General features: G+C 38.0%; 1 protein-coding gene across 3 annotated transcripts; it reads left to right on the forward strand.

Moving 5' to 3' along the window:
* Positions 1-2,181: 2,181 nt before the first annotated feature.
* NETO1 (neuropilin and tolloid like 1) lies at positions 2,182-118,254 on the forward strand (the record flags this gene model as incomplete). 3 transcript variants are annotated; one of them, XM_080714763.1, is made up of 10 exons in its annotated part: positions 2,182-2,209; positions 4,183-4,236; positions 4,483-4,620; positions 10,861-11,109; positions 73,058-73,103; positions 73,184-73,346; positions 85,673-85,901; positions 111,844-111,957; positions 116,373-116,931; positions 118,194-118,254. In XM_080714763.1, the coding sequence occupies 10 exons, from the start codon at positions 2,182-2,184 to the stop codon at positions 118,252-118,254; spliced, it is 1,641 nt and encodes a 546-aa protein (XP_080570889.1). The 3 variants fall into 3 exon arrangements, with proteins under 3 accessions (XP_080570889.1, XP_080570890.1, XP_080570891.1); XM_080714764.1 differs by having other exon boundaries at positions 73,058-73,099; positions 73,219-73,346; XM_080714765.1 differs by lacking the exons at positions 2,182-2,209; positions 4,183-4,236; positions 4,483-4,620; positions 73,058-73,103; positions 73,184-73,346 and having other exon boundaries at positions 11,059-11,109.
* Positions 118,255-144,179: the final 25,925 nt, after the last annotated feature.

Here is a 144,179-nt window from a genome sequence, read left to right on the forward strand (position 1 = left end):
CTTTCCTTCCCTTCCTCCCTTTTACCCTCCCCCACCTGCCCACCTCCCACAGTGGATGGACACACACACACACACACACACACACACACACACACACCTCTATTGTGGTCCTTCCATTCCACCACGAAAGACTTGCACTTGCAGCTACCTGGAGATCTAGGAGCCAACATCTTGGGACCTGGAGTCTTGAAGGTTGTGGTGGGGTCTCAGGGAACCCTATGGATTTGGGGGTTACCTCATTATCCCTCATCTCAACACACAAGAGAGCTCCATCCTTCTCCCAGCGTCCGGAGGATAGCACCCACACCCGGCGCGCACCCAGGAGTGCATCCCGCACCAGGGCAGCAGCAGGTGCCCGCAAGCCGAGGCCCAGAGCCCAGCGGCACAGCCTAACCTCTGCTTCCAAGGCCCTTTCTCCTCTCCCTGGCCCTGTGGGGGGACCCCAGTCCTCTCAGCAAGATGTCTATTGGTCCTCAGCTTGCCTTGGTTCTTCTCACCCCCAGCTTCTCACCGCCTTCATCCTCATAGGGAGGGCAGTCCGGGTGCGCGTCCAGGAGCTGAGGCCGCCGGGGCAGTGGTCAGGACCGGACCACCTCCGTGTGCTGGAGGTCGGGTCTGTGCGACTGAGGTCCACGCCGGCAGCCTCCGCAGAGGCCAGGGAGGGCCGGACGCATCGGGAAGGGGAGGGGCAGAGGCGCTGCAGCGTCCTGGGAGGGACTCTCCATCCCGGGCGGCCGCCTCGGGTTTACTGCTATTTACTGCTTATTTAATTTATTTATTTGTTTGTTTACTTATTATTTTTAACAAGCTGGGGCTCTTCCGGTGCTGCGTCCTCAGCAACTCCTCTCTCTCGGTATCTCTCTGAGTTGATAGCGCCGCGCCCGCGTGTCTGGATGGAGCTTGGGTAGGGTGATCCTTGTTTACCTTGTTTGAGTTCTAAGTATTTTGAGCCGAGAGCGGAAAATTGCAAGAACCCGCGTCTTGGCAGGAGCAACTGGATGGGGGCGGTCTCGGTACGTGGCCCAGTGATTTAACTATGAAACTTTTACCGCTAGCCTTTCCCTCTCCAGCCCCAGCCCCGTCCACCTCCTCCCCTACCCCACCTCCGGACGGGTTCCTGCGCTCCGCGACGCCTTCGTTCTCCCTAAGGTCGAGAGAGAGCCCGAGACCCGTGGAGCCCAAGGGGTGGGAGACAGACCCGCCGCAATTTCTAACCCTGAAAAAGTGAACAAAGCAAACCCAGGGGCAGGCTTCCCCAGGACGGGCCTCCCCTCCCCACGCCTCTCCAGCGCAGAGATCCCGCTGGGGCTGGGTCGCCCCGGCCCCCGCGGGTGGAGGGACGCTCCCCGCCCGGTCCGCACCCCTCCCTGCCCCTCCCCCTGGATCCGAGCGGGGCGATGTCCTTGCTGGCGCCGCCGCCGCCCCATTCCGCCCCGGGGGCGCGCGCCGCGCGGAGCTGCCCAGCTTTTCCCCAGCTCCGGGCTCGGCGGAGGGTCCCGCGACCCGGGGCTCCGACCGCGGCGCGCACTGGGCAACTCTGCCATCTTCCAGCTGCTTCTCCTCCCCTTCCCCGCCCCTTCAGCCACCCCGGCCCCCTCCCCGCCGCCCGCCCGCCCGCCCACCACTCCTCTCTCCGCAAGATCGCAGAGGTGGCGCGGAGCCCGGCGAGCCCATGACGGACCCCTTCCTCCTGCCTTCAATGCCTCAGCGGAAGAGCCCCAGGGGCCGGCGCGAGGAGGGCTGCTGCTGGACATCCGACCTGCCGCCCGCGCCCTGCGGGACCGGGGACTGAGGCCGCCCCCGCCGCCGCCCGCCCCGTCGCGCCGTCCGTCGGGCCCCCGGCCCCGGGCTCGCCCCGCGCCCCCGCCCGCCGCCCCGCGGCGAGGATGCTCCGGAGGACGGCGCCCCGGCGGCGGTGCTGAGGGTGGCCGCCGCGCCCCGCGGTGATGGTGGCGAGGCCGGCTCGGCGGCGCTGAGAGCCAGCGGCCCGGAGGAGGGCGGCTCGCGGATCTCCTGCCTGCGCTCTCTCGCCCCCTCGCCTCTCCCGCTCGCCTCCCTCCCCCTGTAATTTGTTCTTGGTGTGCTTATTTCAAATCTCTGGACTCCATCCCCCCCCCCCCCGAAGTCTCCCGTCTCTAAATGGAATCAGTGGAGCCGGAGCCTCTGGTGTAAGGGACAGACATGACCTATGGACGCAGTCTGTTTCACAGTGAGTAGCCTTCCCGCCACGCCGGTCCGCCCCGGGCCGTGGCTCCCTCCCCCTTCCCTTTGGTCCAGCGCGCCGGGAGAAGCCGGGCCTCCGCGCTCCAGCCGGACCCGCAGTCCCCGCGAGTATGGGGCACGTGTAAACTTTCTGTATTGCAGCATCCTAGAGCCGAGGGTGGGGGCGGCGCGCGGCCCGGCGTCCCTGGACCTTGGGTCCACCAGGGAGACGGTCTCTCCGCAGGCGGGGACCTCGGGAGGGAAAGCCGCCGCGTGCGGTTCCGAGAGGGGCACGTGCGAGTGGCTGTGGCTCCAGTGAGGGCGCGGGTGGGGATGAGGAGCGAGCGGGGCTGGCACTTGGTGGGACCAGGAGAAACCGTCCTCTCGCCTGGGCTTCCCGGCTCCCAGGGCCCACATTCCCAGTGCCCTGGCGTCCAAGGCGCGCCAGAGCCCAGGGCTTGGAGAAGGCCGGTGCCAGACTCAGCTCCGAGACCCAAAGATGCTTTGGAGTGTGGAGAAGCGTGGGGTGGGAGACGTGGAGAAAAACAGCATCATGGGGGTCATTAAGCAGCGTAAGACAAGACATGCGGTGGGAATTTCACATCATAAAGCAAGGGTTAGACTGTTAATCCGAGCCAAGCAGCTAAAGAGAACTGATTTGCTGATGAGTGGAACCCAGCTGGAATCCACCAAAATACGGAGATTAGAGCAAAGAAAACACCAAATGTACGCCCTGAGATTGGTGGATGTGGATGTCTGCCTGCGTGTGTGTGTGTGTGTGTGTGTGTGTGTGTGCGTGCGTGTGTGTGCGCGCGCACGTGCAATCTGCCAAGTTAAGGTGATTTTGCATTTGCCACAAACAACCACCAAGGTTTTAAATCTAAAAACGTTCTGGCTATAATGTAGAGTCGTACAACTGGAGATTTCTCAGATATTAATATCAAGGCACAGACAATTGTATAATTGCTCAGAGTGATGTTTAGGCATGCATTTATGAGTTCTTGTAATAAATTTTAGTTTGGGAAATGGTTGTGGAGTGGTATTATCCCTTGCCGAATTCGTTTTAAGTGGAAATATGAGGCCATGGACCTTTTATATAATTACACATCAAAATAAATAAAAAAAAAACAGGAGGAAAAATCAGAGACTGTGCAATTAAGATGATTTTCATTCTTTGCTGAGTTTGGGGTTTTCTAAAAACACTGAGTAAATCAAGAGTCTAGAAGTGAAAAAGAAGTTTGTCATGATGGCGTTGCAAATGACTTAAATTACAGAAGCGAGTTTCTTTGATCCTGAACAACTGACTCAATAAAATGCTTCCAAGAATCACTGTTCTCAAAATAGTCCTAATACCGAATCCAAGTTAAGGTTAGGAAGGATGGATTTCACAGCTTGGGAAGTGCTGAGGACTTGGTAGTCCAGTATGTTTTTGGGAGAGACCTTTGCATAACATCCCTTAAGGTCTCCCACCCACACTTAATGGTATTTCTCCTCTTCTTCCTTCCCCATGCCCTGGAGGATTTGCCCACGTGTTTATGCTCAAACGTGAAGCCACATTGGCTGTGTGTTAGGGAGCATCCTGGCATGCTTTCTCGTATTTGCTTTTTCATTTGCTTTATTCCATTTGCTTTATTCTTTCCACCTCTCTCTTTCTTCAAGGATACTGGACTGCCTTGAAACTTTATTGTAATTGGTGATATTACTAGGGTATAATGGTGCCTCTTGGTTCTGAAGTCTGCATTTCCCTTAGGACCTTGGGCCTCATCCATTCCAGTCCTTTATTGCTTCCTTCAGGTATTCCCAAATCTTCCTCTATACATCCTGTGTTAATCTTTACAAGTTTTGAGTCCACTTGTAGTCGTTAACAATAGAAAATTAATCTGCTTTGGTGCCATTTCATCTTCATGTTTTATAGGCTTTTATAAGATTTGGCTATGTCTGTGTATCTATCTCTTTCTAATTTTTTCTTTTCTGTTGCAGTTGTAGCAAGTTTAATCATCCTTCATTTGTCTGGAGCAACCAAGAAAGGAACAGGTGTGTATCTTTGGAAATAAATACCAGTGGAAGACCTCTGATTAGTTTGCACTTTTCTACTTTTCCCATGCTTTTAATAATATTCCAGAATATTTGAACATTTTATATTATAGGTAATTGATTGGTTTTGACTGAGAGAGCATTTCAAAATTAATTTACTAATGGATAGTTTAAGAATGTGCTCTCTATTTTTAGTATTATAGAAAATTGGATAATGGCCCTTGTCAATTCTTTTTATTTTAACAGAAAAGCAAACCACCTCAGAAACACAGAAGTCATTGCAGTGTGGAGCTTGGACAAAACATGCCGATGGGGGTATCTTCACCTCTCCCAATTATCCCAGCAAGTACCCCCCTGACCGCGAGTGTATCTACATCATAGAAGGTAAGAGGAAAGGATGCTGGAGCCAGAGAACACATGGCCTGGCTTCTCCATGCTTTCGATGCATACTATGTACATCGACATTATAAAAATTGATTTTGGAGATAGTAGACATAAATATCATTGAGGGATACACATACTGTAAAATCTAGAGTCGAGCTAATTACTGAGATTCTTAGTCATGGGTTAGAAAAAAATTCTTGGAAATTAAAACAAGTCAATAAGAGCTTATTTTTCAGCTGATTTAATTGATTTAGAATTCTCAAGTAATAGATACATGTGTAATTGGCATAATGTTACCTAATGTGTAATGGTTTGAGTCATTAGTATTTTTTGTTTCTTGAACAATTATTAGAATAACCTATGTATGTGTTTTCATATTTCTGGAGGTTGTAAGGTAACAAAAAACATATTGGAGTCAAGGATGTATCTATCATCACTTTTCCTAAACATCACTCAGAATGGCAGTCACCTCACCTGTGCTAACCAGTGACAGCATTTTAAAGTCAAAGTCAGGGATTTAATTTATGATGCTTTATTTTTTATCATTTTCTCAACTTGAAGGATAGAGGATGCTGACTTCTTGAACATTCCTCAATTCTTCGAACCTTGAGACATTGGTCTATTAAATATAGCTATTAAGAATACACGAGTATTTATCTAGTGACGAGTTGCAGTATTATACTTGTGCGTACCAAATAACCTAGAACCTATGATATCCCCCACACATATACATTAGCAGAATTCTCTAAGGAAAAAGATATGTATGCTCAGAATCTGCAGCTAAAGTGGATACATGCTCATCTGGCATTTCACAGACAGGTTCCTCCATTAGTGATTTTAAAAATCTCTTTTAGAAGTGATTCTTGTGCCCAGGTATGCAGCTCAGTGGTAGAACACCTGCTTGCTTAGCATACGTGAGGCCCGAGGTTCATCCAATACTCATCAACGAACAAAAGTAAAAATGACTACTTTTTTCTTATATTAATTTTTGACCAAAGAATCTTTCCCTTTCTTTGGCCATGCTTAAAGCACAACTTCTAGCCAAGATATCCAAACTACAAGAAGAAAAACATTATAAACTTCAATATTAAAAGTATAAACTAACAAATAAAAAAGGAGAGTTGACAGTTTTGATTGATACAAAAAGGAAATTGAAATATATAGGTGCACTAGTCATGGTGGTGCACACCTATATCCCAGCACTTGGGAGACAGAGAGTAGTATAATAGATACAAGGCCAGGGTGGAAGGCAACTTAGGAATAGCCTTTTTCAAAATAAAACAGAAAATAAGGGCAGAGGTGCAGCTCAGTGGTGGAATTAGCCTGGGTTCAATGCCCAATACCAGAAACCAAACAATCCCCTCCCCCCCCCCCAAAAAAAAGAAAAGAAAGATATATGGAGATTCTGGGCTGCAACTAGTTCTTATCAAGTTAATATCACATGTCTGTTGGACATTTAAAGGACTTAATATGTCTCAAAGCATTTAATTATAAGAAGCAGATATATTTGTTGTCCTTAACTATCTAGGGAACTGAAGCTCTGCAAGGCTAAATATCTTGCTTAAGTCCACATAATAATATTTTTATTCTGCAACAACAGTATTTTAAACTGCTCATTTTTAAAAAAGAATAAAGTCAACTAATTCTTTTATTTAAAAATTAATCCAGAAACAAATTTTGGGGTCTTAATTTCTTTTCATGTTTATCATTTTTTGGAATTAAAATATCGATAACCTTGGTTTTAATATTTGCAAATTTCCATTAATGTGCAATTATTTTGAAGACAAAGCTAAGGTGTGGAAATAGAGCCTCTTCTACTATTAATATTGGCTCTACAGCCTTTTTGAAAACCTTTATAAATATATATAAACAACTTTGAGCAAATACCCTTCCAGGTAGAGAACTAATCTTTTGATTCAAAATCTAAAGAGGCCAAGATTATAACAGAACAGTTGGAATAGGAAGAAAAAAGAGAATACTCCATCCAAGAAGGAATGGATGCCAGTCTTTATTTTCAGAAGGTATTCAGGTATCCTCTACATAAATGAACATGTGCAAAAAGAGACGGTACGCGGGTAGCATGCAGGGCTCCTGTGCAGCTGCAGAGGGGAACAAGAGAAGGGGCATGTGCTTTCAGATACAGGACAGCCTGGTATCCCACAGTCACAGCCATGGGACTTTGGGCAATGTGTTATAGACAGAGAGGCAACCCTGAAATAAATTAAGTAGAGAAAGAATGAGGTTAGACTGACTAACGGAAGGAAACTACACTAAGAACCTGCAGCCAAGGGCCAAGCGAAGCATAGTAAATACCTCAACTTAAAAAATGTGGCATTGATGATTGAGGCAATGAAAGAGCTGAGAAGTGTTTAGAAATGAGGGTACTTTAGTATTCAGAAGAATTAGCAGGTAGGGAGATAGAAGATGAGAGAATTGAGAATCCCAGATCACTCCAAGACATTTGCCTTGCTTATTTGAAACACCACGCTAGACAAAAAATATAGGTGGAAAAAGAGGGCTTAAAGGAAAAATAACATGTTTAGTTTTGGCATTCGTGGAAATGTTTTATTTAGATGTCATTCATATATGTATATATGCAAACACATCTTTAGCTCACTGGAGGGAATTGTGCTTGCAATGAGTATTGATAGAATTAATAGAAGCATAGAGATTGAAGTTATCAGTGTGAAAGAAGTTGCCCGAAATATTTGAAACACTGTATTTCAACTCATGTAAAAGTATAGATGTATTCAACTGTCTCTATAAGTATTGATTGAATTAGTTTTCGATGTATCCTCAGGCGTTTCTATATCGTAAGAACTTTCCATTGGGGTACAATTGACATACCAGTGTGAGGAGAGGAGTGGTAAATAGTCCTGAAAATAACATTTTGGGGATGGGCAGAGTAGGAAGAAATAGATGGAGTGAAAAGGAGAAACCTGAGAGTTGGTGGAGAATCAGCAGTGAGTAAGGATAGAGTTTCAAGAAGCATGAAGCTGTCCAAGTGCCATTTGTTACAGCAAAGAATGATAATGTAAAATCGGACATGCATCTGCTGCACAAAACTATTGAGTCTGCTGTGAGCCAGGCATGGTAGCAGAAGCCTGTAATCTCATTACTCAGGAGGCTGAGACAGGAGGATTGCAGGTCCAAGCACAACCTCAGCAACTTAAGCCCTCAGGAACTTAGTAAGACCCTGCTTCAAAATAAAATTAAAATAGGGCTGGGGTACAACTCAGAAATGAATGCCCTTGAGTTCCATCCCCAGTCACACACACACACACACACACACACACACACACACACACACACACACACACAGAATCTGTGGTGACTTTATGGTGAGCACTCTTGTTGACGCCGTAGTGGTGGGAGCCAGCTCTCAGTATGTGAAGACAGGGCAGGTAATATTTTTAGATAGTGGGCCCCATGATGAACAGCCACTGTCTTTCTTCTTTTATTTTGAATATTTTCTTGTAATGTATATATTTGGTTCTAAAACAAATAGCCTGTTCCGTAGAAGAAAAGGAAATGTCTTTTTTAGGGTGCTGAGGGTTAGACACAGGGCCTGCCACATGCTAGGTTAAGTGTTCTATCATAGAGCTACAACCCCCGCCATTATTTTTATTTTCAAGACAAGGTCTCAGTAAGTTTCTCAGACTGATTTGGAAGCTGTAGTCCTCCTTGTAAGTAGCTGGAATTGCACGAAATACAAGAGAAAGAGCCATAAGTAACTGGTTACGTTTCTTGAGGCAGAACAGGCTGTAATAGAAGATACATCTCAGTCACCAAAAGAGGGTCCTTTTATGAATTTCAGGTTATCTTAAAACTTCCTCAAATTGGAGGAAATAAACACATATGTGCTCTGTTCATAGTGTACAAGCTGTTCAAAGATTCTCAAAGAAGTTGGACCTTTGCATAAGGGAATCTCAGTTTTAGATCAAAGACAGCTTAAGGGAAATGTCAGAGACGGCTGAGCACTGAGCATTTTGAAGGTGAAGAAAAGGCAAGTTTAAGGAAGGAGACCTGTACAGATCCAGATACTTTCCTTGTGCCTGAATCACTTATGTAAAAATTACTTCAACTTTATGCCCTGCTTACTTTTTATCCTCTTCTAAAAAATAATCAGCTAGTATAAATTTCACATGTAGGTATAACTTTAGCTTGCTGGAGAAAATGAATTGTCTACATAGAATGTGGTCTACCAAAAGCCAGAATGATAGCACGCGTCTTGGAAGAACTTGGACTGCTTTGCTTATCCAAGTAGGATAGACTTTAAGTGACAGAGAAAATGAAGGAAAAGGTAAATAATCTCATATCATGTGGCCAGGTAAAGGAATAATAAGAGAACAGTAAAGGAAACAGGTGGTTATCAGTTAAGAGAGGATAGCATTCTACAGGGAATGAGCACAGAACTGTTCTCAATGCTGGACTTCTTTATATTTCTTTATTTTTTTTTTTTTTTTTTGGTGCTGGGGATTGAATCAAGGGGCATTCTTAACTCCAAGCTATATCCCAGCCCTATTTTATTTTATTTTATTTATGTTTTCTTGGAAACAGGGACTCACTAACTTGCTAAGAGCTTCACTAAATCGCCACTGCTGGGTTCAAACTTGCAATCCTTCTATCTCAGCCTTCTAAGTACTGGGATTACAAGTGTGAGCCTCCACACCTGGCTTGCTTTTCCTCTTTGTAATCATGTATTATTTACATCTAAAGAATTTCTTTCTCATTTTGATATCATTTATTTTCTTATAAGACTTATTATGCAGACTAATCAAATAGGAGATAAACAAAGACATTCTGCAGTATATTTAGTAATAAAAACACAAACAGGTTACTTAAGCACATGCTGTTTTTTTTAGTAATATCCGGTTTTTCAGGTAATTCATTAGGATATTTTCAAATTTCAAAAAATGAATGGAAACTCCCTCAAACCTGTCATAATCTTAGATAGCATATCTCCTAAGTTTCGTGATACATCCCCATGTCAGATAACATTATTCCTGATTTGTAATGAGAAATCTAAATGTCTCTTTTCAGTATCTAATGAGTTAGAATAATTTGGGGAATTAAAATAACTAATAAAATAATTTTGAAGAGGAGTTTAACTTTTATATTTTTATTTTACACCGAAATCATAAGTAGCATGCTGCACTGTGCCAAGTCTCAACATTGAAATTTATGGACAGGGTTAGAGGTCCATGTATGTTACTGACATTTTAACAAATATTATGGCCATGCTGGGGCATCTGGCCCGAACATAGCAGAATTCTGGACCATTTGGTGAGGAAGAATGTGTGGGGATTAGCAAGATTATTCACTTACTAGTCTGGTTGCAAGACTCATAGTCTCTTCCATTATTTTTTTAGATCACTATAAAACCATTATGACGATCATTTACAATCCACTCCAAAATATTCTTCTTTAGAAATCCTTAGTGACAGACACCATGCTCAGGTGTTGAGGAGAGAAGGTAAATAAGGTGTGGCCACTTATGAGTGAAGTTAGAAAGGAGGTGTCTTCAAACAAGGTCTTCCTGGATAAAGAGGAATTAAATTAGAGGCATGCCAGTATGCAATGAGGTGGAAAGACATATAAGCCCGGAAGGGTTTCCTATCTTAGTAAACAGGACGTGCTTCAGGTGGCCTGAGTTTGGGCTGTGTGTGAGACCCAGAAAGGAGGAAAAGTCCTTAAGTTTCCTGTATGTCAGTGTCCAGGTGAAAGAGAGCTGCCGTAGTTTAAATGGAAAGTGATGGGATCAGAGATGTGTTCTAGATAAAGGCCTCCTAGTACCCTTGTGCATGTACTTGTATCTAATCAAAACACCTGAGTGGAACGACTTCACTCCTCGGGTAACTCCTTGCTGAACGATTCTCCAGTGGATTCTGTCTCTAAACCGAGTACTGCAGAAATATGAGGGAGAAAAGGGATGTACTTTAACTCATAAATCCGATTTACCAGCCTTCCACAAAAATATGGTTCCATTTTACACATCAAACTGGTTATTTTATATCAGAGTAACATTTTGTCGAATATTAGAAGTTGTGGACATTTTTCTGAAAATGTTTCTCAGAATACTAAGCATCGCTTTGTCTTTTTGTCCATTTTACCTGCAAAGTTTGATAAAAGGAATATAGATAAAGCCTGATATAGAATAAAAAAAAACTCAACCTAAAACTTAAGAAATGTCCTACTAGATGTAATCTTTTTTTTTTTTTTTTTTTTTTTTTTTTACAGCTGCCCCAAGACAGTGCATTGAACTTTATTTTGATGAAAAATACTCTATTGAACCCTCTTGGGAGTGCAAATTTGATCATATTGAAGTTCGAGATGGACCTTTTGGCTTTTCTCCAATAATTGGACGTTTCTGTGGACAACAAAATCCACCCGTAATAAAATCCAGCGGAAGATTCCTATGGATTAAATTTTTTGCTGATGGAGAGCTGGAATCTATGGGATTTTCAGCTCGATACAATTTCACACCAGGTAAGTAGGAGCTTGTTTTCCTTTTGTACCTACATCTTTTTCTTTTATACTTTTCTGACTTCAGGGTTTTCTTTTTCTTTTTTTGGTAAAGATGTCATAATTTTTCAAGGAATGTTACAGTTCTATTTAAAACCACATCTCCAAGGCCTTGTCTTTACACTTTATAGATTCTGAAAGCAAAAGAACTTTTCCTTAAAACTTAGCCTTCATAGAGGTAAAAGAGTGCCCAGAAGTCTCAATGGTCGTCAACAAGACAATCAATTAAATGGTCTTCTATTATGCTGAAATATGTAATTTGAAAGACTGTACATAACAAGGGTGCTAATTATACAGAGGGCCCCAATAAGCTTGAAAAGGCAATTGTAATTTTATAAAAAGTACTCATTAAAATGATTTTTTGGAGAACTTGAATATAAAGTTCATTTGTTCCGAAAATTATCATTTTCAAAGCTAATAAATCCTTCTATAAAGCAGCCTAATTTCTTTTTTAGAAATGCAAATTCGGTAGAGTTTTGATGAAAGGAAAACTGAGACCTATGGCAGCAAAGTATTCATTTGCAAAGTCTGGCAGACAGTATCACAATTATACAATTAGGCAGTCTATGTCAATTTTCCTTTTAACCTGCTAATATTTAAAATACCCTGTGATGTGGACTGGTTCTCTTGATTAAGAGCTATTCTTCTTTAAGATAAAAATTAGTTATCACATTTTAAAGTACAAAAGCATTATATTCATTCAGATTTGATAAAGGGAAGCTATTCTTAGTGGAAATGTTTCAAGTTACATATAGCACATTATTTATATATGAATACAAGTTTTGTTCAGTTTGTTCATAAATTTTCCCTGAGGTTACAGTACACAAAAGGAGACTTTGGAGTATTTGAAAAATATACTGAATTTTCTATTTCATGTTACAGAGGTAACATATAAACAAACCTTTGTTGCACAGGGGGTTACTGTTTTAAAAACTGTAACATGGGTAGTCCCAGAATTTGGGAGACTGAGACAGAAGGATCTCAGGTCCATAGCCAGCTTTAGCAATCTATCTAAGCCCTTCAAAACTTAGTAAGATTCCATTTCAAGCTAAAAAATAAAATAAAGTAATAAAGCTGAGGATGTATCTCAGAAGTAAAAAGCCTCTGGGTTCAACCCTCAGTATTACAAAGCATAAAAATAAAAATAATTAAGATTCATGGTGACTTTCATTATGACATCATGGTGGGTGTTAAATCAAATACTAACTATATCATATGAAGTAGCTGTAAGCATTACAAGCATTGTGTAATAGCACTAAAGGATTGTGGTTTTGAATATATTTTTCTAATTTTGCACTGTTTACAGAAATGTGTATTTCACGTGCCATTATCAGATTAATATCCCATGTTCCAAAAGTCATGAACATTATTGTTACTTGTCTGTCAGTTTATTAGTGTCAGAAGTGTGCATTTTTTTCCCTTAATTGATCATCTTGAATATGCCCTGGCTGTAAATATAGTGACACATGTCACGCAGTAAGCTTTCTAAGTTATGTTTTAATTCTGGGCTTGGTGATTGCGAACACATCTAGGATTTAAAACTGTGATTTCCTGAAAAAATGTAGGCTAAGCTAACACTTCATCAGCATGGCAGGATATCAGTGGTGGTCCTCAATCTGATAGCTTGGGTTTTCAACAGCCATCTTAGTGTCTGGGTTATCGTGCCTTGCTTGTTCTCTAGCAAGAAAGGATTTCATTGCTGAGAAAACTAAGTCAGGAGGGGACTTGAGATAATCTCAGAAAATTAAATAGAGTTAAGGACAGAACAAGTCTTCTCATTCTACTCGAATTGTAATAAATCCCATAGGGGAACTTGCCCTTGGTTTAGGAATGACAATAAGGCCTCAATTAGGAGACATGCAAAGCTTCCCTGACAGCCAAAGATGACACTTCAGGCCAAAGGCAACTGCATGAGTGACACACCAGTCCCACCCATTCCACTAGGAGGCAGTGCTCAGGAATTTAGTTTGTTTCTGACAGCAGAGGCCAGCTAAGTTAGTGCTATCTAAGCATTTGAGGAATACAGAGTTGACATTTGGGCTTTGTGGTTATTTAATGGAATGATTTATGGTGGCTGAAGAGGATGTCTGCCTGAAGTCAGCTTGATGATTCAGGTATAAAATATTGCAAAAATTGCCAGAGGTCCTTACTGACCACCAGCTAAGATGCTGGGGCTGCTGTGAGGACCAATATCTTTGGAGCCAGATCTGTTTTCTAGCCCTGACTTTACTTTTTTTTTCTTTGCATGCTGTAAATCTTGGACATGATCTATGAAATTCTGCTTTTCAATATTTTTAATGTAAAAATAACAATAAGATCCGATCGACGAACTCACAGAATCATTTAAAGGACAAGTCTACCAATATGTGTTTATGAATTTCTTGAGTGCTTATATGATCTCAACTATTAGCAGCTACTGCTATTTAATTAACCTGATTATGTAGTCTTTTTAGAAATAAAAAAGACTGGTATAGGCAATACGGAGAACAAGTGTCCTAGGTTAATTTTCAAATAACAACCTTCTTTCTCTGATTTTTTTGGGAATCAGTCAGGGAAAAAACAACAACTACCATTTATATCATGTCACTTTTTGTTGGTTTCAATGGCCCAAAACTTCAAGGTGAGGCTTATAGTTATTTCTGATGCCAGTCATACAATATGTCAAGACAGAAATAGGCTCAGGAAGACCAGGTGTTCTTTATTATTTTGTGAATTGGCTGCAATCTGGACTCAGAATTTTAAACATATAACCTCAGAAACTTGATATCAGCGCCTTGAGAGTGTATCTATTACTGAGTAAGGAATCTCTTTTGCTAAGCTAACAAGATGAACAGATTATATATGATACCCATGTGTATATACATATACTGCATGTGTACATACATACATGTACATGTACACATGTATATACATACATGCACATACATTTTCAATATGAATTTTTCTAGTCAGTCAGCCCAATTTTTCCTCTATGTAAACATACTTGAGCAGCAGGGTTGTAATCACACGGCTGTATCATGACTGTGTGATCACATTCTGCAATGTTATGTAATGTGCATGTTTAATAGCACTGAATTGCAGTACTTGATGGCTTATCTCCATACAGAATTTAGTTTTCCAGTGGGATTTTAGGTCTCAAAACCTTATGGGGTTGTTTTAGCCCTAGTCCCCTGCCTATTTTTTGAGCAGCGCGCTGATCAGTGTGAACTCGTATTTCCAAAATTGTGCCTATTTCTTAATGCCTGCGTGTCTCACTTTCATTTCTGTTCAACTTCTACACATTTGCCTTTCAATCAGTCCCTGGCTTCTGCTGCTTCTGGATCCCCAGTGATTTCTGGGAAATAGTCGGTGGGAAGTCATGTGCAGAAATGAGCATGGGAAGGCAGAGACGGAAAAAAAATAAGGAAAGTGTTGGAGAAGGTCTTTCTCTTTCTCCTGACACATACTGAGGCTCCTTTACTTTTTAGTGTTTGATGGTTACTTTGGGGGATACCATGTCGTTTCCCAGACCACAGTGCTGTGATACATCACCAGACGGACTGTGAGACTGAGACAGAAGTTAGCTAGTTCAGATGCTGGGGTCTGCAGTGGAAGTAGAGGAGGCTTAAGAAAGGGCCAGGAGGGCTCTCAGAGCCCTGGTGTGGGGCTCATAGAGTGCAAGAGAACCCCTCTTCTTTCTGTGTTGTGAGGTCACATCAATAATGCACTATGATTCCAAGAAGAGAGAGGAGCTCAGAGCCACCAAAACTGTTAAAATTGCAGATGGGAACTTTGATAACACATGGAAAACGCAAAAAAAAAAAATTAAGTACTTCAAAGTGCTCATCATAATAGACCCCTGTTCTTTTTTGTTTCATGCAACATTTTCATAGAAATATTTAGAGCCAGTATATTATAGAACATTAAGTAGCTAGGCACTATGTGATACTTTTAAATAATACTGAAATAGTGTACAGCACATTCCTAACAATGATTGTGCCAGGCAGGGGTGGTAGGAATGGTGAATGAGGATTTTAGGAGCCCTTTAGGAGCCCAAAAGGAAATAGCATAAAAATAAACTCAAGTTTCTTAATAATGCTTACATTTGTGAAAAGATTATATTCTTGGTATTATTTATGTAAATAAATTAAAGTAAAAAAGTTAAAAAAATAGAATATGCTATAGTTTTGTGTGAGTGTGTGTGTGTGTGTGTGTGTGTGTGTGTGTGTGTGCTTGCACACGTGCACACACACGAGCTACTAGGGCATGAATTCAGGGGCATTCTACCTCTGAACTATACCCCCAGCCATGTTTAATTTTTTTTATAAGCAGGATCTCTTTAGGCTAGAATGTGCTGACCTCCAAACTGGGCTCCTCCTTTTTCAGTCTTCCAAGTACTGGAATTCCAAGTTTGTACCACTGTGTCAGGCTTATGGGTTTATGGTTGGCAATTTTTATGTGAACTTTAGAAGAGTGAATACTGTTTCACCATATTCCACATTTTTTATTATTCAACCTAAGAATACCTTTTGAGCAGGGAATAACACCTGCCTACAACCAACTGCCTTCTTTCCTCAATTTTCTGTGCACTAGAAAATATAATTTAAGGAGAAAAGCATAAGCGTATATGGGATAACTTCCAACACAAGCCATTCATATTAATACTTTACCATCAGTATTAAAGAAAATAACCCGGATGCTCTATTTTGGGGGAAGGTAACCTTTCCAACATTCTTGGTAACAGATATCTTTTGTTAGTCTTGACTTCACTTTTTAATGAAGAGATATTTTTGTTATTTACGGGCACGAAATGGGACATTTTGGGAATCGTCTACTTTTGATGATCTCTTTTTTCTGTACTATTTTTATAAAACAAAGGTACGTATATTCTACTGGAGACATTTAAAGACTAGACTTGAGAGTACCAAATATGTGAGGTCAGCTCAGGTATCGGCATTGAAGTGAGCGGAGTTGTTAAATAAGTTGCAATGCTTTCGTTGCTTTAGTTGCTCTATACTTAAATAGCAGCTTTCATCTGAGGAGCTCAGAGTCTTTTAGGGACACTGCCCAATTCCTAGCCTTCTTGCGCGCTGCATGCCGATTGACTTCAAAGGCAGTGGGAAGAGTGCGCTGCAGTGCGGGGATTTAAATTGAGCATTTAAAACAGATTTCTATGCATAGTGGGTGAAATATATTTTTTAGGTAAAATAATGTCATGGGTTTGAGGTTATTTTAATTCACCCAGAGCATTGTTTCTTGTCTTTTAATCAGAAATGCGAATGCACATGTACTTAACCATTTTTAAAGGTTCTGTATTTTTTAACTAGGTAATCAAAATTTTGGTGTCTAGCGTGGTGAGAGAAATAAAACTATTTCCTGCTTTATTCAATGCCCAAAGTTCAGTTTAAATTTTGCACTAAAAATGAATAAATATTTTTAAAAGTTAAGGCTAAAAGAAAGGCTTTGGTTTATTTTTCATGTAGAAACAAAAGAGCAAATAAATGTAGATTGGTGTCTGTTGTCTTTTTGACTATTACATTTACACTGTTGACCTCAGAATATTCTCATTCCAGCCTGAGCAGAGGCTTTCTAATGGGAAATGCAGGGAGTAAAAATCACATTTCCTCTTGAGGCGCATTTTTCCCGAAATGAAATTAAAAACACAAACCTCACAGCAGTAACGAAATTATAAATGTTTAATTGGTACCCAAAATACACATGTGAGGTTGATTTCTTCAATCCCTTTCCAGTCATCCACTCAGCCAATGACTTGGCTGATCTGATCCGTGTCATAGAGGGCTCTGGCAGAGAGATGGGGAATAAAGGCAGAGACGAGAATGCTGTTTGGTCTAGGTGGGTGTTCAGGAGAGAAGCTGAGAGTGGGAGTGAAAAGTTCCAGGATTAGCTCCCATCTGTGCAGAGAATGTTGAAAGCAATAGAAAGGGAAAAGGAAGGTTGCTAAGAAGTTTCCTATAAAGCAAGAATGCAGTCCCGTCTTATGGAGACAACACAAGACGAATGGGTTGGAGGTAGAGAAGAACCTTAAAGTGTGTCTGTGTTGATGATTTAGAGGTGAATTGTCAGACTGCCTCAAGTTTGATACACCTAGGATTGGACCACATTGGTTCCTGGATCTCTTACATGTGCATTTTCTTTAGATCCCAGAGAAACCTCTGGGTTTCTATCCTTGAACACTTGTTTTAGAGATGAAGAATCCAAAGCCATGCATGGTGCCTTATACTTGTAATCCCCATACTTGGGAGGCTGAGATAGGAGGATTGCAGGATTAGGGCCAGCCTCAGCTACTTAGGCCTTTTGTGACTTAGTGAGATGCTTTTTCAAAATAAAGAATAAAATATAGGACTGGAAATGTAACTTGGAGGTAGAACGTCTTTGGGTTTCACCGGCAGTACTGAAAAAAAATAAAAAATAAAAAACCGATGAGGAATCCAAAGGTCTAGAGAGAATGTGTTGCCTGGGTTCATGAACCCTGCATAAATGAGCGGCTGCTTCTCCATCAGTTATATAACAATGCACTGCTGCACCTTCTACAAAGGGCTGATATTATGGCTTTAATTACATCACATATTGCAAGCACATTTAGTACAGTTATATTAAGAAATTTAATTAAGTATAATACTATATCACCCACATTTCACCACGAACTGGCGCACAAATTTAAAATTCCCCTTTCTCATGTTATCAGAAATACTTTTCATTTCTTAATGACCACAGAGATGATGTCCCTCCTCACCTCTACCTGTCCCGTAAAATTATGCTTCTCAGTCTCTCAGAGCCTGAACTGAATGATTCACTTCCTCTCCTCTGATACCTGTTATTACTTATATGGTCTGTTGTGTGTACAGTGCTATGAATAGTTGACACTTAGGGCTCATGTGTTAAATGCTCCAAGGGAAAGCAATACTTTCTTGCCCCAACTCTACTGCAACATTTTCTTCTTCCCTTTTCTAGTGACACCAGTTACTTTCAGTCACCTGAGACCCAGCCTTCAGTCTAAGGCTGTTAGACCTATCTATGAACATGAAGGATGGGAGCGGGGCTTCATGCAGAAATGACCTTATTTACTAATTTACAAAAATGCTTTATGAATGAGTGGAAGCCATGTCCCCAAACACTCATAAGATTCCCTCTGAATCCATAGCATCATCTCATGACCTATGTCCACCCTTCACTTAATTTGCTCCAAAGAGAAATCGCATCATTTGAACAAAAGGGACATTCAAGGAAGTTAACAAAAATATAACAGAGAAGTCATGTGTATGCTCCATCTCCATTTGAATTCTCCTGTTTCTGGGTGTGTATTTTCATCCCAGACACTTCAAGTTAGCATTTACTTATTCACTATACATTCAGGGTATGCTTTTTGATTGATTAATATCAAGTGGATTTTGCCTAAAAAAAAAATACCTGTTCACCACTTTAAACATTTCTTTCATAACAATTTACAGAAAGATTGAGATTGGTTGTTAATGTCGCCATTGTGATAGTTAGGATGTCCCCTGAAGAGTTCATTTGTAGTATTCAGCGATGGTATGGTTAAGTCATAATTCTTGTAATTCCAACAGTGGATAAATCCATTTGATTTATCTGGGTAGGCGTGTAGGCCAGTAGTGTGTGGCTGGAGAGGGAGAATCCCTGTGGTTTTGGCTTTGTGATTACATATGGTTCCTTCTACTCTCGACTCTCTCTATTGCTTCTGGTCTCCATGATATGAGAGCAAAGCCTTCCTCTCTCCCTCCTTCTTCCCACCGCCACCATGCCCTGAGATTTGTGGTTCCTATCCTCACATGGACTGAACCTCAATATCTCCAAGGAAGACTGTGAGCAAATAAATATTCTCTAAGTTACATGCTTACTAATATAATCATGTGTAAAATAAGTAAAAAATTATCAGAAAAGCAACTTGCAGTGTTATTTGTCTTAACAGTGTTTATCTATTTTTGAATTTGTATGCCATTTTAACTACTCAAGTATAGCTCAGGTTACTCTCTAACATCATACTATATTCACTTTAAGAATATTAATATGATTTAATTACAGTTAAGAATAACTGTATTTCCATTAGGCTGTATTGGTTGATAACATTTATTCAACAAATGTGCATCGATGTAGTATGTTAGCAATGTAGAAATATATAGAACATGCAAGACTCTAGTTTCCATGAAATGTGTTCATGTTCTCTTACGAGAGAAGTCAGATGTAGTAGATATCAATGTTTTCCTCAGATATACATTTCCTAATCCTTCGAGTCTATGCATATGTTAGATTATATAGCAAATGAAGTTTTGGTCACAGATTTGATTAAGAATGCTCATATGCCAACTTTAACACAGGGAACATAATCCTGACTTGTGTAAGAAGGCCCAGAGTTATCACAAGGGTCCTTCAGTGTGGAGCAAGGGCAGAAGAACCAGAGCGATACGATGTGCAAAAGGGCTCCAGCTGGCTTTAAAGATGGATTCAGAGACAACAGGCCAAGGAACATGAACAGCGTCTAGAAAACGCAAGGACTAAATTCTCTCCTACAATCTACAAAAAGAACCACAGTTCGCACCTTGATTTTAACTCAGTGAGCTGTGTTTCAGACTTTGAACACCATAAAACATAAGTTAATTTTCCTTGCTTGAAGCCAGTAAAATTTTGAAAGTTTTAGAGCAGCAGTAAGTAGAAAATATTGATTTAAAATGTGAAAATGATTTTGCAACTGAGCAGTGGAGAAGAGTCCCAGTACTTGAGAGACTGAGATAGGAAGATAGCAGGTTCATTGGCAACTTCAGCAATGTAGTGAGGCTCTCCTTAATTTAGTAAAAACCTGAATCAAAATTAAAAAAATAATAAAATAGGGCTGGGGTATGGCTTAAAGGTAGAATGCGCCTGAGTTCCATCCTAAGGAAGAAAGAAAATGAAAGAGAAAGGGGGAAGGGAAAACAAAAACCAAACGTACATTACCTCACATGGAAGGTTAGAAGAAAGATAGACGGCAATGACTCTACCAGTGAGAACTCAAAAGGAAGGAAGTATCTGGGAAGAGAAAGCATGTATGCCTCAGAGAATGCAAGAAACAGAATAAAGAGATGACTGGGATAAAGAGGAAATTGAGAAATACTGCTGATCAAGGTTCTGTAGAAAATGAAGAATATGTATTTGGAAGCCATAAGGAACTGAATCCTTCTTATGTTGAGTCAGGAAACTTAGTAGAATAATACCCTGCAGTCATGTGGGAAGCAAATGTTTTAAGTAATCTACTTAGGTAGTTAGTTTTAGAATATATCTCTCAGTTAAAATCTAGGAGATATTTGGATGGGATTGGAATACCATCCAAATATCAGAGAAAAAACAAATTGTTATGGGCAATTTTTTGTTAATCCTCTGGAAAGGTTAGAAGATCAGAGTATTCAGTCTCACACAACAAGGCTCTTTGAAATGACTAAGTGTGTGAGTCATAAATATCTTCAGCTATCTGAGCAGAAGTAAAAGAAAATAGGTATAGTATTAGGAAAGACATATAAAAGAAACACATGGCTGATAGAGTGAATCTCATGACAAACACTGGAGACAGTACTTGAGAAGGTTATAATGGCAGAAATACTTTAAGGTTCAACATAAGGAGGCTGAGATAGGGTAAAATGAAGGAAAATTGTTAAACTCCAAATATTTACAAGAAATATGCTATTAATACTACTCAGACTTAAACATCTTCAAGTTTTTATGAAAAAAGGTAGACTGAATCTGAAAGTACAACCCAGTTCTAGAGAGCAGAGCCTTAGACCAAGAAGGTAGAGCAAGCAGGCACAGAAGTAGTTCAAAGGCAATTAAAAGTAGAGCTTTTCAACTGGATTTCAAAAATTGCTTGAATCAGGTAGAATTATTTTTGCCTTGATGTTTCTTGAATTTTGTATGTTCAAGAATGGGGGACACAGTGCTTCAGGGTAGATCTTACCTAGAACCCACCCACACCTCACTGAGAAGATATAGATGCTGAAATTTGAACCTTAAAGAATAGGATTTATACTTTAAATTGATGAGATCACTGGTTGACATCTGGGAGTATGCTAGAAGGGGCAGATGCATTTTGAATATGAGATAGACTTGAATCTTGATGAGTCAGAGGTCTGACTGTGTTAAGGAAGAATATTGTTCCACAAAGATGTCTTAATCGTAAAGTCTAGAAGCTACAGATATGTTAGGCTACATGGTAAGGAAAAAGTAGTTTTTATGGTGAAATTAACTGCTAAATCAGCAGATTTTAAGATAGTGTTATTGACTGAATTACGTGGAAGATCTAGTATAATCAGAGGTCCTTCAGTGTGATACAAGGAATTAAAAAAATAATGACACAGCATGAGAAAGACCACATAGCCATCGTTGGCTTTGAATATTAGAAGGCCCATGATCCAAGAAATGTGAGTAGCCTCTTGAATTTGTAAAAGACAAAGGAACAGTTCTCCCCTCAAGCTACAGTGAATGAACACAGTTCTGCCTACACATTAAATAAACACCTTGAGACACATTTTGGACTTCTGACCTGGAGCTCTGGGAGATAATACGTTTGCCCAGTGTAAAGCCACTAAGCTTGTGGTGATTTGATTCAGGAGCAAAAGAAAACTGATACAGTGATACAACCACATTTTTAAAATATGCGTGAGAATGTTGGAAGTGAAATAGAAAGAAAAATGATAGAAGAATTTACCTGTGAGATGGAGAGCATAATAATTTGGACCTACACTTTCAAACTCTTAAAATGTTCTTGCTTCAAAGGAAAGACATACAGGTCTTCTAGCAGAACTCTTCTAAACATAAATTAGTAATCTACATCTCTCTCCATATATATAGCCTTTATATATTTATATATATTTATATATTTATTTTATTTTATTATATATTTATTATGTATTATATTTATTTTATTATATATTTATTTATTTTATTATATATTTATTATGTATTATATTTATTTTATATTATAGTATATTATATATTATATTTATATATATTTATATATTTATTATATTATATATATTTATATATTTATATATATTGCCTTTTATGTTATTTGATTTTATATCAATTTCATCTTTATGCATACATATGGCTAAAACCCTAACAGAATAATTACACTCCTTTGTAAAGATGCACATTGGACAGTGGTATTTTTGTTTGTGGCAATGATAGCTCTTTGCAGAACCTGGCACTCTCTGAGCCTCTGCCTCTTCATGGCATATCTGCCTGATGCCTTTGCATCAAGAGAGCTGGGCTCTCTCTTCTCCCTGGCTCCACTGGCTGGCTTCCCACAGTCCACAGCGATGCTGACTTGCTTCAAATTCTGCTTCTGTGTGTTCTTTTGGCATTTCCTCTTTTTGACTGCTTTCAGATACCTCGCTTCAACTAGATCACCCCAGGAATTACAGGATCACCCCAGGAATAATTCTGCGTGACTACTCACACTCAGCAGGGCATGTGCCCACAAAAGAATTGTAGTTGACTTTTTAAAGTAAAATGACATATTAATCATACACATGTCACTTCTACTCTACTTTTTATTGAGCATAACCACCCCAGAAGACCCCCTCTCCTAATTCCGGGGGAAATTCTCAAATCTGCATTTCAAAGCTCCAAGTCATATCAGTAAGAGATTCCCAGGGAGATACAGTTTGCCAGGTATGATACAGAAATCAACACTACACTGAAACATCCCAGGATCCTCAATCATGCTTCCTGGTGCTGTCTGAAAGGAATGTGTTTCTCCTCCAACAGTTCTGATTGGCAAACGGAATAAAATGTGGGGCTGGTCCAGAGCAAAGCTGGCTAGCTGGACTGGCCGGGCTGATGAAGTAGGAAGAGCATAGATGAGGGTTGCCATGACAATGATAAGTAACATTTGAGACTGAGAGGTCCCATGACCAGAGAATGAATTGGCCTTGCATTGATCTGCTGTTGTACATAATTATTTAACCCTTGGGAAAATTATCCCTCACATTTTATTTGTTTTGTATTTTCAGATTGCTTTCTTTTACTATTCATTTTTATGTAATGTCTGCACCTCAATTTTAAGTGAAAAGAAAATAATTACACGTTTGTTTGTTCACAGCTGTGCTATGCCTTTGATCTCATCTCCACTCTTACCTCGCATATGTTTTCCTCCTGTGTCCTCACTGTTGTGCATTTACCTACCCCAGCAGGGGCTGCACACTTCTCTCCTTGACAACTCCAAACTCGGAATCTCCCACTGCTTTTTATCTGCTTTTTCTCTTGGCTCTGAATAGGCATCATACTCCCAAACACTACCACCACCATTTTTGTGACTCTAGTTTTCTTCTACCTTTCCTAAAATAACAACAACAACAAAAACAAAAACAGATAGCACCTACATCTGATGAGTCCAGAATATGCATCCTCAATATAAGAGAAATGTAGTGATTATATGAATAAACAGGGTATTTTGTTTCATGTTCACAGGGCCAGTAATGACATTTATGTTCATTGTGCTAGACTTTTCACTGTGTAGCTTACATTGGAAATATTTTATTCTAACAACAACTTATATATTCTTTTTTTGGTACTAGAGACTGAACCAAGGGGTATTCTACCTCTGTGCTACACCCTCAGTCCTGTTTTATTATTTTTTGAAACAGGGTTTCACTAAGATGTGGAGGGCCTCACGAGTTGCTGAGGCTGGCTGTGAATCTGGGATCCTCCTGTTTCAGCCTCCCAATAACTGGGATTACAAGTGTGTGTCACCATGGCTGACTTAAAATTATGTATTTTATTCTAGATCACAAAGGAATATGCCATGAAGCCCCACTTTTTGTTAAGATAAAATGGTAATAAAGTGTGGTTCAGTCTGTTCTTCTCACTCTCTGTGTTTGAAATATCCTTTGATGCCCAAGAGGCACCATGCTTTTTAGTGTTTCTAGTTATTTTCAGTGTTACATGATTTGATAAAAACTTCTAATTAGATGTGACTGTAATGAACAATGTTAGTATTCCTATCAGCATTCTTATAATCATAATCCAAAGACTTGACCATGCAACTTAAAGGAAAAAATATTTATTTTCTTATAGTATTGCATTTAGTCCATATGAGGCTAGGATAGTATAAGAGTTTTACTCTCACATCATGGTGCTCAGAAGCAAGAGAGAGAGGGAGAGGAGAGGAGAGGAGAGGAAGGGAGGGAGAGAGAGGGGGGGGGTGAAAATAAGGGGGTGAGAGTGAGCACAGAAGGACAGGAACCATATATAACATCCAAGGCTTCATCCCTCTGGATCTACCCCTCCCAGCTCCACTGTAATGGTCCAGACCAAAATCCAGGTAAATCCACTACATGGACTTGGCCACTGCTATGATGAAAACTCTCAAGACTCAACTACATCAACTCCCAACATCAATTTATGAACTCTTCAAGGGGCCATTCTCTATCCAACTGTAATGCTTAGTCAACTGGAAATAGTTTATTTTAGTTTTTATTTTAAAATTTAAGATACCTTGGTTGAAAAAGTCAGGCATGGTGGTGTACAATTGTACTCCCAGTGCTTGGGAGGCTGAAAAAGAAGTATTGGAGGTTTTCTGCCAGCCTCAAGTACTTAGTGAAGCCCTCTACAACTTAGTGAGAACCTGTTTTAAAATAAAGATTAAAAATAGGGCTGGGGATGTAACTCACAGATAGAGTGCCTCTGGGTTCAATCCCCAGTAGCACAAAATAAATAAATGGTTAATAAATAAAAATAAAATAAAATATCTTGGATTAATATATGTGGTGACACATGCCTATCATCCCAGTATTTAGGAAACTAAGACAGAATCACAGGCTCGGGGACATCCTCATCAAGTTATTGAGACCCTCAGCAACTCACCAAGACATAGCTCCAGATGCACACGGTACTTCGGCAATTTTAAAATAAAACAAGATAAATGGCTGGAGTTATAGCTCGAGGTAGAATTCTGCTGGGTTCAATTCTTAATAACCATCACCTACACACACACACACACACACACACACACACACACACACACACACACAGAGTGTATATTCATATATAATATATGCGTATATACATATATGAGATGCTGACAATGTGAATTACTGTGGTCTGTTTTGTACACGCTCAGTTTTTCACCTGTGCACAAACCATTATAACTCATAATTGATATGCATCATGGACAAGAATGCCAGATTGTCTGAGTTGGAATTCTGATTCATTTTTGTGCTGAGTGACTTAGCTTCAGATTTCTCAAGAGATGAGTGCATTACAAACTTTGCTGCCTAGTGATGTAGCCACATGACTGACCTTGCTGCTTGTGTGGCCATATGTGATAGCATGCCCTTTCTAATTCACCGTTTCATAGACCTATTCAATGATACAGAAGGTCACTGGCCCCTCATTGTCTCAGACTCTGTATCGCCCTCGCTGAGCCTTGGGTGTTGAGACTCAGCATGCACTCTGGAGGAGCTTACAGTGTGTTTGAAAAGTAACTGTCCACTCCTGATTTCTTTGGTGCTATGGCCCAGGTGCCAGGGTGCCTTGTGCACCTGGGGGAGGAGAAGCAGGTGTCACTAGGTAGGACATGAGATCTGCACCTCAGTGGCACTTTTCATCTCTGCCCTCACCGCATCCTTAGGATGGAAAAAGAGGGGTCCTGGGCTCTCAGCCACAGCTCCACTGCCCTTGCAAAGGGAATGATAAAGCAAGGCTCCTTCTCACCACAGACACCAAGCCCTGGACACAAGGAAGGAACTTTGGTTTGCAAGGTCTCATCAGTGTTCAGGGCAGTTGGAGGCTTAAATTTATTTAAATAAATACCTAAATAAGTCAGTAAATTACCAAATGAATAGACGAAGTTAGACAAAGAAGATGGAAGAGGTGGCACACCAGAGATTAAGTGAGTTTCTCATATGTTGATGTAAATTTGATAGTGACTACTATCTGAAAAGTAGTTGTGCGACTTTGAAAAAAACAGACGTTAGCCGGGCATGGTGGCGCACGCTTGTAATCCCCGCGCTTGGCAGGTGGAGGATCGCGCAGGTTCAAAGCCAGCCGCGCTGGCATAAGAGACCCTGTTTCCAAATAAAAAAAAAAAGTATAAAAATAGGTCTGGGAGTGTAGCCCGGAGGTAGAAGGGTTTCCAGGAACCCCAGTACCACCAAAAAAAAAAAAAGAAAAAGAAAAAAAGAAAAAAAAGAAAAAAGAAAAAGAAAAGAAAAGAAAAATGTTAAAAACTAAGACCTGAAAAATCTGATTAAGGGTTTTTGTAAGACATTCCAATTATTTATAATTAATTTCAGGAGAAGTATGAAATGCAACGATCTCTTAGATTGAATAGTAACATTTAGAATATTTGATTCAGGCATAATTTATCAGAAGGTGGATGATGGATTGAGTAGATAGAGAATATGAACACAGGAAAAATTAAAGTATATTTCAATTAACGTGCAAAAATGGTGATAACCAATATTAAAGTATTATGAGTCTGTGGAAGTAAGATTAGACTTGAAATGAGTACAATTTAGAAACAAATTCAGTATGCATGTTGAGAAAGATGTATAAGTCACTAGCAATTTGGTGATTGATCAAAACTTAAACTAGGAAACAAGTAGTGGGTGTAGAAAATGTTTTGTTTACTTTTAAAGATGTGGAAAGAGACTTATTAAATAAGATATATTTGTGGAAATATTAGAAATTTAGTGCTGAAGCAAAGAAGAGTGCCCAGAGAAGGTGAAGGAGTAAACTTAATAAGCATTAGGTAGGAAACATCAACTAATTATGATATCTACATATTAAAATAGACATTGCCTGAGTTTGAACCAATGCACTAAGAAAAATGAGAATGTAAAACTGTGTGTTTGAAAATATTGAGCTGCGCGTGGTGGTGCACGTTTGTAATCCCCGTGCTTGGGAGGCGGAGACAGGAGGATCGCGCTGGTTTGAAGCCATCCTCGATAGCTTAAGAGATCCTATTTCCAAATAAAATATATATATAAAAAAATAGGTCTGGGAGTGTAGCCTGGAAGTAGAAGGGTTTCCAGGAACCTCAGTACCACCAAAAAAAAGAAAATATTACATGATTTTTTTTTTGGGGGGTACCAATGTTTTAACCCAGGAACATTCTACCTCCAAACTACACCTTCAGTCCTATTTTATTTTTATTTTGAAACAGTCTCTCTCTAGGTTGATGAGAGTCTCACTAGTTACTGAGGCTGTCCTTGAACCTGTGATCCTCTTGTCTCAGCCTCCCAAGTACTGGAATTACAAGCCTGCAGCACCACGGACACTTCTGGAATATTACATTTTATTCAATCTTAAATTCTTTCCTTATAGACAGTTTTAGCAGGTTACTAATTGACCTCAGTTTTTCTTCATTCCTTGCCTGGTGAAATCCTATATGTAGAGAACGTTCCCTAGTTTTTGAAGAGAACGACTTTTATGAGACTGGTTAAAAAAAAAAGTTTCTTTGGAATTTTTATGAAAGGCACAGGGGTAGATATGAGACTTGTGGTACAAACGAAATGACCAGCTCATTTAGAAAAGTGCATAATATTCTGATTTTTCTTCAAGTAAAATTTTCCGGGCTTCATTTTAGTTCATTACCCATTTTTTTTCTCTACATCTTTAGGAATGTCATATTATTCCTACTCTCAGGGTGGTTTCAGATGTATTGTAAGATTTGAGGAAATATATTTGTTCCAGCTATAAAAAGGGTGAGGGCAAAAGAGCCACTATTTCTATTCACTGAGTTACTCTTTTTGTTATTCAGATAGTACTTATTACTGTGCTAATTTATCTATTTCTTGATCTTCTCTGTTAGGGTTTACTCTAATTGCAATTTTTATCACTGTAAGATAAAATGCCTGCTATTGGCTACAATGTAGATGGGGAAGCGATTTTTAAAAATGTGCATATATATATAGTATATATTTATGAAAAAAACCTTTTTCTCATCAAAGATATTTGGTTTTGTGTTCATTACATAAAACATCACCTCTCAAATTTTTCCATAAAATTGTTCTGTAGAATACTACATGATAAATGTAGTCATTCCAAATTAATTCAGATGAAATATGGCACAATTAGGCAGTGATTCCTGCTTTCTAAAAATCTCATTATAAGAAATTCATCTTAATAAAAGTAATGAATTATTGAATTCTTATTATATCCCAGGCATTATTCTAAGTACTTTGCATAGATTATCTCATTAGATTTTATAGCCCACCAAAGAGGTATTATATTATTGCCATCATTGTTTGTGATTTAAGAAAAAGATTTAAAGTGTTTTAGGAATGTGTACACATTCATTTCCTAGACAAACCTGAGAACTGAACCAAAAAAGAGTACATGTTAGATATCATGCCACACTTTACAAATAAATACATATTTGCTTCAGACTTAAATGTAAAGACACAGATTTGTATTACTCTTTATGATTTTATGGGGAACATTCAAATATTTTCAGGGATCCTAAAACTTACCTTTCCTTTATGCTCTAATTTTTTTTACAATAGCAGCATTTGCCCATATATCATGTTTAAGCAAAATTTTCCCCTGGAAATTTTAAATATTGATTTCAATATTGTTCCTTTTGTGACTGGTATCTTCATCATACTGTTTATTAGTATTAATGATAATATCACTTCTTACACTTTAACCTTATGAGTTAATTTCAGACTTGTATTATAATAGTTATATTTTAGGTGCTTTATGATATATACTCACCAATTATTATTTTAGTCAGTGTTATCAATTAGTGGAAGAAATGAATACCAATTTCAAAGGCTGAAATAATAGACTTCAGCCTCTTTTATGATTTTTAATTTAGCCTCTTTTATCTAAAAAATGTCCACCCATAATACACTACTCTACATTTCTATGTCCTTTATTTTTTTCTGTCTCAGTCAAATCTTTAATTTTGTTTTGTTTATTTATAGGTGCATTGTAGTCATATATCTTAATGGAGTACAAGATGGTAGAGGCACACATGCACACATCAATTATTTATCCCTTCCCCAATTTTCCACCTCAAAAAGATGAAGTTTGAAACAATATTAAAGTTATTGAAAAGTTGCTGGCATATGCAATGTTCTTCCTCTACATCAACCACTTACATGTACATTTTATTTAATGGTTTTATTAAGTGAAAACCTTGTCATCCCATTTTAGAAAGAACTACAAACATTTTCTATTAGCCACTTGGATGCCCAATGATCCAATCCTTGGTTCAGTTGATGGTGGCAGGGGGGCATACCAGGTGACACAGTACAATGGGCACGCAGCTTTGGAGCTGGAAAGGCCAGGATGGACAGGGGACTTTAGATGTAGCCCCCACGTCTGGAATGTTTTAAAGTAAACAGATCTAGGAATAAGGATGTGTATGTGTTTTAGTCACTCGGGAGACCACCTATCTATTAATTAAAACAAAGGAGTGTTTATGAGCTCTGGATTTCTTATTTGACAAGTAATTCTTAAAATAACAGTTGGACTAAATGTTGTGAGTAAATACAATCCCATCTGTGTAACTTTCCTTAAGAATCCTCTGTAGCTCCCCAGCACCACCACCTTGCGCCTCAGAAACTGCTTCATTGTAACATACCCAACGCACAAATAGGATAGCAAACTCATTGATCCATAATACGAATTTTGCTAAAGGATTCTCATGGACTTGGATTAAGTAATTATTTAAAATATGTAAAACCACTTTTCTAAATAGTTTAAGTATATCTCAAACCCTTCCTCTCCACTGTCCTGAAAATTAAACAGTTAATCAGGAACTGCTGGTATTCCTCAAGCATATGCTGCCCATAGGGTGAGGAAGGGGACCTCTCCTTTGGAAATGACCCACTTTGGAAATGAAATACTTTAAGTTGGAGGCACTCCACAAAAAAGAGTAAGAGTGTTGACCGCATGAGGGTTACCATCATCAGCACTATTTAGTGTCTCCTACAGTCGTCTTTACTATACCACTGTGGTCATATCTAGTGTCAATCATTCTCCTCCAATCTCTAAGACAGTGCTCTCACCAGGCAACTCACCTTTTTAAATTGAACAATAAGCATATACCTATATTTTATTTAAATGTAAACACATAATTTTCATGGAACTCCTCCTCCTTCCCTCCTCCTCCTCCTCTTCCTCCTCCTCTTCCTCCTTCCCTCCTCTTCCTCCTTCCCTCCTCCTCCTCCTCCTCTCCTCCTCCTCCTCCTTCTCTCCTCCTCCTCCTCCTCCTCTCCTCCTCCTCCTTCTCTCCTCCTCCTCCTTCTCTCCTCCTCCTTCCCTTCTCCTCCTCCTTCCCTCCTCCTCCTCCTCCTCCTCCTCCTCCTCCTCCTCTTCCTCTTCCTCCTCCTCCTCCTTGTTATTATTATCACAAAATCTGCCATTGGAGCAAGCTCAGACTTCCCATTGGGTTATATAATGCATAATTTGTGGAAAGCTTCTCTAGGCTTCTAGCAAACTTTCCAAGATCCTTATAAATCACCCTCAACCAGTGCTCCCTATTGCTTATAACAATAAAAGATTGATCCCTAAGAGATGACATGCTTGACTGGCATGCACCAAGTCCTCAATTGGGGTGCGTGTTTTCCTTTATTACTATCCCGGTAATGTGTATGATGGATTTTAGGTCTAGAACAAATAATTGCCTACAGACACCAGCAATTGAAATTTACTACATCAAGAATGAGTGTTTTGGGGATACTCTGTTTTTCTGCGAGAATAGAAGGCAAACTGGGCTTGGGTAGAGAATGGAGCAGGGGGATTGCCGTCAGCCTCTCAGCATCTTCCAGTTTTGCACTGTCCAAATTCTGTCTATCATGCTTCTCTTCCTTCCCTTTCCTCAGCATCTACCTCCGAATATTTCTGGCATCTAAGCCTACATAAAAATGGCCCTCTAACCCAGTTGTCACTGAAGAGGAATGTATCCACCCCAGCTAGGGCCATCTGTATTTTCATTGGTGCTCAAGGACTGAAAACCATGCTGGTTTCAATGTAATGAAAAATGTAATATATGCTTCTGGGCAATGGGACAGAGTAGAGAGAGGCAGAAACAACTTCTGACTGTTAGAGCTAATTGTAAAGCTTTTAACTTGCACAGAGCATGCATCCATCAATTGGATATTCATTGAGTACCTGCTAAGTGTTAGGCACAGAAAATAATGGATTCAGAGTTCTGGAGAAAGTCTTGTTCAGGAATAAGAGACAAGCAGTATAGTCTTGACAAATGCAAAGAACCACAGTTGAATTCAAAACAAAAAGGAATTCATAATAGCACTTACTGAATCTGCTTGAACATTTGAACCACAGACAAGGTCAGCCTGTCCCTTTCATGTGGATAATATTGCTCTATTTACACCCTGTACCGTAGGGAGGGTTTGGACCTTGCTGTGACAAGAACTAAAGTAATTAGGCATTTTAAAAATATTTGAGGAGTATTCAGTAGGAGTATTCCTACTGAACTATGTGAAAGACATTCTCCTTCAAGCACTAGCATAACACTATGTTTCCTGTGGGCCCTGGACTAAGAACCTGACCATGTGACCATAGGAAAGTCCTTCGCTCATCCAGGTACCATCTTTGAAAGGGATGCTTAGAACTCGATGTTGTTGAGACCACTGCAGCGCCGGTGCTCTAAAATTATAAAATCACTTACTATTCCATTAGAACTACTTTTAGAAACATTGATCACTCAGTTTTTCAAAAATGAAATTATACTGTTTTCACTGCATACTTGTTTTACAGATGAGTCATCTGAATTTTGGGGCATCGATGGCTGGTTCATGCTGGTAGAACTAATATCTGGGGGAGCTCACATTTAAACTCACTCTTTCTGACACTGAAGTCCACGTTGTCTGTTTTTAAATCTAAATTAGCAAACAAATTGCTATGCTTCATTTCATATATTCAGAACTTTACCCTTGATATTTGGTTCTTAGCATCATTCTACAAAAAGAAATGATTGATCATTTATTCTATTTAATTCCCTTGACATTCTAGTAATAGAAGTTCAGATTTGTTAAAGGTCACGTGATAGTGGTTGCTGAGCAGAGCAGTGGGGAAGAAATGGTAACAATAGGCCAAATCTACTTATGTCCTTTGTGCTTTCTCATTTTAAATTCCTTAAAAGATCCTAAAAGTTTAAGCACTATTATCAATACGAGAGGATGTCATTTTTTCTGTTGACTCAACATTTTAATTAAAATTTTACAGTTGAGAAAAAAAATAGGCAACAAAAATAATTTCCTGCCAGAGCACAGTGGTGCATGCCTATAAACCCCAGTACTTGGAAGTTTGAGACAGGAGGATCACAGTTTTGAAGTTAGCTTGAGCATCTTAGTAAGATCCTTAGTAGTTGGGGAGACCTTGTAGCTTAGAGGTAGAACATCCCTGAATTCAACCCCCGTAATAATAATTATTACAACAGCAACAACAACCATAATTATAATTCCCCAATTTTAAAGACAATGTAATACATATTTGTGTAAGACTCAAGTGATCAAGCTTAAGCTTTCTATCTCACCCTCACCTAACCAACAGCTTTCATTAAGTGGGATATTGTAATTGTTACAGTCTTTGACAAGGAGAGATTTTATCCTGACTGGGATTTCTCTGTGAACCAGTATAGAGGTGTTGGGCTCTTGATAGGATGGAGCCACACGCTGTCATGCCAAGATGCACTGGAACAAGGCAGCTAGAGAGATATTGGGTACCCATGCCTTGAGTCTGGAAGTTGTTCATGGTCTGGATCCTGGATGGAGCAGCCTGAATGGCAGTGCAAGTGATAGGAGACTGGAAAGCCTTGCCGGTTCTCCTACATCTCAGTGTAACAGAAATCTATACATTTCCTGCAACTGAGTGGTCACTGCTGAGCCATCCTGGTGTCCTTTCAGGGAGATAAAGCCCAGTGTTGTTGCAAGAGTTGTTCTAAGGCACCGGCTGAAGAACATGTATGCAGGAGAAGGACATAAAAACTCACATAACTGCATCCTGTATTAGAGTAATTACAGAATACCTACCACTCACAATACAGACATCAAAAGTCAAGAGGAGCCATGCTAAATATGCACACTTTTACTCATTTTCTTTAACCTTTTCCCCATTCAAGGAGCTACATAAGATGAGGGGGGAAGGATAAGAAAGACAGAAATGTGTCTCTTTTCCTGCTGTAGACCACCTGCATTGGGAGATAGGAGATGGAGAGGCTTTAATTGTTTTAATATGACCTTATACGTTTGTTCTTAATTTTAGTTGTTACTTCCTATGAAAATTAAAATGATAAATTAAATTGAGTCATAAATATCGTTATAGTAATAAAGAACAATATTTTGATTAAATTTTTGCTTTGCCGACTAATACAGTGATTGTTTATTCATAAACCGAGACTCCTTGGTATTTTCTCACCATCTTACTAAGCCTTCTATGGAACTTCAATATTGCGTTCAGAGATACTTACTGAGAATCCTTCAAATGCACTCTAGACAGTGTATTTATTATGTCCACACTTGAACTCATCAAGGTCATTCCATATTCCTTAATGAACACTGCATCCTGAAAAATACTCAAGCCTGTCTCTTTCTATGTTCTCTTTGTTACTGATCTATACCACCAAGTCCTGATGAATCTACTTCTTCAGTCTTCATGTGTCTTTTATCTTCTTGACATTTATGGGCATTACATCTGTTTTAGCTTCCCTGTGTCCCACCTGGCCAACTGTAGTAGTCTTTCTACTTTCATTCAAATGTATTTTCTCATTTAACCCAGAGAGTTAGATGAGAGCGTGAAACACACGAAATTGTTAACCACGTACAGTTACAATAAGTACATGGGATAAAAGAATGAGACAATGTCATAAAGAGAATACGATAAGGGAGCTGATGTAGGTTATGAGCCATGATTAATTAAGACTGTTCTCAAAGCTCGCCTCTCCATTGAGGTTGACAGGAGTCAACCAGAAAGAAGAATGAGGGTTGTTCAGGGGCTAGCAGAGAAGAGAGGAGGTTGTTCTGGACAGTGGCAATAGCCTGTGTAAGACATCAAGTTGAAGCGCAACACACTTAGGGGCTAAAGGAAGACAAATAGTACCATGTGGGCAGTGCTTAAATAGAAGTAGAAGAAGATGGTCTACTGGAAGAATCCTGCTATTTTTTTATTTTTTTTTTTTTTTACAAATTATCCCCAAACCTGGCCCCTTATCGTCCTTTTCTTCTCGATGTTCTCTCTGTAGCACACAGACCCCTCTCTGGTCTCTCGCACTTTGTACTGTAGTGATCTGTTTACCTACTTTTCTCCTGCTAAACTGTGAGATTTCTCAGGAAGTAACTCTGAGTCATAGCTGTGTTCCAAACATCAGCCACTGTGCCAACATATGGAACAATACACTTCATATATTACTTTTCTCATCCATTTATTTTTCAACCCACAGTTCTTTTTACTTGCTTGTCTCATTTCCTCTTTGACTTCAAACTACCAAGATTTCCTTGCCAGAAAAATTCTGTTTTCATGTGGTATTTTATATTTGGAGTACTGGCACCACCAGCACCTTGTTCATCAGCGGAGAAACTGAGTTGCTCATCATCTTTTCTCTCGAGCCCGACAAGCTTCAGAAAGGGTTCTTGCTGCTTCTTGGGCCTGCGTCTTGCCTTTCCTCTTCAGCACCAATTACAGGCTCTTATTTTTTCTTATATGAGTGTCTAGATAATAGTAAGAAAGAGATGATTTAAGGACCAAAATAAGTTAAAAATAAATAATGAAGAACATTTCTTATTCATTGTGATCTAAACGATATTGTCACATTGGCTATTACTTTTGTTACATCTGTATTATTCACAATGAAGTTAAGAGTTAGAAAAGTTTATTAACTTGCAAAACTATCACAAAATTTAAGAATAGAATTGGGATTTGATTCTGAGTAAGTTTTCTCCACATTTTGTTTGTTTTTTTGACGAATTATATGATGAAACAGTATTAATCCTTTTACTTCTTTTAGGGTATCTGTCTCCAAAAACCCCACCTAGTTAATGTATTTATAAAAAAAATGTATTATTGTTTTTAGCATTGTAGACATAGTATATATGACATCATTGTGGGAATACTTAAAAGTGATTTAACAATGTAATAATACCTTATAGTACACCAATATGCCCACACATGTCCTATTTAATTAAAATCTAAGCTCTTCTATAGAGTTCTAAATGGTATGGTATTGATTTTAAACAGTCTGCCCAGACAGTAATGCGAATATCCAAACCAAACCTTCTTTTTAAACAATAAGACAGATATGTAAATGAAAATACATGTCTCTTGAACAATTGAAGGTGGAGATGATGTTGTATTCACGAAGGACCTGTTCATTTTAACATAAAATGTGATAGAAGTAGAAGCCACAATAATGAGTTATGTTCTAAAATGGAGAGAGATTGAGCGGGTTGATGAGAGAGGTAATAATATTTTGTGTGGGGAAACTGAAGCAGCTATTTTAGTGCAGGGACAGTTTGAGTCTTAATTTTTCAGTTATTTTGAAATGTAGACCATTTTAGGAGCCACCCAAACAAACCACCAATCTTTCAGTTTTTAACAATCAGAAGATATGTGCCTGGCATATATTCCATGCCAACCACAGGCAGCGTCCTGTCCCTGGCTCTCATCCTAGTCCTAAGGGCATGAGACGACAGGAGAGAGTATAATCTAGAGGCTGGCCAGCAGCCGGGGTCAGGGGTGGTGCCAGAGTTGGAAGGGTGCTGGGGGTTAGACGTTAGTAACCCACGGTGATGGAGTAAGAGTTTGTTCTTGAGCCAAGTTTCTTTGAAAATGCACATGTTTCAATCACTGTTCTAAATAGGAAAAAGAACGAATGAAAAAGATAGAACTTAATGTTTACTGCCAAATCATCTTTAAGCAAACCATTAAAACAGTATTTGACTCTCAAGCTGGAGAAAATGGGGATTCAGGGTTTAATAGAGCAAAAATAAACTAACGCAGAGGTCAGGGGACATGTTCTTAAAAATCAACATTCAGCCGGGCATGGTGGCGCACGCTTGTAATCCCGGTGCTTGGGAGGCAGAGACAGGAGGATCTTGCTGGCTTAAGAGACCCTGTTTCCAAAAATAAATATAAAATAGTTCTGGGAGTGTAGCCCGGAGGTAGAAGGGTTTCCAGGAACCCCAGTACCACAAAAAATATTAACATTCAGACAAGGATCTGAAGAAGTAAAATAAAAATTTAAGTGTAATAAATGTATATGGCTTGTTCAGTGCAGTAATTAAAAACAGTAAATTCACATTTGGATAAAGATGGTTTGATATGTGTGTATTCATATACAGAACTGTCAAAGTTGCTGATGGTGGATTTATTATTTAGGTCTGTCGATAACAGATTTTGAAAATTTATATGTAATTTACACATACATACACACATATATGTATCAAAAGTACAGCTGTCCCAGCATTCCATACACATATATATCTGTAACATACATATATCTGTAACATACATATATGATGCATATAGGCAATATATTTGCAAAATATATTCATAAAAATTCACAAAGATAATTTACTTGTAAACTTTTCGGGAAGCTTTGAATTCAACTACTTAATTTATGCACCAAAAGCATAAGAGAAGATGCTTCTGTAGCCATTCTAAAGATGTCATCAATTTTAGAAATAACAGCTTTAATTCAAGACAACATGAGTTATGAGACAAATTTTATAAGGTGTATGCAGCTATTCAGGAGACATGATTATGCCTAATTGATGTATAAATCTGTGTTATTGTCTGGCAGACTGTACTTACGTGGAAATGGTTAGAATTAAATACCGAAGGTCTGACATAAAATGGTACACATTCGGATCCTTTCAACTGCTGCTCTAAAGGTTCCCACTACACTAAAACGTAACCAGAGGTGCCAAGAGGAGCATCCCACCTCAGAGACTTTGTTCCAAATCCTGTTGCCTCACTTCCCACAAGGCTAGGAGGACCTTTAGATCGGCACCTGAGGTGTGGGCACAACAGGTCAAGCATACTGATTTACCATGGCAATATAAAATATGATGCGCACGAAATGTGGGGCCCAGTAAAAGGCACATATTGCTTAATAGGCATTTAATACAAACATGTTACTATCCTCAAGTTTAAATATAAACACTTGAATCTTGAGGACGTCTGAACAGGAAGCATAAGTAGATCTGTCTCCAGGGCAGTGGAAATCTAGTTCTTTTAAATCTGGCTGCTTTTAAAAATAAACTAAATGCAACCTGCCAATTCCCTACTTTGATGGATCGTTCAATGAAATGTTTGATTTGTCTTATGCCTTCTTATTTTAAATTTATTTATCAAATTTTTCTTGGTAATTGGCATGGCTTTCAAGGACATGGTATTGGAAAGCGGATATGGTGAGATAGAGGATTTTTTTATTTTTTAAGAAAAGTCCTTCACTGTTCTTTGCCACAATTTTTTTTTCAGATCCTTTGCCATTATTTATCAAAAGTACAACTCTCCCAGCATTTTACCCTGTGGGAAGAAAATCGTCTACTTATCCCTTAAAATACGTTCTCCTCAATCCTTCTACGTGCACTACGTTTTCTTTTAAAAAAATCTCAGTGTCATACTCCCCAGTATTTATTGTATGTTGTCTGATACTATTTACAGTTTCATACTCAAGTGCTAAATATTCCTAGTTAGGTTTTACTTCCCTGGATTTGACACTGTCTTTTATACAGTGTCTATCACTGGTCTTGTGGAATCAATATGTAGTTATTGATAAATTATAGACTGATGACCAAGGAAACAAAGTAAAATGACTGCTATTAAAAACCTTCTCATATTAATATCAACTGCTTCCACTACACAGTACTCAAATCAGAGTTTTGCCTTGTACAATGGTGTTTTAGTGATGGGTGGCATGTATGACAGTGATCCCATAAGATTGTAACACTTATCAATGATATAACTGTTTTGATTTGTCAAGAAGACTCCGTGATCTCTGCTTAAAAATAAAACCAAGTACTGATGTTCTTCTTAGAACACATCCCCATTATTAAGCAACGTACCAGTGTATTTAAGACTGTTTTTATCCTTGTTCATTAGATTCAAGTTTCAAACTACCAGAATTATACATCATAAAATAAACTAGCATGATTTTCTAGGAAAAAGAGAGCAATATATAAACAGCTTTTTGTTATACTATCATGCACATGAAAGCCATTCATGTAAACCTCAAAAATCTTTGTTTTATGCTAAAAACTGAATTTTAATAAGCCGCACTTTGGTAGCATAGTCCAGTCACACATCAGTCCCTCAGATGACACTAAAAAGCCCAAAGATGTTGTGTAGCGGGTCTTATAAAGACCAGCCTCCAGATGTCACCGGGAACTCAAGGGAAAGGCTCGTAAGATCTACTTAGTGTGGTTTATGGGTTAATAAAATTCCAAAGTAGACTACTTGGCTATTCCTTAATTCTTTCACAGAATAATTTAAAAGTGGTTCTTCCTGAATGATAAATATGAGTAAATAAAATTTGAAGTGTTTATATTTCCCAGAAAGATCTTTGATTCTTAGGAGTGTAGTGCAAGTTACTTTAATTACAGATCCGGGGCTTATTAACTTTTTCAAACAATATTGCTTTCTTCTCAAAACATTTTGAGTTACAATAAAATTTCTAGGAAGCTGTGAATGAACTGTCAAATTTAAGAAATTATTTTTTATTATACTTTCTAAGAATTTTGCATTGTATGAGAATTCCAGAATCAGGAAACAGAAACGCTCGTAGGAATCTTAAAGGTATCTTGGAGTTGTTCATTATCAGTTATTTATTTATTCATATGCCAGACATTGTATGTAACAAATAATAAAACTCAAACCTCTTTTTACATCCTACCTGGGAATGTAGGAAGTGCCGTGTGATTGATATATCATAATAAAGGTAAGACTATCATTTTAAGAAAGTTATGGGCCTTTAACGCAGACTAATTTACACAATGGAGCAAGATATTCAGGTGGTAACACAAAGTTAATTTAAAGTTTCTGAAGACCTTGCTAGGATTGAGGAAAAAAAAATAGGTTTTCCAGGTTCTAGGAGCAGAGTGTGAAACAACAGAAATAACACTGCTGCTTTTATACCAGGGGAATGGTTGAACAGAGACATGATGAATGTTATTTTGGGAAATATTATACAAGATGAGTATCGGTGTTTGCTGTGCTGAATAACTTAAACTTAGTTTTGAAATAATGAAAATCAGCAAAATATTTTTGTTTGTGATGCTAGGGATTGAAACCAGGAATATTTACCTCTGAGCCGTACCAGCAGCCCTATCTTATTTTTATTTTGAAACAGAATGTCCCTAAGTTGATAAGGGTCTTGTTAAATTGCTAAGCCTGAACTTCAACCTGCAACCCTACCATTTCAGACCCCAAAGTACCGGGATTACAAACATGTGCCACCACATCCAACTTAGCAAAGGTATTTTATGTTTTTGTGATCAGAGCTGAGCCATAGAGGTGCCATTAGATCACAAGATAAAAAGTAAGTTGGGGCATGGAAAATTAATGATGAGTTGACCAGCTATAAAAGAAGTTGAGATGAATAAATACAGCTCCCAGTGGCTACACTGGGTATCATCAAGGAGATATAGGCTTAGGAGTTACTTAGAGGTTGAGATTTATAGTGCATTCTGTATGACTGTGTGTGGGGGGAGAAAGTGAATTATATTGGTACATCTTTGATTTGAGATGCTCCTGGAATATAGAAACAATGCAACACAGTACCTTTTATGATCTGACAGACGAGTGTTTCTATGAAAGAAATGGATCACTTTAATTCATTGTTGCAGCCATGCTTATTGAATAGAACTATAAATTATAAGAGATCTTTTCTGTAGAATTGAACATGTTAGTCATTGGCATGGAGGTGGTGGTAGAAATCCTGGGTGTGATGACATTGCTCAGGAAAGAAATATCAAGAGAGATAAAGACAGAACATTTGAGTAGGTGTGCTGGCAAAGGAAGAGACAGGCTGCTGTTTGAAAAGTCTAAAATAAAACTTTAATGCGTGGCCAGCAACCCCCAAATGAACTTAAAGCATTAAGGTAGGGGTCCTATTTGAAAGGGGATGAGGGAGACTTAAGCCAAATTAGTATTTGATATGTGAAGTGAAATCCCATCGCTAATCAGATTTTTTTAATTAGAAGGAATAATTGATAACCCTATAAAGCACACTTTTCTTTCCATGATAAAATTCGAATACAAAAGGGAAAGAGTATATTAATGAATACAAACCAAGAAAACAGAGCCTATAAGTGTAAAACAATCTTTCAAGATTCCTGTTTGTGAAAGGAACTTGTAGGTGGAAGGATCAAGAAAGAGCCAGTGATGAATTTCAGAGACGATGTGGACTCGAAAGGTCAAAGCTGACATTGGGCCATTTCCTTATTCAGGACCCAGTTCTACTAGGAACCAGCCTTGATACAGGTTTTCTTTTGCTTTGCCTCTCGCTCCTGAAACCCACTCCCTCCCCACCCATGCTTCTTCCAAATCCAAAGCTGCTCCTGCCAAATTCTGGCTGTCTTCTGTCACACATCTGCTCATTGAGGAATTGTGAGCCAGCCCTCAGCTCAGAAGATATTTTTAATTTTTGTCACTTTTTTTTCCTTTTTGCTGTGGCTCCTAATTAGTCCCTTTACGTGTTCAATGAAGGTGTTGCTACAAGGGTTTTCTGGGAATGCAGGTGGTAATACCCGGGTGGAAATTCACATCTACCTGCCAGCCTCAGCTTTTTGGGGTGGACGTTGTCTGAGGTGCTGAGAGTGCAGATGTAGCCTTTTGCAGTCCCAGCAGCATGAACCTGGCTCTAAAACATGTACCAATATGGCCCTGCTGCTCCTATGACAGAGATGCCTGTTCCTCTGAGCTGCTGCTACCCCAATTCTGTGCACAACTTCCATCACTGAGAACAAGCCAATAATATATTACCTATTTTTTGTGTGTGTGGTACTGGGGATGGAACCCAGGGGCATTCTATCTCCAAGCAACACGCCAGCTTTATTTTTTATTCTTTGTTTTGGCACTGAGTTACAAAGGGCCTCACTAAATAGCCGAGGCTTTCTGGAAACCACGATCTTCCTGCCTCAGCCCCCCAAATGCTGGAATTACAAGTGTGTGCCACCACACCCAGCTGATATTACCTATTTTTAAGTCCAGCTGTGTGCATAGTGCTGGGAACTATCCTGAGCCAATTTTTCAAACACATATTATGAACTCTTTTATATTCTCTTTTTTATGAACTCTTTTATATTCTCTTCTCTTAAAACTTCATTTGATAAACTAAGAGTCTCTATTTAGAGATGAAGTTGGTTATTTTCTCCCTTCGGATATTTTGAAAATGCATTCAGAAGTATTTCCAAATTCCAAGGCAAATCCTAGCATGGATGAAGTTTCATCTCATTCTAGAAGAATACAATTTTCATAAATATGCATGGGAATATTGCCTCTGGAGCTGCACCCATGAGCATCAACCTCATAGCAAGATCAGGGCTATCCTCTGCTCTTGGACATGATTACTCAAATAGACACTGAACCTCTCTCCATCCAAGAGCTTCCTCCAAAACATTGCCAGTTCCATATAATTTTTACTTTGTTTTTATTATACCATATATTTTCAGTATTTTTTCAGACTATTTTCTGGCAATGGAGCAAATAACAGCTGGATTCTCAAGGTACATATATAGATTAAAGAGATTATATAGCTACTTTAACAGTGAAAGTAAAACTTAGGTATAAAATATATTTATAAGTATCACAATCATGTCAGGCACGACAGGGTTAAGTGCTATAGTTGTAAGACTGTACTACAAAAACAATACTAGTAATGATGAATAATGTCTCAGAGGATATTATGCTATGTGAGATTAGTCAATCACCAAAAAATAAGACATTGGATGCTTTTCCTAATAGGCTAAGGAGAAATGGGTCATAGGGGGAACTCTACATGAAAAAGGAGATCCTATAGAGAAGCAAATAAGACAGCCTAACTGTGGGGATGGGAGGGGGAAGAAGGAAACTCTTTAGAGCACGTGATGTACTTATTCATATCATAGTCAACCACTAAACCAGAGGGAGGGATGGGGAGCGAGTGGGGTGAGGACTGGCTGGTCAATGTGTGCATGTATGTCTACACAAGATTTGTTCTACCCCATTATGAGGTATAAATAAAATGCATCAATAAAAATTTAAAAAAATAATGGCTGGTTGAAAATGTCTTGACTATTTTAAGCCTTTATTCTTCCACAAAAATGTTTGAGATACACCTAGTCAAGTTCTTTTAAAGATAGATGCTATGATATTTTGGTTGGTTTGTAGACTTCTAGGGTTAAGTTACTCTTTTTTAAAAAAATTTATTGGTGCATTGTATTTATACATCATAATGGAGTAAAAAACTTGTGTAGACATAAATGCACACATCAACCTGCCAGCCCCCTCCCAGTCCCCGCCCTCCCTCCCATGCCTCGCTTAGTGATTGACTACGATATGAATAAGTACATCAGTACATTGTGTGCTTTAAAGAGTTTCCTTCCTCCCCCCTCCCATCCCCTCAGTTAAGTTGCCTTATTTGCTCCTCTATAGGATCTCCTTTTTCATCTGGAGTTCCTCCTATGACCCCTTTCACCTTAGCTTTCACATATTAGGGAAAGCATCCGATTTCTTACTTTTTGTGACTGACTATAATCTCGTTTAGCAAACGAGAAGATCCATCCATCTCCCTGAAAATGCTGCAATTGTGGTTTTTTTTATATCTGAGTAAAATTCCATTGTGTACATATCCCACAGTTTTGTAATCCATTCATCTGTTGATGGACATCTTGGCTGGTTCCACAGTTTGGCTATGATGAATTGTGCAGCTATGGACATAGATACACATGCCTTAGTTTGGTAGTTTGCTTTCCTTTCTTTTGGGTAGATACCCAGAAGTGGTATTGCTGGATCGAATGGTAGATTTTTTCCCATTCTTCTGGGGATTCTCCATACTGTTTTCTAAAGTGGTTGCACTGATTTGCAATCCCAACAACAATGTTTTAGAGTTCCCACTTCTCCACATCTTCGCCAACATTTGTTGTTGTTTGTGTTTTGAATGGTTGACATTCTAGTTGGAGTAAGGTGAAATTTCAGGGTAGTTTTGATTCGCATCTTTTCATTTGCCAATGATATTGAGCATTTTTTCATGCATTTATTGGCCATTTGAAATTCTTCTTTCGTGAAGTATCAATTTAGTTCGCTTGCCCATTTTTTTATTGGATTATTTGTTTTTTTAGTGTTGAGTTTCTTGAGTTATCTGTATATTTATTGTATATCTGTTTTTATTATATTGAATGTTGTATTTTGAGAACCAGGTAAATGGTATGACTCTTCTACATTTTTAGGTTGTATTTAATGTCTTTATAAGTCTTAAACTTTTTCCTTTGGCCCATTTTGTATAATGATGGTATTTCTCAAATTCGAATTGAAACTCATGCACTTTGCTTTACTAACCTAAGCACTGTTGTGATCGGACAATTGTGAAGTGTTGTTCATTTCCATTTCATTTGGTCATGGGCCTTCTCTTTGTGACTATTTTCACATCAGTTTCATTCTTCTAGTACTACATTCTTAGAATTTACTTTAAGACCTGTCAAGATAAGATCCTTCAATATTCATTCAATCTCTAAATGTCTTCGCTTCCCCTTCATCCATGAAAGATCACTTTGCTGACTGACAAGTCTGGGTTGACAGGTATTTTCTCCCAGCTTTAGTAGATATTATTTGACTGTCTGTTGGCTTGTGTTTCTGCTATTGAGATAGATGTGATCCTTCTGTCATGTCCCTTAATTGGCATGCCTTTTATTTCTGTCAAGATTTTATCTTCATCTTCTGTGTTCGGCAGTTCCAAAAACTACAGCTATGATTTATTAAATGTTTGCAATCTTTAATTATATGTTTGTAAATATTTATATGAGAATGACAGTTCGTTCATATATTTTTACAATTTCTTATCATATGGTTGGTTTTGGAAGTATCTTTTTGAAACGTTGGATCTATCACAGAAGATATTCTGTATTCAATCACTGCCAACTCTATTGTATGTTGTTCCTGTTGGCTGGCCAATATTGTGATGTTGCTAATTTTTATTAGTGCTTAATTTGTTCTTTTAAGCTATTGCTGTTATGGGGACTAATTTTGAGAAACTTCCCTCTAAAGATGGATTGTTCTTCCTCTGCTTTATTTCTTTTACTAGCAAATGGTAATATCTTACCAGAACCATCTCCAAATTTTGGTGCAGTAAAGATCCTCAAGCCCAGCTCTCCTTTGAGATCTTTCCACAATTAAAACTTCCTGCAGATATGTTGTCATAGGAGCCGTGCATCATAACACTCCTCCCTTCAAGTGCAGTAATCAAATGTTCAAGCGGGTTTTCTGCTCTCGATCCCTGAATCCCCTCCTGTTTGGTCCCTGACTCTTTGCCCTGGGTTCCAGGTGCTTCTTTCCCACATCCCCAGGTGTCAGAAGCAGAGCAGATGCTCACCTCAGAGTCATATCGATGTTTTACACTGGAGGGTCACCCTGTAGTTAGAGAACCCCCCAAGCGTGAGTGTCTGTAGATGGTTGATGGGGAAATGCTTTAAGGGTGTGTGTGTGTGTGTGTGTGTGTGTGTGTGTGTGTGTGTGTGTGTTTGCCACTTCTCAGAACTCTTAGTTCTTCATGTTACAAGAAGTCCTCAGTTGTTTCCTTTATTTTTTTATTTTTTCAGTATGGAGGATTGAACCCAGGGGCATTCTACCACTGAGCTTTATTCCCAGCCCTATTTTTATTCTTTATTTGAAAATAGGGTCTCACTAAGTTGTGGAAGGGATCCCTAAGTAGCTGCGGCTGGCCACAAACAAACAATCCTCCTGTCTCAGCCTCTCAAGTACTGGGATTACAAGCGTACACCACCACGTTGGCTTACTCCTCCGCTGTTTCTAAAGAATTAAGTGACATTGAATATATTAAACATAGAGACAAATACAGAAAGTAATTTCAAAATGCTGCAAACCGGCTACTGAACCTTTATAAATGTTAAAGGGTTGTCATTACACAAGAAATTTGAAATTGGAGAAAAACTACTCCATACAGCCAGGCAGTTCTCTGGTGGTCTTAGAACAACCCAGTTCTCTCTGTTTTCTCACTTGTTGGACTCAAACATCACTACAGAATGTGAGAAAGATACAGCATCCTGAGATAAAAGGGGCCTGATCAGGGCAGACCAGTCTCTGCTTCAGTTCCCTAGAAACAGGAAATCCTCCATTGCTTCAGCCCAGCATGGATATGATCCTGGGGCACAAAACCCAAGGCAGGCTGCATTCTGAGGACACTCAGATGCTGTAAACTGGGACACGTGCAGGGCAGAATACATCTGCCCAAGGGCACTTTTCACTGCAGTGAGTCCTGGGCTTTCTCATCTCTTACCATCTATCCATGGATAACAAACCCAATTCATGAAACCTGTGGTGTGGAATGTTCTCCAATCTCAGCAGACTCAAAGAAATCGGTAACCAGTGTACAGTCAACCTACTTCTCAGATACAAAAAAATGCAGGCCACGGTTTCCAAGGTTCCAAAGATTGAAAAGAGAAGACCTACATCTTTATAATGAGATAGAAGGGAATAGAAGAAAACAGGTAAAGAGGATTGTAGAATGAAAACATAGTATAAGAATAAAAAGTGGATAATATAAATATGAATATAAACAGTAATTTTGCCAGTTAAAAACATGACAAATGACTAAAGAAAAACTCCTGCAACATAGTACTTATAAAAACACGCTTAAAATTAAAATACACATACACTCAGGAAAGTTGAAAAATAAGGAATATAAACAATGTAGCACCATTAAGTAAGAGAATGCTATTACATGAAAAATTATTATCAGAAAATTAGAATCTAAGGAAACTTTTTTTCATCTAAAATGATGATTTTATTCATTTATTTTATTGGTGCATTGTACATCTTAATGGGTTACAAGATGGTAGAGACCTACAAGCACACATCACCTACCTAGCCCTTCTCAAATTCTCATCCCAATTTCTCCCTCCTCCCCTCTTCTCATGTTTTGTTTACTGATTGACTTTGATATGTTTATGAAGGTATGTCATGTTCATTAAGGAATTTCCTTCTTCCCCCTCCCATTCCCCTCACTTAGATCACCTTATTTGTTAATCTGTGGTTTCTCCTTCTTTGTCTAGAGTTTCAAGAGTTTCTTTTTTTGTCTAGTATGTTTTTATAAGAAGAAACTACGACCCCTTTTCTCTCTAGCTTCTGCATATTAGGGAAAACATCTGAAACTAGCAAACTAATGCATGCTCATCTATGTTCATAGCTGCATAATTCACAATTGCCAAACTGTGGAACCAGTCAAAATGTCCATCAACAAATAGATGGATTACAAAACAATGGAACATGTATATAATAGAATTTGACTCAGCTATAAAGAAGAACCAAATATATCATTTTGAATGAAATGGAGGAAACTCTTTAAAATCATAAAAAGAGTACCTATAAAATGGGGATGAGAAATCATTCACATAAAATAACAATAAGCTGTTTGATTTCAAAAAAATCTTCAAAACTTATTTAAACACACACACACACACACACACACACACACACACACACACACACATATATATCACTGGATAAACACAACAATCATGGAAGATTTGTCATTTGAGTGTGGCTAGAGTTTTATAAAGAATAAGTAAGCATATAAATAAATGACGTGAGAAGGAAAACTGGTACATTTGATCTAATAAATATATTTACAACTTTGTTTCCAATAAAGAGAATATAAATATTTTAAGAATGCATAAAGTATTTACAAAATTGTACCCTATATCATAAAGATCTGAACAGTAACTAAATATTCTATTTTTTACTTTTTTAGAAGAAGACACATTTATTTGTTCATGGTTTGGACTGAACTTTTTTAGTTCAGTCCATGTGAGGCAAAGGACCACATACCTCAGGGTATGGAAGCTGGCAGCAGAGAGGGAATCTAGTTTGCTTAAGTCACATTCTATTTTATTGAACAGGATCAATAATTTTTTTTAAATTCCAGATATTTGAACACTTAACTTTAACATTTCACTCTTAAAGACTGAATGGTTATAAAAAGAAACTATGATATAAATAACAAAATGGTCAGAAATTCGTATAATAAAAATTATATTAAAATTTGTTTGGGCTTCCAGTCAATAGAGCTTTTAGAATTGAACATAATTACCAAAGAAAAACAGGGTAAAGTATTCAATATTTAAATAGTATCTCAGGATGTTAGATATGTTTGTGAATATACACTATGTATATTAGGGGATTTCCCTCTCAATCACTAAGTAAAACATGAGAAGAAGGGAGGGGAAAGGAAGGGGATGGGAATTAGGGAAGGGTTAAGTGAGTGGTAAGTTCACATATGCCTCTACCATTTTGTACTCCATTAAGATGTATGACTCAAATGCACCAGTAGAAAAAGGAAAAAATTGAATGTAAAATATATGTGATCCATTAAAAATATGTTAGAAAATAACAATAGACTAATTTTTAAATGTAGAAATATGAAAAAGTGAAAATTAGGATAGAAGTCAAACAAAACTAAGGAGCTAGACAATTAAAGGGAAGGCTCATTCTTGAAAAGAATTTCTGTAAAAGTTGACCATGAAATAATAAAGAATACAAAAATAAATAATGCAATTACAACTAGTACATGTGAATACAGTTAGAGTAGACAAAATAAGACATAATTATAAATTAATTTTTATTAATATTTTGAAAAGTTAAGTAAAATAAGTCAATGTTTAGAAACAACCAACTAAACAATGAAATAGCCCAAAAATCACAACAGAAGGAATACAAACCCTGCAGCTGCTATGACTTTACATGTTGGATTGATAACAATAGGTGTGTAGACATCACCACATGATGGTCCCTGGTGATGAACCATCCAGACTGCATTTCTTCTGACCTTTGTCCTTTAGTTACTTCCCTGTCACCCTCGGGATTAGTCCCTTTGGTCTTGCTGGGCTCATATTGCAATATCATGCCCTACATCATGGCAGTTCATCCCTCCTCATTTATCTTTTAGACTTCTATTGGTGCATGATATTCTCACATCATAGTGCAGTTCACAGTGACAGTGACATGCACACACCAAGCACTTGGTGGGCTCTCCCCAGCATCCTTCTCACTCCCTCTTCCCCATACAAGATACTGACATTGGCATTGCTACCCTCACGTATGTACATCCTGCCAAAGGAAGTGTCTGCTTCATTGACTAGCTCTCTGTCCGCCCCGCCCTTCCCAGTACCACCTCTCTTGCTCCACTGGAGTTTCTCCTCTCTTTTCTAAAGTGCTTGTCATGTCCCTCTTACTTCCCAGCTTCCACATATAAGAGAATATATGACCCTTCACTTTTTGTGACAGGCTAATCTCACTTAACATATTGCTCTCCAGGTCCTTCCATTTCCTTGAAAATGACATAGTTTTGTTCTTCTTCAGTTCTGAGTAAAATTCCACTGGGTGTATCCCATAATTTTGAGATTCATTTGCTTGCTGGTGGACGCCTGGTTCCGTATGGTTATGGTTTGGTTTTATCGTTTGGCTATTGTCAGTTGTGCTGCTATAACATATATTCCTTTACTATCTGATTTTAGTCCCTTTGGAAAGATAGCCAGGTGTGGCAGAGATGGGTCATGTGGTGGATACATTTCCAGTTTCCTGAGGAGTCTCAGCACCGATCTCCCTAGCAGCTGCGCCACTTGTCTCCTTTCACTAAAAGTCTTTTTTGTGCCCAGGTTGGCTATGCATCTATGGCTGCCAAGTTCCAGTAACATCTTCCATAAGGATGCTTGACAATGTTTCTCACTCTATTTTTCAGAACTGGGGACTGAACTCAGGGGGTTCAACTTTACATCTAAGTCCCCAGCCCTATTTTATTTTTTATTTTGAAACAGGGTCTCACTGTCTCCGAGTTGCTGAGAGCCTCTTCACATTTCTGAGGCTGGTCTCAAACCTGTGATCCTCCTGTCTCAGTATCTGAAGGACTGGGATTACAGGCATGCGTTATCACTCTCGGCTTCCTGCTCTGTTTTTCTAAAATTAAGAAAATATTTATGTTATAATCCCAAGTCCATTTTATGGTATTCAAGTTGCTTTCCTAGTCTCAAGAAATGAAGTGAATGTTTGTGAACTATTCTCATGTGATGATATCCTCAGCAGTTTATAACCATTTTCCAGAATACTTTTATTGTTTAGAAGGCAACTCTAGTCCATGTGTACCGAGGATGTAGAGCCAAAAAATTATAAATTTAATTCAAGGTCATAATTTTAAGATTGAGTATCAAGAAAATCATATAGAGAAACATATTAACATAGAATGCCATGGAAAGAGAATTAGAAATGGAGATACCAGCAGCCAAGTGCTAGCTTGAGTGCATTAGTGTTTTTTTTAACAATTATTTAATGAATACTCGAGGAATTCTGAGAACTGTATTTACTGAGATGAAAACAAACAAAACACTCTATTCCCAACATGTGTATCATCTCTATTCAGAGTTTTGGATAAGTAAACATTATTATGTTAGAACAAAATACTAGCATTTGTATATAAAACTATACAATAAAGTGCAATCCTTTAATATTTTCTCCATGACAACCAGCACAGGAGTTTTGTTTGTCTGTTTGTTTGTGATTTCTGGTTGTTTTTTTGTGTGTGTGTGTTTGTGTGGTACTGGAAATGGAACCCAGGGCATTCTACCTCTAGGCAACACCCCCAGCCCTATGTTTTATTCTTTATTTTGATACAGGGTCTCACTGAGTTGCAAAGGGATTAAATAGTACCTGAGGCTGGCCTCAAACTGTGATCCTCTTGTCTCAGCCTCCCAATTGTTGGGATTACAACATGCGCCACCATTCCTGACGAGGTTTTAAAAATTAAAGCAAGGCACAAGTCATTAGGCCACAAATCTTCTGGAGTTTGGACTAGAGTTCTTCCATTGCCCACAATGATTGTGCATTAGGAATTGCCAAACTCCTCTTTTATAAAATTCATATAGTAAATATTTTTGCCTCTGGACAGCTGCATCTCAGGGGCCGCTGCTCTGCTCTGCCTCTGTGGCAGAAAAGCAGAAATGAATGTGTATGGATTAAGTTCACTTATCCAGACACTAAAATTTTATCATGGCATAATGTATTCTTTCCTTAACTTTAACAAATCTGTTTAAAAAAGCAAAGCCATGTTTAGATCATGAGTTTTACAGAATTACGTGGTATACTTCAAATTTGCCAAAACCTGCTCTCCTGACCTGCCCTTCCTGACAATTCATATGCTTTGTACCCTCCCTTCTCACTCTGCCCTGACCACTCTGGCCCCACTGACAGCCTTCATTGAGCTTGGGTTTTAAGCATCCTCTTCCCTGGCAAACTTCCTCCTTATCCTCAGAATGGTTTCCTCATCTCTCCAGATTCTGTAAATGTGACCCTTGGAGGCCTTCTCTGCCCTTCCTGGCCACCCCTATATAAAAAGTAACGTGCACCTATTCCACCTTAGTGCTGGCTAAGTTCCCAGTTAGTAGTCATCGCTTTTTAATTCATGACTTTTTTAGACGCTTTTATAATACCTCTTATTACCAAAATAGTAATGCCAGGTGGTCAGGATCTTTAAAAAGTGTTGTTTCCTCAGCACCTGGAAGTTAGGAAGCACTAAATAAATATGCATTGGTAATAAATGGGTGGAAAGGTACCAAGCGAGACATCAAATGTATCTGACTATGAGAATATATTCAAAAGAGGCTTTTGCTGTATGTGTCCATTGTGAAAGCAACACATGCTTTTAGATAGTTGAAAAGTACAGGCATGCATGAAGAAAAATGAATATCCCTCAGCTCCTTGTACTCCCACTCCTTTGAAGGATTAAAATCAGTTCGCTTAGTAAATAATCTACTGTCTTTTATGTTCAGAACGTACTAGTACAATACAAACATATAAATAGCCCCCTTCTGCTGGTCTCTCTTTAGGGGAATTGCAAAATTTATTGCTAGTGTTGTGTTCTTGTTTTTATAGAAATATGAATATGTATGCAAATTTAATAATCTATAAATAAGCTTATAGAACAGTGCCTACCCAAAGCTAAGTCTTCAGTTCTTATCCCTATTACAATCCATGTAGCTCCAATAACAGCAGTGAAATTACAAGTTTAAAATGCATGCAGAACTCAGGGATAGACTAATGTCACTCGTTTTTATAACAATGATAATTTTCTTGACTCTTGGTTTTTCTTGGCAACAGTAAACTTAGTCTTATTGAGATAATTTTATTTTTTGACTTTTTAAAAAGTCAGATTTAATTCGCTCAGTTATTTAAAGTCCCCTTGGCAAATACCTCCTGGTCTCTGCTCCTTAATGTGAGTCCTGCAAGGTAGTTGGGATGAGTGTCCTGGCAGCTCCATCCATATCACCTGCCCTGGTGGTAAGATGGCGCCCAGTGCTTGCTCTCCAGGGGCACAGGGACATTCTGCAGCTTCCTGGTTTGACAGCCATGGGGAGTCAGTCTCTGTGGTCCCATCTACCTGCCCCTCTGGTTTTCACCTCTGCCACACCCTTCAGCCTTCTGAGACAGAGCCTCAGTCAATTTCCTAGATGTTTTCTATCATTCGTTCTGTGCCCGAGGGTCACATATGGATTCTCCTGCTGCCATGAAGAGTCAGGGATGAGAACAAGAACTTGTTTTCCTTTGCTCATATTCTGAAAATGATCCTCACACTTCAGACCGAAGGAACCTCTTTGCTCCTCGGCAGCCCCATGTCCACTTTCAGAGGGTAAATCTAGAAAATAACAGGAAGTCAACAGGAAAGTAGGCACGTGATCTAGGCAACACGAAGGATATGCTCCCTGTACGCCTTGTCCCTCAAGTGATGATTCCCTTATGGCACATTTAGAGAGACCCTTGAGTAGCAACGCAGTTGAGAATGTGGGCTGGAGAGTAAGATTACCCGCAGTCCAGGTCTAGCTTTGCCGCTTGTTTGCTCTGTGACCTTCATCAATTTCCCCAGCCACTCAAAGGCTCCCTTTCTTCAGCCTTAAAAAATGGAATGGCAGCAACCTGTGCAATCGGTGTTACATTGAAGATTAATGAAATCATCAATGTTAAAATTTTCAGCATAGGGCATGGTGTATAGGAAGGGCTTACTAAATATTGCATGCCATCTGGAGGTAGTTCCTACACTTTAATCTATTTATGTGAAGAGGACATTCAAGGTAAGGAAAAAAAATGTCAGACTCAGCTCCAGACAAGGGCTAAGGAAAGAACAGGATGTGGTGTGCCAGCAAGGGAAAGTAGCTCTTAGAGCAGGAAGTTGAAGGGAATATAGGACTGTTTCCGAGGCAACAGATGAGCAGTAGAGATATGCAGGGAAGATCCTAAAGGCCATTGTGCCATCTATATTTGCTGGGTTCTAAATAGATTATCTATCTGTGATCTTCCTGTCTCAGCCTCCCTGGGATTACAGGCATGCAACACCAAAATTTGTTCTATTTCCTTCTTTAATTAACATTCATAAAATAATGATCTTAAAACCTTGTAAACCTTAAGAAAGACGACATTACTTGGGGAACTTGTTTTTTAAGATTCAGGATAAAATAATAACTTAAATTCTATTTCTTATACACAAAGATAATTTCTTAAATATAGGGTGCATATTATTATACATGGGTGATACGGAGAACCTGGATTTGAAATTATAATGAATGAGTTGGATTCTTTTATAGGTTTTCTGATATTATCAACTCAGTTTGCAATCTCTTGGTTTTGATGTGTTATATAGAATGTTTCCGGGTCCTATCCCCAGCACAAAAGATTCTAGTGACTATAAAGTGGTCTAATTGCATATCATTTGATTATTTTGCTAGGACCTAGGTCCAGTCTCACTGAAATAGAATCTTTCTTTGAGACTGTAGGCCTTGGTGACATTTGATGTGATCCTGCAAGAATTGCTGCCACTAAAGTTTAAGAATTACTTATCTTCTCCTAGGATATAATAAGAACTAAATTATTTATTCTTAAACATCTTTCTCAGTGGTGAGTTAAGGTTCTTGGAATCTCAACATTTTATAATTTTTACTTTTGGCTTCTCTGAAAATACAGTATTAAAATAGAGTTACCACCTGGGGAAAAAATGAAACAAATTTAGTATAGTTAAATAAAAGTTCTTATCACAAACCTTTGTCTTTCCCTCATTTAAAATACCATATGATCAAGGAGGCCAAGTGATCCTGTCAATCATTAAAGTATTGGTCCAATTGTTGGGTAGGGACTAACGGTTCTTGGAAATCATAGGATAGAGAATGTTCTGCAGAGAGACACTGGTTTTCAGAGAAAGAGGCACTTGAATTAGGCCTTAAACAAGGTACAACTTTGATATATGATACCTGAGGGATGAATACTCCATCAGTGGAAAATAAGCCAAAGATATGTCTTGTGATAGGAATGTGTTGTGGCAAAGAGCCCATTCTTAATGGGGTTTTGACTCTGAAAGAAAACTGAAGGGATGAGGAATCAATGGTTGATAGTAGAATATCTCTAAGAATTGTAAAGTATTCTGCATACATGAAAGCAAGCAAGTCTTTCTGAAGAAGTTGGCAACATGGAAGGTGTGTTCCAGAGAGATTAGGTTGTAATATTCAGATTCCCAAATTAGAAAGATTCAGTGAAACAAATGGCTCCCCCTAAGTAGCAGTAAAGGGGAAGTTGTGGAAAGTGGCTTTGAAAGTAATATGGGAGATGGATGTAGTGGTGCACACCTGTAATCCTAGGAATCGAGAGGCTGAAACAGGAGGATTACAGGTTGGAAGACAACCTTGTGAATTTAGTGAGACTCTCAACAATGTATCAAGATCTGGTTTTTAAACAATAAATAAATAAACAAACAAACAGATAAATAAGGTATAGTTCATAGGTAGAATTCCCCTGGGTCCAATCCACAGTAACTTCTCCTCAAAAGAAGTAATGTGGAAAGAGCCTTTGTAAAGAAAAAATAACATTACTCAGTCATTGTGAATTAAGTACAAACTGCAATAGTAAGAATGAGGGAGATGCAAAATAAGTTATTAGAGTTTAAAGCCTGGATAACTTCAAACTCATTTATGACATTGGCCAAAATGGGAAAAAATTGAGGTGCAACAATAATGTAAATTCTAGACGTGTAGATTCTGCAGTGGTAGATGAATATTCAGAGAGCTGTCAGGCTGAACTAGCGAGGAAGCTGCTGTCCATTATGGACACTGGTAGTGGTACTGGATCACACTGTGCACAACCATGAAGGAAAACCTACCGGGTTCAAATACTACCTCCATGCTCACCTAACTTGGTGACTTTAGGTGTGTTCCCTAATCCTAGGTAAACTCTGATTTCTTTCTCCATTCATTAAGAATAGCTGGGCATACTGCATTTGTATTTTCACTGGTTTAATGTCATCCAGATGATTCAGCCAGGCACTGCCTAGCATGGTTCCTCGGTGTTACGATTAGACATAGAATGTCCACTGAAGAGCTCGTGTATTAAGGTTCAGAGTTAATGTAATTAAGTCATATGGGTTGAATCTCATCAGTGTGTCAATGCGTCGTGATGGAAGTGGAGTGTGGCTAGAGAAGATGGGTTCCTTTGGGTGTGGCCTAGAAACTGTGCTTTTGTCTTAGAATCCCCTTGTGTGCTTGCTCTCTTGTTTCTGGCCTTCATGATGTAAAAGCAAATACTTGCTCTCCCCATCTCTCTGTTTCCTACCCCCAGTCTCACCATGCTCTGGATTCTTCAAGTGTAATCCTGCCTATCTTGGATAAAACCCCATGATCTCCAAAAAACTGTGAGCAAGTAAATCTCCCTTCCTCTAAGTTGTGTGCTCAGTTGTTTAGGAGCAGAGCTATGAGGATGTAGACAGAGACACTCAGTAAAGAGGTGAGGGCGCACGTACAGTGACCGTATAACGCTGCAGTCACCTGGAAGCACAAGCTCTCACAGTTATGTCTGTCTGTCCAGCTCAGTCACAGGAGTCAGCCAGTGCCAGAGCAGAGGAGTCAATGAGAGAACCAGGGGAAGGGTACCCAAGAATCAACGCAAAAAATCCCATATCCCAAATTCGTGGATTTATTACTTTTATACTTATTCCATAAAATAGTTTCGTAGTTTATTTGATTCCAGTTCAACTAATGCATGTAATGGGATAAATGACAATTAGTTCACAACAGGAAGGAAGACTCTTAGGAATTGTGACTTAAAAAAAGTTAGAGGGCCTGGCCTAACACAACAGAAAATTAGTGTTCTAATCAGCAGCTTGGCTGATAAAAACATATGGAAGACAGAGAAAATTTCTAAGCTGAGAGATGCTGTCCCAAAGATAAGTACCATCTACATGATGAAGGGGCAGGGCTAATGGCAAAAAAGTACGTTTAGGATTTCAATAGCCCAAGACTTGGAGGCTGAGACTCAGAGCACCACTGTAGCTATCAAAAGTGAGGAAGATATTAGAGATTTTCAAAGAATAATTGAATTTTCTTGGTAACTTTTTGAAGAAAGTGTGGGGAATGAGTCAATTTAATTTCTGTGTTGAAGTTTCCAGTTTGGATAATCAGGAGAAAGAAAGCTAATGATTGATACAAGTCTGAGGGAATAAAGCTGAAGGCGTCCCATCAATCTTACTCTCTGACTAAACAGGAGAGACCTACTCTTTTCTGCTAATATAACAGAACCTGAAATTAGCATTTTGATTTATATTGCTTTAGACCTTTACTCTGGGACAGGCTTGGACTATTTTCATACTTCTTAATGAAATCAACTACCGTGCTTTCATATTTGAATGACAGAGAAATGAGCAAAGGGACTGCATATTTAGCAAAGCGTCTCAATAAACAGCTGGGTCTTAAACCGCAATCCAAGGGCCAATGAACCATTTCAAAGCCATTTTGTAATACAATGCCATTTTCAAAATTACACATTTTTTAAATGCCGGTGGTAAGCAATAGTATAATAGCGTTAAACATTCTAAGATTTCTATTTCGGTGTACATTTGTGGTTGCATCTTATATAGATGGAAAATGTTTCCATCTTGTCCAGTCCTTATGAGATGATAGATTGAGGAACCAGATTGACCCTGGCAGTTTATTTCTGTCCAGAGCTCTGGTAGATATCATTGTCTCTAGTCTCTCAAAGTGTAGGCTATTCCTTCTAAAAATGATCTTTTTCCCAATATAGGAGGTAGCTACGGACTCTAGCCATGCCTAAAATTTACTAAGACGAGGCACAATATTAGCCACTTAACATGGATCACTTATAGTTTTCAGTGGGATACCTATTAAAAGGTTTGGCTTTAAATATCCATTCAAACTTTCTGAACCACTGTGACAGTTGGTAAAACTGGGGATGAAAAGAAATACCCCCCTGCCCGAAATCCAGAGTTGGAAGAGTAATGAAGCTTTAGCTAATTCTTTACTTCCTCTCTACCTAAGATGGAGAAATATTACTGCACCTGGAGAATGAAAATAACCCCTCAAGTCCTCAGATAATAGTCTGCCTTGGCAGAGGTCCTTGCCAATGGCAAATTGTGATACTTGACACAGGCTTTTTAAAATTGGTTCATATACACTTAGACTAGCAGAGTATGACTGTTATCCACAATATGGGTACAATCTTTGGGTCAAATGGCCATGAAAGCATTCTTCTGAACCTAGTATATGATGTCATATTTTTAGAGGAAAGTGAATATCTGGGCATTTTACAGATATCTAGTATTCTTTGGGTATCTATGAAGAGGCAGTGAGAACTATGATCTACATTTTCTGCAATAATTCTCCAGCCAATCTCAGACACTTGAAGGAGTGGAACCCCATTAGCATCTAAAGTTAAACACCATCCAATGAAAATGAGGGCAGAATGTAGACTAGCCAGTGAAACCAAAACGGTATTATTTGACTTGTATAGAATACTTTATAGAGTATTTCAAGTATTCTTAACTAAGATTATTTGTATCCATCTGTCATGAAGGAGTTCAACTTCTGAATTGTACACAAATAGTAATCTATATTTACAATGTACTTTATGCTGTAGATAATCTATGCCTTATTTATTGACTACTTGATATTTGCAGGTGTTCTGTCTTGTGCCAAGGCAGGCTGCTATTTTAATTCCAATCTTTTATAAGAGGTAATGAAAGCCAAGAAGATGGAATTCTGTCAATAAGTGTTCTTAGATACATAAAGGCTCAGCATATAAAATCTCTCTGGTGAATATTTCCTTAAGAAAATAAATATTTGACCTACTTCTTGATTATGTGCCATAGTTTTAGTTTTTAAACCCATTTTTAACATGATATAGTGAATACGTTAAGGAAATGTTGTTACTTGACCACTTGACTGGGATATCATTTTTGTTCTATTAATGTCAGCCTTTCTACATCACTGTCCATCATGTTTGGAATTTATAAAGTATGTGCCTGTATTTTATAGATTTATAAACCAGAGAGATGGCTAGAACACAAAGATTCTGACTTTGATAAAAACTTTTAGGAATTATGACTTAAAAATATTAGGGGCCCTGGGGCCTGGGGCTTATTGGCAGAGCTTGTGCTTAGCAGGCCCTGGGTTCAATCCCCAGCACCATACAAAAAAGAGAGTGAAAACAGATTGACTTCTAAGGGCAAAATGTGGTAACCTTAACTCCTCATCCAGACCAATAGAAATGTGAGCACTTCACGCCATGTCATGAGCATGTCCAGGACTCATTAAAAGATGCCTCCTGCACTTTCCTGTGCCAGTCTGCTGGCAACGGCTACACTTGGCATTCTGCACGTGCTCCTCTCTCCCCATTCAATGGTGACTCTGCTCGCCCATGTGTGCTTCTGGTGCCTGGCAGGAATGTGCCAGTGTTCCTGCCAAGGGCACCAGCAGAGGACGCTCCTACCGTTGCCAATTACAGGCAGCTCCAACTCTATTTAGAAGTGGCTGGGGCTCATCTAGTTTTCTGGAAGCAGAAACCATCTCATCTTGAAGCTGCATTCACACGGCTGGGGCAGCTTTATTGTGTCCTTGGTGCGTTTGTTTAGCTGTTACGTTGAAGGCATCCTCATGGTGCTTCACATTTCTATTATAAATAATATTTAGAAGACATGCCCCATTCTTCTTAAAATGTTATGTTTATTGTTTTTCATTGACATTATTTGTCTAGTCTTCAGTGGCATAGAGAGTACAGCGTGAGGAGAATAGGGTCCCTAACACCTAACATGCCCACACATATGTGTGCATGCACACGTATACATAACATGCACATGCATACACACACTGCCTGCAGGTGCACCACCACACTCATCTCTTATCTCATCTCTTCCTCCTCTTCTACAGCTGGCGCCACACCTGCTACCTGGTTCTCACAGTTGGTTGGTCCTGATATGGCTCCCAGGAAAGACTGTTTTCCTTCCTTCCTTCCATTCTCTCTCTCTCTCTCTCTCTCTCTCTCTCTCTCTCTCTCTCTCCCCCCCCCCCAAATAAGACATGTCATTGAGTATATTAAATAAGTAAATAAGAGAAATTATTATCTTAAAGCCTAGATATATGTCCAGAAAAATACAGCAGATATCAGTATATTCTCCGAGAAAAGCAAAATAGGAAACTAAATGATTTTTTTTAATCTAGAGCATTTTTTAAATCAAAGCATAGATCTCAGACCCAGTCCCATACAGTCAACACATCAATTCCAAATTCCTCCACGGTCCCAGGGCCGTCCTCTCCCTGATGGCCAAGGCTCACTTACTGTGTCTGTCAATGAGCGTCACCAGAATAGTGGGTGAACGTGGAGTAATTGAGAGAGGGGAGAGTAAAAGGGTTTTACTCCCAGTGTTGGTACCGCAGTGGGGTCAGCAATAAAAGAAAACTCCCCTATTAAACTAGTTTTCCTAAAAGATGGTGCAGGAGATTTCTTCCCCAGAGTTTGGCCATATGATCCAAGATGCATGTACTGCGTAAGTGGATGAGGGTATGCCAAGAGATCGGACATTCTAGGAGGGATGTTGCTAATAATCAGTCAAGGAATACTTGGTTTGATAGGATTTTTAAAAGTTCCACAATAACTTCTTTAAATCTACACACATCAGTTTCAGGAGAATCTAGTGGGGGGCTTTTTGTTTATTTGTTTGTTTTGTTGTTGTTTTGCTTTGATTTTTGTCTTTTCCATTCTGTTTCTGACCCTTTGTGGTCTTCTGATGATTTCTTCTTACCTCTTTCAATTTATTTCATTATTATATAGTTAAATGCATATTTTCTCTTTAAAATATTATTGCCCAGTGATTATCTATCAAAAGCCTACTTAATGTTAACAAAAGCAAGATCCAGCTTCTGAGTGGAAATGTTATCAAAGTGGTTATGTTGTCCCATTTATTTAAAATTATGAATGTAGCCGGGCGTGGTGGCGCACGCTTGTAATCCCTGCTCTTGGGAGGCGGAAACAGGAGGATAGCACAGGTTCGAAGCCAGCCGCGCTGTCTTAGGAGACTCTGTTTCCAAATAAAAAAAATATAAAAAGTAGGTCTGGGAGTGTAGCCCAGGAAGTGGAAGGGTTTCCAGGAACCCTAGTACCACCAAAAAAAAAAAAAAAAAAAAAAAAATGACTGCAACTAGGCATGGTGACACATGCTTGTCTTCCCAGTTTTTGGAAGGCTGATATGGATGATTGAAAGTTCCAGGTCAGCCTCAGCAACTTAGCAAGATTCTCAGCAGCAATAACTTGTTTGAAAATTAAATTCAAAATAGGGTTGAGGGTGTAGCTCAGAGGTAGGGAAGTCGTCCTAGGTCCAATCCCTAAGGTCATAAATATATATATATATATATATATATATATATATATATAATCACAAACCCCATGAAGAAATTTTATCAGTCACAAATAAATGAAATAAAGAAATGAAAAGCTACAAAGCCTTGTCAATATCAGTAATATTTTAAAATTTTTATTGATGTATTTTAGTCATACATCTTCATGGGGTACAAGATGGTAGAGGAATGCATGCATACATCATTCATTTAGCCCTTCCTTAATTCAGTCTCCATTCCTCCATCTCCCTCCTGTTTGGCTTAGTGATTGACTTTGATATGTTTGTGAATGTACATCATGTACATTATGGAATTTCCCCCCCCCCATCATCCTTAGTTAGGGTGCCTTATTTGTTCATCAATCAGTAATATTTTAAAGGGTTTAAATTTTATCTCCTGTAAATCTCATATGTATTGATTTCTTAAATGTATGCATAAGTAAGTCTTATTCTAACTGGGAATGTTGTGATACATAAAGCTGCGTCTGCATTAAAATCATTGGAGAGGATTAAAATGAGAAGGTATAATTAATTGCCAATGTCATGATACATGGCTACAACACTAAGTTATTAAAAATATTAAAAACACCATGTTATGAATTTTATGCTAAAATCATGCTGCTTCTAGACAAGAGTGAAGTAAATCAGATTATTAAAACAATATGGCACTCTAAGCTCTTGTAGTACTGTGCTGTTAGATTTCTTGAACTTGATGTTTAAAACAAAATTTGATATTTAGTCAACTGATGAAGCAGTCCATATTACGAGGGGTTGCAGCAGGTAAAGAATGGAAATTGGAAATGGACCGTTGAAGTGTCCAACCAGATGGAATGACAGAGCTATTTCAATAAAGATCGTCCACATCCCGTAGAGATTTCAGAAGTGAGGAGGAGAGGGGGAACTGGAGGCTCCTTGCAGAGCTCCTGTTCAGACTTTTGAAACTCCATCTGGGAATTGAGAGAAGACAGGCAAAAAAGAGCAGCTACTGAGAAATACAACTTAAAAAGGAGTTGTTTTCATATTTAAATGAGAAGGAATTTGAGAAGATATATCTTCTGAATGGTTCTAGGTAGTAGAGCTGAGAAAAAATACTGAAGTTGCTAACTGCTGGGACGCAGTAGTGACTGAGGAGTCCAGAGGACAAGTGAATACATTTACGAGAAGAATTTGACCAGAACTCTATAGTAAGAATAAGAACGAGGGTGGGTCTAGATGAGAGAATGGGCGAGGATAGAGTAGCTTCCCTGGTAAAGGAAGCCATTTGTTCATTTAAATCAGGGCAATAATTTAGCCGGGCGTCGTGGTGCACACTTGTAATCCCAGCATTCAGGAGGCTGAGGCGGGAGGATCACGGTTCGTGGACAGCCTCAGCTACTTAGCGAGGCTCTCTGCAACTGAGTGAGACCCGGTTTCAAAATAAAGAATAAAAAATAGGGCAGGAACTGTAGCTCAGAGGTCGAATGCCCCTGGGTTCCATCCCCAGACCCGCAAATGTAAAATAAAATTAAATAAATAAATCAGGGCAATAAGCATTTCCCCTGATTTTTTCTCTTTCATTCACTTCTCACATTAATTCTTTCCGCAAATATAAAGTAATTGCTCTTTATTTATTTGCTGCAGCTTATCAAATTGATGAAATTTGCTCTGGACCCAAATATGTTTTATTGTTAGAAGACATATTCTCAGAAGGGCCCAGGAGAAAGATCATAGACGACTATGTCCACTACCTGAGCTCCTTCACTGCCAAGCATGCGTGATACTGATTCTCCCAAGGCGACCTCTAGCCCAGCTCACATGTGGTTCTAGCTCATTTCTTTGTAGAACAAATGACAAATATCTACCTTTTTATATAAAATCATTAATTATCCTTAGGAATCCCCCTAGAAAAACACAATATGTAAATTTGTGCCGGAGCCAGCCGGCAAGAGTATGGGTTCTGAAGAGAGGCGTGAGGATGAATTTTTTATTCTAATGTGGGAGAGCTGCCAGCCTACTATCTCTACTGTTCAACCCCTGTTCTTGGGTCAATATTTCCTACGGGTCGACTACACCTGGCTCATCTTTACTGTGCCGATGCTGGGTTTGTTTTTCCAGAGTTATACACAGCTACAGGTCAATCAACATTCTTGTGCTACCACCACCGGAATACAATACAGACCAATACAAAACACACACACTACAGATAGGCCTATCGGTACCCTCGTGTCATCACCACCTGATCATCTCTCAGACCTCTTTGAACTTTCCATAACCTCAAACCTTGTTGACCCTGGGTGAAGGACAGTCAGCTGAGTCAGAGACACTAATCTAGGGGAAAGCCTTAATGGCTCCCCACAATTCCCCCTTTTTTACTATATTCAATGTGCCTGTCTTAGGTTGTTTTCTTTTTGTATCAAGGATTGCCCGTCTTTGAATAATACAGAGCTAAGCTGTATATCCTGTCTTAGGTTTCCTTGTCCAAAGGAAATCTTACCCATCATTGACTACCAGCCTCTTAAATGGGGGTACCCTTCAAAGGTAAATTGTGCACTTCTGCTGAAAAAATGTTCTCACTTTGTCCTGAGGCCACACTTTGTCCCGAGTCTCTCATAAATAAGGTATTGGGAATATTAGTAGGATAGACATTTCAGTAAGACATTTTCTCCAGTTAACACAATGATTTTTACATGTTGAATCAGTTTTACAGAGTAAACAAGTTATTAGTAAGCAACATTTTTTTTTTCTTTTTTTCCCTGGATAACCAGGGCCCCACAAGACCAACCTTCAATAGCACAATTACTTATCAGTCTTTGTCCAAAATAATCAAAAGTACCAATTCTTTGTCCAAAATGATACTATCAGTCTTTGTACTATCAATTCTCTATCCAAAATATCAGTCTCTGTACTTGTCTGCAATACCATGGGTGTCAACTGCAGACATCCCATCTTCCCAACATTTTTACCAGTTCTTTGTCCAGCATAACCAAAAGTTTCTACAATGGGTGTAAAATTCAAAGCAAGAAGTCCCAGCAATCACGAGTTGTTACTGAAGACAGCAATTTTCCGCTGCTCCTAAACAGCTGGATGAAGTATGGGATGATCTGGAACTAAGCCCATGTTTCAGTCATCAGCATTAATCCCAGAGTCTTTTATTCTTGCTTGATACATATGTTGCACAAGCCGCTCAGGTATCCACCGTGCATTATCTTCATCCTTGTTTAGGTCTCTGAGCACTATTGTTAGTTTGCACCTGAGGTAGCAATACTAATTGTGCCAGTCGTTGGCCTGCATTAATAACAGCTATCCACTGGGGAGAATGTATCATGATTTTTATTTCTCCTTCATAGTCAGAATCAACTACGCCAGGGGCTACAATTCCCTTCATGGTGACACTACTCCATCCTAACAATCCTACTGTCCCTTTAGGTAATGGACCATAAACACCAGTGGGAAGGGCCTGCATTCCCATTTCAGGAGTTAATACTGTGTAGGTGGAGGCACAGAGGTCCAATCCTGCGCTGCCTGGGGTTGCTCTGAGTAAGTCCTGAACGGATTGCTCTGTTGAGGATTGCTCTGCTGTGGTACAAATGTCTGGAGTACCCCATAACATTGTTGCTGTGGGGTCTGAGGGGGGCCCTCTTCCCGTTTCCTGACAGGAGCATCAGTCCTTGATTTACATTCCTTAGCCCAATGCTTCCCTCTTCTACATCGAGGGCATAAGCCTGGCTCTCGTCCATTACTAGCACTCTGCCTCTGTGGGCAGTTCTTAACTAAATTATTATTTTGTCCACACCCACAGCTTTTAACCATATTATTCTTAGGTCCCGACTTTTTATGTTGTTGGAAAAGGATTTCTTGTACAGTTTTCTCTTGTAATGCTTCAGCCATAGCTAGTCCTTATGTATATGCAGGTCCTATATCGGGACATAGCCGAATATAATCAGACAGGTCTCCTTTCTTTCTAAAAGGGCGTAAGGCAATTTGACAAACAGTATTAGCATTCTCAAAAGCTAATTGCTTTACGAGCAACAGCCCTGCTTCACTATCGACTAGCAGTTTGTAATAACCTGGCTACAAACTCCTGATATGGCTCATCTGGTCCTTCTCTTATTTTGAAAGGTCTTCGGTTTTTTTTCCTGAAGAAGGCAACTTGTTCCATGCTCGACGCGCAGCAGCACTGGTCTGAGCATAAGAAGCTAGACTAAATTCCAATTGCTGAGCGGTCTCCCTAAACTGTCCTCCTGCTAGCATGTCAAGATTTATGGGTATTCCCTGAGCTATGTTCAATTCTGCAGTGGATTGGCATTGTTCTGCAAATTCAGACTTCCATAATAAAAAAAAAATCATCCCCTGATAAACAAGCTCGGGCTGTTTCCAACCAGAAGGACACAAAGCCTCCATGGAGAGAGATTCTAACATGGCCTGAGTAACAGGTGCTGTTGGCCCATATTGAGCACAAGCCGTTTTTAATTCTTTTGATTGTTTGAATCAGTTTTGTTGGCATCTAAGAAATCTAAAAGCGCTTCCTTAACCATCAGGGTCTTTAGAATCTGGGAAAACTCTGAATCCCCTAGTATCTTCTCCATTTTTTTGCAGCCTGATTTATAGCTGCTTGAAGGGGTGAAATTAAAGAAAACAACTCATCTCTATGGTACTGAGCAGCAGTTTCTTCCTTAGGAAGTTTAACACAAAGCATAGCTTTTAACCTATGTACAAAAAACAAAAAACTAATCTTCTGACCCATTGTATGTTACTATTTACACATTAGGCGCTTTCATTTCCTATCTTAGTTTCTTCATTTTCTGTCTTAGTTTCTTTTGCGCAAAGCTTTACTTTAGTGACTGATTAAATATTACAAAATTCCCACGTTTCACCGCTACCAAAAATCTTTGAGCACGCTCTGTTTTTATTCAGTGGTGTCCTTCACAGGATCCTCAGTTTAAGAATTGTCCCTGTACGGGGCACTACCTGCCGGAGCCAACCAGCAAGAGTACGTGTTCTGAAGAGAGGCGTGAGGATGAAGATTTTTTTTTTTTTTTTTTTTTTGGTGGTACAGGGGTTCCTGGAAGCCCTTCTACTTCCAGGCTACACTCCCAGACCTATTTTATATTTTTGAAACAGGGTCTCTTACGCCAGCGCGGCTGGCTTCAAACCTGAGCTATCCTCCTGTCTCCGCCTCCCAAGCACGGGAATTGCAAGCATGCACCACCACAAAAGGAAGAATTTTTAATTCTAAGGTGGGGGAGCTGCCAGCCTACTATCTCTACTGGTCAACCCCTGTTCTTGGGTCAGTATTTCCTACGGGTCGACGACTATGCTTGGGTCAGTATTCGCTATTGCGTGGACACTCCTGGCCAACACAACTTCTGGGTCAATCTCGTCTTTATTGCGCCGAAGCCGACCTTGTTTTTCCAGAGGTATTTATACACAGTTACAGGTCAATCAACATTCTCGTGCTACCACCACCGGAATACAATACAGGCCAATACAAAACACACATTACAGATAGGCCTATCAGTACCCTCGGGTCATCACCACCTGATCCTCTCTCAGACCTCTTTGAACTTTCCATAACCCCAAACCTTGTTGACTCTGTGCGAAGGACAGTCAGCTGAGTCAGAGACACCAATCTAGGGGAAGGCCGTAATGGCTCTCCACAAATTTGGAGCTGGACTGCCTAATACTGATTCCAAGCCTTACAACTCATTGACTACACATTCATAGGCTAATTATTCAATTTCTGCCTTTTCTCATCATGTATAAAAAAAGGCATAATATTTTTCATATCTCATATCATACACTTACACAATACTTATTATGTTTACTGTGATTAAAATAGTACTCATACATATTAACTACATATGAATTCAATATGTTGCAATATTAGTTACTGTAACAAACCTGCCTAGTGTTTTTAAAATACTATCAATTTAAATGACAAAACAAAAAATGTTTTACTTATACAGACATATTTTAAACTTTTATGCTTTTATTTGTGCAGAATATTTGAGAAACCTTATAAAAATTTGACCTGTTTCTAATGTTACGTTTATTAGAAAAGCTAGAAGATTGTAGTTACAAAAGAATTTGTGAAATGATAGGAAAAATATAAATTGATTCCAAAGTCTGCACTGTGTTCTTTACATAAAAGAAAAATGTGTATATGTGGTGCTGGAGATTGAACCTAGGGGTATTTTATCTCTAATCTACACCCCCAACTCTTAAAATTTTTTTGGAACAAGGGTCTCCCTAAGTTGCCAAGGGCCTCACTAAGTTGCTGATGCCAGCCTCAAACTATAATGCTCCTGCCTCAGCCTCCCAAATGTTGGGATTACATGAATGGAACCAGGGCACTGGGATTGTACTCTCATTGGTAATATGAAATGAATAAATAATAGTGTTTGATAATTCAGGAAATAGTAAGGATCTCACCTAAAATTGCTTTCAGTATCTACTTGTCAGTAGAGGGGTAATAATAAGGGTTCATCTTGTAATTAAGAATGTCTGAGACTGTAGAAATTTGGCGACTGTTTGCTATTATAAGTCAGTCTCGACAGGTTGTTGCATGTCTGTGCTTTGAAAGCACATCAAAGTATCAGCACCGATGTTTACCATGGGCAGGTCTGTAGACAGTCACATGGCCCAGGTCGGAAGCTCCATTTGTTCATGATATATTGTATTGTTGGAACACCAGTGGGTTCTGTGATAGAATGCCAGAGTGGAATTGAAAAATTCCAAACCAACAGTTCTTCCTCTTAAGTGAGTTAAGTAAAACTAGTCCTACAGAGTTTGCGATTTGTTCAGCGTCCTAGAGACAGCACTGAGGCCACTGAAATCTCAGCTCGAGGCAGGATGCACTTCCGCGAAGTTGTCAAGTCTCCGTGGCTTCCACTGTGTAACATAAAGATTGCTCAGCGTAGGCTGTGAGTGAATCAGTTCAACAAGAACTTTCAGGAATCTTATCTACCACATGGCTAGCAGGGTGGAAACTCATTCGGATCGTGACGGTAGTGCGTGGCACTGGCCTGGGTTATTAAGTTGTAACCTGTGCTGTAGAAAGAAGACACCCATGCGCAAAGATGGGCTTCTGAGAGTAATTTTGAAGCTCAGTCTCAAAAACCTCTTTTTGCTTAAGAATCATCAAAGGCCTCCGGATGCTTTGGGTCATTTGAGAGCTGTTATATTATTAGTCAGGTAAATTTGAGATATTTTTGGTAGCCATTTATTAATATAAAACAGTAATAAATCAAGTATTTGTTAAAATGCATAGCATGTTTTTAAAGTACTGATTAATATTATTACTGATAAATAAGGATCAAGTATTAATCAGATTATGGCACTGTTTTATGTTTTTTGTAAATCATATGTCCAGCTTCTTAAGAAACTGTCATAGAATTTCAATCTGCTTGTGCAGTGAATCTTACGTGCTATGCTTTGATGGAAGTGACGAGAGAAGCAACTTTACAGGGATAGGTAGTTTGTAAAGAGGGACACATTTTAGAGATAATAGCAGTTATCCTTTTGTACTGCACCAAACCTCCCCAGGTGATATATTTTTTAAAGGCTAATTGCAACATCAGTGGATCGTTTTGTATTCTGTTCCATTAAGACCCACCCCATACGTTTTCCTCTTTAAATGGACATTTTATTCACCCATGATTGTTTAAAGTTGTGGATGATTCACTTGGAAGATTTTGTATCACTGTGACTCAAAACTTCCAAAAGTTGACACAATTCTTTATGCAATATCAAAAATCATATTTGTTCATATCAACAACAATCTCATTGAAACTTTTCTGAGTATTGGGAAGCTGTCAAGCACTTAGTGGCAAATATATTTTCTTTGCTTGAAGTTTTGTGATTGGCAACAAATGTTGTCAGTTGTTTTCCTTCACGTCAACAGCTTAGTTTTATTCATTTTCAAGAAAATGTCTGCCAAATATCCAGATCTGAATAACTTGAATATGTCTTTCAAGCAACATTGATGCGCCGTGAGAAAAGCAGGCAATTCCGTTCACATTAAAACAAAAAACAGAATTGCTGCTGCTTAGGAAAACCATCGTATGAATCAGTCTGCAGCCAAAGGCCCCTATTCACAACTAATTCTTTGTCCTGCAGAATATTAAGACATTTAATCACAACTTGAGATATAAAAATTGTATTTCTTGTGCTTCATCAAGGATATTTTATGTAAAACATTTTTACTCTTTTTTCAGCCTGTAAACACACAGAATTGTGCAGTGGACACACACTGCTCCGTTTGCTGCTTCTAAGGCATCAGTAGCTTGTCTAACTCTGATTTTATGTCACTGCTGCCACTGTCAACCCAGAAGGTCTAGGATGAGCCATGAGACTTGAAAATTAGTCAGGAATTTAAATATGCCAACAAGACTTGTGTTTGTTGTTGAGCGTTCTTATGATATTTGATGGTTGGTTCAGGATGACAATGGACCAATTCAGGAAAAACAAGAAAGTCCAGCAGACCTGATGACACAAGCCTACAGTCCTCAGAGTTGGAAAGCTGTAATAAGATTGCAGCATCAGGACCAGCATGCAGTGACGTAATAAGACCCTGTTTTAAGAAAAAAAAATGAGCCGGGCTTGGTGGCACATGCTTGTAATCCCAGTACTTTGGAAAGCTGAGACAGGAGGATCGCAGGTTCGCAGCCAGTCTCAGTTACTTCATGAGGCCCTCTGTGACTTTAGTGAGTACATGTTTCAAAATAAAGGATTTAAAAAAAATAGAGCTGGAGGTGTATCTCAGAGGTAGAGTGCCCCCGAGTGCAATCCCCAGTACTGCAAAAAGAAAATAAAGAAGAAAGAAAGAAAAAGAAAGAAAGGAGGAAAGAAAGAAAGAAAGAGAAAGAAAGAAAGAAAGAAAGAAAGGGAAAGCAATGAAGAGGAAGGAAGGAAGGAAGGAAGGAAGGAAGGAAGGAAGGATAAAAAGGGCTTGGGGTATAGATTAGAGGTAGAATTTTCCTTGGTTTCATCTTCAGCATCACACAAAAAAAGAGTCCCACCATATATCTACATATCTATATATTTGTTGGACAAAAGTAAGAAAAAAATATATATGAAAAATATATCAAGGCTGTATTTTTGAGTTACAACTTTCCATTTATGAATTATTGTCTTGTTGGAGGTAGGAGTTTGTTATTTTGTTTTGTCTTTTGTTTATTTTGCTTTTGTTTTATTTTTTATTTTTTACTTTGTCCAGTAGGCACTAGCAATGGCAGCTGCAAATGGTGCTTTATTAATTCCTCAGACCTTTGCATGTACTTCTCAGGCAAGACGGTACCACAGCTCACCCTGTATGTAGAATCAGTGACTCCCCTATTGTAGAATCAGTGACTCCCCTACTGTAGTCTTCAAAGTGTTATTTGGCTTGTGAAGAGGTGCTGATGTCTAGTATTTTCAGAACTCTTAATTATTTATCCCACAGGAATACAATGATCAGTCAGAATAAAATTATTTTGAAATGCTAAAAAAGTAAATTATTAATATCCATAAAGCTAATGGAAAGATAGATTTTGCCATATACTTATTTTTTGTTGTTGTTACAAATTTTCTCCTTTTTATGTGGAATAGATTCTTTCCTTCCACAAATAGGAAACCTGTTAGACATGTCAGTGTGTTGGGCCATTTGCTTTTCCATCCCTGTGACAGAAACACCTGATGAGGATAACTTAGAGGAAGGAAGATGTATTTGGGCTCATATTTTCAAGAGTTCAGTCTGTGGATAGCTGGCTCCAGGACTGTTAAGGAAGGCTTTTCAGGGAATATAATATTTGAGCCAACAAATGAAACTGAAGAGTGAGAAAGACAGCTGTGGAAACACTTGCAAAAAATTCTTGAAAGCAGACAAGAGATCAAGTTCAAAGTGCTTTGAATTTCACAGCCTTCAGTGTCTGGAACACGAGTGGTCAAGTGTGAATGGCAAGACGAGGGCTGTGTCCAGCTCCATAGCTCCGTGGTCAGGGACTAGAACACAGAGATGTCTTATTCAAAGGGCATTGGAAAGCCAGCTCGTACCATGATTTCACTTTTTTTTTAAGTTTATTCATATTTCTTTCTGGCAAATAGATTTTGGGAGACAGCTTGAGAGTACAATGCTAGTTTTTAAATCCAAATGTATTGTGCATCTGTGTAATAAATTATGTCATTGCCCCCAAATAACCTCAGGCAGTCAATCAAGTTTGATATGCTTAAATTCAATTTAGATGGGCTCAAATATGGTTTTGTTTGTCTGTTTCTTTTTCAAGTCACAAGGACCACCTCTAGTTGTGATATTACTGGGGGCTAATATAAATGGAATTGCAAAAATAATTTTTCCATTTTTTTAAAAACCATCAGTACTATTACTATTAATACCAAGACAAAAATAAATTTTCATTTTCCAAAACTGTCATTTCTCTGAACATTGTCTGGCATGAGTTATAAAAATGACAAATGTTAGCCTTCAAAGTAGAAAATAGAATACAAACTGCATTACCACAAAAATTATAGGAAGAGCCATGCACAGTTAAACCACATTCTCATAAAAAAGGTGATAATTAATATTAAAAATTAATGTAAAGCCAGGCATGGTGGTACATGCTTGTATTCCCAGCCTTTGGGAGGCTGAGACAAGAAGACTGTGGTTTGCAGAAAGCCTCAGCTACTACTTAGTGAGGCTCTCTGCAACTCAGTGAGACTCTGTTTCAAAAGAAAGAATACAAAATAAGGCTGGGGGTGTAGCTGGCAGGGAGAATGACTCTGGGTCCCATCCCCAGTGTGGCTAATAATAGTGAGAGCAAACATGAGTGGTTTGTCAAAACATGGTTCTTCTCTTGCACACAGGAGATATTTACATATTTATTAAGAGAATACCCAAATAGCCATTGATTTAGATGAAGGGGAAAAATCCTCAATAGGAAGTTTATTGGTCCACATTATCTATATATTCTTATTTGGGTACTTTTTACAGATAATGCTTACAGATATTTATTTTTATTTTCTTTATTCCCACTAAAGTAAATTCACTTTTATTAAAACAGTCATACAAAAGGACATTTCTATTTAGGGATTTTTTAATAAAATGTACGGATACATTTTAAGACTGTTCTATCATAAAATGAGTATAAATAGACAATGTAATCAGGTTGTAGCCTAGCTGATTCAGAGTTCTCAGTGTGGACAGATCTGTTCACATCATTATTTGATAGAACAAACAGAAACAAATAATAAAACAACCTTTAAAACAGATCACTAAACAAACTGTGTGTGGTGGTGCGCACCTGTCATCTCAGTACTTGGGAGGCTAAAGAAAGAGGATTGAAGATTCAAGGACAGACGCAAGGACTTAGTGAGCCGCTCAGCAACCTAGCAGCACCCTATTTAAAAAGAAAGAAAGAAAAAGGGCTGAGGTGTGGCTCAAAGGTAGAATGCCTCTGGGTGCAATTCCCAGTAACACACACACACACACACACACACGCACGCACGCACGCACGCACGCACGCACCCCTAACATGATCCGTCTGCATTTAGAAGTTCAATATATCCATGCACAAACACAAATAGAGGCACGCTTGGACAAAAAAACCTACATAAAAAAATTACATGGGCTTAAAACTTTAATACTTAGAACGAATTACCTCCAGAAACAATTCTCCATTTTATGCCACAGTCGTAAATCCTTTTCTGAGCAGTGTCTCACAGGGTATTTCTAACGCATATTTTTATTTTTTTAATTTATTTTATTTTATTTATTTATTTTTTTGGTGGTACTGGGGTTCCTGGAAGCCCTTCTTCCTCCGGGCTACACTCCCAGACCTATTTTATATTTTTGAAACAGGGTCTCTTACGCCAGCGTGGCTGGCTTCGAACCTGCGCGATCCTCCTGTCTCCGCCTCCCAAGCGCGGGGATTACAAGCGTGCACCACCACGCCCGGCTAACGCATATTTTTAATTGCTTTATAGCCACAGCATATTGTCTTACAATCATCTTTAAATTACATTCTAAGTCCGTATCTCGAAAATATATCATTGCCATCTCTGCCTTTGTCTGTTCATAGGTAAAAGGAAGCCCACTGTAAAGTGACTGAGGCCCCAAGGACAGGCGTTGTTTCACAAAAGCAAAAGCTTCCGAGTGGTGCCTTTCCACGCTGGGCTCATACAGTGCCTCAGTGCTAGCCCCAAAGCTCATTGCTTCCTTCTTTTCATATTCTCACGGGTTGCTCTCAATCTCAGAAGTTGACTGCTCCATGTGACTGCCAAAGGTCCAACTTGCAGGACTACAACATGAGTCAAGAAAACATCATTGTCTCACCTTTCTATTTCCTGGGCTGCAGATACATATCTTAAAATCAATTCCAGGAGATGGGAATGGCACCACTACTTTTTGGTTTAGAGCAGGTAGAACAGGTAGACGATGTCCGAGGCTCACTCTGAAGGGAGCTTCCCAGAGACACAAACCTGAGCTGAGAAGTACAGATGGCTGAACTGAGCAGGGCCCTGAGTGGGCTTGGAGTCCACAAAGCAGAAACCTGATGCACACCTCACATGCCAGATTGATAGGAAATGAAAATTTGATGCCAGCAGGGTAATGTAGTCACCCAGAGGAGAGAAGCCTCAGATTTTCCATTTTATCTCTGTTCTTTTAATATCACAGATAAAAGTCATGTTTTAGCAATTTATAGAACCTTACGAATCAGACAAACAAATTTTGTGTAGAAATCATGGAGCCAATCCAACCTTGAATTACCTGTGCATACATTTAAAAGAAGATTGTTGTTCAATTATGATGTTATATACCATGAGTAAGATTTGTGTTTGATGATTAAATGTTGGAATAGCATTGGGAGATTTTAAAATATGACTCCTTTTATATTGAAACAAAATGGTAGTAATATAACATTATATAAAATTACCGTTTTGCTTCCAGCATTACCCTGAACTTATTATTTTATTGTTTAATTTCTCCTACTTGTTTTAGAAGGATAGTATGATGGTTAATCACTCAACACCTTTGTAAATAATAAATGTGAAATAGGACTAATTGTCTTTTTCTCAATTTTTAAGATCCTGACTTTAAGGACCTTGGAGTTTTGAAACCATTACCAGGTTGGTAAAATAGATATTTAATAATGTTCAGACGCTTTTGTTTTCTGCCGTAAAATATACTTTTGGTTTATTATTCAAGCTCCATTTTTTGTGTGTTTGTCTGGCATCTTACTATTTAGCGTGTGAGTTTGAGATGGGCGGTCCTGAAGGAATTGTGGAGTCCATACAGATTCTGAAAGAAGGCAAAGCTTCTGCCAGCGAGGCCGTGGATTGCAAGTGGTATATCCGAGCGCCTCCTCGATCCAAGGTCAGTCTTAAAATGAAACCTGGACTTCTGAGATGAACGAGAAGAGTCTTGAGTGCGCGTTGCTTTGAAGTAACGGGACATGCTTCATACATTTCAGAGAGCCATCATCAGCTATCACTTTATTTTGGCTTTGAAATGCGACTTGTCTTCACCTGTCCAATCTTCCTGTATCATAAATTGCACTGTAGAGAGGGTGATGAAGAGATCACTTGATAAACCAGAGATGAGACACTGGAGTCTCTCACTCTGAAGAAATAGCTTGAAATGTTACACACAAGCTATAGATCTGGAATATATATATATATATATATATATATATATATATATATATATTTTTTTTTTTTTATTTCACCAGTGTCTACAGTACTCATTTACCTAAAATCACATCTGTGGAGGAAGTGGCCAAGAATTGCAAAATCATATGTCTCTGGCATATAAAATGCAGATGTGACAAGGATGGAGACCTTAGTGAGAGAATTGAGGGCAGTGTTACGATAGCCCTTTAGTGAAGGCCCTGGCCCAGATCCTTCCAACAGACCAGGCTCAGTCTTCTATCCCAATGTGCCAGTCAAAGAGCTAAGCAGTGATGGAGGGCAAGAGAGGAGCTTTAGTTGGTGGCAACACCAGGAAGTACAGATACAGGGGTATGGTGAACAAATAAGTCTTCATTGGACGGATGAAAACTTGGAGACTTAAGGAGAAGGTGAATCAAGCAAGGGCGAGGGCTGAGGGTCTCAGAGCTGGTAGTATTGGCCAGTTTGGCCAGGCCAGGGCATGGCAGGTCATTATCTTAGGACCAGTCCTGGGAAGCTATCTCTTGAAGGCCATCTCTTGAAGATGGCCTTCTCTTGAAGGGGTGACTTGGTTCCATGGTGAGATGACTGACCCCGCATGGGGATCAACCTCACTTCTGCCCTGGGGTTGCCGGGTGGATATGGAGTGGAGGGGAGAATAGGGTGGTGGTTAACCAATGAACAGGTCCTCCTTCAGGAGCTTCTGCCCACTGGAAGGCACAGTTACTCTGTCTCTCTTACCCTCTTTGTGCCCTTCACAGAAAAATATGTAGTCAGCATTACCAGATCTTCCATTTTTTTTCATAACACCAAATTTTTGTGTTTATCATCCTATTTTGCATAGTTGCAGTGCACTAAAAAATTGAAGTGTGGGATCTATTAGGATAAATATAACTTGCACCAGATTCAGGCCAAGGCTTCCACTCAGCAGACATTTCTCTGGAGCAACCATATCCATCCTGTATTCCTATCTGTGATCTATCTTTAGACATGCAGAGAATGGGTATTGGTTATCGCTGCAAAGTACTGATTATATGCCTTTTCTCTCTCATCTCTTCTCATTCGTCAGTTATACATTTACAACAAAATAGTAGCAATTTATTAGATTCATAGTTGACTCTTATTGAGGTTGAAACAGGTGTGTGTGTGTGTGTGTGTGTGTGTGTGTGTGTGTGTGTGTTTTGCTGGGGATGAGACTCAGGAACATTCTAACTCTAAGCTATACTCTGAGTCCTATTTTATTTTATTTTGAAACAGATTCTGACTGAGTTGTGGAGGGCCTCACTAAGTTGTTGATGCTGGCCTCTAACTTGGGATTCTTCTGTTTCTGTCTCCAAAAAGATTGGAATTACAAGCATGCACCACCATGCCTGGCTGAGTTTATTTTATCAATTGGAATTCTGATGGAGAAATAAAAAGCACCCTGATTCCTTTTCTCAGTATTTGGTACTTAGACAAATATTAGCAAAATACCCATGCAATAAGTTCATACTAAAGAATTAATAAGGATAAACACAGGGAGGGCAAAGACCATATATACTTGGAAACTGGAACTAAGGAGCAGCCAGGGTCTCAGCCAGGTCTTACTGAAAATCAGTAAGACTTCAGTCAGTATTGCCTCAGGTTCGCAGATGGGGAGGGCTCTCCGTGCAGAGGGATGAGTAATTGTGAGGTAACAGACTTCTGAAAGAAAAATCTCATTCAGGAAATAAAGGAAGAGCATGGGATAAATCAAGGCACAAGTGCAGAGGAGCAGAGCCACCCAGCTGAGGGCTCTGTGGACCTCCCCAAGGAGCTTGGGCTTCTTCCTGCATCCTGAGTGATGTGCTTAAGTACAAATTGGGAAAGCGGTGTGACTAGATTTACATCTTAAAGGTACAGGGTTTCCCTGTGCAGAGAGGAGAGGGGACAGAAGACTGAGACGAAGCCCAAGCAAGCAAGATGCACTAGTGCAGGACTGGCCACTGGAAGACAGCGAAGGGAATGTCGGAATAGATTCAGTAGAATCTGTGGCCTGATATTCCAGCTGTAGGAGTTGGCATTTAGAAAATGCCTTTGTTGATCCAGGCCTGATTCTCCCATGAGTCCGTCTCTGAGGTTGGCAAATGTGAGGGAAGACAGGCACGCTCTCCACACTGCAAGTTTCAGAGATGCAGGGACCCCGCCAAGGCTTCAGCTTTGACACTTAGAGATCCCTTTGCACCTGACCAAATCTTTTAAAAGGCTAATTGAATTATGATGGAAGACAGTCTTCATCCACCCCCCCCTTCTTCCCCATCTTTCTCTCTCCCTTTATCTCTTATTAAAGGCTGTGATACTGAAAACTCTTTTTCTGTATTTCCTCCTCTCTCTCCCTCCTTCCCTCTCTCCCACTCTCTCTTGCTCTTTAAAAGCTGTTGATAACATAAAGGCTACACCTACATGGAGTTATAAGAGAGCTAGGTTTAATTTTATTACACTTCTTTTAAAAAGGTCTGGATTCACGTGGAAGTGCTTTGTATTTTTCTCAACCTCTACTAATTATTATTATTATTTTTTTTTTGGTGGTACTGGTGTTCCTGGAAACCCTTCTACCTCCAGGCTACACTCCCAGACCTATTTTTATACTTTTTTATTTGGAAACAGGGTCTCTTAAGCCAGCAAGGCTGGCTTCGAACCCGCGCCATCCTCCTGTCTCTGCCTCCCAAGCGTGGGGATTACAAGCGTGCGCCACCACGCCTGGCTACTAATGAAATATTTTAAACAAATATTTTAACCTCTATGAATGAAAAATCTTAAAGGAAGTACTGAGAATTTTCAATATACTTTTATTGGTGTCTTGTAATTAGACATCACAGCAAGGTCCACATTGATGCATGCATATGGGCACGCAGCGCTTAGTGAATGGTCCATCTTTAAAAGTCCTTTTGATAATCAGGGCATATCTGTGCAGCACCCCACTGCCATAACCAGCATCTTGTCACCGCAGTGTTAAAGCAAAGGTTTCCAGGCCAGTGTAAAAACACAGTTCTTCCTTCCAGCTGGTAAATAGGCTGTCTTTTGTACAATAGCACCACAACAATGCTGAGTGTACCTGTCTGTTACTGAGGTTGGCATTCTGTGACCCGAAGGGGAAGCTGCCTGTGGAGCTGGACAGAGATGGCTCTATGGTGACAGACTTTCTCTGCTAAATTAAAGGTTAGAGGACAGGAAGTGGCTTTGAATGTTACAGAAAAAAAAGCAAGAACTGGAGACTGCTGCCTATGTGGGCTTTCTATTTTTATGGGGTTTTTAGCAGTGTACGAGAATAAACTATGAAAACACAAGTTAAACTTGAAATGAATGATTGAGAAAATTTCTCTGGTACCTTCTGTCTGATCATGTTGCACAATGTAAGTGCTAAGTAGCTGACTTAATTTCTTTAACTTCTTTTAACATTTGAAGTTAACTGCATGTTGTTTCTTAGCTTTTGATAAGTAGAGAATATAATATCTGGAATATTCTCTATTTGGGAAAAGTCATATAGATGAATGACCCCCTTTATGTAGAGTGTGACCAGTCCAGGGTTCTTAGCATTTGGAAAACCAGAGCCAGGATATTTGGAAATCAATTCTTATTGAAGAGAAAATAAGATAAAGCAGGATAACAATGTTCTCTTTGGGTTGACCGTAAAGTATAGAGAAAAGTGTCTGTGACCAAGCATTGTGCACACATATAGATGCTAGAGCATGTGTGGTAGAATGATATTATTGCTTCTAATTCTGAATCTGGTCCAGAAAAGAGACACCAGAGTGGAATAATGAGAGATCAAATCATGGTGATGATTTGACTCAATTCCATAAGGGCTGGACCTTCAGTATCTGCAGTACCCGGTGCCAAGCAGAATGTCTGACATTCAGTTAAAATTCACAGAGGAAATAAACTGATGTGTCTCTAGAAGAAAGACAATATTAGCAGTCTTCAAACATCTGAAGGACTGTCATGTGAAGAGGAATAAGACAATCTGAGTAGTTCTAATTTAAGCCATTTATTTGAATATTTGAAATTAGAGAAATGCAGCTTTTGATTCAATATAGGTTTTTGTTTTAATAATGGAGATCAAATGAAATTCTAGAGGAGGAATCCAAGTAGAGTTTGGCAGTGATTTTGTATAATAATTAAAAATCAAGTAATTTTTTGGCAGAGATAATATGAAAGTCTTCTCAGAACCCAGATTTTATGAATCTATGATAAGTGACTTGCTCAAATATTTGGCTGGTTAGTGACAAAGATGGAGGTTAATCAGTGTCACTTAACTCCTGGTTGTATTTGGTGTCCCCAAAGCCACACTCCTGGGGAAAATGATGAAGTTTGCTCAGACAGGATAGGAGATAGAGTCAAAAGACTTATAAAAATATACAAAGAAAGTTAAAATAAAACTCTTGCTTTTATTAACTGTTTATCATTCAATATTTTTAATAAACATAAAACCTTGGCTTCAAATAAACATTACTATTATAATTTTATCATCCTTTACAGTGATACTGTGTTAAAGTTATTCATATTCTCTGAGCATATTTGCAGATTTTAGTTGTGTGTAAGTGTGGTACTGGGAATTGAATCTAAGTATTTGAGGGTCTCACAAAGTTGCTGAGGCTGACCTAAGACCTGCAATCCTTCTGTCTCATCCTTCCGAGTAGTAGGTTACAGGCACATGCCACTGTGCCTGGATAGAGGATATATTCTATGAGAGTATATGAGTTTTTTTCTGCCCTAATCCTGTAACTGTGAGTGTGGAAAAAAATCACTCTTTGGTTACATTTTCTGGGAAAGGATTTTTTGGTGATTCCACTTAAATTATCAATTGGTTGACTTTGACCAAAGAAGAAATTATCCAGTGAGCCTTATTGAGTCATATGGCCACCTTAAAAATGGAGAATATTCTCCAGTGTGGACAAAAGGAGAAAGTACCAAGAAACCTCTAGGAATGAAGGTGAACCATGGTAAATAGCCATCCAGAAAATAGGGCTCTCGGTCCTGGAACTTCAAAAATTGAATTTCCAGCCTCAGGAAAAGCAGTCAAGCCCAAAGTACTTCTGAACTATAGAGCTGTGAGATAACAAATGGGTGTTGTTTGAAGCTGCTACATTTGAGGAAATTTGTTATGGAGCAATATAAAATTAATGCCAAAGACAAGGGGGAATAGTTGATTATGATGATAAGCACTGTGGGTTCTAAGATTGAGTGTGCTCTCACTTTCTTGATAAATGAGAGTAAAATTGGGTAAGCCAAGTGAAAATTTTAACAGCTTAAAAAACAATAAACAAAAGTGTTCTGGCTCAACTTTCTTTTAAATTAAGTCTTTTTATTGTGCTATCAGATTTTAGAGGGCTACTCAGATGAGCTTTAATCATTTTGACATTTCTCTATGTCTACCTAAAATCATTTTTATATTATTATATCAGAATTTGTTGTTGGGTGTGTATGTTTTTACATTTCAGAAAAGTATACGATGGTTTGGTTTTCTTCTCTGAATACATGGAATATTGCTACCCTCCAAATTCATGTGATATGCTACCCAAGATTATAAACTTGTCATCTGCAGTCACATACAAAATAGCAACCACAGAATTTCTGGGTCACATGCCTTTATATAAAAGAGTTTTCTTTGTAAAAAGTACCCCATAGTATTGAAGTTATGCACAGCATTTAACACACTTGAAATATTTAATTTTAAATATTATGGAGAACACAATTCCGGCAAGTCTCAGATAATTGCCTTAATATCTATTTTTTGCACATCATTATGACCTTATGGGCGTATCCAGGAGGAGCAGTTGGTATTAGATTTCATGTGCAAATATATTACTTAGTAAATTGCTAGATAGATTTATTTCTTTGCATATAAAATGATTCTGCCTTCCATATTTGTATGATCTGGAAAACAGATATCAGTAGAGTTTGCTTATATTCTGAAGTTTTCCATGTCCTGATCCATAAATCATCTTGTCAGTTCCAACTCTTTGTGATTGATTAAAAAGAAGGATACATTAAAGTGATTCACTGAGAAAAGATTATAATCTATTTTACTGGAGTTATATATTATTCTGCTTATTGTTGTTTCTTTTCTTTAGCAGAGGGACTAAAGAGCTTCCTGCCATTTTCTGCCTTAAATAATTATTTCCCTTAGCATAATTATGGCACAAAGTTAACCTGACAAGGTAGTCATCCCGTCATAATACAGGCAGGGTTTTTATATGACAGGTACGGGAACTAGTGAGGAAAAGCTCGATCACTTTTTCTGGATAATAGAATTTGGCTTTGGCATGGAGAGCTCTGGGCCAGGAAAGTCAGCTCCATACTGCCATATTTTACTTCTCCTCTAAGATATAAAAACTGAGTGTAAAAATCATAGAATGCTTCAGATGTGATTACATAAAACTTGGTGATGGTAATTGTTCACATCCTCTATAAAGAGTATTCTACTTAATTAGAGTGTCATTTAAAGGCAGAAACTACTTAGAAGGCTGGCATTGCTCTCTACATATACAAGTCAATCACCTCGTGGAAGATTTAGATCTTCTCTAGAGCCATCAAAATACATAGCACAGGCCAAATGCAAATTGACGTTCTAGCTATAGCCATGCGATTGGTACTGGAATCTCAAGAAATTAGATTTTCAGCCTCAGGAAAAACAGTCAAGCCCAAAGTATTTCTAAACTATAGATATAGCTGTAAGATAATAAATGGCTGTTGTTTGAAGCTGCTACATTTGAGGTCATTTGGTAAATTGCGGTAATTTGGTACCTCAATTTGGCAATGGAGGTAAATAATCCTATTTTTAAGGAATTTTAAGGCAGCCATTTATTTCAAAAGGGAAATATTAGTGATCTACAAATTTGATTTATATCTTGACAGTCAAAAGGTTTTCTAGCCCCTTAAGGAAACAGAAATGCTTTGCTTTGCTTGCTTATTTAGTTTTATTTCCCCAGATAACTTATTTTTGCTGTAGCGTTTTATTTAAGATTACAGCATCCTTTTTGGAGTATATTTATGTGAGCATTTTATTTTGTTTATTATGGGTGCATTGTTGTTTTACTTTTTTTTTTTTTTTTTGGTGGTACTGGGGATGGAGCCCTTCTACCTCCTGGTTATACTCCCAGACCTATTTTTTATATTTTATTTGAAAAGAGGGTCTCTTAAACCAGCGTGACTGGATTCAAACCTGCATGATTCTCCTGTCTTCACCTCCCAAGCGCAAGGATTACAAGTGTGTGCCACCATGTCCAGATGTAGTTTTACATTTTCATGGGCTACAAAATGGTAAAGGACCAAGTGTACACATCACTTAGATCACCCTTCCCCAATTCCCACCACTTCTCCTCCATCTTCCCTCCTTCTCGTGTTTGGCTTAGTGTTTGACTTTGATATCTTTGTGAATATACATCATGTACATTAGAAAATTTCTCTCTTCCCCATCCTAGCCTTCTCAGTTCGGTTGCCTTATTTGCTCATCTATGGCTTCTTCTTTTTAGTCTAGAGTGAAAGTTTTCTACGAGGATGCACAGTGTGATAAACGAGAAATATATTTGAGTAAAATACCAAAAAGTTGCTTAAGAACCTAGTTCTTTTTACAAGTTACTTATTTTTTTTCTAAACCTGGTTTTTCTTCACCTTAAAATATTTAAAAAATGAATTTCTGTTATTGTTTAGAGAATTGAATGAGATAATGTACCAATGCTGTCAAGAGTGGTATATTGTTAATATACCACGCAGACTTTCTTTTCCTAATAATAAAATAGCAATTCAATATGTGTTTCTACACGTAGAACAAAGATCTACATATAAGTGTCAAGTCACAGGAAGCCTGAAAATATCAGGTGATGAACTATGTTTTCTTTTCTTGAGTTAGTCAAACAATTTGAGTATTTTTTTCCTACCATGGCCATGGTATTTATTTTTTCTAACTTTGTAACACTATGAGAGAACTTACTTTTTCCTACACCTCATAAAGTGCAACATACTTTATCAGTTATCCTTTTGATGGTAAACTTGTATATTTTTATTGAAATTGCATATTCTTTGGAAAGTTGGTTTATTGTATAGTCTTTTATAATGTTTATTTGACATTTTGTTGCATATTATAAGTGTTATTTTGTGAGAACATTAAGGCTTCAGTTTACCTTTTTTTAGTATTTTCAGTTTTATTTTCTTTTGGTCATGAGAAAGTAAAGTAATGTGGAGAAAACAGTCTTAAAAGCAAAGCTAAAGATTTTTTTCTTATGTAAGTCTTCCATATTAATTTGATTCTGTTTCCTTCCTGCATTTTCATTTTTAATTTTTTGATACTGAATTATCAGATTTTTACTACTTCCAAAGTATAGGCCCAGCCCTTTTTATTTATTTATTTTTAATCAATATAGAAAACAGGATTTCCGATTAGTCAACAACTAGCAGGTACATCCAACCAATACCAAACTCTTATTGAATGCTAATATTTGTAAGACCTAGTTTAATGATGTTAAAATACACACCACTGCCGCAGCTTTTCAAGAGCACATAGTTTTGCAGAAGAAAGATATCATCTGTCACTACTGCTTAAAATGTGTTTAAAAATCATAATTTAGCACAGAGTGTGCAGAAAACATTCTACTGTGTTTGGTAATGTGAGAAATTCAATTTTTAAAAATTTTTTTATTGGTGCTTTGTATTCATACATCTTAATGAGACGCAAGATGGTAGAGACATCCATGCACAAATCACTCAATTAGCCCTTACCCAGTTCCCACCCCATTCCCTGCCCCCCTTCTCAGGTTTGGTTTAGTTATTGACTTTGCTATGTTTGTTAAAGTACATCATGTGCATTAGAGAATTTTCCTCTTCCCCCTTCCCATCCCCTCGGTTATGTCGCCTTATTTGCTCATCTATAGAATCTCCTTCTTTATCTAGAATTCCAAAATTCTTAACTGGATATGTAACAACTGAACTAGACTTTGATAAATCAGGAAGATGCTGACAGTAGATAAGAAGAGTTGCTTGATAAAAGAACAATGTAATTTTCTTAAGGGTGGTATTTTTTTGTTGTTGTGGCACTGGGGTTTCTGGAAAGCCTTCTAACTCTGGGCTACATTCCCAGATACCTATTTTTTATATTTTATTTGGAAACGGGGTCTCTTAAGTCAGCAAGGCTGGCTTTGGACCTGTGTGATCCTCCTGTCTCCACCTCCCAAGCGCGGAGATTACAAGCATGCGCTACCACGCCCGGCCTAAGGGTGATATTTTGTGGAGGATAACTGAAGATTAATGTATTCTCTACCTCTGAGCCACACTTTCAGTCCTATTTTATATTTTATTTGGAAACAGGGTCTCACTAAGTTGCTGAGGCTTTTCTTGAACCTGAGATACTCCTATCTCAGCCTCCGAAGTACTGTGATTACAGGCTTGAGCCACCATTACCAGCTAAGCTTTACTGTAAAAAATGCTTATAATTTTTAGAGATAGGAAGGAGAAATTTGCCAGTGTATATCTTTTAAATGTTTTTATTATGTTCCAGTTAAATATTTTAGCTAATAGACTATGATTATTAAGTTTATTCGTTAGAATTATAACTTTGGCTGGACTGGGATTTGGAGGTGGACTCAGTGTCTATAACTTGCAAACATCCAGGCTATATAGGATACTACATAGACTTGTCAGTGTCAGTGAACATGGAAAACAATTATTTTGAAGGGGAAAATTAACAAGGTATAGTATCTAATTTGAAAATATTGCAGGCAAAAATTATATTTTTAAATTGTAATAGTGACTGACTTATCTCAGCATAATGTCCTCCAGTTCCTTCCATCTCCCTGTAAATGACATTAGTGTGTGTTTTTATGGCTTGGTAAAATTCTGTTGTACATATTCCATAGTTTTGTAATCCATTCATCTGTTGATGGACATCTTGGCTGGCTCCATAGTTTGGCTATGGTGAATTGTGCAGCTATGAACATAGATACACATGCATTAGTTTGGTAGTTTGGTTTCCTTTCTTTTGGATAGATACCCAGAAGTGGTATTTCTGGATCTTATGGTAAGTTTGTTCCCATTCTTCTGAGGATCCTCCATACTGTTTTCCACAGTGGTTACACTAATTTGCAATCCTACCAACAATGTAGTCGAGTTCCCACTTCTTCACATCCTCGCCAGCATTTGTTATTGTTTGTTTTGAGTGACTGCCATTCTAGTTGGAGTTAGGTGGAATCTCAGGGTGGTTTTGATTTGCATCTCTCTGATTGCTAATGATGTTGAGCATTTTTCATCCATTTATTGGCCATTTGAATTTTTCATGAAGTTTCTATTTAGTTCACTTGCCCATATTTTGATTGGGTTATTTCTTTTCTTAGTGCTGAGAACTAGGGAGAAAATGAGTCAAAGGAGGAACTCTAGACTAAGAAGGAAATTCTATAGATGAGCAAATTGGGTGAACTAACTGAATGGGTGAGAGAAGGAAAGAGGGAAATTCTCTAATGCACATGATGTACTTTAATAAACATTAATGTCGATCACTAAGCCAAATACGAGAAGAAGGGAGGGAGAGGGAATGGGCTGGGAAGTGGAAGGGGCTGATCGGGTGATATATGCATGTATGTCTCCACCATCTTGCATCCCATTAAGATGTATACATACAATGCACCAATAAAATATTTTAAAATTTGGAATAGTGAATTTTTAAATTTAGGGTAAGCATGCCAGATTTTGGGGAAAATTGTCTCATGAGATTCATAGTCTATGAAAAAAATAAAAATAATGGATGTGGATGGATGAAAGAGATGAATTTTTAACTAAAATCATATATTTAGTTTCTATCCATACTACATAAAGACTACTGAATTTAAGATAAAGTAACCTATAGGAGAACATGCTAAAAAATGAAGCGTTTATAGAGTAGCTGTGCAGAGGATGCCTCTTCCAACACCACTGCAAATACTCCTCTCCTGATGCCTAGGATCCTTTTCTGTTTTCCTTCTTTGAATCCCCATAATTTGGCATTCCCTCTTGGTGTCATGATTTAAATGACACACATTTCCTTCATTCCGTTGATTACCACTGTATCATCATCCTTGAATTGTGCCCATGACCAGCCAAGAGGCCAGGCTGTGGATACTGCTAAATCGATGGATGAATGAACAAACAGCTTCTCTATAGACTCATCTGTGAATGAATTGATTACTCGTTGTTCTAAATACTCATTGCCGTGGAGTCAAATAATGCCTGTTGATCCAGAATCTGTCTGGAGCAACGCGGCACTGTAGGATGATGTACACTAGGGAGTTAGTGGCATCTCATGTCTCAATCCCAGTTCATACCTTCTGAGTCTGAACTTCCCACATATGAATATTATATCATAAGAGCCAATTATTGTTGTTGGGAGAGTTAAACAGTAACATACAAAGTAGTTTGCATTTTTTTTTGTACCAAGGATTTAACCCAGGGGCATCCTACCTCTGAGCTACACCTGCAACTCTTTTATTTTTCTAATTTTGTTTTGAAACAGGGTGTCACTAAGTTGCTGAGGCTGACTGGGATCACAGGGACATGTCACCTCCACGGCTGGCTTGCTCAGTACATTTTACTTGTTAAATGTTAACCTCCAAGTACCGGGATTATAGGCATGTGCGACCATATCTGGCCCCATAGATGTTTTTGAAAATTAAATAAAGCTGGGGAACTTATCAAAATATTTCAGGAATATTTAAAAGTTTTCTAACCAAAGTAAAGTGGTATATACGTTTTCAAAACTAATAACTGATTCCAAATATCTTATGAGAAGAGATAAAGATTGTTTGCATAAAATACTCAGCTGAGAGAAATGATGCTATTAAGCAAAGAACGGATCATGATATCTTTTAAAAAAAATGTGGAACACAACTTGTTCTTACTTGCATATCTTCCTGCTATCCACTGGGAGAGAATAATAAGGGCTTGATTGCAATCAAGGCCGTCTTGTAAGACTGTACAAGAGAAAGGAAATTCTGGTACTTGGTGATCTACATTTTTGAAATGGGGGTAAATTATCTCCTCTTTGTTTTACAGATCTACTTACGCTTCTTGGACTATGAGATGCAGAATTCGAACGAGTGTAAAAGGAACTTTGTGGCCGTGTATGACGGCAGCAGTTCCGTGGAGGACTTGAAAGCCAAGTTCTGCAGCACAGTAGCTAATGACGTGATGCTGAGAACCGGGCTCGGGGTGATCCGCATGTGGGCTGACGAGGGCAGTCGGAACAGCAGATTCCAGATGCTCTTCACGTCCTTTCAAGAACGTAAGATGCTCTACACGTGCACGTGACTCTGTGACCTTCACAGGAGTCTTGGGATGAGAGTCTCTAAGCTACTAATGATGTTTTCTTCACGCAGGTTGAACACAGCAGGGTATCCACTAATAAGTTGTTAACATCACTGTGATCCTGTCCCCTTGCTTTCTTAGGATCCAGTGACCAGAGCGAATTATAAATTACATTCTCATGACTTCTTTGGGCATATGCCTCATATTTTTGCCTAAAAGAGTTAACCCTATCCAACTGGGAAACGATGAATTTTGTCTTTGGTTTAGCTTTATGAAAATGAAGCAGCAGCTTCTGATGAAGTCTGGGTTTAAAATGTAAAATACCTGCATAAGCACATTTGGTAGGTTCACCATCGTAAACTTCTCTTGCAGTCACTGGAGTCACAACATAGGGAAAGAGAGAATTACCTTGGAAGATAGTAAATGCAGACAGTTCCAGAGCTGGGCATGGTGGTGCACACTTGTAATCCCAGTACTTGGCAGATGAAACAGTAAGACCAAGCTTCTCAGCCAGCCTCAGCTACTTAGTGAGTCCCCCTGCAACTTAGAGAGTCCGTGTTTCGAACAACAACAAAAACAACAAAATCAGGTTGGGGGTATAACTTGGAGGTAGAATAACCCTGGGTTCAATCCTCAGCACCACAAAAAAATAAATTTCAGAAAGGGTCCAAAGTGGCATCACGAGTGATACTTGAAGTCACACTCAGGCACAGACCTCTTAGAAATCCTACCCTAACAAATAGTGAATCTTATCAGTAGATATACTTGGAGTATTCTTCAGAAACCCTGAATATTTCATGCTGTGCAAATTTATGAAAATGAAAACTAATCCTCAACAATTCGGCCCTAAGGAATAAGCACATTGAATTTTGAAGCTATATACTTTTGTTTAAGTAGAAAAGATAATAAGATACTTTTAAAATTTCAGGGATTTTCTCTTACTGTCAGCAGAACAGTGGTCATTTTCTTTGCTTTTCTTTTTATTCCGTTATGGTGCTAGGTACTCAACCCAGGACCTCACCCTAGATAGACAAATGTTATACTAATGAGCTATTTCCTTGGTTTAATATTTTAATTCATATTTTTGTCTTTTATAGTACTGGGATCAAACCTAGGGACATTATACCTCTTATACTCCAGCTCTGTTTTATTTTTTATTGGAAAGAGGGTCTCATTAAGTTGTTGTGGTTACAGATAAGTTGCTGAAGCTGTTCTCAAAACTGCAGTCCTCCTGTCTCAGCTTCCCAAGTATTGAGATTACAGACATGTACCACTGCTTTTGGCAATTAGTAAATCTTGAATATTTTGGACAACTATTTTATATAAGAAATAAGTCATTTCAGCTTGAAATTTCCTTCTAATTACCCAGTCAGAGAATTACAAGGCCCCGGAGCTCTTGATTGGCAAGATATCCCTTAAAACCTTGATACCATCCCCATTGCCCAGCTCTCTTCTCACCAGAGGGTTCTGTTTCCTCCAACTTTGCTGCCTGGAATCATGGCATCACAATGCTGTTGTTGTTCTTTAACATATCGGACCCATGTCTCATCTATAGGGCAGTCTTGAAACCCAGAAACAAGACAAAAGACACCCATGGATATCAGAGGGACACTCTTTCACTTAATCTTGATTTTTATATCCTAACCAGGACCTTATTTAGTCTACTTTTGAAAGAGACATGTGTAGTCAGTCCAAAATAGAAGACAAAATTTTGAGTATGAGTTTAGTTGCTTATATTCCATTAGAAAGATAATATACTTAACATTTAACATGTATTTTGAGGTTAATATTAAAATATTTAATTAATAAGTAACTAATTTACTTTCATGTGTTAAAATTCCACAGAGTGGTTAGAAACCTACTTGTAGATTTAAAAAATAATTAACTCGATTTGAGATAAATGTATTTTACATCAAATAATTTTTATGTTGACTATTGAAAGTGTGTTATATTTTATTTTGCTGACTCAGTTTAAGAGTGAATTACTAATACAGCTTTATACATTTGTATCAGTTTTTACAAATGCATTTACTCTATTCTAAAGGATCATGCAACTTTCATAAAATTGTTATGGTAAATGTAATTTTAATTTTGAGTATAAGTGTTCATAACCGACTATGGCAGAACTGTATTTCAGATGAGCTGGTTATCTGGGATAGCACAGCTATAGAGCATAGTGGAATGTTCCTGTTTGGAGTGCCACCTGCTAAACTTTCTTTCCAAGCCCATCTTTCTGTGCCTGAAACATGCATGTGCAGAGATGGCGCTGGTGTCACAACACAGATGTGATCTACTTTTGACATCTGGGGCTCCAGGCTTAGATACTCAACTTCTCTCAATCACGGATTCGGTTCAGTGAAATACCAAGGATATTTCTTTGCACAAATAAATGTCTAGATGATCAGTACTTGCTTAATGAGGAACATACTTCTGTGAAGAACAGATATTCATGTGCAACGGTTTGAAAAATTGAGTAGATTTTTAAATTATTTTCTTTTTTTGTTGGTGCACTGTAGTCATCCATCTTAATGGAGTACGAGATGGTAGAGGCAGCACACATGCACACAGCACTCATTTAGCCTTTTCTCACCTTACTCCCTCCCCTCCCTCCTGCTCGTGTTTGGCTTAGTGATTGACTTTGATGTGTTTGTGAATGTACATCATGTACATCAGGGAATTTTCCTCTCCCCCTCTGATCCTCCTTCCTTTGTTGCCTTATTTCCTCATCTGTGGTTTCTCCTTCTGAGTCTACAGTTCCTCCTGTGACCCTTTTTCTCCCTAGCTTCTGCTTATTAGTGACAGCATTTGACTTTTTACTTTTTGAGAGTGACTAATATCACATATTGTAGTGTTCTCTAGTTCTATTCACTTTCCTGAAAATAATCATAATTTGGCTCTTTATGGCTGAGTAAAATTTCATTGTGTATATGTACCATAGTTTTGCAATCCATTCATCTGTTGATGGACATCTTGGCTGGTTTCATAGTTTTTATGAAAAATGTTTTACAAAATTTGCTAAACTGTGTAAAAGTATTTAGTGTCATATTAGCCTTTGACAAAAGATTAACGTGTCTAAGGTACATGTTTATTAATAAGAAAGAAATATAGATACTATAACTTTTGAATCCCAAGAAAAATTGAGTTGAATATTCTCAGATAAATGAGAAGAAGATTCTCATCCATTGGTGTAGAAGCCGTTTTCTTATAATTTTCTCTCCTTGAGACAGCCAAAACCTTCAGGTATCATTTGGTGAAAAACTTATTTTCTTAGGCAAAACATTCCTTATAGACATAAATAAGGTCCTTAAGCAATTGGTCATGTGTTAATCAAAAGAGAGATTATCTTAGTTGGACCCGACCTCATCAGGTGACTCTCCCAGTCAGTGACATTGCTAGCTCTAGAGGGAGAAAGCAAACAGCTGTATTGTGACCTGCCTCCTGGTGAAGGAGCATCATTTGAGTCCTCACAGAGTCTCTGACCACCAGCCAGCACCAAAACAAGGGCCTCTATTAGACATTCCAAGGAGCTGAATTCTGCTTCCTGCCTAAAATCATGAAGTAGATTCTCAAGCCCAGTGTGAAGACCATCGTCTCAATCAAAACCTCAATTGTCATGGCGCAGAGGATCCACAATGAAGCACTTTGCTTCTGACCTACATAAACTGTGTGGCAATAAATGGGTGGTGATTTTGTTACACAGCAGTAGGAAACTACCATAGCTTTTGTAGCTGCAAAGGAAGCACCGCTTTAACAGGATCAAGTTGGGATCCGGCAGTGTTCAGAGGATCATGAAAAGGAATAGCCTTGATCTACTTGGGTAGACAGCTAATAGAAAGCTGGACCTGGAGGACTGCCAAAAAGCTCAGAGAGAAATGCAGAATATGTTCTTTGCAACTGGAGGAGAGTATGTTCTTGCTTCTAGTGGCAGAGCGCCTAGCAAAACCATGTCTTGTTGGAATGTGGCAGGAGTTTCTTGCTTCAACATAAATGGTAGATAGAGATAAGTAAATCGCTAGGTTAAGCGTCTCCTGATTTCTTCTGTCAGCTTAAAGTAACACATGGGGGAATAAATCAACAGAAGAACAGTTAAATGAAAAACTGAATGATTTTGAATCCTCAGCCTTTCCAGTGGTAAAGATGTCAAAAGTCAGAAAATGATTTCTGAAAGTGTGACTTCGGAAAGAGATGGATGGAGTCTGTGGCTGCATGAGCTTCTCTGAAGCACTGGAAGGGTCAAAGTACACAGTATTTAGCACCAAAAAGGCACTTTTAAGAGGTGAAGCTGCACCATTTGGATTCTTTGCATCAGAATTGAGGGCCTCCATAGAGATGAAAGGCATGGACCTTCATCCCTCTATGCAAAAGCCCAGAAAAAGAGACCACTTCAGAGTGATGTATGGGGAAAGGGTGTAGCTTTTGTTTAATGGGGCAAGACACATTGGCTTTCAAGCAAGGCCTACTAGGTTCTTGAGAAAGTTATGCTGGCAGAAATCAACTTTGTCTATAAGGGACAAGCAGAACCTAATGAAAAAATGTTGTCAGAATGCCCCAAACTGGAATGGCATGAAACAGTCTAATCAAACTACTCAGCTGAAACATGTGTTACTTTCCATGAGAAAAGATGAATCATTGAACAGAGCCAATAAAAAATGAGGATGGTTACTAGATCTTGAAACATGATCAGGAAAAGTCAACATTTACCCTGATGTACAACATTTACCCAGAAACTTTTCAGAGCCTGGTTACCCCCTTAGCCCTCTATTCTCCCATTTGTATCAAAATCCTGCACCTCTTCTACCGCTATGGGTCTGGTACTTGGGGGACAGAGAGATTGCATCTTTAGTTTCCTATGCCAACACATGGAGAGTAACTGTACAACAGGGATGATGGTATTTGGTCCTCCAAGACCCCCTAGTAAAGAATTGAGATGCAAACAATTTTGATTTCAGTGGCATGATTTTGGATTTTGAGCTGATGAATTTCACATGAGAATTTGGACTCGGATTCAATCTCTCCTGGATTGACACTCTGGGGAGTCATGGGAAAAAGTAAATGCATTTAGCACCTGTGAATGAGATGAAGCCTGGCCACCAGAGGGTGGTAGTAGGAAATCTGTTAGCCTCCAAGATGTCTGCCCCAACTGAATAACCTTTGAAGTCTTTTCACTAAGTACAGAAGGAATCTGTGACCATAATTGCTTAAACTCCATTATCCTGTTATATTTTATAGAAAAAAAATAAAGTTGCATGTGTAGTAAAAGTCCCTGATCAGTTTACGTTATTTTAATCAAAAGAGAAATTATCCTGGTGGGGGTTTCTGGCCCATTCAGATGCTCTCATTTAGGAGAAATTTTGAGGGCTAGAGATGGGAAAAGTCAGAGGTTCTGCATTCCAACAAATACTGCTGCTGGCAATAAAAGAGTAAATTGCCATATTTCAGAGAAGACCATGTGACAGGAAGTTTTGGGTAATCCTTTAGAAGCTGAAAAATCTCTACAGTTGAAAGCCTGCAGGAAAATGGGATCCTCAGTGCTACATCCCCAAATACCACATTTATCTAACATTACTGATCTTTGAAGAGGATCCTCCACTCATATGAGAATCCAACCCAAGATTACTTGTGCCTTTACCAAGATAAGGCTCCAGGAGAAAATAACTCACCTGAGTGCTATCCAGATGCCTGACAGCACAAATGTGATATAATGAATAGGTACTGTTTTAAGCTAGTAGAAAAATCTGTGGTGATTTGTGACTCAGTAGTAGAAAACCACTGCATACTCCTATTATAGTGATGTGAAACTTTTATTCATCTAAATGTCAATCTTAACAAATTGATTGAAGACATCAATTAATATTTTATTAACTATTAATATCATGCTCTTAATTTGTCATTTTCTAAAAGGTAGCAAGATATAGCTGTGTGAACAAAATTAATTACTGCGATGTCAATTTGACCCTAAAAGTTGAGTGACCACTACTAGTTCTTTAGTCTAATCATCAATGGTTTTCACTGTGATATTTCCATTCTACTCTTTTGTTCCTTCTGTTAATAATTAAGCACCCAGGAGCTGATGCTGAAGCTGAGAGAGAGGGTGCTACTGAGCTCCCCTCATTCAAATTCAATCCAAGTATCTGACTAACCTGGGGAATGTGTCTTTTGTATCCGGTAATATGTGCTCCCAGAACACAATTCTTTATTTAATTTAGTAAATTACCCACTAAACTGTTGTGTCGAGTGGAACCAAGTTCTCCTCTAGTAGACTCTCTCCCCTCCAGTATTTGTCTACACTAGTAGCACCTTTTTTCTCCTAGAGTTGTGTTATGATTTCAGCATCCTGTTTTTGTTTTTTTTTAATCTTTTCCTGTCAAGAACACAGTATAGTTTTTTACCTGCCTATGGTTTGCAAAATCCACATTCTGTCCTGGAAAATGGAAATTGTTGATTTTTTAAAATAACCATCTAAAACACAATAAACTAAATAAAGAAAAACAATCACAGATGATAACTTGAATGCTAATGTGTGTAGGCACCATGCTGAGGACACTCTGAGGATGGGCCCCAAAGGAGCCAGCAACAGTCTGCTCAAGTTTATCCTTAGTTTTTTCCAACTGAAAAAACAGTTGACTGAATGAAATTTGTTAGAAAAAAGTAAATCAAAACATTTAAAAAAATTTTGAATTCCTTATTTAAGGAATCAAAAAAAGAAGAAAATCAAAACCATAAATGTTTGCTAGGGGTTTAGCTCAGAACTAGAATACCCCTGAATTCAATCCCCAGTACCTCAGAATGTTATTTTTCTCTTTAATATTTCACAACAATAATATTTCCTCAAAAACAACAGCTTTCCTCTGGAAACAAGGAGATTAAACACAATTATAAGTGTAAGATATTTAAGATCAAAAGGCATTAAATTCATTCTATATTTCTCAACTAAATATTGTATACTAGAGAATGCAATGTTACCATTTTTAGTCTACATTATAAATTGACATTTCAACATATACTTACTACCTCAGCATTGTGAACTGATGTGCTTTAAAATATTAAGTTACATTATTACTATAGGAAATATTTACTTATGTATGCCATATAGCAACATAAATAATATGTAGCATAGATTTTGTGTCAACAAGACACAAAATATTCTGATAAAATTGCTGATTATATTTGATATTTTGGGAAGTCTTTCTCTTTTTTTTTTTTGGTGGTGGTACTGGGGTTCCTGGAAACCCTTCTACCTCTGGGCTATTTTATATTCTTTTTTATTTGGAAACAGGGTCTCTTAAGCCAGCGCGGCTTCAACCCTGCGCGATCCTCCTGTCTCCGCCTCCCAAGTGCGGGGATTACAAGCGTGCGCCACCACACCCGGCTTGGCAAGTCTTTCTAAAGTAGACATAGAACATGATGTGGCTAAGAAAAATGTTAATGTTAAAATAAAATTTTAAGTATATATTAATATAAAACACTATAGGTAAAATAAATAGGAAAAGGAGAAGCTGGAGAACAATTTATAAGATAAACAATAGATAGTAAGCACATACTTTTATAGTCTAAAGAATAAGATTTTATAAAACAATAAGAAATACATAAGCATTCTATTATAAAATGAGGAAAATATAGGGAACAATTAATTCATGAAGAAGTATACACAGGCTATCATTCAGGAAACAAAACTATACATAATAGAAAGTAAGGAAATTTAAATGCAAGTAGCAATAATTTTTCGCTTTCACCTGTCAAAGAGTAATTCTCAATATGGAGATGGTGTCAGACAAGGAAAGCAAATGCTCTGCTAGCAGGTGGCATAGGTTTTCTGAGACGCAGTTTGGCACCATCCACCAAAATTCTGAACTAGAGAAAAACCAAGACAGGTTCTTCTTTCTTTGTACAGGATAGCAACTTCTAAGAAATATTCTTGTGATGGATATGTTTAAAATAATACAAATAATGAAATATGCTAGAGTGGATTAGTTAAATAGTTCTGGGAAAATGTGCCACTCTTTATCATGATGATAAAGAGTCAGGCATGATGGTGCACACTTGTTATCCAAGTACTTGGGAGGCTGACACAGGAGGATCACAGGCTCAAGGACAGCCTCCGAAATGTAGCAAGACTCTCATCAGCCTAGCAAAACCCTGTTTCAAAACAAATATAAAAAGACCTAGGGGTATATCCTAGAGATTGAATGTTCCTGGGATCTATATTCAGTACCACAGGAAAAAAAAATACAATGCTAAAAATAAGTAGTGACCATATACCTAACAAATAGACTTTTGTAAAGAAATGACATAAACATTTACTATATAGTATCTATTATATATGTGATCCATGTGCATAGAAGGCAGTTTCTTTTAGGTTTTGCATTTTTGCAATGAATATATTGCTTTGGTTAAGAAAAATTAAAACAAAAAACGCAACACTCTGAAGCAACTCATTTAAGTGTAAAAGACCAAGACCATATAAACTATTATCTATACCAAGATAATTAAGGCTAATTTATAGTTAAATGATGATTGTAGTTTCAGTTATGCAAACAGTCAAGGGTACCATATTTTTATCTAATGACCTGTTTTTTCAGACTCTATCACCACTATGAAGCCACTGCAGCAGAACTTTCCCACCACCTACCAAACCTGAAACATTCAACTGAGTATCTCTTACTCACTGCAGGACACTTCTGATGGGTAAACCCTAACTTTTGCAATGTCCTTAGAACACCAGCTGTGGCTTCAACCCACTTGGCATTGAGTGAAAGTACCCTTCAATTCATGCTCGCATCCCAAAAGATGGAAAGAATTAGAAAAATGTCACTCTTGACATATGTCCTAGCTACTGTGTGACATGAGTTGTCAGAGTCCTCTTGATAAAAGAAGACCGATGCTTCTCCATGCTGGGGGTCTCCTTATACATTGACTTTTGCACCTTCTCCTGGCCTAATTGCTGTGATGTAGGGCTACTTACATCTCTGCAGAAGGCTGGTGGGTCGAGTAACATTCTCGGGCTCTGAGAATTAGCATGTAGATAACGGGCACCATTATTCATCTTAGCACAAGAACTTTGATATTTCTCTTTTATTTTTGTTTATTTTATTTTATTTTATTTTATTGTGCCACTGGGTATGGAACTCAAGACCACTCCATCACTGAGCTACACACCCCAGCCTAATTTGTTTCTTTCTTTATTTGTTTGCTTGTTTGTTTGTTTATTTGCTTATTTTGGTACTAGTGTTGGAACCCAAGGGCATTCTGCATATGAGCTACACCCCCAGGGATATTTTGTTTTGTTTTGTTTTTTGTTTTAAAATAGGGTCTCACTAAGTTGCTGAAGCTGACCAAACATGTGTGATCCTCTTGTCTTAGCCTTCCAACAGCTGGGATTACAGGTGTTCCCCATCATGTCTGGCCTTATAACAAAGTTTCACTAAATGGCTGTGGCTGGCCTTGAACCTGTGATTCTGTGTCTCAACTTCCCAAGTACTGGAATTACAGGCATGTGTCACTGTGTCCAACTTTTGTCTTTTTTTTAATTAACAGAGGGTTCTTTGTCTGAAATTATGAAAGTAATAATTTATTACTCTTCACTGTTCTTCTAGTATATTTGTTTGACTAGATCAGTTGCTTCTTCACAATGACAAAATTATTGGCTCCAGCATCATGCAATTCTTAGTGTCTCCTACTATGTGTTTAGAATTTAGTGTGCATGTGTGATTCTGAGGATTAAACCTAGGGAAATTTTACTGCCAAGGTATACGCGAAATTTTAAAATTAATGGTAAACGTTTGCAGGAACAAAACTACAAACCAGTCATTTAAAATATTCTTCTATTTTAATCTGTAATAGGAATAAGGTACTCAGTGTATGATACTTAATTCTATGTAAAGACTTGACTTATACATAAAGCCTTTCCAGAAAACAGGAGAGATGTTACAGGACCTGTGGAAGTCTTAAATATGTGTGTCTGAAAGTGATAAAGTAGTAGGAGAAAAAGGTTTACATTGACTCTGTTAGCAGAATAACAAAAAACTGAGACTTTGATAGTTTGCACTTTTTTAACTTCCAAATCTAATGAGATTACTGAACATAAAATGATATAAAATTGTCTCATCTTCCAGGGATCAACTCTTCCTTCTCTTCCTCTTTTCCCTTCCTCCCCTCTCCTTTCTTATTTCCTTTCTTTCTTTCTTTCTTTCTTTCTTTCTTTCTTTCTTTCTTCCCATGTTTTTAAGCTTTTGTTTGGTGTAATTATAAATATGCAGTTTAATGAAATATTTAAATTTTTTTTTTAATTTTATTTTATTGGTGCACTGTATTCATACATCATAGTGGGATACAAACTTTTGTAGACATACATGCACACATCGCCCAGTCAGCCCCCACCCGATCCCCACCCCATTCTCTCCCCATCCCTCCCTCCCATGCTTGGCTTAGTGGTTGACATCTAGTATTATAGCAATTTATCCAAAATTAAAAATGATAATCTCACATAACAGTTTCATTTGTCTGATACCAAGCTTTTGATGACTTAAAGATAACATTTCAACATTTCTTTTTGCTTTCTTTCTTACCAGAGAATATTTTTTTCTTTTTTTTAGGTGAAACTATCATATATTTATTTTTCAGAAAAAAATCTATCCTGATATGGAATATGGACTCTAGATACCCAAAACAATCTCGAAGCAAAAACAAAGCTAGAAGATGTATATTTTCTGATTTCAAACCATATAAAGCTACAATAATTGAAACAGTGTAGTACTGTTCTAAAGGCAGATATATAGACCATTGGAGTTAAATACAAGCCTAGAGCTAACTTCTTCCCTATATTGTCAAGTTATTTTTGACAAGGTTTCCACGAAGATTTGGTGGTGGAAATAATAATCTTTTAACTAAATATTGTTGAAAAATAATAATTACATGGAAAAGAATAAAATTGGACCCTTACCTAATCCCACATACAAGTATTAACTCAAACTAGATAAAAGACCTAAATATAAATCTTAAGACTATAAACTTTTAGGAGAAAATCTGGGTCATAAAACCTCACAACATTGAAATTGGCAGTGATTTCTTGGATATGATTTCAATGGCACAGGCAACAGAAGAGTATACAAACTCCCTAAAAAATAAAAGAAAATATTGTATATCCAAAGACAATGTAAACAGAGTTAAAAGTTACTAATAGAATTGGATAAAATATTTCCAAATGCTATATCTGAAGGTATATTAATATTCCAACTAGAAATCCTAAAAATTAACAACAATAAAGGCAAACAATACAATTTAGAGATAGGTAAAAGACTAACATAAATAATGAATCTCCACAGATAACCAATCTTAGTTGTCTGTTGGATGGAAACTCTTGTTTCTCTGGTTCTGGTGAGTGTTACCTATTTCTTCTTTGTAGTTAATCTCTTTGAGTATTTTCTCTAGCGCTGGTTTTGAAGACATAAATTCCTTCAGTTTCTGTTTGTCATGGAAGCTTCTTATTTCTCCATCTAATTTGATAGAAAGTTTTGCTGGGTAGGAAATTTTTGGCTGGAAGTTGTTTTCTTTCAGAGTTTGGAATACGTTACTCCAAGCCCTTCTAGCTCTCATGACTTGGTTTGGGAAGTCTGGAGTGATTCTAATTGGTTTGCCTCTGAATGTCACTTGGCCCTTTGTTTTTGTTGCCTTTAAGATTCTCTGCTTGGCTTCCACATTGGTCATTTTGACAATTATATGGCGTGGGGATCCTCTTCTCGGATCCTGTCTAAAGGGAGTTCTATAAGTTTCCTGGATCTGTGTATCAACCTCTTGCTCTATATTTGGAAAATTTTCTGCTATTACTTCCTTGAAGAGATGTTGATCCCTTTGGTATCACTTTCTTTTCCCTCCTCTATTCCAATTATTCTTAGGTTAGCTCTCTTAAGATGGGCCCATATTTCTTCAATGTCAGATTCCTGCTGTTGGATATCTTTTTCTAGATTAGAAACTATGCATTCATTTTTGGATTGCTCATCTTCTAAGAGCGAGATTCTGTTCTCCATGTGGTCTAATCGGTTGTTTGTGCTTTGAATTGAGGCCTTTACTTCATTAATTGCATCCTTTATCTCTTTTTGGCTCTCTCTGAGTTCTTTTCGAAGCACCTCTATTATTTCTACAGTTATTTTCCTGATTTGATCTTCTAGAAATCTCTGATTTTCTGTTTTATCAGGTTCTGATGTTGTGGGGTTGTGCACATTCATTACTTCAGTGTTATTCCTCTTTCCCATGATTTCGGAGGTTTGTGCCTTCTCTGGGTTCTTCCCTTGGGTCACTATGGCTTCACTTAAGGTGCTCTGGATCTCGAGTCTGTATTATCTCAGACCCTACTACTCCTTTACTGGGTTGTATCACAGAGTCTCCGACCCAGGGAGTCGATAGAGGCTGCTTTAAACTATGGGGGGTGCCAGGTTGCACGCTCTCCTATGGTGTGATATCTCTGCCACCACCACTCCCTCACTGGGTCAAGTCCCAGGAGGCACAATACTGGGATTTCTCCTCTGTGGCCCGCAATTTGACTCACTGTTCTTGAGTACGTAGATGTAGCTGTACTGGACTTGGTGAATTCACTGCTGCTGCCGCCGCCGGTGGCAATATGGCGCCTCTGCCACGCCCTCGGCCATGAGGCTGGCGTATTTTTTCTTCTCTGGTTTTGATTTCCACTCTGAATCCCTGCAGCGTGTGCTGAGCTCAGCCACTGGGAGCTTTAAATGCTGTCTGCGCCGAAAGATCCCGCCTGGCTGTTCCGCATCGGCTCACCTCGGCTTGCTGTAGCAGTCCGCTGAGTTCGCCGCTGCCGCCAGCAGTATGGCGCTGCTGCCGCGTCCTCGGGCGCGTGTGTCTCCTCTGTGGCCCTGAGCTCTGTTCTTAGTCCGCTTTCTCTCTGGAGCCTGGTGGTTTTTTTGTTTTTCTGGTGATGGTGTTTTCTGGCTATGAAAGGCGCTCTTTTTGTGGTAATGGAGATTGGTTGTTAGCGGGACTCTTAAGCCCCGCTTTTCTCGGTCGCCATCTTCCCAGAAGTCAAATATTTAAAATTTAAAGTCAATTCCCTCAAGTAGCTTTTAGACAGAAACAGTTGTTCTAATTTAAATACATTGGCTTCTAAATTTATTCCTTTATAAACAGAAGCCATGGTGAGAGTTTATTGAACATTTACAGAAATGTTGCATTTCATAAAGTGTGAGTCTGCAAAGAGTCCCGTGAGCAAGAAAAAAAAGAAAGCCAAGTTCTCGTAAATATTTGGTAGGATCCTTGAGTTATATGTATATGTATATGTATATGTATACGTATACATATATGCACATGCATATGCATATGCATGTATAACCTTGCCACTGTAGTTTATATCTTTCACTGAAAGTATACTCTCTATGTTTGCTAGATGGAAGAGAGAAAATGATCTTCAATTGTTAGTATTTTGCCTTGGTCAACATTCTTGCTGCTCTAATTCAAAATGACTGACCACACAACCTAGAGAGAGGGAGATTTATTTGTTTACAATTTTTGGAGATTTTAGGTTCAGTCTGTGTGAGGCAGGGGTTTGTGGATCTCAGACCATGGAGGAGGAAAACAGAGACAGGTAGAGAGCAAGGCTCTGCTCTCACGCCTTGAGGCCAGCAATCAAAAAGCAAGCAAGGAAAAGGGTTCAAAGACAAAAGCACCATCTCTAAGGCCCCTTCCCAAGGACACACTTTCTTTAGCCACACCCCACCAGACTAGGTTACCACCCAGTGTATCCACTCCGATGGATTTGTCCACTATGAGTGTAGAAACCCTGACTTGATTATGTCGACTCTGAACATTAACACATGAGCAGCAGGAGACATTCTATATCTATTCATAACATACTTGGAGTAGTAGAACCACAAGCCCAAGACTTGGTGGTCTGTTAATACTTGGATATAATCTTTGCTGCAGTTTCTCTTTTTGGATCTTGTAATGTTCAACCATGAAATTAAATATACCTTTATAAGAACAGCATTTCTAAGCTCACCAACTGTTGAAAACATGGATAAAGGAGCCATCTAAAAAAACCCTGGACACACGTCCAAGGCCTCATAATAATTAGAGTGAGACTCAGAGCCATTCTCCGCCCTTCTTACTGAGACTGTAACGTCTAACTGCTCATGATGAATAAATCATTGTGCAGCTGACTCAAGGCAGACATAATGATAGCATAACAATGAATGATCATGTTTTGGAATGAAAAAAGAATAGATATCTCAATGAGGACCACACCGTGAGAGAGAAAACAGTTCTCTTTACATACTAAATATAATTTTCACATGAAGTTCTGTTTATCTTTCTTTAAAACAATGACCTTTAGGATAGCAGGAATATGCAATTTTAGAGCAAGATTGGGAAGGATTCTAATAGTTCTGTGTGAGATTATATTGGACTTGGTGAACAGAATTTTCCATATTAAAAAAGAGATTAAGATATACTGAACTGAATAATACTAAATTTTTTGTCCAGTAGCTTAGTTACATTGGAAGGGAAAATTCTGAAAACAGATATTGATCCTCAAAACAAATAAGAAGATGATAAAGGACAAGAAAAAGGGATGCATCAATCTATTTCTGTCCTCAAATTCAGTCAGTATTTTTCAAATACAATGTCACATCTCCTAGTTTTATAGCCTAAAATCCATTTTAAGTTTAAAAGATGTCACAGGGAAAAACTTTACATTTATTTTGAAAAAATAAAAATTTGCTTGGGGAGCACAGCTGAGACCCAATATACTTTATATTTTAACATCCTTTTTTAAAATTTAGAATACCATGATTAAAAGTGGCAGTTAGAGTGTGTTCTGCATGTTTTAATCTAGTTTTTGGACAACAGACATCTGAATATCTGAGCATAGTGACCTAGGAAGGTTGAGGAAAACCATCCCAGTCACCCAAGTTGAAACGATTATTATTGAAGAAAAGCAGTTGAGTTCTAAACATGCTAGATTTTGCTATGCAGAATTAATCTATTGCTTAACTGTATAATATAGCATTTACATATTTATAATGTAAAGCTTCATCTTCATCTCTCAACCATAGTGAGCAATAGAAAAGCCGCCAAAATATCTGCAGGATCAAAATTTTTAATAAATCATGATCTCCAAGGCTGATAAAAATTGAATCCAAGAAAGAAAGCCAGGAGGTAAAAAACGTCCTCCAAACTATCCCCTCATCCTCCTGCTTCTCCCATGTCTGTGAGAAATTCCACTCAAAGGTTGAGGAGATGATACAGAATTAAAAATATGCAGAAGTAGAATATTAAAAGTGTGGCTGTGTGCTGTGTGTATGCATGGGTATCTGTGCATGGATGTGTGTGCAAGGGTAGGCATGTGTGTGGATAACCGTGCGTCTGTGCCTTCTCTGGCAAGCATGGAGCTGTGTGCGCTTTAGGCAAGGTGGCATCTTAGGGGCAATCATCAAACATCTCTTCTATTTCCAAATATCCTTGATGCAGCGTGATGATTTAATTTTGAATTAATCTGCTGACGGTAGTTTTGCTAATCATACAACACAAGTATTTGAGATTTCAGTGGTTTGGCCAGAAATATATCTGGTTTAATTCTGTCTTGTTGTTTTTTTACTATTTCTTGAATGCTATTTGCTGGATTTTAGGATTTTTTTTTTTTTTAAAGACTGAAAAACTTCCAATGAAAGGAGCTTCAGAGGCTCCAGTATGAAAATAGAAATTGTAAGTGAAAAACCTATTAACTACAGAATTATAATTATTTATAAACAGATGAGACAAACTCTGGAAACAATAGTACACCTATGATTATACCTTTGGTCTTATAAAATATGTTTTCTGATTCTTTATTAAACACATATAAAACTTTCTAAATTTTTTGTGTTGTGGCTATCTTTCTTTTACTCTCCTAATAACTAAATGCTACATGGTAAAATTATTTTGTTGTCTCCTGCTGAAATATTTATTTTTTGAAACACTCATACCTTTATAGGTATAAACTTGGTTCCTCTGAGGTGTGGTCCAATTGAATCCACATCCTGATGAAGGGGTCAAAGTCTGATTCCCTGAAACCTGGTGTCTGCCGCCACCTTGTGGTTGAAGTGGGAACAACTGAGAGTTGGAAAACAGCCCATCAAAGCAATAATACATTATTTAGTAAAATATATTTAAATTCATTAGCTATTTTCAAATATAACAAAACACTGATGTTATTTAAAAATTCCCCCATTTACTCACTCAAAATTATTACAGACTCCATTAAAATGTATGACTACAATGCACCAATAAAAATGAAAAAAAATGGCTTTTAAAATTAACATTATATATTTTTTCAGGAACTTAGTTTTTATCCAAATACACACACATACATAGACTTATGCATATAATGGATATATTAGACATTACTCAAAAGTGACTCAATACATTATAACTTGAATATGTCCTAGAAATATCTATTGCTAATAACTGATTCATGTATTTCCTGTAATTTTGTATAAATGTATTTGTTTATATTTATTCACTTAATTATTTTTATTTATACATTATTATAATTTTTTCATGTACAGATTTATTCATTTTATAAAATAAATGTACCTCATTATATTTAAATATATTTCTATAACAACTATATATTATTCAAAATCCAATTTACTGTATGGCACATGTCTTACCTGTGCTATAACTTATTAATTCATATGTTTTTAAACACTATATTCTTAATTTGAATCCAACTTTATATCTTAGTAATTCCTCACATTATTTTATATTTGGGGGGAATTAAGACTTTTATGACTATGATGACTTTTGAATACTAGGATAGTATTTTCTAAAGGGTTTGTTGCTGCTTTGTTTGCTGTTTCCTCTATTAGGAGTCTTTTTAAAGATCCAGGCATGGTCGTTTACCTCTGTAATGCTTGGGAGGTTGAAAAGGGATCATTATAGGTTCATGGCCAGCTTCAGCAACTTAGGGGGGGTGGACGTCAGCAAGTTAGCAAGACCCTGTTTAAGAGATAAATAAATAAATAGGGCTGGAATATAGCTTAGAGATATGAAGCCCCTGGGTTCAATTCCCAGTAGCAAAAATTAGGGGTTAAAATAATTACAATTAAAGCCGGGCATGGTGGCACATGCTTTTAATCCCAGCATTTGGGAGGCTGAGATAGGAGGATCAGGATTCAAAGACAGCCTCAGCTACTCGGTGAGGCCCTCTGCAAATCAGTGAGACCCTGTTTCAAAATAAAGAATAAAAAATAGAGCTGGAGGTGTAGCTCAGAGGCAGAGTGCCCGTGGGTTCCATCTTCAGTACTGCAAAAAATATATATAATTATTTGAATTAAGAAAATTTAAGTAGGATTCTTTTCTTCGTGACTTCTCCAAACCCTTTACTTTGTAGGAGAAACTGAGAGTACTGAACCCTAAGTTATAGTCTTACTGGTTCATAGATACACTTCTTCTCCTGGGCAAAATGATGTACTAAATTTTGTGCTTTCAAATAATAATATTTATGTCATAATTTACTATGTAATATTTGGATAAATATTTACTGAACACATTTTAAGTTGAACTGCTTAAATTGCAATTAAAGTGTCTATAGAAAATCTCAAAATTTGGATGTAAGTATAAATTCATGAAAATTTAGACATTTTTGTTACTATAATCATAAGACAGTATCATCAATTTTCTCCCATGTATTTAGAAGATCATCCCTTTTATTTGGGAGCCAGCAGGCCAAGGTGTAATATTTTCTAGATATTATGTATCATGCCTATCTAAGATGGGACTTGCTTTCTGTCTTCATAACTTGGTGTTAGAAAGCAGATGCCATTTTGATGGTATTGTGAAACTGCTAAATGGGGAATCTCAAAACCAAATGTCTTAGGCAGTTGGGCCTTACTCCCAGTAAGGAGTACAAGCAACATGCTAGAATCTGAATTGTCATAGAATTTAATATGCACATATTTTTTTTTAGGATCATACAATAACATTTACACTGGGCATGTTTATAGCAAAAGCATATACTACTCAAGATATAAAAATAACTGTGAAATGGGTGGAACTGGAGAGCATTGTGCTATGGGAGATTAGTCAGTCAAAAAAAAAAAAGAAATCGGATGCTCTCAATATGTCGAAGCTAGGGAGAAAATGGGTCATAGGAGGAGCTCTAGATGAAGAAAGAAAGATTATAGATGACAAATAAGGCAACCTCACTGAGGGGGACGGGAGAAGTGAAGAGGGAAATACCATAATGTATATAGAGCACATTCACAAACATACCAAAGTCAGTCCCTAAGCAAACATGAGAAGGAAGGACTCGGTGGGAATCGGGGAAGGGCTAAGTGAGTGATGTGTGCATGTATCTCTCTACCATCTTGTACTCCATTAAGATGACTACAATGTACATAAAAAATAAAATTAAATAACAATAAATAAAAATAACTGGAATTTTAGTTTTAGGAAAGCTCTAGACTTAGCACTGAAATACATATTCTCAGGTAGAAATATCAAGGGCACTATGAATGGCAGCCCTTATTCTGCAAGTGAGAATTTAGTATCAAATTAAGCCAGACATGGTGGTGCACGCTTGTGGTGGTGCAGCATTTTGGAGGATGAGACAGAAGGATCACAGTTCGCGGACAGCCTCAGCTACTTAGTGAAGTCCTTTGTAACTCAGTGAGACCCTGTTTCAAAATAAAGAACAAGAATTATGGCTGGACGTGTTGCTCAGAGGTATAACGTTCTTGGATTCCATCTCTAGTACCATAAAGATCATTCAATTAATCAATCACTTAAATGATACATCATGCATCTTAACATTGAACATTTTTACTTTATTCTTGGTAACTATCATACTCCAATAGTTGAAAGCATCTTTTTTAATGGAAGACACTGGGGTTAGATCAAAGGGGGCATTCTACCTCTGAGCTACATCTCTGTTCTTTTTTGTATTTTTTTTTAAACAGAGTCTTGCTAAGTTGTAAAGGGTTCCACTAAATTTGTCAAGCTGGCCTTGAACCTGAAGTCCTTCTGTCTCAGCTTCCCAAGTGCTAATATTAAAAGCATGTGGTACCATGTGTAAAAGCTAACATTTAAAAAAAATCATATAAGCTGGGCGTGGTGGCACACGCTTGTAATCCCCGCGCTTGGGGGGCGGAGACAGGAGGATCAAGCTGGTTCGGAGCCAGCCACTCTGGCTTAAGAGACCCTGTTTCCAAAAATAGAAAAAGTATAAAATAGGCCTAGGAGTGTAGCCCGTGGGAGTGTAGCCCGGAGGTAGAATGGCTTCCAGGAGCCCCAGTACCACCTAAATAAATAATAAATAAATAAATAAATAAATAAATAAATAAATATAAAAAAATAAAAAATCATACATGTAACACTATAGCAGATATCTGCTCTATGGTATTTAGAGGCCAATCGTCTTTAATTCTCACAATGACTCTGTGTGGTAAAGATGATCACCTTAGATAGATATAAACTAAAACTGAAAACGTGAGTACATTTGCTCAAGGTCACTCAGCTAAGAAGTGGTGGGCCCATGCTTCAGAAGAAGACATTCTGACCTGCAACTTTTCTTGAAGCTCACAGATATATATGCCTGTCTGCATCGTGTAGCCAGCAATGCACTATATTCTGTGCACAGCACATCCGCTTTGTAAGCATTATCTTGACCATGCTTTACAGATGGGGTATCTCAGTTTCTCAGTCAGCTCAAGGGAAAAGTTTGCAAGAAAAGCTGAGGTTTTAAGACAGGACATAAACCTCCAGTGCCCACAACCCCTGCTCTTTCTTATCCAGTAAAACTGCCTTTGTTTATGGAAGAACTCTCTTTTCCCTAAAGATTATCTCTCCTTGCAGGTAGGATCACAACGTTGCCCTCTTTCCTGGGGTAAAGACTCTCAATCCCAGGATAGTGTGTCTGGAGATTAACTCTCTAAGCCTTATTGAAAGGATAGTCCATTCCATAATCAAGAAAAAACACCTATACAAATGCGCATGATCAGTTCTTGAGAAAGGAGATAATAGAGACATACTGTAATGTCACTTTCTGTATTAAGAATGAAGTGAATTGTTTAAATCAAATGCAGTGGTATCTTAGATATTCCAGCTGACTTGATTATTTTTCTGTATTTTTAACAAATCTGTTTATATCTTGTACTTAAAAAAAAAAAAACTGGATGACACAGCAGTGGTGGTTGGTGTCAATGAAGTGGGGTCACAGTGTTGGGGTCAGCGCAGAGTGTGTCCAGAGTTGCTGGGAAAGTAGAAGTCACTGGGTTTGATTGTTTGGCAAAAAAATGCTACTGGATTCTGGAGCAGAGGAGACATGGGCTCTTTAATGACACTGCATGCATATTTATATATGAACTGTTCAAACAGTACTATTCAGAAGCCAGTGATATACTTCTGGTGTCTCTAAGAAAAAATTAATTTTTGTTCAAAGTGTATAAGATATTATAGATCTATGATTTGTTTTATCACTTGCAGGTCTTGTTTGGTTGTGTATTTGTTAACTGTCATTTTCAAAGCAATCTATAAATATTTGCAAAAGTGAAAGAGAAAAGATATGGAGCATAAATTAGAATAATGTCCAAAAATGTGAGGATGATTTCCAACTAACTGGCCCATTTGAAAAAGTATTAATGTCAAGAAGTAACAGGAGTTCCGGGAAGATGGCGACCAAGAAAAGCAGCTTTTATGAGTCCTGCTAAAACTCGATCTCTGTTGCCACAAAATCAGCACTTTTCACAGGCAGAAAACACCAGCAGAGAAATAAAAAATGTAAACACAAGGGACAGAGAAAAAAAAAAGACTAGAAGAACAACCAGAGACCAGAAATCAAGCCTGCAATGCAGCAACAGAGCCGCACCCGTGCCATCTTCCCTCAAAGCACCAGGATCCAGAGAGGAAAGGTAAACAGGGAGCTGAAGTGAGCAGCTGTGGATCATTCAGGTGTAATTTAGCAGTTCTTTCAGCGCAATGAAAGTCTAAAACTCCCTGTGGCCAAGCTCATCACACCTTCCAGGGACTCAGAACGGAGCTCAAAACCAGAAAAGAAATACGCCAGACTCACAGCCAAGGGCGTGTCAGCAGTGCCATATTGCCAGCAGTGCCAGCCTCAAGGCCAAGGGTGTGGCAGCGGCTCCATATTGGCAGCAGCGACAGAGGTTTCACCACGCCCAGCCACAGCTCCAGAACTGCACGCACAATAACCATGAGTGTAATTGCGGCCACTAAAGGAGAAATCTCTGTACTATACTCCCAGGGACTTGCGTAGCTTTGATAATCTCCTTGGGTCATATATTTTGCAGTCCAACCCAGTGAAGGAGTAGCAGTGGCAGAGATGCCACACCCTAGTCAAAGCTCCCCCTGGGAAAATGCCCTGCCTGGCACCCCCACGGTCTTGTGCAGCCTCGATTAACTTCCTGGGTATGAGACTTTGTGATACAACCCAGTAAAGGAGTAGTGGAAGCTGAGATTACCACAGACTCAAGATACAGAGCACCCTAAGTGAAGTAGTGACCCAGGGAAGGCACTAAATTCTGAAATCATGGGAAAGAGGAACAACAATAGAGTAATGAATGCCCACAACCCTGTTTTATCAGAACCTGATAACACAGAAATTCAGAGATCTCCAGAAGACAAAATCAGGAATATAACTGTAGAAATAATACAGGACTTTTAAAAAGAATTTAGGGAGAGTCTAAAAGAAATAAAGGAAGCAATCATTGAGGAAAAGGCCTCAATTCAAAGTATAAAAAATCGATTAGACCACATGGAGAATAAAATCTCACTCCTAGAAGATGATCACTCAAAAAATAAATGCATAATTTCTAACTTAGAAAAAAAATCAGATACCAGCAATCTGACATTAAAGAAATATGGGCCCATTTTAAGAGAGCTAACCTAAAAATAATTGGAATAGAGGAGGGAAAAGAAGGTGAAACCAAAGGGATCAATAATCTCTTCAAAGAAATTATAGCAGAAAATTTTCCAAACATAGAGCAAGAGGTCGATACACAGGTCCGGAAAACTTATAGAACTCCCTTTAGACAGGATCAAAGAAGAGGATCCCCACGCCACATAATTGTCAAAATGACCAATGTGGAAGCCAAGCAGAGAATCTTAAAGGCAACAAAAACAAAAGGCCAAGTGACATTCAGAGGCAAACCAATTAGAATCACTCCAGACTTCCCAAACCAAGTCATGAGAGCCAGAAGGGCTTGGAGTAACATATTCCAAACTCTGAAAGAAAACAACTTCAGCCAAAAATTTCCTACCCAGAAAAACTATCAAATTAGATAGGGAAATAAGAAGCTTCCATGACAAACAGAAACTGAAGGAATTTATGTCTTCAAAACCAGCACTAGAGAAAATACTCAAAGAGATTAACTACAAAGAAGAAATAGGTAATACACACCAGAACCAGAGAAACAAGATTTTCTATCCAGCAGACAACTAAGCAAAGAAAAATATATTCATGTGTTCATAGGTTAAAATCTTTGGAGACTCATTATTTATTTCAGTCTTTTACCTATTTCTAAATTGTATTTGTAAATTGTATTGTTTGCTTTTATTATTGCTAATTTTTAGGATTTCTATTTGGAATATTAATATATCTTCATATATAGCATTTGGAAATATTTTATCCCATTCTATCAGTAACTTTTAACTCTGTTTACATTGTCTTTGGATGTACAAATTTTTTTTTATTTTTTAGGAAGTTTGTTTATTCTTTTGTTGCCTGGGCCTTTGAAATCATATCCAAGAAATCACTGACAGTTTCAATGTTCTGAAGTATTATGACCCAGGTTTTCTTCTAAAAGTTTATAGTCTTAAGATTTACATTTAGGTCTTTTATCTATTTTGAGTTAATATTTGTATATGATGTTAGGTAAGCATCCAATTTAATTCTTTTTCATGTAATTATGATTTTTCAACAATATTTAGTGAAAATAATATTATTTCCTTCACCAAATCTTTTTGGAAACTTTGTCAAAAATAACTTGACATTATATAGAAGAATTTATTTCTAGGCTTTTTATTTTACTCCACTGGTTTATATATCTGCCTTTATAGCAGTACTACACTGTTTCAATTATTGTAGTTCTATAAAGTTTGAAATCAGAAAATGGACATCTTCTAGCTTTGTTCTTTTTTGAGATTGTTTTGGGTATTTAGAGTTCATATTTCATGTTAGGATAGATTTTTTCTGAAAAAAAGTATATGATAGTTTTACCTTAAAAAAATATCCTCTGGTAAGAAAGAAAGCAAAAAGAAATACTGAAATGTTATCTCTAAGTGATCAAAAGTTTGATATCAGACAAATGAATCTTTTATGTGAGATTATCATTGTTAATTTTGGATAAATTGCTATAATATTAGATGTCAACCACTAAGCCAAGCATGGGAAGGAGGGATGGGGAGGGAATGGGGTGGGGATTGGGTAAGGGCTAACTGGGCGATGTGTGCATGTATGTCCTTGTACTTAACCATTTTTCAGCTAATCTCTTTTCAGAACACTCCTTTATACTTTGTGTGCATATTTTAATAACACCCTTTATCTGCTTAACAGAAAATATCAATTCTGCAGAAACCATTAGGGTGGATTGCAGAAATTCAAGTATAGTTCCATACTAAAAATAAATTTTTAATAATATATCATAGTATTAAATTTCCCATTATACCAGGTTTGGACAGTACTTAGCCCATCACCAACCCAATAAATTACTAAGTATGATGCTTTCTAAAATGGCCACCACATATTTTCTACTCATTCTTTTTTAAAAAACTCTTTCATGTTTTTTACTCTTACTAAAGAACTTAAAATTGAAATTAACAAAGGAAGAAGAAACTCTTCCTTGGGAGGGGCTGGTGCAGGGAGCCAGGAGGAATCACTTGGCTCCAATTAGACATACTTTGTCTAATTAATCTTAATTTTGACTTTCAGGATTTGGGTGTTTTTTTTTTTTTAACAAGAATGTCTCCAACAATGTTAAACTATCGTAAGTTGCTTTGTGTCAAATATTACCCTGAGCATTTTGAAAGACAAACCAAGTGAAGCAAAGAACCCTACACCCTAAAACACACTTAAAATATAGTCTTAAAAATTAGAAAATTTATTATGAATGACTAAAGTTTTTAGATAAATCTCTCCTGGGCGTGGACTGTAGCTCAGTGTTAGAATAGTTTCACAGAGTGTATGAGTACCTGGTTTCAGTCTCCAGCATGGAAAAAAATAATTAGCCTTCTCTTACTGATTGGTTCATTAACTACCATAAATCATGTGTTCTGTATGTAATATATATATTCTTTCAAGAATGTATATCTGTAAAGGGACTGGCAACTATTATTTAAAGGTTAAACACTAAAATTATATTTTATGAGATGTATGACCATTACAAAAGTAAAGAATCAAAGTGAGCTTTGAAGCATCCTCTGCATATTACAATTTGCAATGCAAAAAAGTACTATAGAGGTTGATTTATTTTTATTTTTATTTTTTGCAGTACGGGGGATTGAACTCAGGGGCATTCTACCTCTGAGCTACCCCCCAGCTCTAGTTTTTATTCTTTATTGTGAAACATGGTCTCACTAAGTTGCAGAGGCCTCACTAAGTAGCTGAGGCTGGCCAGGAATCTGTGACTCTGCTGTCTCAGCCTCCCAAGTACTGAGATTACAAGCATGACCACCACACTAGGCTAGAGATCATTTTTTTTTTTTAATATGCTATCTTCACGCTGGGCGTGGTGGCGCACACTTGTAATCCCCGTGTTTGGGAGGCAGAGACAGGAGGATTGTGCAGGTTTGAAGCCAGCTGTGCTCACTTAAGAGACCCTGTTTCCAAATAAAAATGTTTAAAATAGGTCTGGGAGTGAAGCCGGGAGGTAGAAGGGTTTCCAGGAACCCCAGTATCACACACACACACAAAAGTGCTATTCTTTTAATATAAAATAAATGTATTTTTCTTAAGATTAAAATCGTAGGTAGCATTTTGCTATTTGCAGCTCTCCCATATTATTATCTACTTACATTTCATATCTCCTTGAAGTAACAGTTCTACCTCCTCGTACCTAAATTTGCCTTGTAATCTGGAGATCACTGTTATTGTATATTATCACATTAATGTGTACATTAAATCCAGAGTAGGCTAATTATATCTCTGCCCATATATTATTTTCTTAGCTTGGTTTGGATTAATTTTTTCCTGGTTCTGAATTCATGACTTCATTTATTTTGTATATGCTGGTGATGTCACAGGATATGATTTACTAGATATTTTTCTTATTAGTCCATGGCACATAGCTTTTGGAACTCTTTTAGTATTTCAGTTGTATTTTTGTCCACTAAAACTAAATTTAGGTAACACCAGGTGTAGTGGTGCACGCTTGTAATCCCCGCGCTTGGGAGGCTGACACAGGAGGATCACACAGGTTCGAAGCCAGCTTCAGCTACTTAGGCTCTCAGCAGCTTAGTGATACCCTGTTTCCAAATAAAATATATAAGATAGGTCTGGGAGTATAGTCCAGAGGTAGAAAACCTCTGCATTCCACCCCCAGTACCACCAAAAAAATTAAAAAAAAATTTAAATTAAAAAAACCTAAATTTATGTATATAAAATTTCAGCAAAAAGCATAATTGAAGCTAGTGGTAGGCACATGAATGCACCAACTTAAAATGAACAAACGGAAATGCCTGTTTCAGCACATCAAAAGTCATCACATGGTATAGGTGAGGGAATAGCTCCCTTGCCTCTCAAGGAATTCCAGCTCCTTGGTAACACAACAAATATTACCATCATACGGCACATTGGTTATTTCCACTTGATAACACGTAATGATTCTGCTCTTTGTGCTTTCAGGTTTTCGGGATGAGTGATCTACTCCGAAGCATAAGACACAACTTTCTTGTCTTGTTCTTTTTGCTTTTAGCTCCATGTGAAGGCAATACCTTCTTCTGCCATAGTAACATGTGTATTAACAATACCTTGGTCTGCAATGGACTCCAGAACTGTGTGTATCCTTGGGATGAAAATCATTGTAAAGGTAATTAAATAGTCCTTGGAATTTGCAAAATACCCTTCCTGTGGAGGGAGAAATCAATCTGCATGCATCAGACTTAACAACAGCATCCACTGCCATTTTGGACTATTTGGCTTTACTCGTGTTTTATTCAGAGACTTCCCCATTCACTCACACACGTGGACTATTTATTCTTAACACTGGACTGCTTCTCGAAGGCATCTCATTAGTGCCCACAGAGCCATGGGAAGGAAATTGGAGCTTACGGTGAGGAGCAGTGCTTCACTGTCGTAACCAGGCCACATTAGCCCCGGCGACACCTCTCACTTATTTCTGTGTGTCCTGATCGCCCTTTGAGCGCATCCTTTAGACATGTGTTGTAGGAATGTGTGTTTCCTAGTGCTTCAACCATTTAGGTCTACTTCGATTTTTCTGACAACATTTCTTCTTTTCCAGGGAGAATGGTTTCCAATGCCCCTTTCTCCTTCTCTATAAACAAGCCTGTAAACAGAGGCTTGTTTGTCTAGACAGGCTTTCTTCATTGTGCTGTGCTGCCGTTTAGTTAAGCTGAGCGTGCCACATAACCTCTTATTCAGATGCAATGCCAAATAACTTATAAAACAAGATAAACAGATGGATAGTGCTTTCATGCTTAAAAAAAAAAAAAAACAGGGATACTTATACACATACCTTCTGGAGTAAGAGCCCAGAGTAGCCACTGTTTCGTGGAATCAATAAGAATGCAGGGTCAGCATCCACTGAGTTGATGGTCATGAATGAGCGGCCATCACTTCTGTGTCCATAGAACCACTTGGGAATATGTAGGGGTTAAATGCCCTCTGAGTTCCCCAAAGATGGCACTGCCAAAGAGAAGCAGTCACCAGCAGCCTTGTGTGCCCAGTGTAGACTTTTTGCTACATGTGTAAGGAGCAGCCAAGGAAACCTGGATGCGCATTTTGAAAAGCCACATAATTGGCCCCAAAAGGCAATGCAAGTCTACTGATTCAGAACTCATTCTCTTGTGATGGGAAAACATACTTCCTACCGTTACAATCATTTCTAATTTCAGGGGAATAGTCTTGTGGATTCGCCTATGGTGCAGCCTAAAGGAAGGTCCCAAGTGCCTTTAAAGAAAGTGCATTTGCTGATTTGGGGTGAACCTTTCCACGATACCTGCTCTGTCTTGTAGCTTTACATAAGACATCTCCAGTCTTCTTCTTTTCGTCTCATTTTTTTCATCTTTTATCTGTTACTGAAAGAGGATATTATGGTTGGAGCATCGGCTTTTCTTTTCGGTTCTCTAAAACTTTTGTTTCATGTACTTGTAAGCTTAGACTTTGGGTCCTATGAGCTTATAATAGCTATTTCTCCCCAATAGACTGGCCATACTATCACTGTACAATGACTGAACAGGTAGTGACATTTTCTGTCTTAGAGTATAGATTGTCTGACGCTGGCGCAGCCGTCTCAGCTTTCTTACAATTGTAATTCTATCTTCTTACTCTTGGTGTGTCTGTATCTTTGAATAGAAAGTATTTTTTTCTATAGATGATGCTTTTATGGGTTGTTTAATCTACTCACACTCGATTCTGTGAATACAGTTGAACTTATATCCACCATTATAGTTTTCTTATAAATGTCTCGTGTGATCTTGTTTTCTTTCTTAATTGTTCTCGTCTGCATTAAGAGAATATATCCTCCTGTGATGTTTTAATTTTTAGTGGTTTTCCAGTGTAGCCAATGTATTTCAATGTATTGATTTACTTTTCCAGTGGCTACTTTGAAATTCATGCTAAGCAGCTTAGCTTCCCAGGGTATATATCACATTTATACTGACATTTCTAGTTTGATATTAAAAATGATTACCATATAGTTCTATCCCCTCTTCTCTGTCCCATTATTTTACCAGATTATATCTAAGTGTGACAAACTTAACAATGAATTTTTTTTTTTTTTTTGGTGGTACTGTGGTTCCTGGAAGCCCTTCTATCTCCGGGCTACACTCCCAGACCTATTTTTACATTTTTATTTGGAAACAGGGTCTCCTAAGCCAGCGTGCGTGGCTAGCTTCGAACCTACGCGATCCTCCTGTCTCCGCCTCCCAAGCGCGGGGATTACAAGCGTGCACCACCACGCCCGGCAAACAATGAATTTTAACAATTATTAATTTATATAATTTTCTATCTTTTGGGTTTGGGAGAAGAAAAGACAGCAGGTATATATTAGAGTCATTTGCTATAGAAGTTCCCTTATCTAGGATTTCCAATTCTCCTGATTAGTTCTGTGAATTTGCACCATCCTCTGGTGGAATTCCATCGCTCCAATAGTAGTCTAGCTCCTGCTAACCTCATTTGAACTATTTTATTTCTGTAAGTATAGGCTCAACAATTCAACTATACACATATAACCCTGTCTTTTTAAAAACCTTAATGTAGCCGGGCGTGGTGGCTCACGCTTGTAATCCCTGCTCTTGGGAGGTGGAGACAGGATCAACGCAGGTTTGAAACCCACCTCGCTGGCTTAAGAGACCCTGTTAAAAAAAAAAAAAAAAAAAATATATATATATATATATATATATATATATATATATATATATATATATATGTCTGGGAGTGTAGCCCAGAGGATTTCCAGAAACCCCAGTGCCACCAAAATATAAAAAATAAAAAAATAAAACCCTGAATGTAGAATGCAGGTGCAACATGCAACTGCACTGTCTTTCACAATTATTTACACACTGTCTTTCTTTGACATACTTATTTTTGTTTCAGTTATTGCCTATTTATCTTTACCTATGGATTTCTTATTGTCTCAGGTCACTTGTTTTCAGTTAAAAATGCCCCTCAAGATTTCTTTTAGGGAAGCTTTTTTAGTACTGCTGCTTTTTGTTTTTGCTTTTATTTTTATTTTTGTCTGCCACCATCTTTATTTTCTTTTTTAAAGTAGTTCTGTTAATTATTGTGGTTTTGGGTGCAAAGGTTTTAGTTAGGCTATTGTGTATTTTGTTTCTTTGTTTTTATTTGTTCATTTTATTTTTGCTTCCATTTTTTCTTTGATGATAAATTCTATGATAATCTGAGGAGTGTCCCTCTCTGTGATACACGCTGTGTTTTCCTTGCTAATTTCTATATCTTCTCTCTGTGCTTTTGCATTTAACCTACTTGCAACTTGTTGAATGTGGATATGAGTTCTCTCATCAACTTTGGGAAGTTTTCCATCTTTATATTTTTATTTTTTTCTGCTTTTCAATGCTCTTTTGCTATACTCCTAACACATCGGCTTCATTATTTGCTACATTTCTGAGGCTCTGTTAATTTTCCCACAATATTTCTCCCACTGCTCTTTAGATATAATTATCTTCAGGCCTCTGTCTTCGAGGTTGAAGGAATCCTGTGTTCCTTTTTACAATCTCCTGAATAGAGATGATGGTTGAGGGTGGAGGGAACGGGCCATGGCACCTGTTTCATGGATGTTCACTGTGGCTGAAGAAACCTAGCATACTGGTTTAAATAAAGGCATCTCCATTTGTTATACTTCATTTTCATAGTTGTATTAAACCAGAATTTATATGGCTATCTTTCCACAATACTTTCCATCAGTGGTGAAATCTTAATCTAGGAGAATCCATGCCCCATATTAAAATGTGTCATGAATGTGTAGCAATTTACATCTTGGTATCAGAATGTCATGATTACTTTGACTTTATTTATCCATAGTAAGCATAATTGCAGAATAATACAAATATATTCACGTGCCTCATATTAGAGTTTAGATATTTTCTTAGAATTAAGTAAAGAAGAAAATTTGTTGTTCAGAAAACTTCCAGCTCTCAAATGTCAAGCTACAGATCTCACACACATTTCTTCAACATATGCACACAAACATATATATACACACACAAATATATGCATATGTATTTATACACACACTTGCATATATGAACATACACAGATATGCACTTCCATAGATACATTTAAAGCAGGGATGCCGGGAAATGGGAGGGCTATTTTCATGGCTGGACGGTAGGGCCTTTGTAAAAAAAAGTAAGACCATCTTCTTTTTTAATATCTTCTCACGTTGCCAGGCATGGTGGCACACACTTGTGATCCCAGTATTTGGGAGACTGAGCCAGGTGAATTGCAGATTTGCAGAAAGCCTCAGCTATTTAGTGAGGCCTTTTGGGGCTTAATGAGACCCTGTTTTAAAATAAAAAATAAAAAAAGTATTTCTGGGGGTGTAGCTATGAGGTAGAATACTCCTGGGCTCAATCCCCAGTACCTCAAAACAAAAATTATGTCGCCTTAAGCCTGGGGGAGTTCTATGCCAGGCCAGTTTTATTTTAAGCTCTTCAGTGTACATTCTGACCACGATCTATTAACATGAGGTGGATTGTTTCTCGTTTTGTCTGTCTGTCGTCTCCACTCTCTCTCTGCCTGCAGAAAAGAGGAAAACCAGCCTGCTGGACCAGCTGACCAACACCAGCGGGACTGTGATTGGAGTGACTTCCTGCATTGTGATCATCCTCATTATCGTTTCTGTCATTGTACAGATCAAACAGCCTCGTAAAAAGTACGTCCAAAGGAAAGCAGACTTTGACCAGACGGTCTTCCAGGAGGTGTTCGAGCCTCCTCACTATGAGCTGTGCACTCTTAGAGGGACAGGAGCTACTGCTGACTTTGGCGATGTAGCAGAGGACTTTGAAAACTACCATAAACTGCGGAGGTCATCTTCCAAATGCATTCATGACCATCACTGTGGATCCCAGCTGTCCAGCACTAAAGGCAGCCGCAGCAACCTCAGCACAAGAGACGCGTCCATCTTGACAGAGATGCCCGCACAGCCCGCCAAGCCCCTCATCCCCCCCGTGAACAGAAGAAACATCCTCGTCATGAAACACAATTATTCACAGGATGCTGTAGACACCTGCGACATCGATGAAATCGAGGAGGTGCCCACCACAAGCCACAGGCTGTCCCGACACGACAAAGCCGTCCAGCGGTCAGTATCAGTAGATGTTTTGATGGCCTGTATAACCTGAGGACTGAAACACTTCCAGAGTGCTGTGTTCTGTTTTGTCTTTCTATTTCAGTTTCCCTTTAAGTGGTGGTTTGAGCCGTAGTGTCTCAATGTTTTTCCTGTTTTTTCCCCCAGTGCCGTTTGCGCTCTTCTCCAATCCCATACGTATGTGTGAACTCACATGCACACGCAGAGCAAAGATACTTCATTCATTTCTATAAAGATACAGATCTTTATTTTTACAAATATTGGGCATTTAATTAACGATAGTTTTGATACTTTTATTGGTGCACTATGATTATACATCATAAGCTGGGCGTGGTGGCGCACACTTGTAATCCCAGCATTCGGGAGACTGAGACCGGAGGATCAGGGTTCCCGGACAGCCTCAGATACTTAGTGAGGTCCTCTGCAACTCAGTGAGACCCGGTTTCAAAATAAAGAATAAAAAAAATTAGTGCAGGGGGTATAGCTCAGAGGTCAAATGCCCCTGGGTTCCATCCCAAGACCCGCAAAAAATAAAATAAAATAAAATAAAAAATAAATAATTATTATACATCATATTGAAGATAAAAGGGAAACATATACGTTGCTGCTCTCCATTTCCACATGTTCACGGATGCTGTTTCTATAAATATTTACATATTTTAAGATACAAATTTCTATTTGAATACAATTGCCTTATCAAGATGCCTGACCCATCATCTTGAATAATTTGAATGCCAAAATAACATGTTTTGCAATATGATGTATTTAATTTGGGTATAGAAATAAAAATACTTTTCTTCCACCTATCCAAAATAATTATGTTGCAAATTGCTCATGATGACATAATAAACTAAGTCACTGAGCACTCATGCTTAAATGTAGCGAACATTAGTAAATTATTCATTTTTATACACATATACAGTATTACTTATATCATTATTAGCTTAAAATCATTGAAAGTTTTGAGGACAGGGAATGTAAAATTAGACAGAAATATTTTAGGTTCCAACATCCAGATTATTTATGACGTGACTTGCATGTTTTCTAGCATGAGCTTACCTTAGGACTTAAATACTTTCTACACTCATTACACACCCTTGAATTCTAAAATAACGTAGTTTTGCATGCTGGTGGAAAACAACTGTTACCATGGTTTTATGAGTCCTAGAAATGCTTTAAAGTAAATATCTGTATTGCATATCATTATTTTTTGTGCAAATATTGCTTTGTTGAATGAAATAGCCATAACATTCCAGGTTCTGCCTCATTGGGTCTCTAAGCAAACATGAATCTGAATACAACACAACTAGGGTGTAAAGAGAAAGCTGAAGGTAAGCACATGCCCTTGGTTCTTTCTTTTACTTTGTTGTACCCTGTTCTGTTTTGTACTGTTGCAACTGTCTTGTAGTATCTTAGGGAATACCATATTTTTTCATGTTTTCTTAAGATACCTGTTTCAAGGCATTTCCTAATTAGAAATAGAATGAATCCACTGCTAAAGGAGGGATGACTCTTAATATATTTGACTTCAAAATAAACCTTAATATTCTTACACCAAACATTGTGCTAAAATATTATTTAAAAGGAGGTCAAATTACTAAGATATATTTTACTTGTTTTGAGTTAAAAATACTTAAGGTTATACATTCTGAGAACCTAAAATTCTTAAATAAATGTATAATATTTGTTCATATTAAAAACTGAAGTAAGCTAAGCATGGAGGGGCACACTTGTAATCCCAGTACTTGAGAGGCTGAGACAGAAAGATCCAGGTTCACAGTGAGCCTCGGCTACTTAGTGAGGTCCTCCATAACTTAGCGAGACCCTGTTTCAAAATAAAGAATAAAAAATCAGTCTGGAGGTATAGCTTGGAGGAAGAATGCCCCTGGGTTCAATCCCAGCACACACACACACACACACACACACACACACACACACACGTACACACACACACACACACACACACACACACACACACACACCAAAAAACCCTGAGGTGAACACATTAAGCTAGTAATTACTGATATTATTTGGCAACATTCTATTCATTAGTGACACTCATGCAATCATGCACTGTTAGTTTTGCATGAATAGTGAGTTTATTTCATCAAAATTAAGCATAGCATGTCATGTCAAAGTTTATAAGATAAAATTTGTATACTGGATAATGTAAAAAGTTCCACTACTACAAGGTGCTGATGTGTGCATCTGTTTTGGCAGCAGTTATGACACTGGCTTTACTTTAGCAATGGATAGTCTATATCGAGATCAGCTTAATTTGTCTCCAGTTAATTTGCTTGACAGCTAATCTCTTCAGAACTTCTCAAGTCTATCACTTATTCTTGATTTAGGGGAATGCATTCCCATGCTTTCTATTGCCTTGATAATTTGGTGTATTTGTATGCATTTATTTTTTTTCAACTGGGAGAAAATGTTTTAACTCTTTTCTATTTTCAGAGAAGAAATATTTATACAAACATGGGGACTGTGAAAAGAAAATTCTATAGTGAATTGTGAAAAGTGGACATATTTCTAAATTCATTCCACTGCCTTTATCCAAACTTAAGAATTACAGACACTTGTTATTCCTCCGGCAAGACCATCCCCGCTGCACAATGACATGTTCATTTCGTAATTTGTTTGCTGGCCACCAAGTGCTCCTTAGTTTTAAATACACTTTGAGATTTACTGGAAACTTGAAGAAGAAATTAGTTCCTGATTAAGACTATCCCAACTTTAATTTTATTGTCATTTTCACTTTCGTTTTGTGTTGTTTATGTCTTTGTTAGATGATTGTACATTGTGTGGTATGTGGGGGAAAAGACACAAATTTGGTTGAACCTTGTGTTACATGTACATTGTTTTCATTATATAGACTGCTTGAGAATAGTGCGTTCCTGAGTGATTTTGAACATGCTACAGTGAAAAGTGGAAATGTGGACCCTGGAAACACCAGCTAGAGGTTTTATGGACTACATACACCCATCTTTTTATTATGATTAAATGCAGTACAAAAAATAATGAGTAAAATCCCTAGATTGAACTATGAGAAAACAACAATCTCTCTCCCTGTCTCTCTCTTTCTCTCCCTCTCCCTCTCTCCCTCCCTGTCTCCCTTTCTCTCTCTCTTTCTCTCCCTCTCTCCCTTCCTTCCTCCCTCTCTCTCTCTCTCTCTCTCTCTCTCTCTCTCTCTCTCTCTCTCTCTCTCTCTCTCCCCTCTCTCCCCTCTCTCCCCCCTCTCTTTCTCTCTCTCTCTGTTGTTGTTGTTTCTTATATAACCCTGGTATCCTTTCTGCTTTGAATCAGAGAAACATACTGACTTTCAGAAATAGCTTTTGAGATCAGGAATTTTACCATTCTTACCCTACAATAAACATGTTTTGATTAAGCACTTAGCAATATGACTGAATTGACAGTTTGAGAAAATACCCTGCATGTCAGTACTGGATATTTGAGTTGGGGAAATATCCTCTTTATTAGACACATTGTAAAAAGCATGCATTCTCAACTATTGCTGCTATTCTCCCATTTATTTGTGTCATTTGCTTGCTACTTGTAACTTTTTATATAAAGATATATAAAATGTATAATAATTTCCTAACTTGAGTAAAGAGAAATGTTTTCTTCTATTAGAGTGATAAAAGCTGACATCAGTACACACTTATTGATATCAACTCGCCGCACCTTTTAGAGTATAGGATGCTCTTTAATATTGAGATTTACTTCCCAAAATATTTGATTTCTAAAGTTGTATGGAATACGTTCTCCTTTTAGAATGGGAAAATGTTTTTTTTAAAATCATAGGCCCTTTTATGGCCCAAATTATACCATTTTAAGTTCCTCTGATACTCAGGCACAAATCGCAAACCTTAAGCTTGGTGATGTGTTTCATACATAAAAAGGAAAATTCTATAGCACCCTCAAACATGTACACCTTTATAAAGTGTGACTGAGTTAACACTTTTTAAAATACTGGATGTTTATTCCTTGCAAATGAATTTAAAGAGCCAGTTTTATCATAATTCTGACGACCAATGTTTCCAAAGCTACTGGATTCTCCAGGTTACAATAGCGAACTGAATTGGTCTACACAGTCCTTGTCCTCAGGCAGGTTCAGGAAACCACATGGAGAAGTTCTTTTCAGATGTCTCTTGGCAGGAAGTCAGTTTCATATGTTAGAAATATAAAAGTAAATGGAAAACAAAACAAATTTGTAATAGGTCAATTAAATAATTGTAGCAATTATGAGTACTCCATGGTGAAAGAACATCAACTTAGAGCAACAATCACTTCCTTGAATTTGATAAACTGATGAATAGAACAAAATGTATTGAACATGATAAATAAATATTTTTCATTATTATTTTACATATTTTATACAAAATACTTGTGATAAACTACCCTTTTTTACTTGGCTTGGCCGATTTGTTAGCATGCTTGCTATTTTGTTCTTTACTTTGACGTTGATGCACCAAAGATCATCTTTTTTTAGATAAATTAGCCATATTTTCTATTGTTTACGTAGAACTTATTTTTCTCTGAATAAGTAATCTCAGAAAATATGTTATACATGTCAAGATCTTTTACTTATAACAATGAGGAAAGGAAACTAAATTAGGTGAACAATTTGCCATTCATTCGTTCTGCAACTATTTAGAAAATAGCCACTCCCTCGAGTTCTAAGTATGCAGAATACTACTGATCCACTTCAAAGATACTGGAAACCAGGTTTGGTGATGCACACCTGTTATCCTAGTACAAGGAAGGCTGAAACAAAAAAAAGGATAATGGGTTTGGCCAGTCTCAGGAACTTAGCAAGATCTGCAGTAACTTAATAAGACCCTGTTTCAAAATTAAAAGAAAAAAATAGGGCTGAGGTCTCTCTCAGAGGTAGAATGGCCCCTGTGTTATATTTCCAGTACCAAAAATGACAATTGTACCAGAAATCCACGAATGCATACTTCATTATTTGAAACATCAAACTCAACTAAATATAATATTTGAGATGGATAGCTTTAAACCATATTTCTATAGGAAAAATAAAATGAAGAATAGGTCTTCTAAATGATAGTAGTAAAACTTATCAACATATAGCCACCAACTCATAAGAAAGCAAGAATTTGAGAATGCTGGGGCTGAGACCTTAGGCACTGCCTTGACCCTGCAAAGATTCCTGGTGCTGAGCCTTGGATGTACAGGGGTCTAGTAAAGTTTGGGAGTGTTCTTTGAGCTTCCTGTGTCCTTTAGGAAGTCAGATTTTCTTCAAATCTTTCAACAAAATCAAGAGTGAGTTTTCATTGGCCTCAGAATACCTTAATAAATGGAAAAATACAATCCTGGTTCCTGTGATGTTTATTCAAACAGTGGCAAGTAATCTGTGGATGTTTTGGTGATGAAATAAACAAGAGCACCTTACCATGAGCTCTTCGAACTGCATCCATGAACATAAATGGCATCAGATTTCAACTCTAAAGGAAAGTTAAATAAAATAAAATCTGTACAACTCTAAGTCAAAAATGACTAGGATTTGAAAAGTGAGTTTTGGCTTGTCTACACTTAAACATTAGTTTCTCTGCACACTTTTTAAATTTAACCTGTTTCTATCAAAATATGGGACATAGAAATTGTTACACAGATACAAAAATTAAGTAATTATGATATGAGTTACTTACTAATCTCTTAATTTTTTAAAGAACTTTATTAAAAAGAAATACAGAAGACAGTTACAGCCTCATGTTACCCAAGGGTAACTTGAGGGTGTGCCTCAAACAAAATCACTCTACTAACCTCTTATTTAATATGTCCTCCATCTCTTTTAAAGACTGAACAGCAGAGCTAATGAAAAATATTAAAATGCCAGAGATTTTTTTTAAATCAGTAAACCAGTCAAAAGCTCTTTGTTAATTTAAAATTACTCTCATTCTTTTTACTAATGAATTTGTTTCAATTGTGCTACAAACTTACTTAAATTAATTATACCATGCAAATAAATAAAATGGTATAGTCAGAGCAGCAGATACAAGGGTGATGTCAACCGAGGGTCACGGCACATTGTTTTTCTTGGAGCCTCAGGTCCTGAGCTTCTTGTATTCTATTAAAAAATCTTAAACATTCTCTTAACATGGCCTTAATTCCTCAGAAGTAAAAATAATAATAATAATAATAATAATAATAATAATAATAATAATAAGCCCTGACCTGCTTCAGACTTCTGTCACTTGTGTGGGTGGGTTCCAGAAGATTCTTATTCCTTAATTCACTTCTTTATATCTACAGCAATTGACACATCATTGGTCTGCAGCTTCTCCCCTCTCTCCACTTGCTACGGCATGCTATTATACAGTAGTTTGTTCTTTGAAAAACAAAATAGCTGGGGGGTACTTCTCTTAACAGATACACACAATTTACAATGCCCAGAAAATAATAATGTATACATTATTCAAAATAAAGCATTTCTTTCAGATCATATTACCAGGTTCATACTCTTTATTTACCTGCCCATGAGTTTCACTTGATGTAAAATTAGCCCCAACTTTCGGTTAAGCCTTTACAATCCACACTCGTCTTACACTCTTCTTAAGAACTTTGGGGATGAAAACAAAGTAGGCAGTCAAGCAGGTAACATTATTATGGAGACTGATGGACAAAGGAGTGCTTAGAGGAGCTAAGAAGGAGAATTCAATCACCAGTTGTTTTCCACTCATCTTGAAAAATTGATTATACACCCCTGGGTTCTTAGCCATTGGGATCTCCTATGGAGATAGAGCATTTAACTGTCAAAGAATGGAGCACTGATGATGTGATGATGTTTTATATTCCAGTTAGTAGAAAAGCTGGAAATGTTCTTGCAAACCTGCAATCCCAGTATTTAGGAGGCTGAGCCAGGAGGATTATAGGTTCAAGGTTAGCCTCAGAAACTTAGCAAAAACCTCAGCAACCTAATAAGGCCCTCCCTGTTTCAAAATTTTAAAAAATTAATAAAATACGGATGGGGGTATATCTCAGAGGTAGAATTCTGCTGGTTTAAATATCCAAAAAATAAGCTAGTGACAGAAAGCTAAGAAAAAATATCTTTTTAGGAGGATCAAAATAGCTTTGTGTAGCGTCAACCCTCTAAACAGGTCTTGAAAATAAAAACATTGTTAAATAGCAATTCGGGGAGAAATTTCTCCTAAAGAACTGAGAGCAGCTGTAGTCTTCAAAGATCATTTATTGGAGTTGGCTGGAACAAAGGAGAATGCACGTGAGTAATGATAAATTCAGTTATTAGAATATATAGAAGATTACAGCATTCTTTCAGACTACCTTGGCTTTGTTTCCAAAAGGGTTTACCTTTTACGCAAATGATAATATCTTACTATCTCTTGAAAATTTGTGGTTTAAGAAACCTCTCAGAAGAGTATGTATGCTAAATTGATTTAAAAGTAGTGTAAAATATAGCACATGAAAACAATAGAGAATACAATAGAAAAAAGTATCTGCTGAATTAGAGGTGCAGGTGTTCAACTTGCCGTTCTATTTATTTTCTTCTATATTTATTGCTTCATGGTTCTGGATGAACTACTTGCAAATAAATCGCCACATGGCAAATACCTTTCTTAGTATTTACATGTATTTTTTCCTTGGTCATGTTGCAATTTTGTGAATAATCATAGAAATTATGTTATTTGTTACTGCTGTTGTCATCCATTATACAGATGAGGAAATTGAAGAGAGATTAGGTAACTTCCTACGATCGTGCAGTAAGTAATGAATCTGGCTTTGAGGCCACAAGTCAGCCAGGTTTTTTCCACGAATGCGCAGCCTTATCGCATTCCTGCGTGGCCTCGCATGTCTCACTGAGAGCAGTTGATTCTCTTCCATAATAACCCCAAAGTTTTGTGTTTCCTCAAAACTTTCCTCTGTAAAATATGTATCATAAAATATGTATCATAAGACCTTCTTTCCATTTCATAGACTGAGAAAATCCAATGACATGCGCTGAAAGGTATTTTTATACCCTATAGGGCACTGTAACAATAAATCACTTTTCTTCAACCGTGTGTAAACTTTATTTTATAATCAACATGGAGCTAGCGTGTCATCTATCAAGAGTGCCGATGGAGAACTACTTCCGGTCTCTTGTTGGCGTGAAATGCGAGACTTCCCGAGCCCATGGATCCTGACTTCACCCAAATGCTGTTTCCTGCAGTGCTTAATTCATTTTATCTATTTACTTAAGTGCTGTTTATTACCAGTGAATGGCAGTGAATATCAAAGCTAGCAAATCACCCTAAGTGCTCAGTTATCAGGTGCACACAGAGAGCAACACTGGAAAGGAAATCTTGTAGTTCAACCCAGAAAAATGCCTAGCATAAACTCACATAGCTGTCTACTAGCAGATAAGCAAGGAGACTTTCTTCTAGATAAGCATAATCTCAGAACCATGATTTTGATATGAAAATGTGGTATCCTACAGTGAAAACAGCTTTTCAATGGGTCAAATTCAAAATTGAGGTGCAATTCATGCTACTTAAATGTTCTTTAAAAAGTTGTTTGAAAGCTAGGTATTGTGGCACGTGCCTGTATTTCTAGTACCTGGGAGACTGAGACAGGAGTATCACAGTTTCAAAGCCAGCCTCACCAACCTAGTGAGGTTCTCAGAAACTTAGAGATACTCTGTTACCAAATAAAAATAAAATAGGGCAATAGGGCTGCAGCGTAGCTTAGAGGTTTAAGGCCCCTGGACTTGATCCACAGCACCAGAGAGAGAGAGAGAGAGAGAGAGAGAGAGAGAGAGAGAGAGAGAGAGAGGGAGGGAGGGAGGGAGGGAGGGAGGAAGGGAAAGGGAAAGGGAAAGGGAAAGGGAAAGGGAAAGGGAAAGGGAAAGGGAAAGGGAAAGGGAAAGGGAAAGGGAAAGGGAAAGGGAAAGGGAAAGGGAAAGGGAATGAGAATGAATGGGAGAATTGTTTGAAGCCTTTGGTATTTTGCCTTTGTAAAATAGAGAGGGCTATACTAGCGAAAACATTTCCATGAGTGCAAGAGACACTGTGCATAAATAGTGGGACTTCAGTGGGGCTACAGCACTTACCTTTGTGTTTTACCAGTTTATTCTCCACAATGGGATAATGTTTCTTGATATAGCATACATTAAAAGATTCCTGGAATAATTATCCCTGATAAAAATGTTGAGGTCTGCCTTTCTGATCCCAGCAAATTTGGAAATTTCAGGGAAAGACCTCCCCTTTATTTTGTTATTATAATTATTTTAATTTTTATTAGTGCATTTTAATCTTACAATGCAATAAAAGAATGTAGCACACATCACTCATTCAGCCCTTCCCAATTCCCACCCCATTCCCTCCCCTCTCCCTCCCTCTCATGTTTGGCTTACTGATTGACTTTGATATGTTTATGAATTTACATCATGCACATTAGGAAATTTCCCTTGTCTTTCAAAGAAAGGAAACAGTTAACAACAGTTTCTGACTGAGGTGTTGTTAAGACAAGACCAGACAGGAAGGATAGAAATAATTGGTTAGGTAGGAAGAAAGAAGGGCCAGAGATGGCCTGTTATTACTTGGAGCAGCACCGTGCAGTGTAAATAAGGACAATATTGGAAGATGCGATTAATGATGGATGACCTAAAAATGATCTCTAGAATATAAATATTTAAAGACAGGCAGCAGGACTGAAAAATTTGGGTATGTTGCAAAATAACTGTGAAGTGCATTTTATGTAGTTCATAGCCAATATGTCTCTGTTAAGTAAACAAACCAGTGCTAAATTACATACAAATATTTAAGTTTCTCTGCAGAAGATCTATCCTGTTACCTGGCTTCCAATCATCATCGAGCGATACTGCAGTGCATGTGCATTTACACTTTTCCAATCTTGTTTAGTTTTTCATATCTAGTCATCAAGTGTACATCAGTAATTTTGTGGGATGAAAGAGAGAATTCCATGATGAAGAGGAAATTTGAATATATTTATTATTCAAGGTCTAGTCCAGAAGCTTCAAAGATAAAGTAATAATAACAAAATGGAAACACTTGTTACCCCTATTTGATCAGCACGCATTGTATATCTGAATCAAAATATCACACTGTATCCCATAAATGTACACAATTATTTTTGTTAGTCAACTTTTTAAAAAATTAGAGATGAAAATGTTAACTATCCTGATTTGATCATTACATGCCATATACATGTATTAAGTTATTGTACCATAGCCCATAAAATTAAATGTACAACTAAAATATTTACTTTAAAAATATTAGTGGTAAACATGTTGGCACATACTTGTAATCCTAGTACTTGGGAGTCAGAGACAGTTGGATTGAACCTTCAAGGCCATCCTCAGCAATTTAGTGAGGTGTCTGCAACTTATTGAGACCTTGCTTCTCAGAGATAGAATACCCCTGGGTTTAATCTTCACTGAAAATAAATAAATATATACAAGAACAATAACTAGTAGTTGAGTTTTCTAAATAAATCATATTCAAAATACAAAATTTGAGAAACTATAATGCACAATACATTTAGAGCAACACTGTATTTAATTATTGAAGCACATACCAATTCAGTGTATTCAGAATCCATGTGGCACTCTGAGTTTTTATATATACTAACTTTATGAATAAAACTATCTTTAAAAGTTGGCTTTTCTAAGTAAATCATTACTAAATAAATCCTTGATGTTCTGATGGATCCTATGAGAACATTTTCCTACCATATATTTGCCTAATTGTCTGAAAGGATAATATATATGTGCCAAAGGATGTCTAGCACTTATTGGTGATATCAAAAGCACCTTATAAAATTTTAATGCATTTGGGAGAGAATCCTTTCTCTTTTTATACTTTATCTACCGCCAAGATTGTTTCTTTCACCTATATCGAGATATTTACTAAATATGTAGAATTTTTGCTTTTTCTTTAATCTCTTTCAACATCCCATCTCAACTTTAGATTCCACCTTGGTTTCAATGACTGGGGCTAGAACTATATACATTGCTCTTTTTGTCCTCTGACTTCTGCTAGGATCAGTAGACCCCAGCCGAGTGCCACAGAGACATGGTGGAATCTTTCAGGATCGTGTACCTGCTATCACTGGGTAGGTCCTAAGGGAGACTGAGGGATGGTGAGACCCCAGAGTTCTGGCCTTTGGGCTATTTCCTGTGAACTTTGACCAGCACCTCCCACTTCCTCTGTGGAGCTAGAGGCTCATGCTGGTCAGTAGCAACACCAAGGTGAGCTCCCTCCTTTGAGCTCTGGGCCCTGCTTCTATAGGTGCCTCTTCTGAGCATCTAAATTCTGAAGGCCCTATTTTTCTCTCTGTTATTTCCTCCAGCTTAAGGGAAGTAGAATGTTTTATAGTTTATTGCCTCTGTGTTACTTCTATATTCTTTTACATTTTAGCCCTCCTAACCCTGTAACAGACTTCATTTATAAAAGTCTTTCTGTTGACATATGTAGTGTGCCGTCTGTTTTCCACACCAGATAATTATGATGAATTTTCCAATTTGTTCCTTCAGTGGGAAAATTTAAAAACACTTCCATTAGTTGCTTTTGTTTCATTTATGATTATTTTGCCTAATTATAATTTACATTAGAAATAGGCATTTGGTTAGATTTTTTCTGTAGTATTAGTTAATTTCATATTACTGAGAGGTATTTTTATAACGGGCACACATTCTTTTATCAGGTATGAGCAGTCAACTTTCCTAAGGCTTTTGAGGGAGAGCAGTTATAGTGAAATAACTTTAAAATGAAAGAGTAATAGTTCTCTAATTGATAATCCCTGCATAATCAGGTTTAGGCAACTTCTTAATGCATGTATGTGGATCATAATGAATTCTTATGTGCCTCTAAATTTTATTTTATTCTTTACAAAGAAAGTACTATTCATAATGATTGTCTTGTTTGGGCTTACTAATATGTTTATGGACCGCCTAGAAACTTGAGTTAATAACAAATTCTAACAAATCTGCCACAGAGCTTGAGAAGTTATGAATATATAACCTCCATTTTTCACAGGGAATGATTTTAAATTTAATCATGGGGTAATAAGAATTTTAATCTATTTAAAGTTAGCCACCATCAGATGTTTAACTTAAGCAAACAGAGAGATGACCAGATGTGGCTGATAGAATTGAACAATTTTGACCCAATCTGTGGTCCTTTCGAATTATGATCCCCTACAGCCTGTGATTATAAACAGAAAGATTCAATTTTGTAGTTCAACCAGAATATACCACAATTTCTCATGGTTACATTTATTTTACAGAAAAATCTGCTGCCTTTTCTCAAAATGTGGATCATGAAAAACTCTAACCTGTGTTCCTATTCTCTTGGAAAAATCTAGAAATTTAGATAATTCTGTAAACATGGAAAGAAAAGTAGTCTTCATCTCAAAATACAGATAAGGAGCAGAATATTCCTGCATTAAAGTATGTACCACAAGCACCCATTATCCAGTGTTTAGTGTGTACGAGGCACAGTTCTAAGTACATTATAGGTTATTTATTTGGAATAATAACACTGTAAAGAAGTTATTATCAGTTGTATTTTACAAATGAGAATGTGAAGTCCTTAGTACTTAAATAACCCAAGATCATGTAACTAGTAAAATCTAAGGCTACATTTTGAAAGCACAGAATCAAAATAAATAGTCTTAACCATGATCACGTTGCTTCTAAATGATTATCCATTCATTCGTGGAAATCCATGTGTTAGCCGTGGACTGACCTGAAACCCATCCTTCTTACCCCAGAAAGACCAAAGAGAAGAGTCGGGGAACAAAAGACAGACCATGGTCATTTCTCCTTAAAAGCATACTGAAGTACATTCTGATAGGATCGTTACCTATGGAATGTTTTTAGCATGATGTGCTTGGTGTGTTTTGGTTACTTGCGGTGAATGCACTTATAACTTATAGCTTTAGTGTCCAAATTCTGCCAAAGAGAAATTCTGCAGCCACTATGAGAATACCTGAGTAGAGAGAACAGTACTTCATAACTGAACTATGTTTCGCTCTGTAAGTCCAACCCCACATGTGTCGCAGAGATCTCCCAGGTGAACTGATGTCTCAGCGACACTGATACAACAATGAAGGACCCAGAGAGCGACATTTGCAATATCAGCCTTCCTCCTCATTTTCCTGCTTCTCAGAACCACCTGTATCTTTAGAATTATGGGAAAATGTTGGCCCTATGTAAGAATTGTGATCCCTACAAGTCTGATTTGAGAGTCTGATCATTATCGTTTTGGTTTTGTAAAAGGTTATCCTACAGTTAAAGCTCTTTGGAGTTCCAAGAAGTTCGATGCTGAATGCCTTTTGTTTTTTTTCCTCTTGGTGTTTATTTGGGGCATTGTGAATTTACTCAATAAATATATCACAAAAATAGCAGTCTATTCAATAACTAATGCATACATACAACATGCGTAGAGCTATTTTAGTCAGGATGCAGATATTTGCTTTTGGTGCTATATAATCTAGTTGAAAAAAACACAATAGTTAGTAAACAATACAAGCAGTAAAACTATGTTGTGTTGTGCCTCACCACGCAAAATAAATAAGCCACACGAAAGGAAGAGAGCATTGAAGCAGGGAATTGGAAAAAAACAATAACTTCTCTGATTGTGTGAAATTTGCACAATTTTTATTTTGGTGCTGGGGATTGAACCCAAGGGCTCATGCATCTATTTATTTTTGCCTTTAAAGAATGGTGTTTTCTCTATGTCTCCTTTGTCAAATCTTTTTTTTTTTTTTTTTTTTTTTTGGTGGTACTGGGGTTCCTGGTAACCCTTCTACCTCCGGGTTACACTCCCAGACACCCATTTTTAATATTTTTATTTGGAAACAGGGTCTCTTAAGCCAGCGCGGCTGGCTTCGAACCTGCGCGATCCTCCTGTCTCTGCCTCCCAAGCGCGGGGATTGCAAGCATGCGCCACCACGCCTGGCTCCTCTGTCAAATATTGCATGATGATCATCATTCATGAACTCTGTCATGATCTGATAACTTTTAAGTTACTGAAATAATTATTATCTGTGTCCTAGCATTGCATTAAAATTTTTATATATCATCCTTTGTTTAATTGCTTAGTAGGGCAGAAAGATAAAACTGTGCCCTTCCTGTGTCTCTGAAGGTAGAAAACAACTATAAGGTAATTAAATGAATTATTTGTTTCTGCATCCACCTTTCATCCTGGAATACTAGTTCTCTGAGCAAAAGCACCTTTCATTTTGTTTTATTCTCAGAATATAGCATTATTTCTTAAATGTACTGGATGCACAATAAATAATTTTTGTTGAGTGGAAATCTGTTCCAAAATAAGGGGGACATAGTAAAAAACAAATATTAAGATGCTAGGTGAAACTAGGCAGCCAGTAAAGAGGTTTGTATAAAGCGACCTACACTGTGAATGCTTGCTCACATTAAACTGAGGTTAGAGCAGGACATGGTGATTCACACCTGTCATCTTAGTGCATGGGAGGCAGAGACAAGTGGATGGTAGGTTCAAGCACCACCTCAGCAAGGGAGGAAGACTCTTAGCAACCTAGGGAGAACCTGATTTCAAACTAAAAAATTAAAATAGGGCTGGGGTTGTAACTCAGAGGTGAAATGCCAGAGGGCTGAATCCCCAGTACCACACATAGCCAAATCAGTGATTAGAATTTGATTCCTTAGTCAAGGAATTACTGAACAAAGAAGACAGGATGTGAAAAATATTTAAGTGGAGATTAAAACACAACTGTGTGTATGGCATGTCTATGTTGAAATCAGCTATAAAATATTTTGAGTACATTCTTTAATTCATTCTATTCATTTTCTTAACCAGAAGAATCTTTTATCTATTCATGATGGGATTAAAGTAATAAAAGCAGATTGGAAATTTATATTCTTCTTGAGACTTACCAAGCGCAATTGAATCAAGGTGCCTGTGATTTTTCAGATCCCATGAAATTTTCTTGGTGTGATTATTTGCAAATTGTAAATTGACAGCTCAATCGTGTTGTCAGGGTCTAAAAAGATATCTCTAAAGAAGACTGTTCAGCAACATGTGCTTAGATTCATTTGCAAAATAGCAGGGCAGTCACGACAAAGCCCTCTTAGAACCAGACTCTTGGATCCTTTGTTTCCCTGGGAACACTGAGTACACCTGGTGATCCGAGGCATACACATTGGAGCTGCACTCTCAGTCCTTAAAAAGGCAAATGACTCTTGAATCCATTAGGAAAGTATGGCTCTTCAAAAGTAGACATCATAGTTTTCTAATGTTTGAGAGACATTTGTGGTCAACATGACAATGTGTTACAAAATAAAATAAGGCTAACTATAAAAAGAATAAAATTATGTCATTTGAAGTAAAATGGATGGAACTAGAGGATGTTATGCTAATCAAGATCAGCCACAGAAGGGCCATATGTTTTCACTCATATGTGGAATCTAGAGAGAAATTGGAAAAAAAGGAACTCAGATGAATAAGGGTACATACTAGAAGAATGGTTGAAAGGGAATTGGGGAGGTAGGAGGAGAGGTTATAAGTAGGATTGAATGAAGGCAACAATTGGGATCCGGAAAGAAATACACCATGTGCTGTGTACATAAATGTTTCTATCACTGGGAACTTCATTTTGATGTATAATTACAATGCACCAATATAAAAAAGCAAAACAATATTTCTGGACACACCGTTTGGTTTAATTGAATCCTGAATTGTGTTCTGAAGGAAGCCTGTCTTTTACCTGTAAGTCATTTGAATACTTAAAAAGTCAACTGATTTATCTAGTTTACTGAGCCAATAACCTGAGGACACAGGCTCTAATCTACATTTCCTAGTGTTAGCAAATTTTCTACCAAAATGATGGCTTCATGTATTGAAACTTTGGCATGCCCTAGTGGCAATATTAATTGTCTCAAGATAGCATTATAAAGACAGTAAAATACTTTTTCCCAAAGGAACTTATCATAAATTAAAAAGAACTTGTTTGAATCAGGGATGCCCAAAGAAACAGAAATGATGCATGGATGGATTCGTGGATACATGAGCATATAAATGGATGGGAGAGAATTCTTTAGGGCAATTAGACTATACAATTTTAAAGGCAAATATGTGCCAGGGTAGGCTTTTTAAAAACTGTAGAATCAGGGTAAGTTGGTAGAGATTCACTCCAATTCTAAAAGCCTGAGAATGTGGAAGTTTCTGAGCAAAACTCTCTGAACTCAAGGCTGGAAAAGTTGAGTTCTGGTGTCCATAAACAGGATAAGGGCCTCCTTGCACCAAGATATAGGGAACCCACTGTTCCTCTGCTTTTCTGTTTTTTTTCTATTTTCTCATTCAATTGGGTAATAGCTGATTCACATTGCTGAATTTGGATCATTTTTACATTAGATAAATAAATACGAACACATATAGTGTGTATGTATATGTGTGTTGTATACTTATTAATAACTTCAGTTAATTCTACTCAGCTGATTGTAAAAAAGAAAGAAGGCCATCAGATAAGTATTTTTAAATTAATATGCTTAAAATGTATTTAATGCAAGCAAAATTTATGCCCAATGACTTTGTAAAAATTATAGTTTTTGTAATAGGTGATTTGGTGCAAAAATATAAAATTCATTAGGGTAAGTATGCATTTAAGAAATCTGTATTTTTATCATAGATTGTTAAGATAAGGTTTTAATAGGCACCAAGTAGCAGCATAGTGGTGCATGCTTGTAATCCCCGCGCTTGGGAGGCGGAGACAGGAGGATCACACAGGTTTGAAGCCAGCTGCGCTGGTTTAAGAGACCCTGTTTCCAAATAAAAATATGAAATAGGTCTGGGAGTGTAGCCGGAGGTGGAAGGGCTTCCAGGAACCCCAATACCACCAAAAAAAAAAAAAAGATGTAAAGATATTAAAAAAATAAAATAACTAAAAGCAAGTTTCTTTTTGCAAGTTATACAACATACACTATAAAAAAATTGTACTGTCACAAGTGCTAGTATAGAAATCATTACAATGAAAATACTTTGAAATAAAACCTTCTGTTAAGTGCTCAGTGAAATTGCGAACCTGAAATTAGTCACACCTATCAGTATCCACTACATGGAAATTAATAAACCTTCTGTATCATAGCTGTTAGTCTGTTTCTTTAATAAATAAAGTAATCTTCATGCACAATGCTGCTTGGACTTTATTCCTGAATAAAACTGTTATAGACGTACACACAAATGCATTATTTCACTTGTAACCATCTGATAAAAAAAGCCATGTATCATGTTATCAGCCTGTGAAGAAAACAGAATGCAATAAAACTTCTATTACACATGAGTGAACACTGACTTGTGAATTTAAAATAAATCTTATTGAGTATATTATAAACAGTAGAATGAAAAATAGGTAGATCCACACGTGGTGCATATTCAGGGATCTTTCCTGGTTATTATCACAGAGAATTAATTGTCCTGGTCCATTTCCCAGCCAAGAACTCATGATGACAACAGAACATCTCTTTTTTAGGTCTTTTTGTCTAGAGTCTTACCTGCATCAAGGAGTGTGATGATAAGTTGCACAGATTCCCAAGGGGAAATCTACCTGTACCATTTGTCTCATATATGCATAAGACGATAATGCCAAATTGTAGTCTCTAAACCCAGAGACTAACACAATCGCTTCTGAACAATATTGTTTTCTTCAAAGACTTTCTTTGCTACTACTTAATTGTTCAGCCTCTCTAATATTCATTTTTCCTTTGTATCCTTGTGGCCTTTCATTTTGGCCTACACACTGTTGCTCACTGATCTTCAGACATTCTGATTGATGGCACATAGAAGCCAGTGTTCTTGCTAGTGATGTGCACCCCCGTGTCCCTCAGTCCTCTTACCTACTGAGTTGAACACTACTCCAGTATATGTATCAATAATTGGTAAGAATAAAAACTTCCCCTAGTAGGCTATAGACTCTGTATAGGGCAGGCATCATGAGTGGTAGGTGTTAATTACCCTTATATACCCAAGTTTAATGTAGGTCCAGGTATATAACAGGCTATCAATATCTATTTGGTGAATGGATATGTAAATGAAATGTATATTTTCAGAAATAATAGTTTAGATATAGTTTTTTTTTTTCTTTTTCGGTGGTACTGGAGTTCCTGGAAACCTTTCTACCTCCGGGCTACACTCCCAAACACCTATTTTTTTATTTTTTTATTAATATTATTAATATTATTATTATTATGTGTGTGTGTGTGTGTGTGTGTGTGTGTGTGTGTGTGTGGTGTGGTACTGAGGTTCCTGGAAGCCCTTCTACCTCCGGGTTATACTCCCAGACCTATTTTTTAAAATATATTTTTATTTGGAAACAGGGTCTCTTAAGCCAGAGAGGCTGGCTTCGAACCTGCGCAATTCTCCTGTGTCTACCTCCCCAGTGCGGGGATTACAAGTGTGTGCCACCACGCCCGGCCGACACCTATTTTTTAATATTTTTATTTGGAAACAGGGTCTCTTAAGCCAGCGAGGCTGGCTTCGAGCCTGCTCGATCCTCCTGTCTCCGCCTCCCAAGCACGGGGATTACAAGCGTGCACCACCACGTCCAACTAGTTCTTTGTTTTTATATCTGGACACCAGTGAACATATTAAAATTCTAGAGTGACTTCAATGACTGTTCAGTTTTGCTTTATGGATTCTGGCACCAGAGCATTATTCTCATACTATTCAACTAGTCAGCAGACGATATGACCCAGGTACTCTCTAGGTAGAAGCAAACATGTATTCTTCACTCTACTTAAACATTTTAAGAAGAAATTGAGTTATCACCCACTGACTTTAATATTGAATACTGGGAATTTCTCTCTCTAGCTGTGGGTCCTGAGGCTTCAGTCTCCTTCCTGTATCTTCCCATGAGTAATGGGCAATGATCTTATTCTACATTATTAGATATCAATGAGAATGTGGTTTTGCTTCTCCATTTTAACTCCAGAAATGTTCTAGGTCACAGTACTTTCTTTAATATTCTTCTGGATCCTTTATAAGGAAGGTAAGTGCCTTACATAAGAATTTAGTTACCAACAGCAAGAAGCCCAACCTTTGAATTTTGTTCTTAGCAAAGATTCTCTGTTCTCTTCCACCTACATGCTTTCAAAACATCTTAGAATAAAGTGGCTGTTCATACTGTCTCCCAACCTGAAATAATTTGACAGATTGCTCCTGAGATGAATCTAAACTTAAATCAAAATATAAAACTTTAAAATTAACAAACATAAGTAAAGTCATGCACATAAATTTTACTTAGCTTCATGACAATTTGAAATATTGTTATATTGCTCTTAGGCTCTTGTTAAAAAATAAAAAGTGTTCATTCATTTGACTTTAGAGTGGCAAGAATAATAAGCACTGTATACTTATGGTAAACGTTTAAAGTGTTATATGAATACATATGTACATCATATGCATACATAATAACTGTTTGCAATAAACTAAGTGGATCGTGTTACTGTAAAGGCTTCTTATTTTTATATTTCTAAAATTATTTACAATGTGCTGTCTTAAATCCTTCAAAAATTGTTTCACACATTAAATAAATATTTATGAATGCTGACTGTGGCAGACACCCATTTTGGAATAAAAAATGCAAATACTTATATACTTCATCCTCTGGTAAATATAATAAATAATTACAGTAGATTCACGAAATGTTAAGTATATGCTTAAGCTTCATACTGTGAGTTCTGAGTATCGTGGAAGCTGTTAATTCTCACTGTAAAAAAGAGGTTTATATTTTGTCAGTAGGAATTAAACCTCCAAGCAACACATTAGTTAATTAATCAATTAAAATTAATTTAATTTTAATTAAATTTAAAACTTTAATTTTTTATTTTGTAACAAGGTCTCACTAATTTGCTGCAAATGGCCTCAAACCTATACTCCTCCTGTCTCAGCCCCCTAAGTACTTGAATTAAAGGCATGTGTCATCATGTCCGGGTCCCTGTGCAAAACCAAAATGATATTTATAGATCTAATTTTATGTCTGGCTTTGTCTTGTCTCCTTTTATTCCTATAAATACAACAAATGTCTCCATTTAGCACTAGAAGTGAAAGGAGAGGCTCATGGGAGTCGTTCCATTCTCAATTCCACGCAGCCAGGAGGCAGCAAAACCAGGATAAAATGGTTTTCCTGGCCAAGGAGCCTAGGACTCTTATGTGACTCCTGAGCTTGGAATAAAAAGGAAAAAAAAAAACTAGGAGTTTTCCAGGTGAGGTAGCTGGCTGAGGGCTTTCCAACATGAGGGTGGCTGCTGGTGCTTGCAAAAGGGCACAGTCCTCTCAGGGCCTCTGCCTGGGAGATACGAGCAGAGCACCGTAGAGGCCTGTGAAGCGATCGCAGTTCCAGTGAGCTGGTCATATGTAGGAGCACAGTGACTCCTCGTTCACTCTTCCAAATCTCCATTTATTGAGAACATGCTACATCTACAGAGGCGAGTGTAAAGCAAAGGCTTTCTATGAGGTGCTGGAGGGAGCTCTTGCCAATAGTGATAGCGCTGTTCAGCGTTCACCAACATCAATGCAAAGCTCAGATTCCATGCTTCCGGGTGGGCTATGGCATGGCGGAGCCGCCTCCAGATTAGGTGTAGGGACTTAAGATTCAACATGGTGCTACTAAGAAGTAAGGGCTTTGGGAAGTAACTTAGTGGTGATGGTTCATGTTCATGGATGGACTTCCCTTCCTATAAAAGCACATGAAAGGAAGTCCCCGAAAGCTTTGTTAGCTTTTCCATCCTTCCAGCCCGGTGAAGGTGCAGTAAGACACCTTCACCAAAGACTTGGCCTTACCAGTTCCCAGGACCAGGAGGAATACATTTATCTTCTGCTTGAATTATCTGTCCTGTGTTTTTTTGTTTTTTTGTTTGTTTCAGTATCACAAATGGACTCACATAGGACCTAATTGGGGTTTGATTTGAATGTCTTCCACATATTCACAAAAGATGCAAATAGATAGATGAAAACAGGCGGTCTCTAGAGCTAGAGTAAGTTAAGGTGGAGGTACATTTTTTTAATTTTTTTATTGGTGCATTGTAGTCATTCATCTTAATGGAGCACAAGATGGTAGAGGCACACATGCACACATCCCTCATTTAGCCCTCACCCAATTCCAACCTCATTCCTTCCCCCACCTCCTTCTCATGTTTGGCTTTTTGGTTAACTTTGATATATTTGTTAATGGGTAATCATGGAATTCAAATATTTAGAGGACTTCACCACAGAGTGGAGTAGAGAACTTTGGAGCAGGACCTCTTTTGTAGAAACCCTATTAAAGACAAAATCACTTCTCTTAGTGACCAGGGGGCTTAGCTTGGAGTGAGTTGGAGAGCTTTCTTAGGGTTCAGCCTCTGTCCATAGTTCTGGCATCCCCGAGAGCAGAGGCAGGGGTGGGAGCGGGGTAAGGTGTTGGAGCAGGTTCTTAGCAGTAGAGCACAAATTTTAAAATGATAGCATGTTTTTCATTCCAGAGCCTAATAAATCAATTTCTTTTTAATAATTTTTCTGTTATATTATATCTCACACCATAATGTATTTTATAGTGATGGTGATATACTTGTACAAAGCATCTGGCGGGCTTTCCCACATAACATAATATTCTTCAGCTCCATTTTCTTGCAAATGACATTATTTTATTCTTTGTTGTCAAGTAGAATTCCATCATGGGTATAGCCCATAATTTTGTAATTCACTCACTCATTGATGGACACCTAGGTAAATCAAACAAAATACAAAACAAACCTAGAAATATATATATATATATATATATATATATCTTATTTTTTCTCTGGCCCTAAATATTATAACAATATATAATCTCAAGTGTAAAGGCGAGTTGGTTCAAGTCAAAATTAAAGTGAAACCTACTGTGTCAAAAGCTATGTTTAAATACTGAGTCATAGGATTGTTCCAGAACAGGTAACTGCTTATCTCCTGTTAGCAAAGTTAAAAAAAGTCATCCAATCCAAATTGAGAAAAATGAGTTAAGCTGTCCTTATTTGAAAAAATAGGAAAAGGTCAATAAAGATTAGCCAGTTATTTAACATTGTTTAAGGCAGGACCTAATAAAGAGCAAACATAGTTTTATGTGCTGGAAATAAAGTGAAAATTCATACATGGTGACATACTCTTTGTGAGAATAGACGCAGTATGTGTTGCATCTGTAACTAGGCCCGAATTATGATTTTGATGTCTTCACAGGAATAAAACTCATTGTTTCAAATAGGTAAAATGTGGAAAGCTGGAACTGTTGTTCTAAATAAAGCTAAGACTATGAATGCACTGAAGAACATGCTTACGAGGGTGTTTGAATATTAAGTTAGGAATACTTTACCTACCATGCCAAGAAAGAGTACTTTCCTATATATGTAAGAATAGATACATAGATAACTATACATATATATGTATAAACACATAGAGGTATATGTATATAAGATGACATACATACCTTATATATGATATATATTATGTATCATGTCTGAAAATAACATATATATACATATATATATAAAACCACCATATATATATATATATTATATATATATAAAACATAACTCTAGGCTTCAGATAATACATATATATAAGTATATGATCAAAATTTATGATGACTATATTGTGTGAAAGCTCAAGAAATATTAATGTAAATAAATTGTCCCAAATGAGTAAAACCAATCATGTTTCTACAAGGAAAAGCAAGAAAAATCTGGGGACACTTTCATAACACAGGTAAGTAGGATGTGATACTGCCAGTCAAAGGAAAATTGCTAGAAGAGGGAGGGCTTGCAGTTATACAGTAAAATCAATGAAATCACCATCCCATAAAGACTAGTGAAGAGACACAGTAAACAAGAGAATAAAATACATACGATGAGAACAGTTTGAAAGAAATTAGAAAATGAGTATGCACAAATAATGAATATAAATAGAAAAGAGAAATAGATAAAGTCAGGGAATAGCTTTAAAAACTAAATTTTTCAAAAACATATGTGTGCTACTATAAACATGGATATTCATGTACCACTATAGTATTCCAACTTCAATTCCGAACACAGGCAACCCAATCAAAAATGGGCAATTGAAGTGACTAGACTCTTTTCAAAAAATAAATATAAACAGCCAATAAATACATGAAAAAATGTTTGACAACATTAGCAATCAGGAGAATGCAAGTCAAAACTACATTCAAACTACATCTTACCCCAGTTAGAATGGCAATCATGAAGGACCTGTCTTTGAAGCCAAGATATCTAGTATATCCATTTGGAATTCTTATTTTTTCTGATGAACTGCCCTTTTCATTATTATGCAATATTACTTCTTCTAATAATATCTCCTGACTTGAAGTCTCCTTTATCTTTCATTTTTATAGATATCATTTTCTTATTTTGATTGAGCTAAAATATGAAGACATAATAATTAATATATTTAAGTACTTCATGAGTTTGATAAAATGACATCTGTATTATTAATACTATATTTAAGATTTGTATCTTCCCTGGAAGTCTACCTTTCATAGACAACCACCATCAACCATTAAATATTTTATGGAAATGATATCATGCTACATATACTTTTTGAGTCTGGCTTCTCTTGATCACCATGACGTTCTCAAACTATGTCTATGCTGTTTAATTTATTATGAGCTCATTTTTACTGCTGATATAAATGAGTTTCATTATGTAAATACTCAAAAATAATTTATTCATTCTCTTGATGATTGTGATGCACATCTATTCAGATTTGGGCTTTTGGGAGAATAAAACCACCACAAAATTGACAAGTATTTTTGTGGATAAATGTTTTCATTCCTCTTGAGTAAATGCCTAAAAGGGAATTGGTGTATCTTAAGTTTGGCATATGCTTAATGTTTTATGAAACTGCAAAACTGCCTCTTTCTTGTGTTTCTGTGCTCTGATCTGGCAGCATTTTTTCTGCCTGAAAAAAATCCTTCTTTTATTTATTTTGAATGTGTCTGCTCAAATTTTTCCAGTTTTCTTTTAACTGGAAACATATTTATATCACCTTGATTTGTGACTAATAATTCCCCCGAGTTGGCAATATATTTTCAGCCATATGAGTCCTTGATATTGTTCTCTGATTTTTATCATTTACGTTTAAAAGGTAGCACATATTATTGCTCTAGCTAGTTTGACAATTTTATCTTTAATTTTCAGTACTTATAATAATGTTCTGGACATAAATTCTTTTAAATTTATCTTAGAGAATATCTTCACTACTTCTAGATTCTGTGGTTTGATTCTTTAGTCAGCTGAGTTGTGATTTTAATAGAATCAAAGCACACTCCTTTCTTTTAGAAAAAATGACAGTGATTGCTCTTTTCTTTAAAGTACATTATTAAAAATGTGCAGTCATATTATTTATTATAATTTGTTTTGCATCATTTTTCATTTCTACTTCATCACTGTGCTCTTTGTTACCCTCCCCAAATACAACAGCATAAAAAACATAAATCCTATTATGCACGCAGCACCGTAGTACTCATGAGCATCACCATATTTATTGTTACAGATATTGTGTGTATGGAAATTTTGTGCACAATGCGGTGCCATTTGAGTACACATTGCATCTCCTACCAGGAACAAATATCTAATGACATACATGTTTATATTTATAAATTACTGGGGTGATCTAACTGCTAAAACTGAAAACACCAGCTACTCCTGAGTGCCCAATTCGTCACCATCGTTGTACGCCCAGGGTCAGTTGTAGACGTGAGCCAACATTCTCACACTTCCTCCATCTTTGGGGGATTGTTGAGTTCTCACTTCTTTCTCAACTTCTCTGGGAACAACTGGAATAAATTGTGCGCTTTCTAATGGAAAGGACTCCATAGCTAACAATCACCATCGCCCTGATGTGGGCATTTTATAAAGTGTGTGGTAGAAGTCTTCTTACCATGTGGTGGAAGCAGCGAGTTCACTGAAAGTAATTTGAGTCATCTGTTCCTAACTACTGGCTTCATGCATGAGAGATGGAAGGACAGAGCCCACTGCTGCAAACTACTGGTTTTATACATGAGAAATTGAGGGCCAGAAATGTCAAACTCCTTCCCTGAGGTCTTTCCACAGCTCAGAGAACATAATTTCTTTCTTCCAAATGGCAGACTGTGCTGCTTCCACAAGGCAGCTTATAGTCTAAGTTAAAGTCAACAACGCCAGAAGAAACAATATAGATCCCAATCCATCTGTAAATCAGATGTCAGTCACAAAACTATACTTTATTCAATACTAACACAATCTAAAAGGGGAAAACATCGGTTCATTAGGTAATATATGCCAGTCTCTTTGGTCACAGTGGTCCCTGAAACTCATCGGAGGTGGAGCGGCTTGGGAAGCCCAGAGGAGATGCCTCTGCAGACACTAATTATCAAGTCAGGTGGCGTAGAGCCTCAGCTGTTGCTATATTGTCATAGCAGATAAAGCATGTCCTTTTGCTTTGCAGAATCCTTTCATGAAACCAGATGGGTTCTAATTAATGCAGTAGTGGCTGTACACAAGTCTACTTCTTTGTATTCCTAATTGAAAGCCTGAGGTCCACTTGGGATTTATTTAATGAGTTTACTCCAGTAAACTACCATTTACACTGACTCTGCTATGACTGTGGGGAGCTTCTGGAGGGCTGTTAATATTTACGAAAGAATGGCAAACACAATTCTTTTATTTATTTATTTATTTATTTAGTAATCATCCATCCCTTTGGAATACAAGACTTGAGAGGATATACAAGCACATATCAACCAATAAGTCCTCAACCAATCCCTATCCCATTCCCTCCCCCATCGATCCCAAGCTTAATTGGTGATTATCTTTGATATAACTGTTTATGCACCTCATGAGTTTTAAAGAGATTCCATCCTCCCCCATCCCATCCTCTCTGATTGGTCACCTTAATTGCTTCTCAATAGGGCCCTTTCTACTACTCGACCTCCTCCTGTTACCCCTTTCCTCCTAGTTCTTGCTAATTAGGGGAAGCATCTGGATTTTATTTTCTGTGTTATATCTCTGTGCATGCTGCATAGCAAGTTCCGATCCCACTCTTGACAGCCCCAGTACTGGCCTGGCCACACGGAGAACTCTTATCCCGACCTCGCTGGCTACAGCACTGGCCTTGCCTCATGGGAGGCCCCGATCTTGACCTTGCTGACCCCCACACCGAACTAACCCATCGGCTGGCTCCTCTTCCGGCCTCAGAGGCCCCAGCACCGGCCTAGCCTCACGACAGGCTCCGATCCCAGCCTTACTGATCCTGGCACCGGCCTAACCGCTCGGCAGGCTCCTATTCTGGTCTCATAAGTCCCATCTCCATCCTTGCCTCACGGCAGTTTCTGATCACGGCCTCACTGGCCCTGGCACCGGCCTTACTCCTCGGCAGAGTCCAATCCCAGCCTTGGAGTTTCCAGCACTGGTCATGCCTCAACGCAGGCTCCAGTCCCGACTTTGCTGGCCCCAGCACTGGCCTAACCCCTCGGCTGGCGCCGATCCCTGCCTCGAAGGCCTCAGTAGCGGCCTTGCCCCATGGCAGGCTCTGAACCCAGCCTCGTTGGCCCCGGCACTGACTTCACCCCCTGGCAGGCTCCAATCCCAGCCTTAGAGGCCCCAGCACTGGCCATACCTCAAGGCAGGCTCCGATCCCAGCCTTGGAGGCCCCAGCACCGGCCATACCTCAAGGCAGGCTCCAATCCCAGCCTCGCTGGCCCCGGCACCAGTCTAACCCCTCGGCAGGCTCCTATCCAGGCCTCGGAGGCCCTGGCACCGGCCTTGTCTCACAGTAGGCTCCGATCCCGGCCTCGATGGCCTCGGCACTGGCCTAACCCCTTGGCAGGCTCCGATCCCGACCTAGGAGGCCCCAGCACCAGCCTCGTCTCATGGCAGGCTCTGATCCCGGCCTTGCTGGCCCCGGCACCAGCCTAAACCCTTGGCAGTCTCCGAACCTGGCCTTCGAGGCCCCAGCATCATCCTTGCCTCAAGGCATGCTCCGACCCCGGCATCGCTGGCCCCGGCACTGACCTAACCCCACGGCAGGCTCTGATCCCAGCCTTGGAGGCCCCTTCAACTTCCTTGCCTCACAGCAGGCTCCAATCCGAGCCCCCTCTTCACCCAGCAGTTTGTCCCACGTTCCCGAAGTGCATGGTGGTAGTATTCTACCTCTGAAGTAATTTCTTCAAAAGTTCCAGGTGTATTATGTCCGATCTCTGCCTCCCCTAAGTACTTGTTCCTG

Source organism: Muscardinus avellanarius, assembly GCF_963383645.1.
Source record: "Muscardinus avellanarius genome assembly, chromosome: 17".
Lineage (NCBI taxonomy): Eukaryota > Metazoa > Chordata > Mammalia > Rodentia > Gliridae > Muscardinus > Muscardinus avellanarius.